We start from the raw sequence: 144179 nt of genomic DNA on the forward strand, positions 1-144179 counted from the left end.
GTTTTGGGAAAATAGCTTATAAGCTAGAGTTGCCTACAGATTTGGCATCAGTACACCTAGTATTTCATATTTCCTTGTTAAAGAAATATATTGGTGATTCAGCTGTCGTTATTCCTTTAGAAGATATGGACGTTAAGGATAGCCTTTCCTATGAAGAAGTCCCAGTTGAGATCCTTGATCGGCAGATTCATAGGCTAAGTAATAAAGAAGTTCCTTTGATTAAAGTTCTTTGGCGTAATCAGTCTGTTGAAGGAGATACTTGGGAAGCAGAAGCAGATATGCAAACCAAGTATCCTCATCTCTTCTCTGCAAACCCAAATTCATCTTGAGGTAATAATTTTCCTGAGATTAACTCTTTTCCATTCTTAATTTCAACTATGTAACCATTCTCGTGTCAGTGCATGTATTCACATAAAATCAGTTCAATTTATGTATTACGTTTCAGACTAAGTTATATAATCGTGTTTCTAGTCATGCATATTTAGTATATGATCTCAGTTGCCTTAGTGATTTCAGTCTAGCTAGTCTCATTTGAGGACAAATATTCCCAAGGAGGAGATAATGTAATACCTCGTAAGATCCCAAGCTCAATTCAGCTTACAGTTGCAGGTTTAAGGGGTCCAAGACTTGGAATTTTCACTACGTATTGAGGATTTAATCATTTTCAAGACCCTTAAACTTTGATGATTTTATTTTTAATCTTCCCAACCTCTAGACGTCAATTTTTGGGTTGATTCATGATCGGGGTTGTTTAAAGTATGTCTTGGGTGAGTTTGAGAACTTTTGGACGAGCGTAGGGGAGTGTTTGGAAAACCAAACCAGTAGCACCACCGGGATAAGCGGGCGCCGCCCCCTTCGGTCCACTGGGGTAAGGCAAGCGCCACCTGGTCCAGTCCACCACTCTAAGGAGGGCTTCACCCCACCTAGTCCAGCACTCTAGAGCCTGCGTCGCCCCCTCCCTACCTAATCCTGCTTTTGTTCTTGGCATTGTAAGGGTATTTGGGTCATTTCCCTTCACCTAATTCATCTATAACACTGATTTGGGCCTTCTAAAGAGAATTATTTGCCCTTTTTATTCACAAATTGCTCTTAAGAAACCCTCTTTTTCCCCAAGAAAAAGTCCAAACTCCAATCCAAGAAATCAAGGAATTCAAGCTTTAGGTTCAAGAAATCCTCAAGGGATCTTTAAGAATTCATTTAATGAAGTATGTGAGATATTCATCCATAGGTCCATTTCACCTATGGAGCCTAAAAAAAACCTCTTTTGGCTTAATTTATGAGTTTACACATGTTCAAGATGAAATAAATCCATGAATCTCTTGTAAATTCAATGTTAAGTTATGGTTATGAGTGTTTTCAATTGGAATGAGTCATATCATGTTTTAATTGTTGTGAATTCCCATGTTATGTTCAATTGATTTCAGAATAAATCCCCACATTATGATTTTAGCCATGTAATCATATTGTTCCTCATGTTTAAGACATTCCCATGTTCAAATTTATAATCCTCACATGTTTGATAAAATGTCTATACTGTGAGTCTTTGAATCATGATTTCATACTATAGTTTCAAGCCTTAATAGTGTATTTCATGATCATTTAGTACCAATGGGTTATAAACACCGACACCTGTGTGATTTACATGCTTTCAGATCATTTAAGTAATAACTCAGTGAAAGCATGAGTCATGTTATTTACTTAGATATTTATGATAAAGATAAGCACTCTCAGTTATCAGAAGAAATGTTTAGTTAAACTTAGTTCAGTTCAGTGCTAGTGTCAGTTCAGTTGGGAGTAGAATTTAGCACCAAGCGAACCCAAGGATGGGGCCTCACCTGCCAGTAGAGGGTGTGACCCTTAGTAGAAATCCCTGAGTTCCAGAACTATGTAGCAAGCATAGGTTTGAGATGTCCACCATCTAGCCGAGGGTTGACACATATCTAATGAGAGCACCTTCCAATAGAGCATGACACCTTAGTCCTTTGGGACACCAGTGTTAGTACCCGTGGCATGATATTGACACCCTTCCAACTGGGGTTACAGGTTTGACCCCGATTAGCTCAGATTTGGGTATGTCGGTTACATGATACCTCCCACAGTTTCAGTCCATTTATTCAGACTAAGTACAGTTCAGTATTACATGATCAGTATTCAAATATTAGTTAACCAATATACAGACATCAGTTAATCAGTATACAAATACTAGTTAATCAGTACTCAGTATGTCTCAGCTTAGGTTTGCTTGACCAAACCATACAGATTTTCAATTATGAAGAGTATAGCCTTTCAGATTATAGATTATCTTAGAAACACGTTTATACTTGGTCTTGCATTCTCAATATCACCTATTCATGCATTTATTCTCAAGTTTATTTAAAACATCAAAAATTAATTTATCATTTTACGTCTATTTTACACTTTTTATTAAATATTATTAATTGTTTAATACTTAAATGACTTAAAATGATTAAGTATGGATAATATAGTAAAATTACGATCGAATTAGTTGAAACAATCATGTCATAAATATCTATTTTAGTTTTTTATTAAATATTATTAATTTTTTAATACATAAATGACTTATAATAATTATTTAGGAATAATGTAGTAAAATCACGATTAAAGTAGCTGAAGCAGGTATGTCAACCATGAGCAGCCTATTTCAACTGCTTATTATCACTTCTTATATGGGATACTAATAATATAACTTTTTAATGCTTAAATAACCATAATAAGTAATTAGGGATAATATAGTAAAATCACGATTGAAGCCGCGAAATAAACATGTATTTAAAGTGATATAACATAATAACTAAGAAAACTACTTGTGAAAAATAATCTAAGTGGGTCTTATATAACACGTCAAGCTAATTTAAAACATCAAGAGTTAATTTATTATTTTATGTCTATTTCATTTTTTATTAAATACTATTAATTTTTTAATACCGAGAAGACTTATAATAATTAATTGGGGGTGATATGATAAAATTACGGTTGAAACAGCTGAAGCAGACATGTTTGAAATATTTATTTTACTTACTTATATTAAATATTATTATTTTTCTAATACGTAAATAACTTATAATAATTAATTAAGGATGATACAATAAAAATACGGTTGAAGCAGCTGAAGCAGGCATGTCGACCTGCTGTCTGTTTCAGCACTCAAACTCCCTCTTATATATAACTAATAATAATAATAATAATAATAATAATAATAATAATAATATATATATATATATATCTAGTTTAGTTTACATGCTTTGCACGTGTAACTTGCATCAATAAATAAAATTATATATAAATACAAAAATAATTAAAAATGGCAATGATGCTAAAATAAATTTATGTATATTCAAATGATGTAAATAAATATTGTATATCAAATATGTCATTGTACGTTGTATAAAATTAAAGATCATGCTTCATGCAAATCAATTATTAATTTTGTATAATTCATATATAATCTTTAAAGCGATTAACTGAAAAAAATAACGAAAGGATTAAAAGATGATAAATGAATGCAAGGAGATAACTAAACATAGATGGAGTACAAAAACAGACCATATATGATGTAATGAAAAATTGTAAAATAACTTAGACGATTAATTATTCAATTCTTTCAAATAAAGTAGGAATGCATGCAAAACAACTGATTAAATATTGTTCTCTTTATCTTTAGGTCTAAACCCTTGAAGAAAGGTTTATAAATAAATCAACCAACCAAAAAATTGAACCCTAGTACCATTCTTTTTTTTTATGCCAATATTAAACGTTTTCTTTTTATTTTTTCTTTAAAACCCCTATGATAATTCCTACACTAATTAAAACTTACTCAAATCACAAAAAAATTATCTCTTCAATTATAAGTTACATACAAAATTCACAAAAAAAAGTGTTTCTCAATGAGCAATTGTTTATCAAGAATACAAGTTGGTATGATGTTGATATTAGGGATGTCAGTTACAAACCGATAGTGATAAAGGATTATAAGGTGATACAGTTGATGATTAATAATAAACAAGGATTAGTGGTGGATATTATTTAAGTGACTAATCATGGTTAGTTGATAAATAAGGATTGGTTGGTAAAGGATTATTAGTTGATAAATGAGGTTCGTTGATAAATGATGGTAATCTAATAAATGGTGATTAGTGGATAGGTGGTGAATAATTTTAATGATGAATACAGGCTTTATGATGAAGAGTAATAAAATGAATTAGTTAAAGAGAGATGGTTAGCTAATAAATGATGACTAGTGAGTAATGATGATATGATTGTTAAATGATGGTAATATTATGGAATGTGGGTACATTATCAAATATTGGTAAATTGCGGAATGATGGTTAAATAATGAGCTGGTTAGTTGTATTGATGAGTGGTTGCTTTATCCAATCTTTGAGTGTACTCTTCAGGCGGATGGGAGTCTGTGATGAGTTATTTACTTTTCGCACCAATTTGCGTATGGGATCTAATTTTGTAGTTTCTGATTGCTTATGTGATGCCTTGTGATGCATTATTATTCTGATTTATTTACTTATATTGCATGGCGATGTTAGCATGTATTGATGCCTTGTGTTATATTGTAATTCTGGTTAAATTATTTATTGTGTACAACGGTATTGGAGATGATACAGGTTCTATTTTGTACCTTGACTTAGTTATTATATCTTTCATTTTATCATACTTATAACATGATATAGCTCAGTCAGTCGATAATGCCTACTGAGTACCCGTTGTTTAGGTACTCATACTATACTTCTATACCTTTTTGGTATAGATCTGAGTACTAATTGTCGTGGTTGATCGTTGATCATTCTGTGTTGATATTTTTGGAGATAGGGTGATCTCTTAGAGTTAGGGTAACCTATTTCCTTTTATCTTTTGATATTTAGTCTTTAGTTATCGAGATAGATGTTGGTAATTATTCTACATATTTAAAGTTGTATTATTGTTATTAGATACTCTTGTACTGGCTCTACCAGGTCGTAGGATAGTATATTGTATTGACTGTTTTTATATATTTAGAACACTTTGATTATTTATTAGTGTGTTGTTCATTTTTGCCTATGATTGGGCATTTTTCACCAAGTTAACCCATTGCATTTAGATCTGGGTTACGGTTTGGCTTACCAACTGGAGGGGTAGAGTAGGTGCTATCATGACTCATAAATCGGGTCGTGACACTTACATTTAGGAGCCTTGAATAATCAACAAGTTGAGATTAGTGAAATTTTCTTGAATTAAAACTCTGTGATCATGGCCAAATTAGAAGTAGAAGTTGAAAAGGTTGACGAATCCCAAAAGTCTTGTGCGCCTTACGTGTGTTTTGATAAATTTTACAAGTTGTGTGAGCAAAATTTGACTAGAATAGGTTGATTACACTATAGGATGTAAAATTTGGAAAAAATTCAATATTTGACAATTTGGACTCTTTTTTTGAATTTTGCATTCCCATGTTTTCCTCTCAATACTAACACTTGCTTTTTCAGGTATTATGGCACCAGAAGCTTCAACGAAGAGCACAGGGAAGTCGATACATTGGGATGAATCCCCTAAGCATAGTGTCTCAGTAGAGGAGTACCCGGTCATCCGAGATAGACCAGCATCTCCACGGATTAGAGGTCAAAGATATGTTACAGCTGATGTTATTATTGCAGCCACCCTGGGCATTCGGATACTGGCACAGACATTTTGGGGAACTCGTTCCGCATCTACATAGGTTGGAGCCTCGATAACCACAGTCATACCAGTTTCTAGGACAAGGATAAAGTCGGTCAGGACTTCACCCCCATATTTTCCCTAATCTGAGGTAGATGAGGCTTCTGAGGAAAAGAGAGAGTTTGATTTAGCAAAGGAAGAGAATACACAGGACCCTCAATTTAAGGAGGGATTATAGGATAAGTATATAGAAGCAGATATAGAGTCACCATTAACAGTTCCCTAGTCTGAGGAGGGTACAACTCAGGCATCCCATTAGGTGCCCTCATTTTCTGCAACATCCATAGAGTTTCCTACACAGGATCCTCAGTTTTCTAATTCACAACGGGATGACCCAGCTTTAGAGTATACTCACTCCTCAACTATGCCTAATGCTGAGGAAAACTGAGGTGGTGTGTACAAGGGATGCAAGTGCTTTATGAGCGAGATAGCTTTATTACTGAGGCAGGTCAACCCACGAGGCCTATTTGGTATAAAAGGAGGATTGAGTTATTAGGAATAGTAGGAGAACCAAACCTACGGGTTTCATTTGATAGTTACCAGTTGGGTCGGGCAACTAGACCCTAGGGTTCTTACAGTTAAGCTGTAGTTCGTGAGTTCTACGAATCTTATGTTGCCATAGTTGCTTTGACCACACCTAAAGACAGCAAAGGCACAATACAGCCCCAGCTACAGTTTACTTTGGTAAGATGGATTCAAGTTGATCTTTCAACGGTGACCATCCGTCATGTTTTTTAGGGCCTAATTATGTAGCCCCGGTATCTACTACTGAGTGTGATCAGAGATTAAGATTTAAGCATGATAGAAAGGCGATAAAAGATACAGATCATAGGATACAAAGGCTATATTTGGCGAGATGGATCGCTAACCTAATTTCTAATTTGGGAGATGATGCCTCTTGGATAGAAGGAATGGGGTGATTAAGAAGGTAACACAATTTTACTGTGAAGTTTTATGGATCGTAGTTCATTTTTAGTTGTGTCTGACTATTGCAGACAATTTGTTGACATGGTACCAAGCTACATTGATTAAAAGCTTAATAACAAGCTATGAGGTCGACTTTGCAGCACTTATCAAGTATGAGTTACATAATAGAGCATTTATGGATTTGACCATTATGCCCTTCTGTTGCCTCATTCAGTAGTTATGTGATGATGCGGGAGTTCTTGAGATCTCAAATGTTAATAGGATATTATAGGTGACAATTTTTGCATAAATGAGTATGATCAAGGATTCGGCAAACCCAGTCCTTGCCCAGAGAGCTCGTGCACCTCCTATATTTTGGCCCAGTCTGAGGGGCCTTTAGTTCTAGCAGAGCATGTTGATAATCTGGATATGGATGTTGGTGATATGGGTTGATAGTCTGGATATGGATGTTGATAATGTAGGAGTTCATATTAAGGTTGAGATGGGTGAGCATAGAGATGTGCCCGAGATGAGTAATCAGGGAGAGTGGGCCCCAGCCATTTCTACTTCAGCCTCAACTCCTACTTCTAAGCTGGTTAGGGCACCTTCTGTGCCTCTGCTTCCCTCTACTATTGCTTTAGCCACAGGTTTGATAGTAGTGCTATGAGAGATTTTACAATGCTTAGCAGAGTGCCAGGATGAGACTGATACCCATCTTAAAAATATGGAGACCGAGCTTGCATCTTTGTATGGGAAAATCCAACCTTAGGTCTGAACTACATTAGAGACTGTAGAGAATAGGATATAGGTTGCACTCCAAGCCGAGATATTGGATTTCACTGCTGAATTGTATGCCCACATTAATGCATTTGAGAGCTGGCTGTTGTCTTGATTCAAAAATATAGAGGCTCCTAACTTAGGAGGGATTCAGGAGGAGGTGTCCACACTATGAGTAGAGGTACGCTCTCTTACTAAGAGCCAGATTTTGGCCATTCCTATATTTATCCCATCGTTTGCTCAGCCTGTGCCTCTATGAAACCCTAGATAATTTAATTTATTCATGAAGGGGGAGGAGATGGTCACGAAGGTGGGAACCAAGAGAGTTAGGCCAAAAGATCTCCATGACCCCTCTATTTTTTTAAGCAGGCCCTAAAAAGGGCCACCCATGATTCTAGGGTATCCATAGTAAATGATATAATACGACAAGTTGCGATTACGATGGGTGCGTCATTTAGTATTGCCTCACCCCCGCCACCACCACTGTCATTTGACATACTTTTAGAGGGGGAAGAGCATGACATAGACGCTTAGTATATCCCAGGTATGTCCTTATTCCCTTGCTTTATATTATTGTCACACACTAGGATAGTGCGCATTCTTTTAGTTTGTGGTAGGGTATACCATAACCGCAGCAGGTTTTTGTTGTGGTACTTCTTTTAGTATCACCACAGTATAATTGTAGAATCTACATGTGCAGGTAATATTATGTTACATTGTGTTTTGTTCTCATTGTGGCACTAGGATTATGTACATAATAAGCATAGATAAAAATTGCATGAATCGAATAGGTAGTCGCTTGTGATGTAACCCTGTGCCATGTATGTATAAGATACTTACTTTGTTCTCTTTGTGTATAAAATCTAGAACTTAATCAAATAGTCTTTCCCAGGTTGCAGGATAGTCGATTAGGAAAGGATCAAAGGTTATTATTGATATTAATCCACTTTTAGCCTAAATGACCTTCTAAATATAAATAAGTATCCTTTAATCCCTATTTTGAGCTTGTATAGACTATTTTTCTTATTTTACCTTTTACCTTTCTATTTTGTTACAATGAACCTATTTTGGCCCTGGTCCTCTTTGGATATTGTACATCCCTGCAAATCGCCTAAGTTAAGGGTGAGCATCACAAGGGTGCATAATGTGAAGTGGATATGAAGAAAAGTAAATAAGAGAAAAGAAAGTAGGGTTGGATGTGGTAGAAAAAAGAAAAGAGAAAAGATTAAAAAGGTAAAAAGGAAAGTATAAAAGAAACCATACCCAAATTGAATGTGCAATAAAAGAATAAAAAGGGAGAAATAAGTAAGGGTAGAATAAAAAAAAGTTGGTTGATAAGTGGACCCCAAAAGTAAGTGTAGTACTAAGGAGGCTTAGTCACTAAATTCTCATATGTGTCATACCAGCCCCAAGACTACATTACAAGCCGAGTAAAGTCCTATAGTGATCCAAACCCAACTGTCTAAAAGCTAAGGTTAAGAAAATAAGGGCAAGCTTATGGTATTCTGCATATATTATGGGAATTTTTTTATGGGTGTGAGTGTCTCGTGATCGTCTTTACATTAACATTCATGATTCCATTAAGTGAGTGAGACTTTTTTATTGTAAGGGCACATAGGTTGGGTTGCTAACTATTTATTTGTTTGGGTAGTGTAACTTGTACATAAGCATGATTGTCTGTTTCTAATGTAATACCATATATTTATTCCCTTATGTCACGTTGTTGTGCTTCATGGATGCACACAGTTGGTTTTAAAGTGTTAGAATAGGAGGGGGTAATGTTCTTAAGCTTAAAGTTGATGATTGACGGCCATAGATGTCTTAGGTTTCTCCTGGTAAAGCGTCATTGTGTTGTTTATTGTGTTTTTATTACATTAGAACATGCAAACGTTCTAAGTTGAGGGTGTTGACGATGCTTAAAACTATGAAAATATGTTGTTACTTAGGTCGTTTTGTTAGATATGATATATTTTGTGTTGTGTTTTGTAGGAAACCAGAATATGGAGCTAAACTAGAGAAAAAAAGTGAAAACTCAAGTATTGGACCACCTACGTGGGCACCTACGGCCTATGGGTACTACCTACAAGGCGTAAGTGTATTATCCCAGGTTTTTCGAACTCTGAATTTTTCCTCAGTGATTGTGCTTACTATTCAGGTTACAACAGAGACCCTACGAGTCACAAAGACTTTGTATGGTTCCAATCATGGCCTGCCCATTATTTCTATCTTGAGTACGACTAAGAACCTACTATTCGTAAGATCTGGTCACAAGTCATAAGGTAAGACTCATGACCAAACCAGTAAGGTGTTCATGAGTTACTGCCCAGACTACGAGTCCAGTCAATGACTGTGACCAATGACCACGAGTCGTTACCCGACTCATAGTGACTGGAGTTATTTTCCTACACATTTATAATTTATGGGTAATTTGGTTTTTTCCTTCTTTTAAACTATTCACACAATATAAAATATTCCCTTAGCCCTATTTTCACTCATTTAACATAACATAAACACTTCTTTCCCTCTAAAATTCCGCAATCAAGAGCAAGGTTAGGGTTTCTAAGGGTTGGTCATCTAGAGCTCAAAGTGCAGTTTCTTGTCCAAATTCGTGGTGTTTTTATGCATGTATCTTTTTTAAACTTGAATTTTATCATGGCATGCAATAGTGTGATTTTTATATGGTTTTAATGTTTGTTTTTAGAATTTGGGTAGAGGGTTTTGGATTATTATTTTTTAAATGGTGTTTTCATGGCTTACATGCATTAGTTTATGCTTTATTAATGGAATTTGGAACTCATTGGATGAATGGGAATGGTGAATGGAATAGGGGTTGTGGATTTCCCCAAACTTATGGATTTTAGAATTGGTAATAACCTTAATCCATCTTATGAAATTGGATTTGAAACATGACTATATGTATAATTTAACCATTTTTGAAACTATTGCATTGAATAAAAAGGTTAATGGAATATAAATGATTTTAAAAGGGCCTTGGTGTCCATGGAGAGATTTTAAATTGGAACTTTAGGGTATCATGGCTAATTGGTTTGGTTTGGTACAATAAAATTAGCTTGCAAGCATAATTAATTGGTATGACGATACCATTCGGTAAATGCCTAAATGGACGACTCCTTGGTCAAATAGATGGGTTATGTGTAAATTTTTAATTTGGGCTTAAATGGGGGTTTTATAGCACGTCGTGGAAGGTGGAGGTCCCAGAGGGACCACTACTGGAAACCACATTTACTGTCGTAAGGGCCTTAGTAACCGTGTGCAAAGTTCACACATTATACATATATATTTTAGAATGGTGAAGCCTCGATGGATTTGGCCCTTCCTTGGATTTCTCTAGTTTATGCGGCTAACACGTGTTGGAGCCCTTTTAACAGGGGGAGCTGAACCCATATAGTCTATGGGAGCCATTAGAAAATTTAGAGCTATACAGTCCAGGTTAATGGTTTTAAACCTCATGCTAAACCTTTCTCCCTATCCCAACATCTTTATATATTAATGAATGCATGTATGTGAACATGTACTTTGAGATTTGGTTTTGTTTTGGAAAACGGTATTATTTTATCTCTTATCCTTAGTTATATGCTAGTTCTTACCCTGCTAACCGTCCTAGGATGCTACATTATATCATAATATAGGGTTCGAAGATACTTCTTTTACCCCTGTGCAGCATTAGGCAATTCGGTTCATCGGTTGATTTGCTGTGAAGTGGTGAGTTTCTATCCTCAGGAAAGCTTAGTAATTCCATCATTTTCTTTCCATATTTTAGAATTAAAGAGTTCACATTAAAATTATCATTGTTTCTATCATGGTCTAGGGCATGTCCTAACCTAGTTTTATATTTGGATTGATTTAGAGGCTTTTATAGACATGTGTGGTTTGGATGGTATTATTGACTCCTAGAGCTTAACCTTGAGTTACATTAACTATTTTCTCTTTATTGTCTGGTTATCTGCTGCTTGTTATTATCTAGATTATGTTTGGATTGGATAGGCTATGGGGGTGGTCTCCAGCCCACGGTTGGCTTGAGATACCCGTCGTGGCTAGGCCCGGGGATAGGTCATGACAAGCTTGGTATCAGAGCACAGTTCAGGGTCATTGGGTATCTACAAAGCTGTGTTAAGAATAGTCTCTTTTATGGGTGTGTAGCATGCCACATTGATAAGGCAGAGGCTACAAGATACTTTAGAATATTTTTGTTTCTTGTGTTCTATTTTGGGCAGTAAAATTTGGTGTCTTAAATTTCCCCAACTCTGGTTTACTTGAAGTTTAGATTATGCCCCCATGAAAATTTGATGTTTGTAGAAACTCTGTTGGACCCTCTGTCATACCTAAGGACAATGTGGATGAAACTCGCGCTGTGTTTGAAATACAGACTAGGTCTAGGGTTCCAGTTCCTGATTGTACTTTCCCATATAGAGTTCCACATATCCTCACTAGTGCTTCTCTATTTAGTGACACTCATGCTCAGTCACCTCACGGAGATATCTCTAATATGGAATTTCATTATTTTATTCATATGTTAACTCAATTGTTGACCTCCTAGTGTAGCCAATCAAGTTAGGGTGGTTTTTTTGCTCCCTCTTCTGAGGTTACCTGAGTTGGTCAGTTCATGAAGTTGAATCCCCCAACCTTTACTGGCTTTAAGGCTAATGAAGATCCTCAAGGGTTTATTGATGAGATGGAGAAAATTTTTAGGATGATGCATGCTTTAGATTTTGAGAGTGTAGAGTTTGCTGCAAATCAATTGAAAGATGTGGCATATTAGTGGGATAAAGTGTGGGAGCTATTTAGAGGTAATGATATTGAGTCAGCTACATGGGATGAGTTCTCTGGTATCTTTCTTGACTGTTTCTTTCCTCAAGAGTTGAGTAAAGCGAAGGTGGAGGAGTTTATGAATTTGAAGTAGGGCAAGACGAGTATGAAGGGGTATGCCTTGAAATTCCATCAGTTGTCTCGCTATGCTCTAGAGTTAGTGTCTAGTATGAGAGCTAGAATGAGAAAGCTTGCTTCTGATTTATCTTATGATTTGGCATTGGAGTACAAGGCTACAATGTTGAACAATGACATGGATATCTCCAAGATTGTGATTTATATACAACAAGTTGAGAATGAGAAAAAAAATAGGCAGAGATGGGAGAAAGGCAGAGTAAGAAGTTCAGATATTCAGAGCAGGGTGGGAGTCAGCAGAATAGTGAGAGAGAAGGTAGACAGTAGAGCAAGAAGAACACTTGAGAAAATTCTAGTTCTTATTTTTTATTAGTGCTCCTTATCCAAAATCGTTCGGTGATTGTTGATTTCAAACTAACAGTGGTCCTCAGGCACAGGGTGCCCAGTATCAGTCCAATGAAGCTCAGTCAACCCCGCCATATCCTCCTTATAGATTTTATGGTCAGCTTCACGGGGGTTATTGTGATGAGGAGAGAAATCAGTGCTTTAACTGTGGACAGTTTGGTCATATGCAGCAGGATTACCCTATAGTTAAGGTAGCCACTAAGGCTAATAAAGTTCCAGTCGCCACCTACTTGGCTTCTGCACCAAAGAATGCTACTTCTGGTACTGGCGCTGGTCGAAATCATCTTTATGCTCTTGCCACCCATCAAGAAATTGAGGCATCTCCTGATGTTATTACTGGTACATTAAAGCTTTACTCTGAGATGTATATTATTTGCTTTATCCGGGGTCACCTTTTTCTTATGTGACCCTTTATGTAGCTGAGCATTTTGGTTTTAGTCGTGAAAGTATTTCTAACCCATTTTTTATGTCTACCCTGGTGGGTGATTTTACTATGGCTATAAAGATCTATAGGGGTTGTGTGGTGTCTATCTTTCATGGGGAAATATTGGTGGATTTGGTAGAGCTTGAAATGGTAGATTTCGATGTGATATTGGGTATGGTTGGCTCCATCTATGCTATGCTTCTTTAGATTGTAGGACTTGTAAGGTCAGCTTCCAATTTCCTAATGAACCATTAATCGAATGGGGAAAGTTCCTTAGTTCCTAATGGGAGATTTATTTCTTGTCTTAGGACTCAAAAGTTGAATTTCAAGGGTTGTCTTTATCATTTGGTTTGGTTTAAAAATTCTAGTTTAGAGGTTCCCTCTTTGCAATCTGTCCCTGATGTTAATGAGTTTCTCAAGGTATTTTTGAATGATCTTCTTGGTAGTTCTCTCGATATGGAAATAGACTTTGGGATTGATATTCTACCGTATACCATCCTATCTCTATTCCTCCTTATAGAATGGCTTTGGCTGAGTTGAAGGAACTAAAGAAGCAGTTAAAAGATCTTCTTGATAAAGGTTTTATTCATCCTAGCATTTCTCTATGGGGTGCCCCTGTGCTATTTGTTCGAAATAAAGATAAGTCACTTCATATATGTATATATTATTGACAGTTGGATAAGGTGACAGTGAAGAATAAGTATATTCTTCCTATAATTGATGATATTTTTTACCAGCTTAAGGGTGTTAGGTGTTTCTTTAAGATTGATCTTCATTCGGGTTATCATCTATTAAAGATTAGGGAGATTGACATTCCCAAGACAATTTTTTACACTCAGTATGGTCATTATGAATTCCTGGTTATGTCATTTAGGTTGACTAATGCCCCAGCTTCTTTTATCAATCTCATGAATTGGGTGTTCAGGCAATTTTTGGATTTAGTTTTTATAGTGTTTATTGATGATATCTTGGTGTATTCTAAGAGTGAGGAGGATCATTTTAGTCACCTCTAAACTATGTTACAGACCCTAAGGGATCATAAGTTGTATGCTAAATTCTCTAAGTACAAGTTTTGGTTGAATATTGTGACTTTTATTAGGCATGTTATCTCTAGTGAAGGGATCAAGGTGAATCCATAGAAAGTTGAAGTGGTTAAAAGGTGGCCTAAACCTACGACTCCAACCAATATTCAGTGTGTCTTGGGCTTGGCTGGGTATTATAGGAGGTTTTTAGAGATATTTTATTCTATTATTTCTCCGTTGAAGTTGACTCAGAAAAAGGTTAAGTTCTTATGGTCCGATGCTTGTGAGGGTAGCTTTGAGAAATTAAAGGATAAATTGACTTTTGTGCCATTTTTTACCCTGCCCGAGGGTACTGATAGATTCATTATTTATTATGATACATCCCGTGTGGGGATGGATTGTGTGTTGATACATCATGGTAAGGTTACGGCCTATTCTTCTAGGCAGTTTAAGGATCATGAAAGAAACTATCCGACTCATGATTTAGAGCTAGCGGTTGTGGTTTTTACTTTGAAGATTTGGCGCCATTATTTGTATGAGGTGTATGTAGACATATATTCAGATCATGAGAGCTTACAGTATGGGTTCACTCAGAAAGAGTTAAACTTCAGGCAATGGCAGTGGCCTGAGTTGCTCAAGGATTATGACATAAGTTTGCTCTATTATCTAGGTAAGGCTAATGTGATTGTTGATGCTATTAGCAGGTTGTCCATGTCTTATAGGGATGAGGAAAAGCAAGGATTGGTGAAGGATATTCACTAATTGGCAAACTTGGGAGTTCGTCTTTTGCACTCTGATGATGGAGGGATAATTGTGCAGGGAGTGGTTAAATTATCTCTTCGTGCTGCGGTGAAGGAGAAACAGGCTTTGGATCCTATTCTTATGCAGATTAAGAATAATGTGGGATAGAAGAAGGTTATGGCCTTTGAGATTGATAGTGATGGTATCCTGAGGTACTAAGGTAGGATGTGTACTCCTACTATTGATGGGTTACGAGAGAGGATTTTGACTAACGCTCATAAGTTGAGGTATATAGTTCACCCAGGTTCGACGAAGATGTATCATGATTTGAAGGAGATCAATTGGTGGAACACTATGAAAAGGGATGTGCTAACTTCATGGCTAAGTGTATGGTTTGTCAGCAAGTGAATGTTGAACACTTGAGGTTTGGTGGCATATCTCAAAAGATTGAGTTTCCCATGTGGAAGTGAGAGATGATCAATATGGATTTTGTTATAGGTCTTTCGCAGTCTCATAATTAGTATAATTCGATTTGGGTCATTATGGATAGGATGACTAAGTGTCCATCATTTTAGACCAAGGTACGCAATTCTCTTCTCACTTTTGGCATTTATTTTAGAGAGGTTTGGGGACTAAGGTGAACCTTAGCACCACTTTCCACCCTCAAATTGATGGACAAGTGAAATAGACTATTTAGACTTTGGAAGATATACTAAGGGCTTGTGTGATTGACCTTAAGGAAAGTTAGGTTGATCACTTACCTCTCATTGAGTTCGCCTATAATAATAGTTATCACTCTAGTATTAGAAAGGATCCATTTGAGGCTCTTTATGGTAGGAGGTGTAGGTCTCCTATTAGGTGGTTTGAGGTTGGTGAGACTATATTGTTTGGTTCTAACTTAGTTCATCAGGTCATGGAGAAGATGAAGGTGATTAGGAAAAGTCTTAAGATTGCCTAAAGTTGTTAAAAGTCTTATGAGGATGTGAGGCGAAGAGAGTTGGAGTTTGATGTAGGTGATTGGGTATTCTTGAAAGTATATCCTATGAAATAAGTGATGCAGTTTGGGAAGAAGGGAAAGCTCAGCCCCTATTATGTTGGTCCGTACTAGATTTTGAGGAGAGTTAGGAATGTTTCCTATAAATTAGAGTTACCTGCGAGCTTGGGTTCTATTCATCCAGTTTTCTATGTGTCGATGCTGAAAAAATGTATGGGTGATCCTTCTTTGATTGTCCTTTAGGAAGGTGTTGGTATTTTGGATTCCTTGTCCCATGAGGAAGTCCCGGTTCAAATTTTGGATAGGCAAGTCCGTCGGTGGAGGACTAAGGATGTAGCTTCGGTAAAAGTTCTTTGGAGGAATCAAAAGTTAGAAAAAGCTACGTGGGAAGCCAAAGAGGACATGAAGTCAAAATATCTTTTCTTGTTCCCTGTGTTGGATGGAAATATTTGAGGTATGAGTTCCTTTTTTTCTCTTATCTCTTTTTGGATGTTTGTTTATGGTTTTTTAGTTGCATTCTGTCTTGTATTCATTCCAAGGGGTTCCCTAACTTCTCATGTAAGGACGAATGATCCTTGGGGGGTGGGGGTAATGTAATACCCCAGGTTTTTTGAACTTTGAATTTTTTTTTAGTGTTTGTGATTACAGATTAGGTTACAACTAAGACCCTATAAGTTGTGAAGACTCCTTACGAGTCGTATGGTTCCAATCATGGCCTAATTAGTGAAAGGGTCCATTATTTCTGTCATGAGTACGACTAAGACCTTACGAGTTGTAAGCTCTGGTTATGATTCGTAGGGTGGGACTCATGACCAAACCAGTAAGATGGCCCTGAGTCACTGCCCAAACTATGAGTCCAGGCAACGACTTATGACCTATGACCACGAGTCGCTACCCGACCTGTAGCAACTGGGAGTTATTTTTCTGCACGTTTTTCATTTAGGGTAATTTGATCTTTTTCCTTCTTTTACACTATTCCCATGACATAAAACATTCCCTTAGGCTTATTTCCACCCATTTAACATGACATAAATACTCTCTTCCCTCTCAAATTCCCCAGTCAAGAGCATGGCTAGGGTTTCTAAGGGTTGGTCATCTAGGGCTCAAAGTGTGGTCTCTTCTCCAAATTATTGGTATTTTTAGACATGCATCTCTTCCCTAAACTTGTATTTTATCATGGCATGCAATGGTTTGATTTTTATGTGGTTTAAAGGTTTTGTTTTGGAATTTGGGTTGAGTGTTTTAGATGGTTATTATTTATATAGTATTTTCATGGTTTACATGCATTTGTTTATGCTTTATTGATAAATTTTGGAACTTATTGAGTGCATGGGTATGGTGAATGGAATGAGGGTCGTGGATTCCCCCAAACTTATGGATTTTGATATTGGAATTGGTAATAACCTCAATCCATCTTATGAAATTGGCTTTGAAACATGACTATATGCATAACTTAACCACTTTTGAAACTCTTGGATTGAATAAAAAGGTAAATGAAATATAAATGATTTTAAAAGGACCTTGGTGACTATGGATTGATTTAAAATTGGAACTTTGGAGTATCATAGATAATTGGTTTGGTTTGCTATGATGAAATTGGCTTGCAAGCATAATTAATTAGTATGACGATTCCATTCGGTAAATGCCTAAATAGATGAATCCTTGGCTGAATGGATGAGTTATGTGTAAAAGTTTTAATTTGGACTTAAAGAGGGTTGTGTAACATGCCATGGAAAGTGGAGGTCCTAGAGGAACTAATACTGGAAACCACGTTTGTCGTTGTGGGGGCCTTGGTAGTCGTGTGCATAGTTCACACATTATACATATATATTTTGGAATGGTTAGAGCCTCGGTGGCTTTGGCCTTTCCTTGGATTTCTCTGGTTCGTATGGCTAACATGCATTGGAGCCCTTTCAGTGGAGGGAGCTGAACCCATATAGCCTGTGGTTTCTCTTAGGATGGTTAGAGCTACACAATCTAGGTTAACGGTTTTAAACCTTATGCTAAATCTTGTTCCCTATCCCATTATCTTATATATATGTATGTATGCATAAATGTGAACATATACATTGAAATTTGGTTTTGTTTTGGAAAATGGAATTATTTTATTCCTTATCTTGAGTTACATGCTAATGCTCACCCCGCTAACCGTCCTAGGACGCTACATTGTTTCATAATATAGGATCTGAAGACATTTATTTTACCTTTGTGTAGTGTTAGGTGATCCAGTTCATCGGTTGATTCTCGGTAAAGTGGTGAGCTTCCATCCTTTGAAAATTTTAGTCATTCCATCATTTTCTTTCCATATTTTAGAATTAAAGAGTTCATGTTAACATAATCATTGTCATTGTCATTATCATAGTCGGGGGCATGTCCCGACCTAGTTTGATATTTAAATTGGTTTGGAGGCTTTTGTTCACATGTGTAGTTTGGATGGAATTGTTGACTCCTAGAGCTTAACCTTGAGTTACATTAACTGTTTTATCTTTATTGTCTGGTTGTCTACCACTTGTTATTATCTGGATTATATTTGAATTGGATAGGCTATGGGGGTGGTCTCTAACCTATGGTAGGCTTGATATACCCGCCACGGCTAGGCTCGGGGTTGGGTCGTGATAGTAGGTGCCAGAACAAGTGTCAGAGAGATGAGAAACAACAGTTCTGAAGCTGGAAAATTTAACCTTGTCACCTATAATGGGCATCTACGGTCCGTAAGTGCCAGTAAAAGTTCCAGAGAATGAAGTTTCAGGGATCGTGCAGAAGTTTTGGGAGTCTGGCACCTACGTGGGGCACCTATGGCCCTTAGGTGCCACCTAAGGCCCATAAGTGGCTTCGTAGATGGCCACCTATAGCCCATAAGTGGCTCCGTAAGTAACCACCACTCTAGTTTTCCTATTTTGTTTTGGATAGGTTTTCGTAGGGTTTTCATGTAATCTATAAATATCTTTTTGACGTTTTTAGTTAGTTTACACACTCATACTATAAACTTATATTTGATTCTGAGATTGGATTTTGATCTTGGTATTCTTGTGTTCTTAGTTTTCGGTTGATTTATTGATTTGAGACTTTGAGTTTTCGTCGTAACCATTGTGAGATTGATTTTATGTTTCACTTATAAATTTCATGGTTTGTTTAACAATTATTAGCGGTTAATCCTCTAAGCTACGGTTGTGAGAACTCTAGCTGAATAACAAAGTAAGGGAAGTACAACGTTGTTCCCAACAAATATTCCTGCATGTATTATGATCATCTTCAATTTCATAGATTTCTTAGCAGTTGCAAACATTAAGAATCCGTCTGTATTCACTACTTACTTTAAAAGAGAGGTAGAGATTAGGATTAGAAGATCACGACAGTAATGTGAGATTCACCTCCATCTTATAATCCAGTCATCTCATCTAATTAACAAGAGACTCAAAAGGTAATAGTTAATTTGGAATCTAGGATAAGGGTTAGTAAGGCTACACTCTGAGACTCATAAGGTAAAGAGCGAAATTCACTAAAGGCATTCACAAGGCGGTTAGTGATTCGTAACTTATCAGGTTCTGCATGCAAGATATTGGGTTAGTTCAACAGAGCACAATAAACCTACAGAGTTAGAAAGCGGGGGAGAACACTGTCTTAGTGTTCGTTTTAGAATGTTTACAACCAAACGCATTCGAGTTTTGTTACTTTCTACTATTCAAACAAATTCTCCTATTTACTTTTTTGCACTGCCCGATTATTTCAATAAGTTTGAGAGATAGTTCCACGCATTTTCTGTGGGTTCGACCCCAACCTAGTTGGATTACTATATTTTGACATTAACCGCTTGATACTTCTAAGGAGATGTAGTTTTGGGCGACATCATGCACATAACTACATTTGCTCATAAAAAATATGTGTACAAAAAATTTTTACATTAAGAGAACATAAAACAAATCATTATGCATTTAACTCTCTTTCCGATTAAGTTTTGTTATAGACGTTCTCACAATAAGTATTACCAAGTTATGTGATTGCACATACTAGTCACATTCAAATTTGTGATTACAATGGTAAGTTATTATATCAGGTGTATATTAGGATAAACGTTTAATTTGGGATTGACGAATTTTCTAACAATATAGATAAATAAGAGATAATTATAAATAGTTAGCGATGTTAAAATATGATAATTAGTTTATAAAATAGTAAGTGTAACTTAACTTAGAGGAAATTAACATGAGAAATCAAGGAAAAAATTTTGGGCAAACACCATAAATTCCGACAGTTTGGAGTTTAATTACAACAAATTCCAATATTTTACATAATTACTACAAATTTCAATTTTTGGTCTGTTAAGATACATAATTAGCTCCCGATATATCCAACAAAGACACTTTTTTCCTTTATAAAGATACATAATTAGTTTCGGATATATTTTTTCAATTTCAGATCTGTCAATATACATAATATATTCAAGAAAGATACATTTTTCTAAATAAAGATACATAATTAGGTCTCGATACTTCCAACGAAGATGCATAATTAGTTAGGACTTTTATAATTACTTTATAAGGATAAAAATTTATATAAATATGATAAGTTAAGATGTCTGTTTATGTTATTTTCATGCCTCTTCTAGTCTAGTTACTTAATAAATATTAGAAACACAAAGAAATTCATTATACCGAAGCACGAAAATAGTGTACTACGGTCCTAGAATTTCATTATCTGTGTGCTTGGGCACTAGAATGTCACATCTGTACAATTAGTATTTATTATAACAAAAATCTAATATATTATTAAATCATAGAATAATCTCTCTCTCTTACACACACATATATAATATAATATAATATATATATATATATATATATATATATTGTTATAAATGAATTTACAATATAGTGAATATTTATCAAGAATATAGATGATATAGATAACATCTATCAAGATCTATTTGATATCAATTAGGATATGAAATATCTATATTTTAGAGAGAAATTAGGAATAATTTTCCCATAGAAGGGTTTCAGTCATTGTACAAGACACTAAGAGAATTCTTCAAGAGAAATAAGAATTACTCTCTATTATCTCTCTACTCTTGTTCTTCTCTACTTTATTTTTCATAACACGTTATGATTCTAATGAGCTCGTAAACACATGTCATGAATTATTTACGGAAAGAGGCACAACTGCCAACTAATGGTATATCTATAATAGGTTTTGATATATAGCAATCATTCATGCAACAGTATATCTTTATTACATTTCATATATAGCAATCATTCACGCAACTTATGAGGTATGCAATTTTTTTTGTTTTAAATTCTTGAAATGTTTCAACTTTGAAATATTTGATAACGAAAAAGATTTAAAATCATGTTTTCACATTAACAAAATAACGAGACAACTTGAGATATTTTTAATTACATGTGACTGTTGAAAACTTACAAATTGTGGAATATTGCAAAAAATATTTTTCGTACCATTTTTGTTTAGTGGTTTGAATTCATGTTTATGATATATTTGAAGGTATCAAATTTATTGTACAAAATTATTCATAATGATATGATTTGGTACCTTTAATTTGTTGTCGTGTGTCTGGGATTTAATGCACCATAATGCTTAGATATTGTGTTTAAATTCATGGTGTTAAAAAGGGTAAGATATCGGGTTAGAGTTTGAATGCACCATGATGATAAGGTGTTGGGTTTAAGTCCCATCGATTTATGTCAATATAAATAAGACATTGAATTTAAATATCAATGCACCATATTGATGATATTATGATGTCTAAGGCAAAATAATGTGTATTTGGCGAAATTATGTGATATGCTTCATTCAATGAATTGAATTAAATGTGGTAGCAATATATGATAAGTCTGAAAGATGACAATTTGCTTCATTCTTGAAGTGCATGTGGTAGTAATACATGATATATTCTGAAAGATGTGTATGCCTCGATGTGCTCCTGATGTACAATTTCATGAAAGAGGTTATAAGCTATTAAAATTTGATAGACTTAAGGCACAATTATATTCCATTCTTGAGAAATGAGAATTTTGATTGTTTAAGGTAAATATCCATTCCCTAAGGTGAATGCGATAATATTTAGTAAAACTTATTAATATAAACGTGCACTTAATTGTGAGGGTATCATAACTCATCTCTAAATGAAGCGGAATAAGTGAGAAGAGTTATTTTGAAATCTACTTCTGAAGTACTAAATTCAGAAATTTATTCATGTAATAGTAAATTTGAAATTTACTGAAGCAAAAAGGCACATGTCATGGTAAACTTGGAGTTTACTAGTCTAAAAGTTTGTGAATTGATATGAACTATTGCAATATTCTAAAAATGTACATATTGAGTATTAGACATATATTAAATAAATAAAAGATTCTTTAAGAATTGTTGATGTTTCTTGTTCTCATGACAAGTTGGTTAGACCAACTAATATTGAAATTTGATCCCTCAAAATATGAAAATGGGCCTATTCACCAATCATGTAATCTATTAAGATGTATCGATATAAGATGATCATTTGTACGTTTATTATCATCCTGCAGTTTTAATGTTGCTTGCTCAATAAAATTAAGTCAAGAACATAACTTTAAAATTGTGTAATCAAGATAATTCATCTTGATGATAATGGTTTGGCATTGAATGCCTTCAATAAATAGCTAAACCACTGCTAATGAGAATAAAGCTTTATGTGTTGGTCTGAAATATGAAATGTTGCATACAATAGCATTTACATGTATTAGAGCAATAAGTTATGATTACTTCTTCCCTCTTAATTGGTTCAAGGTCAGGAACCAACTATTCCATCTAATAGTTTTGATATGCGGTATGCGATTAATGAACATACTATGATGCACAAAGATGGATTCCTCAAAGAAAATGAAGGATGTATGTTAGTTTTCCTAACATAAGAAGGAGATTATAAGCAGCTAAGAAATATGTTAGGAATTATCATCAGATCCTCATTCAAAAGATAATTCAAGTCAAATGCCTAAAGCATCTCATATTTAAGCTGCAAGTGCTCCTATTTTATGTCTCTAAAGTGACAAAGTCTATGCATACGTGAAGTGTGGTAGAGCAATTATTTCCAAATGAAATAGTCCTTAAAAAGGATAAAGAGCAAATAATCATAATAAGAAGACAATATACTCTTGAAGAGCCTACGATATAACACTTCATGAAATGTTATGAGAGGTTCAAGTACATGAAACTAATGAAGTGATGAGATCTCAAAATGTTATATCACATTTTGAACAGATACGAAATGATATTATCTTTTATATCTTTGATACAATATTGGTGCAATATTGTGCAAGATTATGAGGATCTGAATTCTATGTTTAATTAAGCATACCGATGTAAAAACATTTATCAAGTGACATGAAAGGATGTATCTTGGTAAGCATAAAACTTATTTAATCTGCAGTTCAGATCCTTGAAGATGTCACTCATGAAATGTTGAATATTGTCACTTGACAAAATTTATATGAATTTTTTTTAAAGGATTCAAAATGTTTGAAGTATATAAAAGTTTCTGGGGAACTTATTTATAATCTTTATATTGTAAAAGTTATATCTTGAATATTATTGAAACTCTTGGAGAGTTTTCAAAAATAATATATTAATTGCTAAAATAAGAAATATAATAATGTGGATTGATTATGAAGTACCATATCTTAGTACAATTGTTGCACTCATATATCTTGCAAATATTACAAGATTTGATATCGCCTTTTCGGTTAATCTGTTAGCAAGGTATAGTTCTGGTCCTACTAGGAGACATCAAAATGAGATCAAACATATGCGGTACCTAAAGAGACTATCGATATTGGCTTATTTTATTCTAAAGATTGTAGTCCTGATCTTATTGGTCATGCTGATGTTGGGTACTTATCTGACCCACATAAAGCTTGGTCTTAACTAGGCTACGTTTTCATATATGGTGGTACTGCCATATCTTGAAGATCTATAAAGCAGTCTATCGTAGCCACTTCATTAAACCATGCTGAGATAATAGCTATTCATGAAACAAGCCGAGAGTGTGTGTTGTTGAGGTTCATGATACATATCATTTGAGAAAAATGTAATTTGAAATATGACAATGTGCCCATAATTTTATACAGAGATAATTCATCATGCATAGCACATCTTAATGGAGGATTCATAAAACGATATAGAAAAAGCACACTTCATCAAAGTTTTTCTATACACATGAGCCATAAAAGAATGGTGATATTAACGTACAACAGATTCGTTTAAGTGATAATGTAGACTGATTTATTCACTAAGCCTCTTCCAACCGCAACTTTCAAGAAGATAGTGCACAAGATCGGGATGCAAAGGTTCATTAATGTTCTCGTTAGGGGAGCAAATATGCGTTGTACTCTTTTTTGCTTTCAAGGTTTTGTCCCACTGGGTTTTCTTTGTAAGGTTTTTAATGAGATAGCCGAAATGCGTATTATTAGAGATGTTACTCTTTTTCCTTCACTAGTTTTTTTTCCATTGAGTTTTTTCTAGTAAGGTTTTAACGAGGCACATAATCTATCTAGACATTCAAAGGGGAGTGTTATAAATGTATTTACATTATAGTGAATGTTTATCAACAATATAGATGATAACTATCAAGATATATCAAGATCTATTTAATATCTATTAACATATGAAATATCTATTTTTGAGAGAAACTATGAATACTTTTCCTGTAAATATAAGGGTTTTATTTATCGTACAAGACACAAGAGAATCCTTAAGAGTCTGAATGCTATGTTAAATGTGCGACCGAGACTACTACATAGGTACCTGTGCAGGTGAGGCATCGGTCGGTCTTAGAAACGGCGGCAACGTCGCGAGGAGTTAACGACCGAACACGCTACAACCTAGGGATCCCCAGGCAGCTCTTTCGCTCTATAAGGATTGGGGGCATAACACAATTCTTCTTGGAGGAGGGTTGTTTACCCGGGTCTCTCTTTTCTCTCTACTCTTATTCTTTTCTACTTTATCTTTCATAACATATATCTATAATCTATAATATATTAAAAGTGTGAAGACCCTTAGAAAAGTGATTTGAGCTTTTTGCCCTTCATTAAAAGTCTATGCAATAGACAAAATTGTCTTTTGGCTTATTTTTTCTAATTAGTATATCATTATATTTTTAATATTTAAAATGAGTCCTACAATATATGGTAAGAAAAAAATATATAAAAAATTAATATTGATAGATTTTTTTTTCTCCTTGTGTACTTGAAAAGGAAGTCCTAAAATATAAAGGGGGAAAACATGCAAAATAAAATGCACGATTGTACACCAAAAACAAAAAATAATATTCTAGATAAAAGGGAAAAAAGATCTAAACCTAACCAAAACTTGAAAGTTGGCCAAAAAAATAAAAATTTAAAAAGGAAGAAAAAACTTAACATGCGTGAAAAAAACCTTAATTTTTTAAATTTTAAAAGGATCTTGTTTAGTTTTTGAATCACTTTAACATTAGGATTCTTTAATAAATTAATTAATGATAGTTATCTTTTTTTTTTTTAGGTTTGGATGTTTTTCTTCAAACCTACAACATGTAGAGAAAAAATAGGGTTAGATATAGAAATTTTTTATTAATGTAAATAAATTTTTATATGATTTGAGATAAGTTTTAAAAATTTTAGTATGATTTTAAAATTTATAATAAATAAATTATCTTGTATTTTTTGATAAACAATTACTCATTGAAAGTCTTCTTTTTGTGAAATCTCGATATATGATGTGAGGTGAGTTTTCTAATGTTTTAGCATGTTCTTGATATTTACAATTTTGACAGTAAATGCGATTATAGAGATAAATTTGTTTGTGATTTGAGGTAAGTTTTCTAGAATTTTTAATATGTTCTTAAAATTTATAAAATAAATTATCATGTATTCTTGATAAACAATTGCTCATTGAGAAACACTTTTTTTGTGAATTTTGTATGTAACTTATAATTGAAGAGATAAATTTTTTGTGATTTGAGTAAGTTTTAATTAGTGTAGGAATTATCATAGGGGTTTTAAAGAAAAAATAAAAAGAAAACGTTTAATATTGGCATAAAAAAAGAGAATGGTACTAGGGTTCAATTTTTTGGTTGGTTGATTTATTTATAAACCTTTCTTCAAGGGTTTAGACCTAAAGATAAAGAGAACAATATTTAATCAGTTGTTTTGCATGCATTCCTACTTTATTTGAAAGAATTGAATAATTAATAGTCTCTTTCTTTTTTCATGGTGGGTTATTTTATAATTTTTCATTACATCATATATGGTCTGTTTTTGTACTCCATCTATGTTTAGTTATCTCCTTGCATTATTTTTTTCAGTTAATTGCTTTAAAGATTATATATGAATTATACAAAATTAATAATTGATTTGCATGAAGCATGATCTTTAATTTTATACAACGTACAATGACATATTTGATATACAATATTTATTTACATCATTTGAATATACATAAATTTATTTTAGCATCATTGCCATTTTTAATTATTTTTGTATTTATATATAATTTTATTTATTGATGCAAGTTACACGTGCAAAGCATGTAAACTAAACTAGATATATATATATATATATTATTATTATTATTATTATTATTATTATTATTATTATTAGTTATATATAAGAGGGAGTTTGAGTGCTGAAACAGACAGCAGGTCGACATGCCTGCTTCAGCTGCTTCAACCGTATTTTTATTGTATCATCCTTAATTAATTATTATAAGTTATTTACGTATTAGAAAAATAATAATATTTAATATAATTAAGTAAAATAAATATTTCTAACATGTCTGCTTCAGCTGTTTCAACCGTAATTTTATCATATCACCCCCAATTAATTATTATAAGTCTTCTAGGTATTAAAAAATTAATAGTATTTAATAAAAAAAAATGAAATAGACATAAAATAATAAATTAGCTCTTGATATTTTAAATTAGCTTAACGTGTTATATGAGGCCCACTTAGATTATTTTTCACAAGTAATTTTCTTAGTTATTATGTTATATCACTTCAAATACATGTTTATTTCATGGCTTCAATCGTGATTTTACTATATCATCCCTAATTACTTATTATGGTTATTTAAGCATTAAAAAGTTATATTATTAGTATCCCATATAAGAAGTGATAATAAGCAGTTGAAATAGGCTACTCATGGTCGACATACCTGCTTCAGCTACTTTAATCGTGATTTTACTACATTATTCCTAAATAATTATTATAAGTCATTTATGTATTAAAAAATTAATAATATTTAATAAAAAACTAAAATAGATATTTATGACATGATTGTTTCAACTAATTCAATCGTAATTTTACTATATTATTCATACTTAATCATTTTAAGTCATTTAAGTATTAAAAAATTAATAATATTTAATAAAAAGTGTAAAATAGACGTAAAATGATAAATTAATTTTTGATGTTTTAAATTAACTTGACGTCTTATATGAGACCACTTAAAAAAAATTCACAAATATTTTTTGTAATAATTTTACTATGTCACTTCTAATTAGTCGAATAGAAGAAAAAAATATTATAAATCACAATAATTAAAAACTTAAATAATTTTAAAAATCTAATTGACTATCAATGTCACAAAAGTTTGAACAACTTAAAATATCGTTGCACAAATTTCAACAATCTAAATATAATATGATATGCCTAACTTAGAATTTATCAATCAAACAAATGAACTTTTAATTAAATGATAGAATTATATATAACGTAGAATTTTTAAGGATCAACATTGGACCGTGCTTAGCACGGCGTGAGCCGACTAGTATATATATCTATGTATGAAATTTTTTATTTTCATTCAATTCCGGATAATGTTAGGAAGACTATTATGAAACAAAAAAATATAAAAATCATGAAAAAGTGGTGTCATGCACCCCCGGTTAGCCGCTTCTTAGCTAAACGATCTCTAAATCATTTCTCTGCGAATACCGGCTTCGACATTGGGCGAGTGAGTTTCTTCCAAACCCTAATGCACACTTGCCAATTATTTCCCTTTTGATTCTCTGTCTCTCTTCAATTTAAGCGACCCATCTTTATACAGGAACTGGTAACAATTTTGCAATTTTTCAGCTTAATTGTACTTGTGAAACTGTATAGTTATTTGAATCATCGTAATTTAAAACATACTGAATTTACTTTCCTATGATGTTTCAATTAGCTTAAACTATTGAAATTTACTTCCATAAAACTTATTCTTGTATTATGTAATCATTTATCGTGTCAAGAGACCGATTGCATCGCCAATTCTGTTTTAAGTTATCTGTTCAATGCTGCTATGTTATTCTGGCTCTTCATAGTATAAAACTGTTCTTCTTTTAGTGTTTTACACTTGATAAAAGATTATTGATGCATCATATCTCAGCAACAGAAAAAGAATGCAGATACTTAAAAATGCCCTTTAACTTGACTTCAGCGTAAATTTATGCACTCCAACTCTGGGTGTGCACAAATTGGCACGTAAACTATCATAAATTTGAACGTGTGTGAGTTGACACACGCGTCCTACTAGATTTGTCACGTAGGATGCGTGTGTCTACTTGTTTAAATCTAGATTTGCCATGTAGGACACGTGTCTATTTGTTCAGCTTTATGATAGTTTAGTATCTATTTGTGCACACTCAATGTTGGAGGGCATAGATTCCAACCGAGGCCAAATTAAAAGGCATGTTTATGCATTATGCCGAAAAAGAATTGTGTTATTGCGTTGATCTATCTTATTCTGAGAAATAGAAAAACGATAATGATACCCCCTCTTTCCTAATTTATGTGGCATACCCCCTCTTTCCTAATTTATGTGGCACAATTGGAATTTGGATAGTCAACTAAGTTTTTCTTTGATTGGAATTTCCTTATATGCCTTTTAAATATTTTAAGTTGTTAATCATTGTAATATATAGTATTTTTTACGTAGTTTTCAAATATACAAATTTTATTTCAAACAACTTAAAGCTTCTATGTCCGAATTCACCGTCAAAGTTTAAAAGTTTGAATCTTGAAATTCCAACCGTTGGGATGGAGGGGGTACATATTTTTTTTTATATATAATTGAGAAATCCATGTGGCCAGTTCTTAGGATCAATCAAAACTTTCGAAACTCTGGGATAATGGGTCCGCTCTTTTATCCTTCTCCAATTAAATACCAGGCTTAGTTTGCATGGTACTTAATTTTTTTAACAACAGCTGTTTCAACCGTCCGTTTTTTGTGTTCTTTCCCTTTTTAGGTTTCATAGTGTATAACTTTGAAGCAGTTGCTACCATTCTTATTTGTTAAATGTTAAGACATCTGGGAATTAAGACAAGAATCAAAGAGTATCCCTTCAAATGTTATATGATTCAGTAGCTTATTTAGTGCTCCCTCACCTTCCATTGGTTTTTGTGTTCTTTCCCTTTTTAGGTTTCATAGTGTATAACTTTGAAGCAGTTGCTACCTTTCTTATATGTTAAATGTTAAGACATCTGGGAATTAAGACAAGAATCAAAGAATATCCCTTTAAATGTTATTAGATTCAGTATAGTACTCCTTCACCTTCCATTTTATATCAAACTTTCTCCTTTTGTGGGACATCCAGAATTTTTTGATGCAATGCCATTTATATACAATGTTCACGATTTTCAAGAATTTAAGTTCTTTAAACTAAAGGGCAGCCCGGTGCACTAAAGCTCCTACGCTGCGCAGGTCCCGGGAAGGGTCCGACCGCAAGGATCTATTGTACGCTGCCGTACCTTGCATTTCCGCCAGAGGCTGTTTCCAAGGCTTGAACTCATGTCCTCCCGATCACATGGCAGCAACTTTACGAGTTAATCCAAGGCTCCCCTTTAAACTATTCAAATTTTAAATTCTTTTTCTATCATAGTAATTTTCAACCATTACTTAAAAGTTTCTTCCAATACCATGTATAATATATATGCACTTCTATTAACATTTTAAATTTCAAGCCTTGGAAACAACCTTGGAAACAGCCTCTGACAGAAATGCAAGGTAAGGTTGCGTACGATACACCCTTGTGGTGGGGCCCTTCCTCGGACACAGCACATAGCGGTAGCTTTAGTGCACCGGGCTGCCCTTTTTTTATTAACATTTTAAATTTCGAGTCCAATCAAATTTCATCATACAAAATTGGATGGATGAAGTTGTATATTTCTGTTTACCACCCTGTTGGTTTATCTATTACATTTTTACTAGAAAAATCTTGAACACCCTTCTCTATAGCGCCTGAAGGAGTTGAAAATGTAATGTGTTATTGTTTAAGGGTAGAATATAACCCTTTTTCCCAGTGTATGTGCTTAACAATTCTGTATATTTGCTGTATTGGGTGCTGTATGTGCTTATCAAGTCTCTGTATTTTCAATATTATGTGCATATACTATGTTTATTTGATATGAGGTGAAATTTATAGTGTTAATTCTGCATGTAAGTATGTTTGATCTTTTCTATATGGCTTCCATATGCAGGTCGAGATGGGAATATATTTGAGTAGTCCAAAAACTGATAAAATGTCCGAGGATGGTGAGAATGACAGTCTAAGATTTGGCTTGTCATCAATGCAAGGATGGCGTTCAACCATGGAAGATGCTGTAAGTGCATCCACGCGTGCGCTGTTTGTGTTCTTCTATAACCCTTCATCTTTTGTCCACCATTTGTTGCAAGATGGTTCTTATGCCTTTTTTTTTGAATAACCGTGGTGTCCAGGCCAGCTTTCGCGCCCCTCGACTAAATCCACGGGATACCTTCCACCTCCACCACAGGCTAGAACAGATGGGAAGAATCACCTAGTGTGTTTTGTCTCTGTTGAGTTTTGAACTCAAGACCTTAGGTTCTTAACCCACTTCACTGACCACTAGGCCAAATCCTTGGGTGCAAGGTTCGTGTGGCTTTCTTACAAATTCAAATCGTCATCCCTTTCAGCCATATGTTTTCCCAATTATTATTTGTGGCATGATGACGACTCCCAAATAGTTTTGGCTTCATTCTATTAGTCAGTGCCCTAAGATCATGCTTAGTAATTACGGTGAACAAGAATGCTAATTTGAGATTTTATATAGCATGCAGTTTATCCAAATTTGGACACTTCCGCTTCCTTCTTTGGTGTGTATGATGGCCATGGAGGTAAGCATCCTACTCATTTGATGTAGGACTTTGTAACTGTATTTTGCTAACGATGCTGGTCTTTTTTGTGTATGCATATTAGGCGGCGCTTGATATTCACTAATGTTTTTAACTCTCCTTCTTTCTCATTTAGGCAACATATGAGCTTTTTGTTTCCATTTGTTACTTTGACCAAAGTTTTGTATTCTTGAAGATAATTTTCAGTTCTCTTTTCTACTTCACTGAAACTTTGAGATATGGTAATGTTTTAGTTACAGACATGACGAAATTGAGGAACCTTGTATCTTTTGACTACGTGTCATGTAATGCTGTTTTACATCTTTTTTTTTTTCCAGCTTCCTGCATTGAAGCAGGAAGTCACTTTAATGGTTTGTTTAATATGTTTACTTGTTTTCTTGTAAACATATAATTAGATTAATACAACAACAACAACAACAACAAACCCAGTGTATTCCCACCTAGTGGGGTCTGGGGGGTAAGATGTACGCAGTCCATACCTCTACCTCTGATGAAGTAGAAAGGCTGTTTCCGATAGACCCCCGGCTCAAGGCACGAGATACCACACAAACACATAGTAAAGCACAGAAGCAGATTACATAACATAAATACGGCACCCATAATATAATTAGATTAATAGTAGGGTGAAATTCATTAAAGAAATTTCATCTTATCAATGCCATCCAACTAGATTCCATTCAAAAACTGTGAAAAGAATATAACCATGTATATAAGGGTATTTCAAAGAAGTGAAAGAAAAGGATAAGAAATTTAAACTTCATTATCCGTTTATTCTTCACTTTCTCCTCAAATGTTGGATGTCCTCTCTCTCTTTCCATGGTTCTATAATAACTTATGAGGCAGTTATTGTCGACTTTTGAACGGTTCTTCAGTTGCCGTATCTTGCCAAGGACAGTGGTTATATAGTTTTCCATTTTCAGTTGAACAATTCCAGTTACTTTCTGTGATCTGCCTTCCCATTAATCATGAGCATTTTTTGAACAAAAATCTTTTAGCTTGCCATTCTTTCTCCCTCCAAAAGGTTTCCAGATCCAACGAAGTTATAAAAAACAAAATTGGACATGGATGATAATGCTCTGTAATCACTACAAAGAGCTTGGATCATCATGCTATTCCACGTGAATGAGCACTTTACACGAATTTTCTTCTTATCTTTAACTTGACCTTGATTAGGGTAAAGAGTTGTTTCCAGCAATTAAGTTTTTCTCCTGCTTCCAGCAACTTGTCCTTGGGCCATTTCGGGGGTGTTAAATGCCTTCACCGTTCTTTCCTACAGTGGACCAGTTCTCGTTGGTAACTTTTTCATAACTTTATTCACCCATAAATAGTCCGCTAGATTTTGTTTCCAAATCTGTGCATGCTCTTCTCTCGATGGAGAAAGTTTCCATAAAAGTGAGTGGGCATCTGTTTCATCCTTTTAGAGAAGAACTGATCGTCATGTTTTCTGTTGAACTTGGTAATTCAGGCACCTGGTCCCAAGTACTAAGACTTCCATGACTCATTTCTCCTCATTTCCTATCTGGCTTCTCAACATGACACTTCTTCCGATTCCAGGCCCTCAAAGTCTGATAGAAAGCTCTTATATTCCTCTTATTATCTCCTTTGGTTTTCTTTTTGCTAAATAAACACCACCTCCGTTGTTTCAGATAGCTATACAACGACTTTTGAAGTATCTCTGTGCCACTGAGTGGTTGTAATTTCTTAGTCTTCTTTTTGATCACTTTCAGCATTAACTTTGAAATCTAAATGAAGTATTATTGTATAGGTATTGAGTGTCAATTTTGATTATTTTGAAAAGGTTTCCTTCCTAAGTCGAATATGTTAAGATCCTTTCCAATTGCAATATTTCCGGCGAACTCTGGAAGAAATGTTAAGAGGAAAGGAACTCAATTTGACATGTCTCTATATTCTTTTGTCATTTTCTTTGTTTTTGTTTCGGTATGTCCAATGCATTGTATCCATCACAGAAAGCTATGTCAGCTGCAAATAGTAGTTTGAGGTCACTTTCACTGTCTTGCTGCAGCTAGAGAATTTTCTTTTCAGTGAGTCTTCATAGACTCTTCCACAGCTGATTATCATTTTCTTGAACAGGGTCCCTGTCCAGGTTATTCTCAATAACTCGTGGTTCTTTCCCTGATCAGAGCTTTTAGGCATCCAGTTGAGAAACATCTCAATTTTACGACCCAAAATATTAAATTAATTTCGAGGCCATGAGATCATGAAATTCTGCGTCTCTTCACTCTACTAGATATCCAGGCACAGACCCAATATATGTTATTTTTTTGTCTCAATTTATGTGATATAAATAAATTTAGATAATTAATTATATTTTTCAGATGTTCTTAGATATTTCAAGTTGTTAGCTATTGTCTTAGTAGATGAAGAGCTTAGGGAGTAGGTGGTAGAGGTTAAGAGAGTTAGTGATAGGTTGATGTCTATTAAGTTGGTCATTGGAGGGTTTACGGTGAACGTTATTAGTGCCTACGCCCCGCAAGTAGGTTTGGACGAGGAGGAGAAGGATTTTTGGGAGGTTTTAGATGAGGTGGTGAGGACCATCCCAAGCACTGAGAAAGAGGGGATGTCAATGGACATATTGGGTCTTTGTCAAGAGTTTATGATGATGTGCATGGCGGTTTCGGTTTTGGGGAGTGAAATGAAGGAGGATCTTCTCTTTTGAATTTTTCTAGGGCTTTTAGGTTGTGGATAGCTAATTCGAGCTTTCCGAAGAAGGAGAAACACCTTATTGCGTTTCGTAGTTCAGTGGCCAAGACTCAGTTAGACTTTTTGCTTCTTAGGAAAAGGGATAGAGCGCTATGTAAAGACTATAAAGTCATACCGAGCGAGAATCTTTCGACTCAGCATAGGTTGTTGGTGATGGACTTGGTTATCAATAAGAAGAAAAGTGTGGAGGCTCAGCCCAGGATTAAGTGGGGTAGCTTGACTTTGGCTAGTGCTTTGGAAATGGAGAAGTTGAAGAGTAGGGGGCTTGGGAGAGTAGAGGGGTGTGTGGATAGTATGTGGGAGACAACTGCCAGTTGCATTAGGGAGACCGCTAGAGAGATGTTTGGGTGTCTCGAGAGGTCGATCTGGCAAACATCGAGGAGACTGGTGGTGGAACGAAAAGGTTAAGAGAAAGTTGGAGTCTAAGAAGGTGGCTTATGCTAAGTTGATTGAGAGCAAGGATGATGAGGAAAGGTAGACGAATAAGGAAGAGTATAAGGTAGCTAGAAGAGAGGCTAAGTTAGCGGTTATGGCGGCTAAAACAACAACTTTTGAGAGCTTGTATGCGGCGTTAGAGGAGAAAAACGGAGATAAGAAGTTGTATAGGCTGGCCAAGGCCACGTGAAGTGCATCAAAGAACATGATACAGTGTTGGTTGAGGATGCCTGCCCTTATTAGGGAGAGGTGGCAGTCCTATTTTCATAAACTTTTGAACGATGAAGGGGACAAAGGTTTCGTGTTGGGGGACTTGGAGAAATCTAAGGAGTGTCGCGATTATGGTTATTGTAGGCGTATCAAGGTTGAGGAGGTCAAGGGAGCTATTTGCAGGATGCGGCGGGGTAGGGCGATGGGGCCAGACGAGATTCCAGTGGACTTTTGGAAGAGCACTAGCGGGGTAGGTTTGGAGTGGTTGACAAGGTTATTTAACATTATTTTTAGGGCGTCGAAGATGCGTGGAGGTGGAGTATGATGAGTCCAGTGTATAGGAATAAGGGAGACATCCAAAGTTGCAACAACTATAGAGGTATTAAGTTGTTGAGTCATACTATGAAGGTTTGGGAAAGGGTGGTAGAGTTGAGGATGAGAAGGATTGTGGCGATCTCTGAGAATCAGTTCAGTTTCATGTCAGGTCGCTCGACTACCGAGGCCATTCACCTTGTGAGGAGATTAGTGAAGCAGTTTCAGAAGAGGAGGAAGGACTTGGACATGGTGTTTATTGATCTTGAGAAGGCATATGATAGAGTTCCCTGGGAGATTCTGTGGAGGTGCTTGGAGGCTAGAGGGGTGCCCGTGGCGTACACTAGGTCGATTCAGGAAATGTATAATGGTGCGAAAACTCGTGTGAGGAAGGTAGGTGGAGATTCGGAGCACTTCCCAGTTTTGATGGGATTGCACCAGGAATCGACTCTTAGCCCGTTTTTATTTGCCTTGGTGATGGATGTTTTGACGCGACATATTTAAGGGAAGGTGCCTTGGTGTATGTTATTTGCAGATGATGTAGTACTGATTGATGAGACTCGGGGTGGGGTGGAGTTAATGATAAGTTGGAGATTTGGAGGACAAACACTTGAGTCTAAAGAATTTCAGTTAAGTAGAACCAAGATGGAGTACTTAGAGTGTAAGTTCAGTGATGTGACGCACTGGAGTGGTTGTGAAGGTGGACTCTCAGGCCATTCAGAAGAGAGAGAGTTTCAAGTATCTGAGGTCTATGATTCAGGGCAATGGTGAGATTGACGAGGATATCACGCATCGTATTGGGGCAGGGTGGTTGAAATGGAGGCTCGCTTCGGGAGTTTTATGTGATAAGAAGGTGCCCCGAAGCTTAAAGGTAAGTTCTATAGAGTGGTAGTTCGGTCGGCTATGTTGTATGGAGCGGAGTGTTGGTCAGCTCCTACATCCAAAAGTTGAAGGTGGCAGAGATGAAAATGTTGCGATGGATGTATCGATATACCAGGAAAGATAGGGTGAGGAATGAGATTATTTGGAAGAAAGTGAGAGTTGCCTCGGTGGAGGACAGGATGCGAGAAGTGAGGTTACGTTGGTTCGGGCACGTGCTGAAGAGGGGCTCTGATGCTCCAGTGCGGAGGTGTGAGACACTGGCTATGGATGGTTTTAGGCGGGGTAGAGGTAGATCGAAGAAATATTGGAGGGAAGTGATTAGGCATGATACGGAGCAGTTACAGCTTATGAAGGACATGACCCTTGATAGGAAGGTGTGGAGGACGCGGATTAGGGTAGAAGGTTAGGGGGTGGGAGTGCGTCGGTAATAATAGGGGAGTGTTCTTGTGTGTCTGGAGTTTCTTGTTCGCGGTGTTGTGGCTGTAATATTATCTTGTGGCTAGCGGTGTTAGTTTATTTTGCATACTGTACTGGTTTATATGCACTTATCTTTTGTGTTTGTTATGTTAGTTTATTTTGCGTACCGTACTAGTTTTTATGCACTTATCTTTTGTGTTTGTTATACTGTTATTGATCCTAAGCCGGGGGTCTATCGGAAACGACCTCTCTACTTCACCTGAGGTAGTGGTATAGTGGTATGGTCTGTGTACACTCTACCCTCTCCAGACCCCACTATGTGGGAATACACTGGGTATGTTGTTGTTGTTGTTGTAAGCTGTTAGCTATTTTAATTGATAATACTTTTTTTGCATTGTAATTTACTACTAAAACGACTGGAAATGTTTCCAAAAAAATAGGCGTACAACTTTCAAAAAGTTGACGCCCTTTTTTATCTCTAAAGATAGGGTGTCCGTTTTAGGTTCAAAAGAAAATTTACGTTTGATTCTATGTTGCCACCAATTAAAAAGTGTACGAACAAAACTCAACAAGATTAAACGTTTGACAAATAGATGAATCACAATGTATACAAACAACTTACTTAGTAAGAAACGAAAGACGTACTGATAATCACTCTATATTTCATGTCTCTTAGATTTATTTCATACACCTCCTGATAACTATTTGTTAATTGTTAATCCAATATTGAACCGACTGGATATGATTCATAATACCTTTTCTTCTATTTCAAATTAAGTGATACTAGTATAATTTTGTAAGTCAATCAAATATCACGATTGAAGTAGCGAAGCATACATGTAATAGATGACTCAGAATAACTAATTAGAAGCGACATAGCAAAATTGCTATAAAAAATACTTATGAAAAAAATTTAAGTGGGTTAGGATTTAATTTATCATTTTATGTCTATTTTACTTTTTTGAATTAAATATTATTAATTTTTTGATACTTAAATGACTTATAATAATTAATTAGGGGTGATATAATAAAATTTCGGTTGAAACAGCTGAAACAGACATGTCATAAATGTCTATTTTACTTTTTTTAATTAAATATTATTATTTTTCTAATACGTAAATGACATATAATAATTAATTATGAGTGATATAGTAAAATCACGAAGCAAGCAGGCATGTTGATGAACACGTACGGTTGAAACAGCTGAAGCAGACATGTCATAAATGTTTATTTTACTTTTTTATTAAATATTATTATTTTTCTAATACGTAAATGACATATAATAATTAATTATGAGTGATATAGTAAAATCACGGAGCAAGCAGGCATGTTGACGAGCACGTACGGTTGAAACGGCTGAAGTTGACATGTCATAAATGTTTATTTTACTTTTTTTTATTAAATATTATTAATTTTCTTATACGTAAATGACATTTAATAATTAATTAGGGGTGATATAATAATATCACGGAGCAAGCAGACATGTTGACGAACACGTATGGTTGAAACGGCTGAAGCAGACATGTCATAAATGTTTATTTTACTTTTTTTAATTAAATATTATTAATTTTTTAATACGTAAATGACATGTAATAATTAATTAGGGGTGATATAGTAAAATCAAGGAGCAAGCAGGCACATCGACGAAGAGGTGTTTGCTTTACCGCGTTTCTACATAATAGTGATATGCAATGAATGATTTCTTCCTTCAAGCAATAGTGCTGGATTTCAAGATCTTTTCACCTCCTCGTAATTGCGACCATGCTAAGGGAACAATTTCCAGTTCCACTCTGTTGTTTACTTTATTAAGTAGCTTACTGTAATAACATTTTGCTTAGACCCCATATTAACACTTAATAAGGTCCTCCATTTTGTAGGCGATGAAGTTTCTAAATTCTGTGCCAAATTTCTTCACCAAGAGGTTCTTAATCATGAAGCATCCTCAGCTGGTGATATAGGTGCTTCTATTCAGCATGCTTTTTTCAGGTCGCCTCAGTCCTAGTTTTTTTAAATTTAATTTAACTTTTCATCTTGTGCTGCAATATAATCATTGGCCTAGTCTGCGCTAGGCAGCAGGAAGATGTTATTCTCGTATACTTTTCATGTTTTCATCAGCCTGGGATTCGGAGCAAGGCAATTGCATATTCAAGTAACTAAGCTTTCTGATCTAAGAAAGTATGATGCATGTTGGGATGGGCTGATATTTTTCTTACTACTATGAGATTTCTTTCGATGAATGCTAATGATTGAACTGTTTTCCTGACCAAAATCGAGCATTTTCAGTGCTAATAGATTTCCAGCATTAGTGTCCCTGTGAGTCCTCCAGATATTCCATGTCAACAACTAGCTGTTTTACTTTTGCATTTGTCAGAACATTTTCTTTTACAAGTTTTTCTTGAGCCAAGGGTCTGTCAGAAAAATCCTCCCGATCTATAAAGTAGGGTAGAGAGGTAGGTTTGTGTACACCCCATCCCCCCCAGACCCCCCACCATGTGGTATCATACTAGGTATATTGTTGAACAACTATCTGTTGTGCTTGCACTTTTCTACCATAACTTGTCAGTATGAGTGTTAATGTGAAAATTTGTTAAGTCTTTTTCTGGAAAAGGATTTCTCCACATTATTAGATAGCTTTTTTTCAGTGTTATGAGCTTCTTGTCTCTATGTTTATGAATCTGACCTTATGTATGTTTCTCCATGAAGAATGGATGAGATGATGTGTGGACAAACAGGTCAGAGAGAATTTGCCGCTTTGACAGAAAAGGACCAAGCTAAGGACATAATAGAGGGTTTGATATCGCCTCCCAAGCATGGTGAATCCAAGGGGCAAACAGATGGTGGGTCTTCAGATGAGGTATCAGTCCCGACCTTTATTTTTTGTGTCGACTTATAGCTGCAAGGTGCATTACACCTGTTTGTTTCTATAAGAACATTCTTTCTGCTATTAATGAATTTTAGGGTCCTATTCGTCGTATATAAATTGAAGAGACTTTAACTTTAAAATTTTGGAAGAGCTTCTCACCTTTTCAGTACTTCAATTTGAAAAATGTCCTGCATCTTACTACTAATTGCGATGTCATAGCATGTCTAAGTCAGTCGTCATATTCTATTATGAATGTGATTGTATGGATCATCTAGAAGGGCATAACTTGTCATCATGAAGATTTAGTTGGAAGGATTATCTTTTCATGGTCTGCACCTAATATTTGTGAATCACTGGTTTCCTCTTACGATTATCGTGTTCTGGCCATGGATGTTGTGCAGTACTCTGGTGGTGGTTCAGGGTGGGTCCTTAAATGGGAAATTTAGTGTTTAAGTTGAAAGGTAAGAGAAAAAAAGGCTAGTAGCTAAGGAAGTAAGCCTGAGGGGCATCACATACACCCTCCTTTGAGGACATTGGGGTTTGCTCCACTATTGTCCTGAGGGAATAAAAGCTTTGATACCAGATTTGTCACGAACCAGGTCCATGACATGCATTGTCCGTCTTTGGCTTAAGCCAGCATGAATTTGTTTTTCGGGCTATGCCACATCGAGCCTCAAAAGCACGCGTATCATGTGAACTTGAAATATTTCTTATAAAGCTCTTCACCTTTTTCTCTCATTTCTTTGCGAGATTCGCCTAAGGTGTCATGTGCACCTCATTTTTTGAAGCTTGCCAGCCTAGAAGCCTATTAGTCTTGCTTGACCCGCCTTCGGCTAGAGGCATCACAGGATTAAATTGTGTTTCGATAGAAACTCCACTTACAAAAGTTTGTAAAAATGATGTTATGAGTGGAAATTGAAGATTAGACAATTTTCACTTGAAATGCACTTTCAAAAAACTATTTCAACTTAATATAATATTGCACTTGAAGTTTACACACTTTTAACACAAATTTCATGGCCAAAAGTCAACTTGCAAGTTACAAAAAACTGGATTAGTTATCTACAAGTGAAATCATGTCACCAGTTCGAGAAATCAAAATAAGAGACTCGAACTATTTCTTTGGACTCTTTTTCAAATTCGATAAATATTAGCTCACCGTATATGTCATTACAGTTCTATAATTCAGAGTATTGTTTCCTATTTGATCCTTACAACCAAATGCTGAATGATATTTGGCAGTGAGGGAATAGTGAAATAGATGGTACAACCAAATGTTGAATGATGCTTTTGTTGTGAGGGAATAGTGAAGCTGAGGGAATAGTGAAACAGAGTGTTCTCCGATCAGAACTACTTTCTTTTGACATCATTTTACATGAACAAGGTGTTGTTTCCTTTATAGAATAGAATAGAAAAGAAGGGATTTGAGAATGTATTCACTACCTTGGCTCTGAATTTTGGTGCTGCGTAGAAAGGAGGAAGAGAAAAGATAATTTTGAGACTATTCCCTAAAACTATTGGGTTTAAAAAGTATGTAAGCATGTTCTAAAGGCATACAACAAAGTCCCACGGGAGATTATTTAGAGATGCTCGGAGTCTCAAGGCGTACTTGTGGCTTACATTGATTGAGGATATGTATTGTCACGCCCCAAACTCGGAGGTCGCAACTGGCATATAATGCCTTACCTGACTGAGCAAACTAACTTACACCCAACCAAATAACATAACTTGCGACAAGGCAGGGCCGACGAGGCCTAAACGACACTAATAATACATAATATAAAAGCAAGAGAAAAATGCAACAGACCGATAAGGTCGCATTAGACCACATCTGTACGGAAGCCAGCCCAATAAACAAAAATATACATGAGGCGAACAAGGCCAAAAACCAAGAATACAACCGACAAAAGGGCCACAACTGACGCACATACCCATAACAAACGTCTACAAGCCTCTAAGATGAAGAACCACTAACAACTAGTCGGGATAAGACCCCGACATACCGATCAGCTAGCAAAGTAGAAGAGGGCTCAAGACTCGGTAACTCCAGAAAGAATGGAGGGTACCAATCATTAGGTGAACTCGACTACATGCCATGACGATCCTTATGTACCTAATAACATGAAGGCATGAATGCAGTGTCCCCTAGGCAATGTACCTAATAACATGAAGGCATGAATGCAGTGTCCCCTAGGCAATGGAGACACCAGTACGAAATAATGTACTGAGTTTGTAAGGCGAATAATAACTGAGTAGGTACCATGAGGTAATGAATGTAAATACAGATAAGGGTCGTAGATAATATGAGTGTGCTTACCAACTCTTGGATATATGGATAGCGGATTTGATATCATAAAGTACGGCAAATAATCGAGTAGTGTCAAGGTTAACCAGAAAGTACCCACCTTCTCATGGCTTAGACCTTAAACCGTAACTAATTATTAGTTAGCTTAAATAAGCGAGATGTTAGATGTTATCAAGATATGGACTTGCGAAAAAGAATGGTCAAAATAAAATCTAATAGCTCCTGATGCAAATTCTACAATAATAATCAAACAACATACAAGTTGAACCCCCATAAGCTCGACATAAATCAAGTAAACTAATATATCAGAAGTATCGAATTCGATATTTAATAACTTAAAGTTTCAAGAAGGTTCTTAGGACCATTAGGACCATTCTACAAGAGGTCAAATAACAAGTTTCGCCTAGTATGTACATCATGTCGTCACACCAAGCATAATCAAATATCGAGAAGGACCGAATCCCTATATCTAGAATGGCAAAACCTTGTATCAAGTAGGGACGAAACCTACTAATCAAGAGAATCAAAAATCATATAAAAATTGGCTTCCTCGTTCGTAAAAGTATCAAATTCAAGTTTCAAGACTCAAGTGTAGAGAGAACTCCAAGAACTATTCAAATGAGGTCAAGTAATGAGTATCTCACAATATATATAGGCTTGGGCATCGAGTCGATTCGAGCTCGAGCTTAGTCTAACTGAGCTTTAAATAGTATGGAGCTGAGCTAAGCCCCAACCAAGCTGAACGAGCTTTTCTACATTTTGATCGAGCCAAAGCTAAACCAAGTCTACTCTTTTCTATTAAATAAAAAAATTTCAATTTTAGTTTAGAAATTAAGATTGAATGATGTCACGATTATGTGATTTGAAAGTTAAAAGAAACTAAATAAATGATAAAATAGAATTATTTGAATAAGATAGTATGGTATTAATTTTGTAAATCACACATAATATTTGTGGGGTTAAATTAAAATACAAATGAAAGCTTAAATTTCTGTACTTACTAATTGAGCATATTTAATGGATATTATTTCTTAAATCAAGTCAATCGAGCCGAGCCGAGCTAGCCCAACCGACCTGAGCTTTGACCAAGCCAAGCTTGATCGAGCTGAGCCGAGCTAAATTTAAACGGTAATCGCAATGAGTTGAGCCGAGCTTTTTCTCAAAACAAGCTGAGTTGAGTTGTGTTAAATACATGTGAGCAGAGTTTCAAGCTGGCTCGATTCTTTGCCCAACTCTAAATATATGCATCATCCTGTCACACCAAGCACAATCAAATATCAAGAAAGATCGAAGTCCTATATCAAGAAGGACCAAAACCCTGTATCGAGTAGGGTCGAAACCCAATAATCAAGAGAATCAAGAACCATATAAAAAATGTCTTTCTAGTTCATGTTTAAAATGGACAACTTCCACAAGTAAGACGAACCACAAATCCATAGTCAAGATGGCAAAAGATCTGAATCAAGTGACATGCCAATAGTGACAAACACACAGCCACAAGAAGGACAAAGTCCCAACAAGGATGCCAAGTGATCAAACAATCCGTACTAGTGGGTGAGTTAAGCAAGTATCCTGTAAGACTCTGGGGATACCAAAACGGCAATAGAAAGTGACAAGAAGGTAGCCAAGGTATCGAGACAATGTTTCAAATGCCCCGACAAGTTCAAGTCTATACACAAACCTTGGTCTTTTAACACAAACAGTCCAAAGATAGATCGAAGAGTTAAGATCGTAACCCAAACAATTATTTCAAGTTCCTCAACTTATACAAGAGCATACACAACCTTTAACACACAATTAAATACCTTTTGGATTTCTCGTAACTCCTGCATGTTGATACGAATCAGGATTAACATCAGAAGTAAGCCTAGTTCGTGCAGATTACACTAAATCCTCAAAACAATAAACTTGGACAGCTCCACTGTCCAGTATTATAACTCAATTTCGAATAGATAAATGAAAAAATCAAGATTTATAGCTTTCATGAAAGTTGTAGGTATAGGTCTTGGGGTTGCAAAGAGTCCAGAATCACTGAAATATACATTTTGTACAAAAAGATATCATCAAATTACTAGCAGTAGCACATAAGAGGTTTCTAAATCGGGAAACTGGACAAAACCTGTCCTCTCTTGTGTCCCCTATTTTGAGTCCATAACAGCAAAATCAGATTTTTCCCGCAAGAATATAAGTTGTAGAGCTATGTGTTAGCTTTTCAAAACATATTTTTGTACTTGAAATGGAGCTTTACACAACGAGATATGCTCGTGTCAAGGCAACCCATCAACAAAAGTACATGTTTTGGTCTTCATTGCCCAACTTAACCCGAAACTGAACTACCAAATACGAATTCATGGCAAGGAAATATTCCACCAAGTGGATACCACAATATACCAAACTAATAGCTCAACGAATATCTCAATAGCACGATAGATGGAAATCTCTTAAAATAAAGAAATCATGCCAAGTTGGACGTAGAGTGCAAGTTTAGCGACTTGAGGCAAGAGGACAATGTGGTGGTGCAGTTGGAGTCGTAGGCGGTTTGTAGGAGGGATAGTTTTAAGTATCTTGGGTCTATGATTCAGGGGAATGGAGAGATTGATGAGGATGCCTCCCATCGTATTGGGGCAGGTTGGACGAAATGGAGGCTTGCCTCGGGAATTTTATGCGATAAGAAGGTGCCTCTTAAGCTTAAAGGTAAATTCTATAGAGCTGCGGTCCGGTCGGCCATGTTATATGGGGCGGAGTGTTGGCCTGTTAAGAATTCTCACGTTCAAAAGTTGAAGGTTGCGGAAATAAGAATGTTGAGTTGGATGTGTGGATTTACGAAGGCGGACAGGGTCAGGAATGAGACTATTCGGGAGAAGGTGGGAGTGGTTTCGGTGGAGGATAAGTTGCGGGAAGTGAGGTTGAGATGGTTTGGCCACGTGATGAGAAGGGGCACAGATGCCCCAGTCCGTAGATGTGAGAGGTTGGCCTTGGAGGGTTTCAAGAGGGGTAGGGGTAGACCAAAAATGTACTGGCGAGGAGTGATTAGACGTGACATAGAACTGTTACAGCTTACTGAGGACATAACCCTAGATAGGAAGGTTTGGAGGAAGAGTATTAAACTAGAAGGCTAAGGTGGGTGGTCAAGTCGTAGTCCGTAGTTGGGAGGTTTAAGGATAGCTTGGTTGGGAGTTTCAGTTATGGGGGAGGGGGTCCTTGGGTTGTTAATTATACTGTTTTTTTTGTGAATGTTGGTTCTTTTGTTACTTTAGCATATTGCTTGCCTTTTGGTTAATTATACTTTATTTTTGTGGATGTTCGTTCTTTGTTCTTTATCATGTTGCACGACTATTGGTCTACGGTCTTCTGTCTTGAGCCGGGGGTCTATCGGAAACAGCCTCTCTACTCCTTCGGGGGTAGTGGTATGGACTGAGTACATTTTACCCTCCCCAGACCCCACTATGTGGGAATATACTGGGTTTGTTGTTGTTGTTGTTGTTGTTGTTGTATGCCAAGAAAAGAAAGAAGGAGCTTTTACGTACCTTAAGTGATCCATAGCTAATGATGGTCTCACCAGTCTCGAATAACCCAAGAATGCTAATCTCGACTTCTGAGTTTCACTATTTGACTCAAGGATTTGTGGATATAAAACAAAACCAAAGCTTAGAAACATCACTTGGTAACATATAGATGTCATGGAGAATGATGCTAATAATTCTTAATTGGTAGCAGAAAACTAGTAGTGTGTACTATGTTACATAAAATTTCAAAAGCTTTTGGTTAGCAGCTTGTATTCAAGTGAGCTGTAGGTATACTGGAAATTATTTTGGTTCTAAAAATGGAAGGAAATGCTACTATAAGTAGTATGTTTACCTATATATGCTGAAGACGAGGAGGCGGTGGAATCATTTTTTAATATAGTACCACCAACTTAATTCTTAAAACAAAATTGAATTAATGCATTTAAAGTGGTCACAATTAATTACTAAAAAGAAATTTCAATGTGATGACCTTTCTTTATAAAACATTTGTTGTGCTAAATTCCCACTCCCATGAGGAGCTATCACCTATCCATGTCCCTTATCTCATTACATAAGCATTCGGATATTGCATAGATTCATTGTAAAATAAATATAATATTTTAAATATATCATAATAAATAGAAAATCATTTCGAATAAAGTCAACCTCATGAAATAATTATAATAATCATCTTTCAACATACTAAACTTACTATCTCCGTTAAAATATTAACAAATTATAAAACTATTGTAAAATGATATAAACAAAGTATATCATAACTAAAACATTTTTTTCATTAATGTTCATGATTTTTTTAGGAAGGCAATAAATAAACTTTTTGCCAAATTGTATATTAAATCAAATATTTCTAAACATACGCGGTGTTAATAAAGTTCTCAAATTTAGGCTCCGTAAGCCTTTGACACTGGTGAAGGACATCTCAAAAACCCGGTGTTAACCCCCTTAAACATTCAGCCTCGAATGTGATTAATAGCATGATCAAGTCTAGGAATCTGTCAAGTTTATGATAGCTCTCCTCAGACCCGACTATCCCATACTTGCCAAACAACCAACAAAGATAGACTTGATGTTTCACAAGGCCACTCACGACTTATGTTCACTGAAACGTACCTCAACCACAACAATGGCACCCCTAGAAATTTCATAACGTCCCCAACTATCTAAAGTAATAAACGACCTTTAATTACCTTACAAGATGTGCATTGCTGCCCTAAGGCACCTATCACTGCCGCATAAGACTTATAGTTAAGATTCTCGTGAGTATCCTTCTGGGAGGACTCAAAGATGAGAAACATCTAATGAACTTGATTCCTATAATATCATGAAGCAATAAGTTCTTTTGTAATCTAGAGGCTACTTCCTATGAACTTCCTGTTACAACCTTAGAAACTATATACACTTATCAATTTCAAATCAACATGCTCTCAATGAATTATGAATATTGATCATGCTTAATCAATCAAATGCAGAGAGTCTGGTAGAGCGGCCAGTTAAAATCATGCCCAATCGTACAAATAAAATTATTACGACAAGTATCAAGAGAAGTGTTTATACATCCACACTTCATATCATAGGTAGTCGATAATCAGACCATGTGTAAACCAAGTGACAAATACTCAATGTTTCTCATAGTATGTAAATCCTATGTGGGATGTCTGTAGTGTGAATGGTTTATCAATTATTAACCCTTAAGCTATAAAAAAACATGCAACACAAAATGACATAATTGGCAAGGTTTTAAAGCAGGCAACACATAAGCAGATGAACTATAAGACAACTGGTGAACTATAAAATACATACTGCTTACGAATTTATACTGTCTCAACCAAGTAGATAGCTTTTGCTCCGTCATTTGTGCAATTGCCTTTCTATCCTCAAAATAATTATGCTCTCATTGAAAACCGTACGTGTTCATAACTTAACACAAATTATTCTGATATTTATTATTTACTTTAAATGTAGCCATGCTTATTCGAAATAATTATGTGCTACCATATTTCTTATCGTTTGGGACAATTTCATACACACTATCTACCTCTTAACTCCAATATTTGCATCGATTCCAACGTAAACCAAAGAACATATAATAATTTCACAATACTTATCTTTAAGCTCGATATAAAGAGATCCACAAAGGTCACTATTTAACATGAAACATCTGAAGCAGGCATGCTGTAGAAGTCATCACTTTATCTAATGTTTTATGAATTGAGGGCCGCCCTCGTGACAGTTCTACACTTGGCCTCTTTGCTAAATCTGTGTTTGCCCTTAATAGGCTTAACCGGAACGACTCTTAACTACGGGTGAATCACAAATAACCCCCCCTCACTTAGCTTTGCAGTACGATCGGGATAGAAGAAAGGTAACCAATCCTAAATACCCTGTAACCTCCTGATTATAAGTGTGATGCACAACACACCCATAAGCAAGACTATAAACACGGCTTGTAGACTGCCAAGGACACGACCTTGCTCTGATACCAAGTTGCACGCCCCAAACTCGGAGGTCGCAACTGGCATATATTGCCTTACTTGACTGAGCAAACTAACTTACACCCAACCAAATAATATAACTTCCAACAAGTCAAGGCCGACAAGGACTGAACGACACTAATCATACATAATATAAAAGCAAGAGAATAATACAATAGATCGATAAGGTCGCATCAGACCACAACTGTATGGAAGCCCACTCACTAAACAAAAATAGACACGAGGCTAACAAGGCCAAAAACCAAGAATACAATGGACAAAATGGACACAACTGACTCACATACCGACAACAAACGTCTACAGGCCTCTAAAATGAAGACCCACCACCAATTGGTTGGGATAAGGCCCCGACATACCCATCAGCTAAGCAAAGTAGAAGAGGGCTTAAGACTCAACAACACCAAAAAGAACGAAGGGTATTCATTAGGTAAACTCGACCGCATGCCATAAAGATCTTTATGTACCTGATAACCTGCAGGCATGAATGCAGTGTCCCTCAGGCAATGGAGACATCAGTACGAAACAATGTACTGAGTATGTAAGGCGAATAATAACTAAGAGGGTATCATAAGGTAATGCATGTACATACAGGTAAAGGTTGAAGATAATATGAGTGTGCTTACCAATTCTTGAATTTATGGATAACGGATCTGATATCATAAAGTACGGTAAATAATCGAGTAGTGAGTCGAGGTTAACCAGAAAGTAACCACCTTCTCATGACTTAAGACTTTAAATGATAACTAATTATTAGTTAACTTAAATAAGGGAGATGGTAGATATTATCAAAGATCTGGACGTACTTTCGAAGAAGAGTCAAGAATGGTCAAATAATATCTAATAGCTCATTATGCAAATTCTACAATAATAATCATAATAATCAATCAACATACAAGCCGAAACCCCATAAGCTCGACCGAAATCAAGTAAACTACTATATCAGAAGTATCGAATTAGATATTTAATGACTTTAAGTTTCATGAAGGTTCTTAGGACCTTTTTACAAAAGGTCAAATAACAAGTTTCGCCTATTATGTAAATCATGTCGTCACACCAAGCATATCTAGAAGAGCAAAACCACCTATCAAGTAGGGACGGAACCCAATAATCAAGAGAATCAAGAATCATATTAAAATTGGCTTCCTCGTTCGTTAAAGTATCAAATTCAAGTTTAAAGACTCGAGTGTAGAGAAAGCTCCGAGAACTATTCAAACGAGGTCAAGTAACGAGTATCGCCCAATATGTACATCATGCTTTCACACCAAGCATAATCAAATATCAAAAAGGGTCGAAGTCCTGTATCAAGAAAGGCCAACACCCTGTATCGAGTAAGCCAATAACCATATTAAAAATGGCTTTCTGATTCATATTTAAAATGGATAACTTTCATAATTAAGACGAACCAAAAATCCATAGTCAAGATGGCAAAAGATCCGAATCAAGAGGCATGTCAGTAGTGACAAAGTCACAACCATAAGAATGACAAAGTCCCAACAAGGATGCCAAGTGATCAAGCAATCCGTACAAGTTAAACAAGTGTCTTGCAAGACTTTGGGATAGCAAAACGATAATAGAAGATGACAAGGAGGTAGCCAAGATATCATCAAATTACTAGCAGTAGCTCATAAGAGGTTTCTAAATCGAAAAACTTGACAAAACCTGTCCTTTCTTGCGTCCGCTATTTCGAGTCCATAACAGCAAAATCGGCTTTTTCCGCAAGAATAAAAGTTGTATAACTATGTTTTAGCTTTCCAAAACATATTTTATTATTTAAAACGGAGCTTTACACAACTAGATATGCTCGTCTAAAGCTAACCCACAACAAGATTACATTTTTAGTCTTCATTTCCCAACTTAACCTGAAACCGAACTACCAAATACTAATTCATGGCAGGGAAATATTCCACCAAGGGAATACCACAACATACCAAACCAAAAGCTCAACGAATATCTCAATAGCACGATAGGTGGAATTCTCTTAAAATTAAGAGATCATGCCAAGAAAAGAAAGGAGCCTTTACATACCTTAAGTGATCTGTAGCTAATGATGATCTCACGAGTCTCGAATAACCCGAAGAATGCTAATCTTGACTTTCGAGTTTCACAATTTGACACAAGATTTGTGGCTATTAAATAAAATCAAAACTTATGAACATCACTTGGTAACATATAGATTTCATGGAGAATGATGCTAATAATTCCTAATCAGTAGCATGTAAAATTTCAAAAGCTTTTAGGTTAGCAACTTGTATTCAAGTGAGTTGTAGGTATACTAGAAATTATTTTGGTTCTAGAAGTGGAAGGAAATGCTACTATAAGTAGTATGTATGCCTATATATGGTGAAGACTAGGAGGCCGTAGAAACATTTTTTAATATAGAATCACCAACTTAATTCTTAAAACAAAATTAAATTAATGCATTTAAAGTGGTCATAATTAATTACGTAAAAGAAATTTCAATGTGATGACCGTTTATATTATAAAACATTTGTTGTGCTAAATTCACACTCCTACGTAGAGCTATCACCGGTCCATGTCCCTTATCTCATTACATATACAATTGGATATTGCATAGGTTCGTGGTAAAATAAATATAATATATTAAATATACCATAATTAATAGAAAAACATTTTGAATAAAGCCAACCTCATGAAATAATAATAATAATAATAACAATAATAATTTTTCAACATACTAAACTTATTATCTCCGTTAAAATATTAACAAATTATAATGCTATTCTAAAATGATATAAACAAAATATATCACAACTAAAACATTTTTTTCACTAATGTTCAAGGTATTTCTAGGAAGGCAATAAAATAAACTTTTTGCCAAATTCTATATTAACTCAAATATTTCTAAACATGCGCGGTGTTAGTAAAATTCTCAAAATCTAGGCTCGTAAGCTTTTGACACCGGGCGAAGGACAATGTGAACACCTAGGGTTTCACGACCCGAGCCGGGGCCCTGGCCGTAACGAGCATCCCGAACCATAGAGATCCGGATACCCTTCTACATCTGGTAATCATGCACAATACTCGTATAATAAAGAAAGGATGCGGAAATATAATAGACGGAATCATGGTCATATTCTGAGTCCTGTTTAACAACACGAAAATAAATTTATCAACATCTAGAAAACATCTTTTTCAGTCTGCGAAATCTCTACTGCATATGACATCAATAAGCTGTCTGAATCTGGGACAAGGCGGACCTAAACCAAAATAAATAACAAGTGACTAAAAAGAAATAGGCCTTCTGGAATAAAGAAGGCTCACCAACTGCATACTTCACTTCTGTCAGAATAATTCTACGGCTTAGCAAAACCTCTAGATTGAGCCTCAGACCCTGAAATATAGGGGGTCAATACAATTGTACTGGTACGCAGAGCAATCCAAAATAATGAATTTGTATATATAACATAGGTGAGAGTAAGTCATAAAACGTTATGCATGAAATAGTTTAAAATACATCGGCTATCTCAAATGATCTCAAAACAATCTTGTCAATGCAACTCTATGCTTTGTATTACTTTTGAGCTAGGTGGTATACCCTACATATCTGCTACCCCACGGGCTATATGGGATCCACCTTTAACTCGGCGGCCAAGCCCCCAACTCAAGTTTGCTACAAGGGTTGGAGTATCTGAATCTGCTATGCTCCAGGGCCGTCGCCAGCGTATAATAATAATATACCCGTATCGGAAAAACACGGTTTCGGGCAATGAGTTTTTATGGCTCATGCCTTTTTCGGGCAACCACCTAACATCTCTTAAGCCCATTTTTAGTATGTTCTAAACATGTATCTTTCTGAAATCAAATTCTGAAAATTCTAAGCAAAAATCTGTATCTTTAATCTGTTCTAAATCTGCTATGGCATTATCTGAATTGGTATCGTCATACCAAGACTTGCAAGTCGTATAATTGAGCCATAAAAATATCATGCATAATTCTTTCATTTAAAACAATGTTCAGACCACCAAAGCATTCAAACAGTATAAGAGAATTCATGTTCAAAGCATAAGCCAAAACCATGCAAGGATTTTCATCTTTTCAACAATTCCAACAAGTGGTGGTCAATTTCTCAAAACATTCCTGAAATTTCTTCAATTATCACATTTAGCATTTAAATCATGATTATATCCCCCTCTCCAATTCTGAATCATCATAAAATTCATATAAAATACTAAGACTATTGATTCATTCTTTAAATCATGCAATTTAGGACCCATAACTTGCAAATCAAGTAGTAACACAATAGGAGGGGGAAAAGATTCAATAATTCATGATCTCAATTCATATTTTAAGACTTCAACACATGCATACATATATACTAGTCAAATCATTTTCAAGGGAAGGCCTAAAGACCAAAACAATATTATCAAGGGCTTCAAAAACATGATTCTAGTTGTAAATCCAAAACCCTTTTGTAAGTTCATGATTTCTAAACCTTTAACATGATTAAGAAGAGTTTTCTATGCCCATGTAGTTTTAACCCCACGTACCTTAGGTTAATTAGTTTAAAGGGAAGAACTCGAATCTCGACTCGTTCCTTGGAAATCTTGAACTGAGAGGTTGGTTCTTGATTCCTTGTTCTTGGAAAAAACCCTAATTTTGATGTTCTGGATGAATGAGGAGTTATGTCCTTTGATTTGATGTAATTAGATGTTAAAAAGGGTGGAAAAGACCCAAAAAATCCCTTTAAAAACGGCTTTAGGTCACTAAACGGAGGTGCGGGACGGTTTGGGCGACGAACCGTTACCCTGGGGATGGACCATCCCTCAAACCGTCGCTTTATGGCCAGAAAACGGGCTTATTGCCTCAGTTGCGACGGTTTGGGCAACGGTTCGTCACTGGCGCGACGGTCCGTTGGCCTTCTCGTCGCACTTTGGCAGTTTGGATAGCTCACTGTAAAACGGCCATAAATTTTTACTCCGATATCTGATTTAGGCAAAATTGGTATCGTTGGAAAGAGGACTCAAAGACCTTTCATTTGATATATAGTAGGCCCTCCAATTCGCTGTATACAAAAAGTTATGGTTGATTGAAGTTGACCCAAGTTTAGATGCTCACCAAAACTCAATCGATAGAAAAGCTTTCTACTCGTCCTTGCGTTTGGGGACCTCTATGATCTTATTTCATGCTCAACTAGATTCCTACACTACATAATTGATTAACACACTAAATTTGAATAAGATTTATTGGCTTTTGGAACCTTTACGCGCTGGAATGACGGTTTACGTTCTAGCTCGAAATGCGGGGTGTTACATAGGGCTTCACATGTACGATAGAGCCAAGACCCGAGTAAGAATAGTGGGGTAGAGTCAGAACACTTCTCAGTAGTGATGGTGTTGCATTAGGGATCAACTCTTAGCCCATTTTTTGTTCGTCTTGGTGATGGACAAATTAACACGACATATCCAAGTGGTGGACCATGGTGTATGCTATTTGCGGATGAAATATTATTGATTAGCGAGGCACGCGACAGAGTTAATGCTAAGTTGAAGGATTGGAGATAGGCCCTAGAGTACAAAAAATTTAGGTTGCGCATGACAAACAGAGTACGTGCATTGCAAGTGTAGTGAAACAACTTGTGAGGCGGATATGGAAGCAAGCATGGATATATGAGTCATCTCTAAGGGAGGAAGATTTATGTATCTTGGGTCAGTAATCCAAGGAAGTGGGAAGATAGACGAAGATGTCACACATCGTATTGGAGTAGTGTGGATGAAATGGAGGCTAACATCCGGTGTTCTAGAAGAATGTGTCACCAAGATTTAAGGTCAATTCTACAAAGCAGTTATTAGACCAACTATATTGTATGGAGCCGAGTGTTGGTCAATCAAGAACTCACACGTTCAGAAGATGAAAGTAACATGAGTGAGGATACATAGATGAATGTGTGGCCAATACTAGGCGAGATCAGACAAGGAATGAAGATATATAGGGCAAGGTGAACGTGGTCTCTGTGGTGGACGGGAAGCAAGATTGAGGGTTTAAGCATGGGAAGTGGAGGAGCACAGAGGTGCGAGAGGTTGACAGTGATAGGCCTAAGGAGAGTTAGCGGTAGACCGAAGAAGAATTGGGGAGAGGTTATTAGGTAAGACATGGTACATCTTCAGCTCACTGAGGAGATGACCCTAGATAAGAGAACATTGAGGTTGAGGATTAGAGTAAAAGGTTAGCAGGTAGTTGAGCAATTTCTCTCTTTCCCGTGACATGGTTCTAGCTTGGAGTACCATAGCTGCTTCCTCTCCCCTTTTCAGTATTTTCATTATTATTTCATTGTTATCTTATTCATCAATTATATCACTACTATTGTTCTTTTTATTTGGTTATCGTACTATTTTCGTTGCCAACATTTCTCTTTTCTTGGTATTTTCATGGAGCTTCTTCACCTTGTATTTTTTAAACCTATTTTCAAATGTTTTCTTGAGCCGGGGGCCTATCGAAGACATCCTCTCTACCTCACAAGTTAGAGGTAAGGTTTGCATACACACTATCCTCTCCAGATCCCACTAGTGGGATTACACTGTGTGTTGTTTTTCCTAAAGTAAGAAATGCTAGACAATTACATTATTTCTTTTTATTCTTGGAGGTGTAAAATATATTTAACATTTTGTTTTTTTTTGCAATGTAGGGGGCTAACTCTGATTACCGTGGGCCTACTGCAGGAAGCACAGCTTGTGTAGCAATCATTCAGAATATTCAACTTCTTGTGGCAAATGCTGGTGATTCTCGCTGTGTCTTATCTCGGAAGGGTCAGGTACCATTTATTTTTGTAGCAGTTATATATTCTGGTCCAGGATTTGTTTTGATAATGACAAAGGAATAGTATTAGACAAAGGATCAGCACTAAGAAAGTGCAAAAAGTGAAGTCACAAATTCTGCAATGCACCAATCATGTCTAATAAAATATCTACATCCCGTGCAAAGGTCAACTTGCACCAAAAAATGCAAAAAAATAGCTCTAAGCTTAAGGCTAAGAATGGATATATTTTTGCCTTAAAAAAATCTTTTGTTCCTTTCTATCCATAGAGTCCACCAAATAGCATGGAGTATGGTACTCCATGTTTTCTGTGACGCTGTTAAGTCCAGCGTTGTTCCAGCATGAGAGGAACTCAGTTGTGGAATTTGGCTTGGTCCAGTGTGCCAAGAATGTTAAAAAAGAAGAACCGCATTGAGAAGTGCTCTTGCAGTGAAGGGTGATTTACGTCTTCAGATTGGTTTTCACAGAGGCACATCTGCCACAAATCTGAAAACTTCTTTCTGAAGGTTGTTTCGGTTGAGACAAGCTTCTCTTGCCACTAACCAGAGAAACATGAGACTTCCAGAGGGGGGCTTATGCCAGATTTTCTTCCAGGACAATGCCTCAACGTTGACATGTCACCATGTAATAGCAAGATTTCACAGAGAAAAGGTCCTCTTGTGACCTTTGCATACAATGGAATCCTGTTTCTGAATATCTAGGGAGATGTTGATGAGCAAAGTAAGCAGATCACAAGTTCTTTGCACTTCCCAATGGGTTGAAATTCCCTATGGGAAATAGCTTCCAGCCCTGTTCAGAGAGAAAGTCAGCAATTACATTATTGTGGAGGGAGGAAATGCTGTAGGTGTCTTGAAAAAGTTTCTGAGATGCGTTGGCCCAGTCATGTGTCCCAAAATCTGATTTTTCTACCATTGCGAAGTAAGAAACCAGCATTTTCCATGAATTACGGTCATAAGAGCAAATATGTTTCCAGACTCCTGTTCCATGCGGTGTGTTTGACTCTTTGGTGAACCAAAGATTTCTCAAAGAGAAATTCTCGATTAATAATCTTCTCCATAAGGAGTTTTCCTCCTTGTTGACAATGCCACTTTAACAAGACTTCCATTATGGCATTTCAAGTTCTTTATCCCAAGACCCCCATTCTTCCTATTCTTGGAAACTTGTCCCATTTGACAAGACAAAAGGAGTTCTTCTGCTTGTTCCGTTCCATAAGAAATATCTTCACAATTTATCAATTCGCTTTAAGATTGAGAACACAGTCTATCTCCACGAGGTAGGGGTAAGGTCGGCATCACTCTACTCTCCCCAGACCCCACTTGTGGGAACATCCTGGGTATGTTGTTGCTGCTGCCTTATGATTTAGGACAGTGTTGGAAATAGGGGCATGGTATAAGTAGGAAGAGCATCAAGGACGCTATTGATCAGGGTGACTCTTCCCTCCAAGGATAACTACTGTCGCTTTTGATTTCCCAATTTCTTCTCCATGTTTTCTGGACCTCCATTCCAGATAGTGATGTACTTTTACTTTTTCTCTCAAAAGGCAGGCCCAAATAAGTTGTGTGGGAAGAGAACAAATGTTGCATTGGAGTATTCTAGCCAACTAGTGTGTATTGGGAACCTGATTGACTGGGAAAATTGAGCTTTTTTAATAATTGATGTGTAGACCAGAGACGTCTTGAAAGCATTAAGAATTATTCGTAGAGTAATCATTTGGGGCTCCTCGATATTGAGGAAAAGCAATGTATCGTCAGCTAACGGATTATGTGTGATTTTTAACCTCTTAATATCTCTACAATATGCCAGAAAAACAGAAATCCAGTTTACTTCAGCATCCTTGTAAAGCATCCGACACAAGTCCTACCATAACCAGAATTAAAAAGAAAAGGAGAGAGAGAGAGAGAGAGAGAGGGGATATCCCTATGTTAATCCTCATGTAGGAAGAAACCATGTGTCGTGCCATAGATAAAAATGGAGAACATCGCAGAAGATATACAGAACCTGATCCAACTGATCCATTTAGGACCAAAACCCATTCGACTCAATAGATTCAGTAAGAAGTTCCAATTTACATGGTCAAAAGTTTTTTCGATATCCAATTTACAAATAATGCCGGGTTTCCCAGTTTTCAATCTCGAGTCCTAACATTTGTATGCAATCAAAACTGCATCCGTAATATTTCTCTCATTGATAGAAGCCATCTGAGAAGTGTGACTAGTTAGGTGGTCACTCTTTTGAGTCGTTCTGCAAGTGCTTTAGATAAAAATTATTGAAGCAACCAATCAAGCTGCTAGGATCGTAGTCCTTGAGCATTTTTGCACCATTCCTCTTGGGAATATGATCAATGTCTGAGGCGTTTAAACTCCTCAAAAAGAATTCAGCAACGTGGAATTGGTTCAAAGCGTTCAGCAAATCACTTCAATTGGTATGCCAACATGATTTGGAAAAACCCATTTGTAAAAACCAGCTGGTCTGATATTTTACCACTGTCTCAGCTCTTAATAACTCCAACATTCCTCTTCCTAGAATGGTTGTTGCAGCAATTCGTCCTCCTCCCTAGAAATGCAACGAGCATCTTCATAAAGCCATTGAGTCCTCAGATCTGCACCTTCTTTATTAAGAGTTTCATAAAAGTTTTGCATCTCATTGGTTATGACCTCCATGTCATTTGTAAGAGTGCCGTCAATTTCCAAGCCTCCAATATAATTGTATCTTCGGTGAGCATTTATCATTTTATATATATATATATATATATATATATAAAATAGTGTTATCACCTTGTTTCAACCACCATGAGATCTCTTATATATATATATATAAAATAGTGTAATCACCTTGTTTCAACCACCATGAGATCTCTTATGATTTGATGGCTTGCTCCAATTCTGTTTGAAAGTTATCCCTTTCAATCAAAGTCTCTTCCACAGAAGTTGAGCCTTCGGCCTCTTGATCAAGATTCAAAGTTTGGCTGAGAATGAATGATTTCCTGCTCTTCAAATTACCAAAGAGGTCTAACACAACTCCCTGAGCTCAAATTTCAGCATCCTATGCTTCCTGGCAAACATGAAATTCCAGCCATTTGATTCTAGCCACATATTTTCGAGCTTGTTGCTGTGTTGATTGACACTGTTAATGATCTCACCCAAGAAAAGGGAAGTCTGAAGGAAGATCTTGACAAATGTGAGGAAGAGATGATTGAATTAAGTGTACATGTGACTGAACTTCAATCAACTGGCAAGTCACTTTGCCCATGAAAATGACCTCTTAAATGAGAAGCTTAGTGAAATGTCTAAGCATGATTCAAAAGGGAAGAGTGAAGGAAGCAGGATGCAATTTGAGCTGGAAGAAGAATTGGCTAAGGCTAAGGCTGACCTGACTACTTCACTTGAAAGAAATTCAGAACGAGGGAACTGGTTCGGGTTAAGGATGAGCTTGAAAAGGCTCCCAAGTGGATTGCGTCATCCCAAGTTCTAACTACTCTCACCAGTCAAGGATCAATTAGCAGGAGAGGATTAGGGTATCACAGTCAAAATGCTATCACCAACTCATAGAGCAAGCTTGTTAATGGCAAGTACAACCGCATATGCACCACTGTGGCAAAGATGGTCACACAAGAGGGGTGTGCCCATCCAGAATAGCTGCTGCTGAAAGAGGCATGAGAAATCTCTTTGTATCAAGGAGGAATCAAGGAGGAAGAGGGATAGATTGCCTGGCTGGACCAAGAAAAGTCTGATCTTTCCTCTGTCACCTTTCTGGGAACTCAAATTGAAATGGGTTCCCAAGTCTAACAACTGATTGTTGATGCAGGGCAAAGCAAGAGGAAGCAGCCAACACAGGTGTGTGGGTGGTGGCTTCTCAAAGCTTATGATTGGAGGAATTGAAGACCTCCTCTTGCTAAAGGCCCATGAAGGAGACAAGGTCTCCTTTTGGTGAAGGATGTAGATGAGTGAATCAGTGGATCTGAATAGATCTGTGACAAAGTTTGGTCCTACACTATTCTGGTGGTGGTGTTAATTGGTGTGCTGAATTGGTAGAGTGTGTTGATGCTGATGGTGTTGTGTACCTGGTTGATCAAAATGATGTCCCCATAATCCTGGAGAGCATGTCCTTGATAGATCTACTAAGCGAAGTTGGTAGGGAACAGGTGTTAAATGGAACAAGAAAAGGCAGAGATGATGAGATCAAGTTGAATGCAGGCTGCTCTCCCGCCTCTTTATAAAAGTTGTCTCCCATACTTTAAGCCCAAGAGATGCGCTTATCTAACGGGACACGTCTCCTCAGCCATAACTCTTCAAGAAATCTGAACCGTTCCTTCACTTCTTATTTAAGATCAAAATAAGATTTTTCACTTTCAATTTTTGAAAATCTTCTCTCTTACAGCATATCAGTTCCCAAACCATTTCCGAAAGCTTTATCTTGCTTCATTCTTCTAAGCCTACTAAATCTTGACAATGTCCAATCCTCCAACCTTCTCTTAAAAGGATGAGCCTATTCCCTTAAGAGTATTCGACACACCTTTCACCCCCTCAGATTTTGAATCAGAAAACCCTTTTTCTATCACCAATTTTTCTCCTCTTTCCCTTAGCAAAATTGCTAGGGATTTCAACACTTAGGAGAAGAAAGAAACCCCTGATGATCTCACTGAAAGGGTTGATAAAATTGATACTAGTTCTGACCCCAAAATCATCTCTCTCTCAGATAAAGAAGAAGACCTCAAGACTGATTCCTCTAAAAACCCAGAAAACCCAGTCCCTGAAGATGATTCTCAAAATAACCCTTCCACAGAACCCATCTCTGACCAACCAGTTCCTTTTCAGATCAGGATTTGGACTCTTCCTCCAAAATCCCATCCTGACATGCCTGAGTCACCCAGCAAGTCTGGGAGTGCGTCTATAGATGAAAACCTATTTGATGGGGACTTGCCAACTTCCAAGGAAACCTTTTCCAACATTCAGGCCATGAGTGAAGAGATTGGTGCAGGGCCTCACTGCTCTGAGTGCAGAACCCCCTAGGTGGGATGCACCCCAGCTACTCTATTAACCAGGAGGCAAAATGATCCTCCGGAGAATGTTGATGACGAGAATCTGGTACTACCCCCTGTTTTTGATCTGTTTGGTGGTGATATGGATTCAAAAGATGATTCTGACAGTGAGGACAACAGACCTTTGTCTTAGAAGTTATTTAGGAAGGGTTCCTCCTCTTCTACCAAGGCTTCATCATGAACAGTCAAACCACCAGGGACTAGGTCGAGTCTAAGGAATCAGATGGAGGCATTGGAGAAAAAAAAATACAACACTAAGAAAAGAAGGATGTTGAAGAAGAAGGGTGTAGATGTGGTTGAACCTACTGCTGAAAAGGTTGTGGAAGTTGATGAATCTGATGAGGATACTGTTGAGTATGTTTGATGACAACAGTGACAGTGACTTTGAGAGTCTTTTTAGGAGCATGAGTGACTATGATGATGAGTCCGTTGGTTCTGATGTTGAAAGGGAAGTGGCTGCTTTTAGAGCCAAGGTGAAAGGAAAAGGTGTAGCTTCTCCCGAGAAAGGGAAACCTAAGGGAGTTATGTTGAAGAAACCAGTGGCCAAAGTCACTGGGAAGAGAAAGATCTGAGAGGAACGCTTCCAAAGGATCAGGTCCCAGACCCAAGTCTGCCAAAACCTCAGGAACCGGGGTTTCTGCTAAGGGAATCGGTTCCTCAGAAAAGGCTTCTACATCTACAGGAAAAGAGAAAGGGTTGTCCAGTGAGGCAAGACAAAAGATCCTTAAGACCCAAGAGGTTTTAAGGGGAAGGTTGTTTGATCCAGCTATTGCTGGAATGCTAGGTATGCAGTAATTGATTGAGTGGGTGAAGTTCCAACATTGGGAACGTTTGTTTGAAGGACTAGTTCCTCCTCTACATGAAGTGGAAGTTCGCATGTTCTACCATAATTTGGTTTTCTCTAATGATGGTGTCATGCCCTGTTTTTTACCTAGATTAAAACAAACACGACATATGGACTCCGAAAGAATTGAATTTTTTTGTACAAAGTTGTTACCTAATTTTTAAAGGAAAATAAAGAAACCTATTTATTTATTAACACGTATGACTAATATTTTTTAGTCTACAAAAACCAATTTCAGATTCTAGATAAGGGTTCAAATTATTCCGAAGGGAAGGGGTTAGACACCCTTTAGAATCCATAAATGTGGTACCCAGCTAGACTAAATTTATCAAAGAGGGAAGAGGTATAAATATTTAAAATAATGTAAAAGGTGTATGTATATTAAGTATATAAATGAGATTTATTGTTATGAAAATATGTAAAAGGTATGTGCAAAAATGTACAGATTACATGTGAAAAAGAAAAGTATTTTGTGACGTAAGAAAAGAAAAGTATCTTTTATGTACTATAAAAAGAATAATATTTTGCAAATAATACTACCTACTTTACCGAAAATACAGAGAGAAAAATAAAGATTTTACTTGAAAAGAAAAAACTACACAATGTTTTGATGTAAATGTGTGAATTAATTGATTAATTAAATTTGTTTGTGTAAATATTGACGGGCTAAATTTGCCTAAACTTGTGTTATGTAAGTAAATAAGAATGTCACCGCCCGACACCCCGAAAGTAAAATTTCATTGTACTTTTATCTTTATGTACAATCATACAAATGAGAAATAGAACTACAAACACAGGGCTCGGAAACTCCTTTTTGAATATCACCTCGGGGTGTATTATCGAGAACATGTATAAACACTCAATAGAAATATTAAGAATAAATAAATAATCATTGAAGTAAATTAAAGTTATGTGTACACATATGTATATGTAGATGTATAAATAAAAATAGAATTTTATATAACGTGGCCTTGGATTAAGTTTTAGATGCGTCATGGCTACGAAGTGGTTGCTCGATTTATCGGCTATCCTAAATTGTCTTGCCAAGATATGAATCGTAATATCCTTTGTGTTGTCGTGATATTGTAAGAATTTCGTCATTGCCCAAATTTATTTATTTTGTTACGTATTTGTATACGTAATGTCCGTTTTTCTATTTGGGGAGGCCTCGAAAACCAATGAAAGTTTCTTCATTGGCCATGTATTGATACTTGATATGAATAAATAAACTTGAGAAAATAAAGTCCGTCTTTTGTAATGGGGTGACCTCGAAAATCCGATAGGGAGATGTTGTCATCGGCCATTTTGTGTTGTATATTTTCTTATTATTTAAAGCATCTAAAAGTAGTGAAAAGAACCAAAATAATTCAAAATTTACAGAAACAGTAACAAAGCTTCCAGCGTAAATTTCTCAACCAAAAACATGTCAAAACAGCCCCCCAAAAATAGCAATAACGTGTAGAGGTAATGGCCAAAATGGAACAACAATGTGTAAGGTCGTTGGAACCTTTGACTTTACAGCAAAAACCTTTGACTTTACAGCAAAGATCAACATATAAGTAATAAAGTATTGTTAAAAATAGTCCAAATAATAGCGAAAACGGAGCATAAAGCTAGGAGAAATAGAGCTCATCGGAGAAGCCAAAAATAACAGAATGAATATCAACCAATAAATCATAGTATAAATATACGAATATTGAAGTCAGAGAGTTCGTCGGAGATGGTCTCTTTTCGGCCAGACCTAGCAAATTAATGGAATTATAGAATGGAATTGACCCCAAAACAGTGGCGACAACATCATGGTGGCGTTACTTCAACGGCCGATGCCAGAGCAACGTCGGATATGTACAAAAAAAGGCAAATCTATCCATTCATGTGTAGGCCACCATTTTCGAACCAAAGAGAGAGACGGAGTAACAACGTAGCAGTGGTGTGTTGGGTGGCACGAAGCTCGCCGCTCATCACCTCCGGCGAGCCGATGACAGTGAGGGAATAGATGAGAAGGGAGAGAGGAGTGTGGTGGTGGTGGAGTTTGAAACTCAAAGCCCGCCCGTCGGTGATCAACTCTGACGAGGTGCAACAAAAGGAACAGATAGGGGGTTCCAGTGGTGGTTCACCGAAGCTGTTTTCAACAGTTAAGAGAGGGGAAGGGGCAGCTGTGAAGTGAGAGAGGATTTGAAAAAATGTAAATGTGTTGGTGTGTATCTATGAATTTGTGTATTTTTGTGTGTATTGTGAATGTGCGTGTGTGTGAATTTTTTGTTAAAGAGTATGTTTAAAAATATTAACCCCTACCACTTATTTATAATAAAAAATGGTACCTCTTATTATCCAAAAGATAAAAAGATGTCCCCTCTTTTTATTATAGAACACCTTATGGTCTTTAAGTTATTGACCAAAGGATTTTTCATTCTTTAATCAACAGGCAAAGTTATTATCCTGTGTGGTCATTGTTAGATGTGACGAGACATTATTAAGTGGTCATTGTCGGATGTGATTTTTGGATTTTTGGATTTTTGGAAGTTCTCTGGAGAGGCTGGCTTAAGGTGGTTGACTGAATTACTTAACGACATTTTTAAGTCGGCGAAAATGCCCGAGCCTTGGAGATGGAGTATTATGATCCCTCTTTAGAAGAATAAGGGTGACATTCGAAGTTGCAATAACTATAGAGGTATTAAGTTATTGAGTGACACTATGAAGATTTGGGAGAGAGTGGTCAAGTTGAGGTTGAGGAGGATAGTGTCTATCTCGGAAAATCAGTTTGGATTTATGTCCGAGCGCTCGACGACGGAGGCAATTCATCTGGTGCGGAGACTGGTGAAACAATATAGGGAAATGAAAAGAGATCTGCACATGGTGTTTATTGACTTGGAGAAGGCGTACGACAAAGTCTCTAGGGAGGTGCTTTGGAGATGCTTGGAGGTGAGTAGGGTACCGGTGGCGTATATTAGAGCAATCAAGGATATGTATAATGGAGCTAAGACTCAGGTGAGGACGGCGGGAGGAGACTCAGAGCATTTCCCTGTCTTGACGGGGTTGCATCAAGGTTCACTCTTAGCCCGTTTTTGTTTGCTTTGGTGATGGATGTGTTGACTTGGCGTATTCAAGGAGAGGTTCCTTGGTGGATGCTTTTTGCAGATGATGTAGTTTTGATTGATGAGATGCGGGGGTTTGTGAATGATAAATTAGAGGTGTGGAGTCGGACCCTAGAGTCTGAAGGGTTCAGGTTGAGCAGGAGCAAGACAGAATATTTGAAATGCAAGTTTAATGACGTGAGGCAGGAAGACGAGGTGGTAGTAAGGTTGGATTCCCAGACGGTGTGTAAGAGGGATAGTTTCAAGTATCTAGGGTCCATGATTCAGGGGAATGGTGAGATTGACGAGGATGACTCCCATTGTATTGGAGCGGGATGGATGAAGTGGAAGCTCGCCTCGAGGGTGTTGTGTGATAGGAAGGTGCCGCCTAAGCTTAAAGGCAAATTCTACAGGGTGGCAGTCCGGCCAGTCATGTTTTATGGAGCAGAATGTTGGCCAGTCAAGAACTCTCACATTCAAAAATTAAGGGTGACGGAAATGCGGATGTTGCGTTGGATGTGTGGGCTTAATAGGGGTGATAAAGTTCGAAATGAGACTATTCGGGAAAAGGTTGGAGTGGCTTTGGTGGAGAACAAGATGCGGGAAATTCTATTGAGATGGTTCGGGCATGTGATGAGGAGGGATATGGATGCTCCGGTTCGTATGTGTGAGAAGCTTGCTTTGGATGGTTTCAGGCGGGGTAGGGGTAGGCCGAAGAAATACTGGAGAGAGGTGATCAGGCGGGACATGGAGCAGTTACAGCTCACTGAGGATATGACCCTAGATAGGAAGATCTGGAGGGCGCGGATTAGGATAGAAGGCTAGTGCTAGTTTGAGTCGTTGGGGTAGGACATTACTTGGTAGATGCATTATTCTTGCTAGGACACTTTGTTGGATGCTTTATTACGAATGTGTTTACTTTTCTTTGTTTATTATTCCTTGTGGGTGGCGTAGTTTTGTCTTGACATCCTGTTCCATGCTTTATTAAGTATTTGTTTATTATTCTTTGTCTTAAGCCGGGGGTCTATCGGAAACAACCTTTCTACTTCTCCTGAAGTAGTGGTATGGACTGCGTACATCTTACCCCCTGACCCCACTATGTGGGAATACACTGGGTTTGTTGTTGTTGTTGTAACTACATTATTATATTGAGGCCTATTTATAGACACCAAATTTCAATCCTTTTCCTAATAGGACACTAGATTACAATCTTTTTCCAAGTAGGATTCGATATGTTATGCTCATTCTTACTCATATTCTGACAGTGAGAAAGATATAATCATGTCTTGACTGCAGTTGGTACTAACAATTAGTAGTGTGTATAAGAACTCTCCTATCTCTTCCCAACTAACCGAGATTGACTTCAGGGCAACTCCTATAGCTTTAAATGGTACCTCAGGCATACCTAAGTATTGACAAGATTTGTTCGTCTTGCTTCAAACAAAGGTTTCGAACTCTACCTATTCTCATGTTTCAAGCGTCCTTTCCTAGAATGAAAGTCCCATTTTGCACATATTTGAGTAATTTTCTTTTTGAATTTGAGTACGTCTAGAGAAATACACTCACACTCAAAAAGAAATTTAATGCATATAGTTGTAATACCATAGGCTTGACCTTCATGTAAGTATCCGCTAATGTGAGAATACTTGGAGTAGGATCTTGTAGGACTTTTTATCGGCTTGTAATGTAGGCTTGGGGGACGAGTAGGATGATATTTGGATTGAAAGTGACTAATTCCTCAATGAGCGTTGCACTGGATTCGTGCTTTTGACATTTGTTGCGCTTTGACACTTGATCTTCTTTGTTGTGCTTCTTTGTCCCTTGTTTTGTATTTGCGTTCTCGTTTTTTTCTTTGTGGGGTGGTTTTTGCTCCTTCTTTGAAGTCGTCTTTCCGTTTTCGTTCTTCTAGGGCTATATATTCTTTGTCTTCGACAATTTGATCTTGAACCTTCGTTCACAATTTGCACGTATGTAGTGCGTTCAAGGAGGTGTAGTGCATATAAGCACTCAAAAGGCATAGACTCAGATGTGGTTATCCAAAGAAAAGGTTTCAGGCTCAAAGGAGGGAAACGCTTGGAATTAATGTCATTTGGTGGGCTGTAGAAGGAACAATCGGGTCAAAGAAGGCCTACAATCCTTTTCCAAACCAAGTGTAACTCTGAATTTCACCTCAACAAACATTTAGGCCAAGTTTTAGATCAAAAATGCAATGAATTAATCTAAAGGTCACCACACAATGCACTTGAAACGATGAGGTTGGCTTCGTTCTTGTCTTATATGTATGCAAGAGAATTTTTCAAGTGTTATTCAGGTGTAATTAAAAGGTACCAAAAGAATCTATGGTTTACCATGAGGTCGATCCTTTTTATCATACCAATTTTCTTTTTATGCACGCTTCTAATTGTGTTGGTACTAACTGAGTCAAAATTCTAAATTTTTATTTATTTACAAAAAGAATGAGACCGAACCTAAATGAGGGTTGCCTTGTGAAAACAAGAATTAGGTCTGCGTAGTTCAGGCGACTTTGTATGCATGATTGCCATGAAGTGGTGGTCGTTCTTGAAAATGATGTGAAAGATGATTAGGGAGGAATTGCTCGTAGCATCAAAATTGTTTCGATCAGACGATCGAGAAGATGGATGTTAAGCATAAGGAGAGTTTTGAAACTACTTCAATATGTCGACAAGATTGGGAAGGTCAGACATTGAAGAAGTTATGGTCTTATTTCGCCGTAGTTGGCAGGGTTGTCATGACTGAAAGAGTGTTGAACCCTTGCTTTTGAAACTGGGAATCGATGCGCCATAAATTTAATGGTTTACGACATTCGAAAGAAAAAGCTAGGTGTTCTCAAACCAAAATCGGGTGAGGACTTAGAGGTAGGTCAGCTAGGCACTAATGTTATTTAGATTTGGATTTGAGGAGTTATTTATTGTGCTCTTGAAGACTTTTGGAGAGCATATTTGAATTGTTTCAAAAAATTCCCCTAATTTGAATTCCAGATTTTGAAATAGTGAAGAAACCGAAGCCTAATACATGGCTTCCTACGTATCTTTTCAGGACAAGAATCAGGTCAATGTAGTTCAAACTGATTTATGAGTTTGTACATGACGTGCTTTATTTTCAGAATAGGAATTTTCCTAAATGGTTGAGAGTAAAACTGGATAATTGGGAAAAGACACACTAACCTAAATGCACCAATTCTGAAACTATGGAATTCAAAGAAGATTAGGAGAGTGTAAGACACCCCAGCGTGAACCACAGTGTGTGAAGTGTACGGCCAAAGACTCGATGAAATTGCGATTATGATTAAATGAAGCAAAAAAGAATGTGTAGTAGTTTTCACAATGTATAAATAGTGTATTAAACAAGTATGAATAAAAGAATTAGATAAAATAGCAAAACTAAGTTGTGCAAATAATGTAAAGGAGTCGTGAGCATAACAGATAAAGAATCAAAAGATTCAATAATTAGCATATGTAAAAACGTAAAATACCTTCGTCAATTGAAAAATTGAGTCTATTATGGTCAAAATCTGTTGTGCATCTCCAGCGGAGTCGTCATTCTATCATCCCCTGTTTTTACCTAGGTTAAAACAAACACGACATTATGGACTCTGAAAGAATTGAATTTTTTGTACAGGGCCGCTACCTTATTTTTAAAGAAAAATAAGGAAACCTATTTATTTATTAATACGTATGCTAATGTTTTGTAGTTTACGAAAATCAATTTTAGATTCTAGGTAAGGGTTCAAATTATTCCGAAGAGAAGGGATTAGACACCCTTTAGAATCCACAAATATGATATCCGACTAGACTAAATTTATCAAAGAGGGAGGAGGTATAAATATTTAACATAATGTAAAAGGTGTATGTGTATTAAGTATATAAATAAGACTTATTGTTATGAAAATATGTAAAATTTATGTGCAAAAATGTACAGATTACATGTGAAAAAGAAAAGTATTTTGTGACGTATGAAAAGAAAAGTATATTTTGTGTACTATAAAAAGAAAAAGTATCTTGCAAATAATACTACCTACCTGACCGAAATTACGAAGAGAAAAATAAAGATTTTAATTGAAAAGAAAAAACTACACAATGTTTTGATGTAAATGTGTGAATTAATTGATTAATTAAATTTGTTTGTGTAAATATTGATGGCCTAAATTTGCTTAAACGTGTGTTATGTAAGTAAATAAGAATTTTCCTGCCCGACACCTCGAAAGTAAAATTTCACTATACTTTTATCTTTATGTATAATCATACAATTGAGAAATAGAACTACAAGGATTGGATTGACTTGGCATTTGTGAGAGTTTTTTTGAATGCCCTTTGAGCAATCCGGCTAATTCTTCAAGCGAGAAATCTATAGTGGAAGAATGAATTGATTTAGTACCTCAACAGGTCAAGTGCTTCTTCATCAGTAAATTGATATCATCAATCTGGGCATGAACAGGGAGAAGAGGCGATGGATTTTCTTTATCTTTTGTGTACGTTCCTTTTTTAGAGTTGTTGTTCTTCTTAATTTCCCTTTGTTTCTTTTCATTTTTGGATCATTTGAATCGAGCTTTTGTTTTTGGATTCAACTTTTATTCAGCAATAAATGGACTCCCAGCCCAATCACTTTAGTTTTAAAAAAAAGAGAAATAGAACTACAAACATAGGGCTTGGAAACTCCCTTTTGAATATCACCTCAGGGTGTATTATCGAGAACATGTATAAACACTCAATAGAATAAACAAATAATTATTAAAGTAAATTAAAATTGTGTGTACACATGCGTATATGTAGATGTGTAAATAAAAATTGAATTTTATATAACGTGCCCTCGGATTAAGTTTCAGATGCGCCATGGCTATGAAGTGGTTGCTCGATTTATCGGTCATTCTAAATCGTCTTGCAAGATACGCATCGTAAAATCCTTTGTGTTGTCGTGATATTGTAAGGATTTCGTCATCGCCGAATTTATTTATTTTGTTACGTATTTGTATATGTAATGTCTGTCTTTTTATTTGGGGAGGCCTCGAAAACCGACGGAAGTTTCTTCATTGGCCATGTATTGATACTTAATATGAATAAATAAACTTGAGAAATAAAGTGCGTCTTTTGTAATGAGGTGGCCTCGAAAATTCGATGGAGAGATTTCATCGGCCATTTTGTGTAGTATATTTTCTTATTATTTAAAGCATCCAAAAGTAGTGAAAAGAACCAAAATAATTCAAAATTTACAGAAACAATAACAATGCTTCCGGCATAAATTTCTCAACCAAAAACATGTCAAAACAGACCCCTAAAATATCAATAACATGTAAAGGTAATGGCCAAAAAGGAACAACTATGTGTAAGGTCTTTGGAACCTTTGATTTTCCAGCAAAGATCAACATATAAGTAACAAAATATTATCAAAAACAATCCAAATAATAGCGGAAACAGTAGGAGAAATAGAGCTCATTGGAGAAACAAAAAATAATGCAATGAATATCAACCAATAAATCATAGTAAAAATATACAAATATGAAAGTCAGAGAGTTCGTCGGAGATGGCCTATTTTCGGCCAGATCTAGCACATTAGTAGAATTATAGAACGGAATTGACCCCAAAACAGTGGCGGCAGTGTCATGGTGGCGTTGCTTCAACAACGGATGTCGGGTATGTACAAAAAGGGCAAATCTGCCCATTCATGGTGTTGGCCACCATTTTCGGACCAAAGGGTGAGAGACGGAGTAACAATGTGGTAGTGGTGCATTGGGAGCCATAAAGCTTGCCGGTCATCACCTCCGGCGAGTCGTCGCAGTGAGGGAATAGAGGAAAAGAGGGAGAGGAGTGTGGTGGTGGTGGAGTTTGCAACTCGAAGCTTGCCCGTCGGTGATCAACTCCAGCGAGGCGCGACAAAAGGAACAGAGAGTGGGGGTTCCGGTGGCAGTTTGTCGGAGCTATTTTGAACAGTTAAGAGAGGGGAAGGGGCGGTTGTGAAGTGAGACAAAGAGGAGATGAAAAAATGTAAATATGTTGTTGTGTATTTTTGTGTGTATTGTGAATGTGTGTGAATTTTGTGTTAAAGAGTATGTTAGAAAAAATTAATCCCCACCACTTATTTATAGTAAAAAATGGTACCTCTTTATCCAAATGATAAAAAGATGTTTCCTCTTTTTGCTATTGAATACCCTTGGTCTTTAAGTTTTTCATCAAAGGATTTTGTCATTCTTTAATATCAACAGGCAAAGTTATTATCCGAGGGGTAGTGTCATTGTGTGGTCATTGCCAGATGTGACGACATTATTGAGTGGTCATTGTCGGATGTGGCAAGACGCCGAACTATTATGCTGTGTAAACATAATTGATCTGATTTGGCATTTGCGGACTGTATTAAATAACCTACAAAATGTAGATATCAATATGTAATTACCGAAAAATGTAAAGAAAATTGAAAATATAATTAACTTGAAAATATTTAAGAAATGTGATCTTCTGTCGTGTACGTGTGCAGGTGATTGTGAAAATGTTAAAAACAATAATGAATTGATAAAAAAAATCCTAATATATAGAGAAAATTATAAATAAATTATGAAAAGCAAAAATATGTTAATAATGGGATAAAATTGATGATTATCAATAATTTGTAGCAATTGCAATAAAAAATATGTGAAAATTGTATTTCATGCCCTTTAACGATTAGAAAGCCTGAAAGCATTAATTTAAGTACGAAGAGCCAAAATTGGGTGTCAATAGATGGTACGTATTTGACCTCTCAGTCAATGAGGTGAACATTGCTATAGATGAGGAAGTGATGTCTGAAATCCTTGGAGTGCCAACAGAAGGGACTAGGTCCCTAAGAAGTGAAAAGGGCTCTGTAAATTTTCTGAAGATTTGTGGGAGACTTGATGATATAAACATCAAGAATGTGAACAAAAAGACCATGAAAGGTGAATACCAAATGCTTTTTGAGTTGGTAAACAAATCACTTCTCCCCAAATCTGAAAAGAGGACCACTGTGGCAGGGCCAAACCTGTTCCTTATGGAGATCCTGTCCAAGTATAACAAAGTCAATCTGCCTGCCATTGTGATTGAACATATACACACTGTGATGACGGCCAAGGATGGCAAGCATGGTCTGGCATATGATTTCTGGCTGAACAGGGTCTTTGAATATTTCAGTGTTGTGTGTGGAAAGGGAAAAGCTGGCTCAGTCAAACAAATGTTCAATATTACCACCCTGGAAGACAATGAGTGTTCCAGGAAGAGGTGGTGGAAAGTCTTAAGTCCATTGTTTCTAAGCTGATTGATGTTCAGAATGTTCTGAGAGAAGAGTTTGATGCTATGACAACCCTGGTGGCTCAGAGAGATGTAGAGATTGTTGCTATGAAGGCAGCTTCTGTGAAAGGAGGTGAGGAGAGAACTAGTTCAGTTGGGAAGTTGAGTGCTGAGAATGCAGCCCTGTAGGAAAAGGTGAAGAAGCTGGAAGCAAGGGTTGAGGCCTTAACTGAAAAGAATGAAGATCTAACTCAGCAGATTCTGAAGGCTCATGCTGCTGAAAGCAAGAGGATGATCATACTCCTTAGACAGCTCCCTCATGCTCCTGGTCCTTCCTTCTAAATCTCACCCAACCTGGTCCTCACTCCTTTCCCCTCTCAAGCCCTCATCTTAAGCCGCGTTTAATTTTTCGGAAACAGCCTTTCTACTTCATCAGAGGTAGAGGTATGGACTGCGTACATCTTACCCCCCCCCAGACCCCACTAAGTGGGAATACACTGGGTTTGTTGTTGTCTAAGTTTTTTTGTTGTTGACTTTGGGTGTAACGGACACAATTATTGTTATGTTTTTATGGACGCTGCTTTGAATAGTTATTGATATTGTCTGGCTTGACTAATGAATGGATTATCTTTGTGCTATCTCTTCACTTATCTTGTCTAATCCGTGCTGTTCATTTAAGTGTAGCCTCAATGGCCATGAATTAACATGTATGCTTATCTGTGCTTGATTTACTGTTTTACCACTTTGATGATGTCAAAAGGAGAAAGATGTGTAGCTTTGTTGTGTTGTAGTGTGAGAAGTGAATAGGGTCCTCACACTCTAAGGGAATCTTAGGTGCTAATAGATAGGGAGAACAGGCTGAGTCGAATAGGTGGAGGATGCCAGATGATGTGGTGTAGTAGTGTGAGAAGTGAATAGGGTCCTCACACTTGGGGGGAATCTTAGGTGTTGATAAATGGGGGGAACAGGTTGAGTCGAATAGGTGAAGGATGCCAGTGGTATCAGTGACAAGGGGAATAGGTGGAGATCCTTCGGTGATGAATGCTTGAGGGCATGTGTTGCTGAGAAGTGTTGTGTATAGTGTGGATGCTTGAAGATGTTTGAAGACGTGCATGGGTTTGTCATCATCAAAAAGGAGGAAATTGTTAAGTCCTTAGTTTTGATGATGTTTGATGATTGACTAATTAGATTGTATGTTGGGACCTGGTCCCTGAAGAATGTGATGATAAAGGTGCAACTACTTAGGGACCTGGTTGGGCGTGCACGTTACTGTCACAATCAACTACACAGCTGGATGAAAGTACAAAAATTGGTAGGAAAGCTGCTGCACTTTTTTCCGTTAGCCAATGGGGCTCATCCTAGGCTTTCTCGTCTCATATATATATTGCTCATCTTCCACAACAAGAAAACCAAGCTTCCATAAACTCACAATAAATATCTCTCTTGAAGCTCTTGAATCGAGCCCCATCTGCAGCAGGGAACTGATCGCTCACAAAGTTGTATTTCATTTTCTTGTTGTATTTGAGTCTTTGTATTGTGATTACAACTGTTGTCTACTGTTGTGTTTGTTATTAGTAGGTGTTTGTGTTTAAGTTCCAAACTCATTGTTGTCATCTAGAGTTAGGTGATATTAAAGATAGAGTTCACTTGTCATCTCAGTTAGTTAGAGTTAGCTGGGAGGTGGTGCAGTAGAGTTACTGCAAGTTTCTCTTTGTAATAGAGGTATTACTAGGAGCAGAAGGATTAGGAGTATAATCCTTGAAGTTATGAAGTATGTACTCAAGTTTGCTTGAATATTAGTGGAGCTTTAGAAATCTTGGAGGCAGGTCGTGGTTTTTCTCCCTTGAGCAAGGAGTTTTCACGTAAAATTGTTGTGTCTCTCATTACTCTTTTCACGTACTTTATTGTTAAGTTTCTTGCTGCTTTAGTCTGTTTGAGACCAGGTCCCAAAGTTGGATGACAACTCGTTTGAACTCTTCATAGGCACAGTTGTGTTGAGCACAAAATGTTATGCAGGCATATGATATGTCTAGGGACCATAAGCCTGACCTTCCAGCTGAAAAGGAAAGGATTACAAATGCTGGTGGATATGTCCGGTGTGGACGGGTCAATGGGAGTTTAAACATGTCAAGAGCAATTGGTATTTGAAGATATGCATTTTCTCAAATATAATATAAAAGCCAATTTCCTTTTTCCACTTGTGTTATTGCCGGTCTGATCAATCTAATAATTTTAGGAGACATGGAGCTAAAACAGAACAAATCATTGCCTGCCGAAAAACAAATAGTGACTGCTAATCCTGATATCTGCACTGTAAGTAAATCCAAAGGTCGTTTCTAAAAAAATGTGTGCTTTTTTTGCTTTTCTTTAATTATTAACTGATCAGAATGGAGATTTTTATGTGTTTCTTTCTAGCTGAAGATTAATTTGTGCATTTAACATTTTCTTTTCAAATTTTCCTCGAACTAGGTTGAGCTTTGCAATGATGATGATTTCCTTGTTCTAGCTTGTGATGGTATATGGTAAGAATATTGTATCATTTTACTTTTATCTTCCCAGTTGTCACTGTATTTGAACCAACATTCGATGATTTTTATGGCAATATCAGCTTATGTTGAGTTTTTAGATTGGGCCTAGAGTACTTGAATTTGCATACTGTTTGCTAGTAGGTTGACAAGACCCACAAGGAAGAATATTGGTATGGATTTTTGTGGGTCTTTTGGTTAAAATACGAAATAAAAAAAATCAGAATGAAAGGTAAATGGTTGTTCCTACCAATGCAACTTATCCCAGAAAAGGAAAAATGATGGGAGTCAACCAGGGAAAGGTCCAACTTGCATCTTTTTGGTGTAGTTATTCTCTGCTACATGGTTATTTTCTTGTATTTAGAACTTCAGTTTACGTTAGATGTGTGTACCTTCCCAGGCCTGTTTTCACCCCATTTTTTTGTTATTATATCATAACACCAGAATCATCATTTTGGTGCTTATATCTGCATTTCTTGTGCATTAGGGATTGCATGTCAAGCCAAGAACTCGTGGACTTCGTCGGGAAACAGTTAAAAGATGTGAGTCCTTAATTATTTGTTCAGTGTTATAAAATTATGCTTTTTCAGTTTGTAAATATCAATGGTGCCACCATTTGTGCAGGAAAGTAGGCTCTCAGCTATCTGTGAGACGGTGATGGATAAATGTTTGGCCCCAGCCACAGGTGGAGAAGGATGTGACAACATGACCATGATCTTGGTACAATTCAAGAAACCTTTCAAGATCGGCACATTGAACAAGGAGCAACCACTGCCGTCTAATCAAAATTCTGAATGTAACAAAAGTGCTGTTGCATCTAACGGTCCTAATGTCATAGCAGGATCTCAATATAATCACAATGCAGTTAGAAAAGCCTGAAACCAGTGGTAATACTTGGCATCTCCTACACAGGAAGAGTCGAGCTGTCGCTGTATGCTTTGAAGTTTTGATAGGATAAAAGGTGGCGTTTTAGATATATCAGAAGATCTGTAATCTGTATATATGCTCAATCCTGACCTTTTCAAAGTGCGGGGATAGTTTTTTAGCTTCAAATAGGCCAATAATGCACACAAGACAATTCCTCAGAGGAGTGTTTCAGTTTAATGGAATTGATGAGTGTAGTGTTTTCCCTGTTGTAGAAAGAACTATTAGTTGAAATACTAAAATGTGGATTTTGATTGTTTTCTCTCCGGAGAATGCCAATGCACTAGAAATAACCATCTTCTTGTACACAGATATCGATCCAGTTTTTGCAATAAGCTTTTTTGTTGGAAAGTGAGTTGTCTTTTGTTAAACAGGTTTCCTTCCAATTTTCTATTAACTTTTCGGTATGGAGATTCTAATTTGGTCATGTCAAAACTACCCCCTTCATTCCTAACTAATTGTCGTTAAGAATAAATATTTTTTAATATTTATCATTTAACAAAATTAAAACATAATTACTTTTTTTTTTTTCAACTTTATCCTATCAAAAATAATGAGATATATTAATCCGCATCTACAATATATTAAAAGTATAAATAGATTTTTACTTTTTTAATATATTGTAGATGTAAATGCAGATTAATATCTCTCCATATTTATGATAGGGTAATGTTGAAAAAAAAAGTAATTATTAAAAGTGTAAAGATTTTTAGAAAGTTTTGAAAATAGAAGGGAAGTTGTCGACTATGGGGGCTTGGGAGAGTAGAGGGGATGTGGATAGTATGTGAGTGATGACTGCCAGTTGTATTAGGGAGACCGCTAGAAATGTGCTGGATATCTCGAGATGTCGAGCTGGCAAGCACCAGGGGACTGGTGGTGAAACAAAGAAGTTAAGAGGAAGGTGGAGACTAAGAAGGTGGCATGTGCAAAGTTGGTGGAGAGGAAGGATGACGAGGAGAAGCGGGCTAATAGAGAGGAGTATAAGTTAGCTAGGAAGGAAGCTAAGTTAGTGGTTACAGCGGTTAAGACAACAACTTTTGAGAGTTTGTATGCGGCTTTAGAGGAGAAAGGCAGGGATAAAAAGCTGTATAGGCTTGCTAAGGCTATGGAGCGGAGGACTATTGATCTTGACCAAGTGAAGTGTATCAAGGGGAGAATGCCAAAGTAGGGGTGTGCATCGATCGGTTCGGTTCGGTATTATATACTATCGGTTCGGTTTATCGATTTTTGATTTTTAAATATGTTAAATCAATAACCAAACCAATAAGATATTTTTTATCGATTTTCATTTTATCGGTTTGTAGTTCTTAACGGTTCAATTTTCGATTTAACTGATAAGAAAGTACTCATAAAATAGAAATAGTAGTAACTAACATGAAAAAAAAATGAATCTTAGTTGCAATAAAAAATTCTATATGATGTGTTTTAATTTACAAACTAAATGTTGTTAAGAGAAATTAATAGTTTGTATAATTGAAATAATAGGTTTGTTAATTTGTAGAAATTAAAGAGAAATATATAATAACTCATATATATATATATATATATATATATATATATATATATATATATATATATATATATTCTTATTGGGTTATCGGTTTACCCTATAACCCCATAAGAAAAAACTGAACCGAACCAACAATCCAATAATTTATTTTTATAAAATCATTAAAAAATCGTTAATCCAATAACCCAATAACAATAAACCAATAACATTTTTATCGGTTTGATTTATCGATTAGTTCGGTTTTCGCACACCCCTATGTCAAAGTGTTGGTTGAGGATACCCTTATTAGGAGGAGATGTCAGTTCTATTTTCATAGACTTTTGAACGACGACGGGAACAAAGGCTTTGTGCTGGGGGACTTGGAGAACTCAGAGAGGTGTCGCGATTATGGCTATCATAGGCATATCAAGGTGGAGGAGGTCAGGGGTGCGATTCGACGGATGCATAGGGGTAGGGCGACTAGCTAGATGAGATTCTAGTGGAATTTTGAAAGAGCACGGGCGAGACAAGTTTGGTGTGGCTGACGAGGCTGTTAAACATCATTTTTAGGGCGGCAAAGATGCTCGAAGCTTGGAGATAGAGTATGATGATTCCTTTATATAAGAATAAGAGAGACATTCAGAGTTACAAAAATTACAAGGGTATTAAATTGTTGAGTCAAACCATGAAGGTTTGGGAGAGAGTGGTAGAGTTGAGGATGGGATGATCGTGATCATTTTCGAGAATCAGTTCGGTTTCATGTCAGGTCATTCGACTACTGAGGCCATTCAACTCATGAGAATATTACTGAGAAGTTTAGGGAGAGGAAGAAAGACTTGCATATGGTGTTTATTGATCTTGAAAAAACATATGACAAAGTTCCCATTGGAGATTTTGTGGAGGTGCTTGGAGGCTAGAGGAGTGCTTGTGGCATATACTAGGTTGATTCAGGATATGTATGATGGTGCGAAGATTCGTGTGAGGGAGGTAGGAGGAGATTCAGAGCACTTTTCAATTTTGACAAATTTGCGTCAGGGATCGACTCTCAGCCCATTTCTATTTGTCTTGGTGATGGATGTTTTGACGCGAAATATTCAAGGGAAAGTGTCTTGGTGTATGTTATTTGCTGATGATGTTGTACCGGTTGACGAAATTCGAAATGGAGTTAATGATAAGTTGGCGTTTTGGAGACAGACCCTTGAGTTTAAAGGTTTTAGGTTGAGCAGGACTAAAATGGAGTACTTGGAATGTAAGTTTAGTGATTTACCGCATAAGAATGACGTGGTTGTGGAGTTAAAGTCTCAGGACATTCAAAAGAGGGAGAGTTTCAAGTATCTTGGGGTCTATGATTCAGGAAAATTGTGAGATTGACGAGGATCTCTCACACCGTATTGGTGCAGCGTGGTTGACATGGTGGCTCACCTCGGGAGTTTTGTCTGATAAGAAGGTGTCTTTAAAGCTTAAAGGTAAGTTCTAAGTGCGGTAATCCGACCGACTATGTTTTATGAAGCGGAGTGTTAGGCAGTTAAGAATTTCAACATTCAAAAGTTGAAGGTAGCGGAGATAAGGATGTTGCGGTAGATGTGTGGACTTACCAGAAGAGATAAGATTAGAAATGAGATTATTTAGGAGAAGGTGGGAGTGACTTCGGTAGAGGGCAAGATACGAGAAGTAAGGTTGCATTGATTCGGGCATGTAATGAGAAGAGGTGTGGATGCTCCAGTTCGGAGGTGTGAGAGGCTAGCTATGGATAGTTTTAGGCGTAGTAGAGGTAGGCCAAAGAAATATTGAAGAGAGTTGATTAGGCCGAACATAGAACAATTATAACTTACGGAAGATATGACCCTTGATAGGAAGGTGTGGAGGACGTGGATTAGGGTAGTGGGGCTAGTAGGTATGAGTACGTTCATAATAGTAGGAAAGAGTGCTCTATTTGTATTGGTGCATGTATGTCTTGTAGCCTCCTGTTCGTGGTATTTTGGTGATATCTATGATTTCGTATAGCAAGTTTATAATATTACTTTGTGGTCATCTTGTTTTCTCTATTATCTAGCGGTGTGCCACCCCTTGAGTGTTGTTTGCTTATGTTTTTTGTTATCTGTCCTGAGCTGGGTGGTCTATCAGAAACAACTTCTCTACTTCATCTGAGGTAGTGGTATAAACTCTACCCTCCCCACATTTCACTTTATGAGAATACACTGGGTATGTTGTTGTTGTGAAGATTTTTTGAAAGGTGATTTGAACTTTTGTCCTTCATTAAAAGTCTCCACAATAGACAAAATGATCATTTTACTATTTTCATTGAACTATTATTTAATTATATTTATAATATTTTAAACAAGGAGTTTTGAAATATATGATAAAAATTAAAGAGTTCTAAAATATATTGTACAACAAATATATCAGTAAGAATTATTTAAAAAATTAATGATAATGGACTCTTAAAATATATAATAAAAGAAGAAGACAAACTTGCAAAAATGTACACATTTTTTTGGGCTAAAGAAGTACACGATAATACTATTTGATGAAAGGAAATATACCCACAAAGAGAGGTATATATAGCCTCAAAGAGTAAGCTTCTCTTTTTTTTTTTTTTACCTTTTAAAAATCTTTGGGGTATAGTTGATAAAAAATAAATAAATTAAAGAGTGAGGTATAGGTCCTCTTTATTATTTAAATAAAATAACTGTCTTATATTCTTTTAATTCTAACAAACAAAAAAAAATAATTACATAAAATCTCGTAACTTTTTTTAACAATAAAATACAGATTTTTATAATTGTAATTACTATTCTATTTTTTTTTGTCAATTAAATACAAACAGAGTATATTTTTATTTATTATGTAAATATAAAATATTTATACAATAATGATACATGTAAATATTTTATAAATAAGTGACAATTTTTGTACACATCTTATACATATACATAATCTATAAAATAATGATACAATTTCTATAAATGTCATACAAAATATATATTCTATACAATAATTATATTATTTCTACACACATTTTACATGGGGCTTTGGGCTGTAGGTGACAAAAGAGTTTTAAAATGAGGTGTAGGTGACACAAGTTTTAATTATTGGGTGGAGGTGAGAATTACTTTATTATGGATAAAGAAAGTTTGGTAAGTTTGAGAATAGCCCAGAAGTTTTTAAATATACACTTTGATCCAAATGTTTACCTAATATAATGGAAAACGGAGAAAAAAAGGCATTTTTCTCTCTCTTCTCATTCATTGTTGTTTTTTCTCTCTTAGCGATTTTTGTTGTTTATTATTGCTGCTATTTTATTCATCATTTTCTGCTTTATTATCATCATTTTCTACTTCATTATTATATTCATCTTCTTCTTATTGACCGTTGTTGTTGTTGTTACCGCTACTGTTGTTATTTGACCAATTTTTTAGGTCAAATTTTGTTTCGTACATCACTTTTCACTTTGGTATTACTTCATAGGAGACTTTGGTAAGTCAAATTATGATTTTTAGTTGAATTTTTCATCTGGGTAACTGTTATTGTGCTGTTTTTTCAACAATGGATAGAATCCGATCATGAATCCAACATAAGAGCCATCTGTTTAAATAGATAAATCATCTGTTGCGATAAGTGAGACATCTGTTTCAATGAAAGACTGATATGCTGGATTCATGTTTAAGGTTCTATAGGCCGTAACATAAATCTAATAGATCGGTCATCTGTTGCAATAGATGATTTATCTGTTTAAACAGATTAATTATCTGGTGCAATGTGATAAATATTTGTTATAACTGATTATTAATCTGTTACAACAGAACCTGCACTAGATTCCAATAGACGTGTTGTATATTATAATAGATTATTAACAAGTTACAACAGAACCCGAACTCGATTCCAACAGACGGTAAATATCTGTTGCAATATATTAGTAACCTGTTGCGATAGAACCTGACCTCGATTCCAATAGATCGTCGTCTGTTGCAATAGGTAAGTCATTTATCGCAATAGGTTAATTATCTGTTGCAATATGTCACTCATCTGTTGGAATCAGCTTCAAAGGTGCCTTAGTACTGTAACATCAATCACAACAGATATATAGTCTATTGCAATATATGATTCACCTGTTACAATAGATGACTTGTCTGTTGAAATCAGCTTCAGGAGCGTAACATGAATCCCAATAGGTAAGTAATCTATTGCGACTAATTACACATCTATTGGGATTCATTTAAGGCACTATGAAATCATTATTAACTTTTTTTAACAAATGACTTTATTTAGGTACCACTAATGGAGGGATCAATAACAATAGGGGTGGATTGTCATGATTAATGGATCGAGAAGAGCAATTGATATGTATGGTGTTGGAACGAGGGTGAAATGTTAGAGACGATAGCTATGACAGTCCAAAGTGATATTTCATATGATGATTTTGTGAACTTAATCATCAGTTATTGTGGACTAAACTGTTAATCGGAAGAACTCGTCATCATCTATATGCACAACTCCTTTAAAAATCAAAGGGTACTGCCTTTTAAGATAACCGATCAGGTTCGGTTGCATGCTTATCTTAGTGATTCATCTAAGCCAGTATTAAGGATGTATGTGGTTGAAAAGATGAGAGAGAATAAGAACCATAACATAAAAAAAGAAGAACAACAAGACATCTTTGATGATAAATTGGATGATTTAGACATGAATGTTCCAGATGATCAAACACCTACACTCGTTAATGCGACCAATACGCTGTACAGTTTTTCTCAATCGACATAATCTGAAAATCTTCAAGGCGATGGGACTGACCTTTTTATTGGAATGTCATTCAAGGACAAGAATGAACTATCTACCACTTTGTTTATTTCTTGCTTGAAAAAAGATTTCAATAAAGAAGGTGATTAATTCAAGCAATGTCTTTTGCTTCAAATGTGCTAATTTAAACTACAAGTGGTGGTTGAGAGCGGTGAAGTACGCAAGCTCTGATAGATTCATCATTCATAAACATGAAAAGCATCACACATGTGGTTCGGAGCACATCTTGGATCAAAATCCTCACGCCACGATCAAGGTCCTCGGTGAATATTTTAGGAGTAGTTTCCCCGATGGCAAACGCTCTTCAACAAGGGTTATGGCTAGTTAAATCCTTATGAAATTGGGTGTTCTGGTCAGTTATTAGGAGATACGGCCATGGAGATTGCCAAGGACTTGGTTAGGGGGACACTGGAGCATAGGTATGTAGTCCTGGATGCCTACCATTACATGATTGAGTCCATAAATCTCAGAAGTAAGACAACATTGCATCTTGATAAAAATGGAAAGTTCAAGTACTTTTTTGTATCTTATGGTGCTTGGATTCAAGATTTTCTATACTTGAGAAAAGGCATAGCAGTCGACGGTACCTTCTTGAGGAGCAGGTATAATAGAGTTCTGCTAGCGGTGGTGGCGCAGGATGCAGAGAATTACATCTTTCCTATCACTTTTTTTGTAGCGGACAAGGAATGTGATGCCTCTTATAGATTTTTTTGAACAACTGCGAAGCCGCGTCGAAGATACCAAAGAGTTGTGTTTTGTATAGGATAGGCATCCAAGTATTCCAAAGATGGGTTCACATTTTTTCACTTCATCTTACTTTGGTTGTTGCATCAGGCATCATGGAGAGAACATTTGGACCAACTATCATAACGAAAGGGGCGTGACCCTTTTTTATAGAGCAGCCAAAGTATATAGTAGAAAGGAGTTTTTTGACCATTTCAAATAACGGATGTGAATCCCAAGGTAGCAGGATTTCTCGTACGTGTCGGTTTTGAGAGATGGACCCGGATATTTTTTCCGACAGATAGGTACATTCTTATTGATTTAATATCTTATTTGAGTTACAAGTTTAGTATGATATCATACTAAGTGATTGTGATTCTTTTGTATAGGTATAATATTATGACATCAAACATAGCTGAATTGGTGAATTCATCGTTCTGCAATGAAAGAGAATTTCCCATCAAGGCTATGTTTGAAAAAATAAGCAAGAAGTATGGCTAATTTTTTAACAAAAGGCATGTGTAGTTCAAGTGCCCAAAAAAAGAATCGGCTTTGTTCTCAAAATTGAAAAATTAATATCAACGAACTTCAGTTTGGGGAATACGTTATTATCTTATAAAATAGCAGATTACAAATTCAGTATCACCGGTAATGGTGATGTTGCCACGATCAATCTTCAAATAAGATCTTGTACGTGCAGAGTTTTTGAATTGGACAAAATACCCTATCCACATGCTATGGCAGCGCTTCGAGCTCAATACGATCATAAATATGGAGCTGAAGTTTACGAGCACTCCTCTCAATATTATTTGGTGGAAAAATATAAAATAACATATAGGGGGCATATGATACAAGTGAAATGGCTGCCTTAGCTTTCGATGGCATCATTCAAATTCACTACGTGAAGAATCAAGATTTGGTCCCATGGAGGGCACGGGATCATACTTGTAGGGGTTATTTTGAGCATGCCATCAAACAAACCCGTGTGTGGAAGATTGCTTGGAGCCTTGAAGACTAGAGGACTCACGGGTTTGGACCACATTTGATGGTTCATGGTTTTGTCCCCTTTTATTAAGGTCATTTTGGTCACTTAGCCTCAAGGTCATTTTGGTCTTTTAGCCTTGGCTAAATGACACTCCATTGCTACCCACCCCATTAAGGGCATTGGAGTCATTTTATCTTTCTTTTGTAATATACTATATATAGTCTATTTTAGGTCATTTCTCTTTAGTTGATGAATGATGAACTTTTGAAGTCTTGAAAGTCCTCTCTCTTGACAGTAACGCCTTAGTACAGTTCTTAGTTAGGGCTTGGAAAAGCCAATATTGTTCTTTTCTTGAAAATGATGTATCTTGACGTGAATGATTCCCTTGGCGGTCACCGTAAGAGTGTAGTGTTATTCTTACATTAATTAGGGGTTTAGTGTTTGAATCACACTTTGTTCCTAAGTCTTGTAACAATCTATATCTCATTATCTATCCTTTTATTCTTGTAATCTTGTTGTGCTTTGTTCTTGTTCATTACTCTTGATTTTGTGGTGTTGTTGGCCAAATTTATTGTTCATCTTGTTCTTTATCTTGTTCTTGTTAATCTAGTTTGAATGTTCTCTATTTTGGTGTGCTAAACACCTTGTTCATCTCGTTATTGTGTTGTATTATTGAATTTGAAAGATGGTCACCAAAGGGGTCCTCGGTTCTTGAACTATTGGACTAATTTTGGTGTGTGATTTTATGCTTCCCTTGGTTGTATTGTATCAGCATATTACTCCGGTACCTCCCGAAGAATCTTGGGTTGCTCCTGCAGAGCTTATGGGGAGATTAATACCCCCTCCATATATTGACCCAGGCACTATCAAACCGGAAAGAAAGTCATATAAGAAGAGGCGTGGAGTTAGAGACTCATTTTCATCAAAAAGAAACAAGTGCTCTATATGTAAGCGCGCTGGCCACAAAAGAACTACATGTCCGGATCGTAATCCACCAAGATCGTTGTAATTGCAAAAACTCGTGTTGTTGTTTGTGGTGTACTTTTACATATTAAAATCATTGTTGTGAACGTAATGTTATCATTTATTATATATAAAATATCTTTTTTAATAACTTGTGCATCAATAAAAAGAGGCAAAACATGAACTAAACAATACAACAGACCACAAGTATTTTCAACAGATTACCCATCCGTGGCAACAGATGGACATTAGCTGGGAGAACATAACACAATTCCATAAAACTGGAATACTTTCCCTCAATAGATGATTAATTTATCGCAACAGATGGATAATCTATTGACAAAAACCCAACCGATGACCAATCTGTTCCAACACATGGTCCATCTATTGAAAGAACTCAAAAGCCAAAATTGCTATTGCTAGTGGATTCAAAATTGCTCCTTACTTCCAACCGTCGATATGTTAACATGTAAAATATTTAGAAGAAGAAATAGACAGAATAAAAATTGAATAAGAATTAAAAAGTCAAAGTCGACTAAAAATAATTTTTTCATCAAGCAAAAAATAAAATACATTAGGTATAGATCCGGTATTAAAAAATTAAAATACATGCACTAAAAACACATTCTAATTATTATTATTATCATCATCATCTTCATCATTAATGACAGCCGGCGAATCAATCGCAACATCAGATCCCTCATCAGCCTCTGCATCTCTCTGAGCATCGTCGCTCTTATAGAGACCAATTCCCTCTGTAGGTCATTAACCTGCCTCTGAAGTTCCCGTATTGTGTCGTGTAGAATAGTAATGTCCCAAACAGGATCAACCATATCTAGAACACACATGAATTGATAAATGTAAAGAAAAGAGTCCAAATGTAATACAACGTATACTACAAACTGGTAGATTTATACTGAAAAAAAACTTACTTCAACGTTAAAGGAATATGCTCTTTGAAGATAAGTGGTTGAAGATGTCACACAAAAAGAAAAAATGCAAGAAATAAATAAAGTTTAGCAGAATGAAGATTAACGAGAGACCGTTTATACAAGATTAAATCTGGATATGTAAGGACAAAAGGCACGTCTGTTAAGCTCTATTGTATTAATTACATTCAAACTGGTGGCATTTTATTTTCTGTAAAAAGTCATAACTTTTTCATTTATATTAGTACTTCTCACCTTTTCAAAATAGTTTTGAGACTTGATAACAACCGTTATTATTAAGTTGTTGCAACAGATCGTCCATCTGTAGCAACAGATTATATATGTGTGCAACAGATTTACCATCTATTGCAACATATAGATTATCTGTTGTTATAGATAGACCACATGTTGGAGATATTTTGATTTTTTCTAACAGCTGATTCATCAGTTGCAACAGATGGAGAATTCGATTCATCAGTTGTTTTGAATGTGTTAGATAAAAAGTCACCACTACCCCTTTTCTAATAGTCATCACATGCGTGCAGATGAATAAATACTGTCTAGTCTGTTGCAACAGATTCACTATCTGTTGGAATATATGGATTATCTGTTGCGACAGATGGACCATATGTTAGAAGAGATGTTTTGATTTCTTTTAACAACTGATCCATCAGTTGCAATAGATGGAGAATTTGGTTCATCAGTTGTTTTGAATGTGTTAGGTAAAAAGTCACGACTCTTCACCTTATTTTTAATAGTCATGATATACGTGCAGATGAATAAACAATGTCTGGTCTATCGCAATAGATTCACAATCTGTTGTAATATATGAATTATCTATTGCGATATATGGACCACATGTTGGAAAAAATGTTTTGATTTCTTCCAATAGCTGATTCATCAATTGCAACATTAAGATAAAAAAGTCACAACTTTTCATACCTCTTTTTTAATAGTCATAACATGCGTGCAGATAAATAAACAACACTATCTTAATGGGGTAGAAAAAATAAGGTAAGTGCAATGGATCCACTTTCATGCGTGGGAGTTATGTATTATTGATCAGTCTACTGTGATAGACACACATAAAGTGCAATGATTTTGTGAATACAGTTCTTTATCGATTAGACACTGATCCATCAAACAAGATCCTGTATTGTACAGTTTAGTTTGATAGATGCGAACTGATAAGGTCGAAGGATTCCAAGACGGTGGTGTCGATACCCTGTTACAATTTAATGACGGTCTATGCTCATATTTTTGTGTCAAGTTTGGGGAAGAGTTTATGTTTTTGATAGTAGTGTAAATATCCAATAGTGATTGGACCAGTTTTAATGGCAGAATGAACTTCTTGAAAGGCCTTCAAAGCCTCGCACTATAGCAACAATGATGGAACTAATAGAAATTCCTCTGGTCCAAATTTATATAGATGGATTGCTGGAGGAGACTTTTATACAGCAGAAGGTGCTTGGGAGAATACCTGTGAAGGAAGAGAGAGGTAGAGAAAGCCATATATCATTTCAGACCTTGTTTAAGAGGAAACACAGGGGAGCAAGCAAGGAGATTCTAGCGAATCTGGCCAATGAAATTGACATGAGAAATGAAAAAACTAGATGAGCTTCAAACATGGAAGTGTATCCAAATATAAAAATCCGGCAGTCATTGAAAAAAAAGAATGGTCAACAGGACTGGAGATGGATACTTTGCTTGATAATGCAACTAGAGAGCGTGACCTTAATGAATACTCTCACAAAGTGCAAGACCCAAACTCTAAGGAAGAAGTTTCACGAGCATAGGAAATTGATACGATTATTGGTCAGAATTAAAACCTGAACCAACTACTCCTAAATTAAAAATACGGGATCAAGCCAAGGTGGCAATTTCTCAAGTTAAACTTGCATCCCATGCCTTCTGTTTGTGGCTATGATCAGGTCAATGGCAGTAAACAAAAAGGACTGAAGTTGGACAGAAATCTAATGCCTTGTTATTTCCACTACCTTTGACCTGAACAGAGCCATAAAAAAGAGGCATGGGATTCAAGTTTAACTTAAGAAATTGTCATCTTGGTTTGATCCTGTATTTTTAATTCAGGTGTAGTTAGTTCAAGTTTCAATTCTGACCGACAATCTTACCACCTTCCGTGCTTGCAAAGCTGCTTCCTTAGAGTTTTGGTCCTATATTTTGTGGGTCTTCAGTGAGGCCACGCACGTTAGTTGCAGTCTCTAGCAAAGTGACCAGCTCAAGTTCTCTTGACCATTCTTTTTTTCTTTAACAATTGATGGATTTTCATTTTTGGATACACTTTCGCATTCGTAGCTCATCTATTTTTTTCATTTTTCATGTCAATTTCATCAGCCAATTTTGCTACACTTTCCTTCCTACCCTGTACTTCCTCTTAAACAAGTTTGAGATGATATATGGTATTCTCACATCTCCCCTCCCGCACAGGTATTCTCTCAAGCACCTACTACTGTATAATAGTCTTCTCCAGCAACCCATCCATATAAATTTAGACCAGGAGAATTTATATTGGTTTCATGTTGTTTACTGCAGTGCGAGGCTTCAGAGACTTTTCAAGAAATCCATTGAGCCATTAAAACCGGTCCAATCACTATTGGATATTTAAATTGCCGCCAAAAACTTAAACCCTTCCCCAACCTTAACACAAAAACATAAGCATAAATGGTCATTAAATTATAACAAGGTATCGACACTACCTACTTGGTCTCTCAGCCTTACCAGTTCCAACCTAACAATCTTAATTGTAAATTTCTATATCTTGTTTGAAGAATTAATGCCTAATAGGTAAAGAGCAAAAATTCACAAAATCATTGTACTGGATGTGTGTTTTCACGATAGGTCGATCAGTAATACATACCTCCCACATATGAAGTGGTTCTATGTGCAAGCAACTTATTCCTCCGAACCCATCATTACTCTAGCCTTAAATGTTGGTCGGTCAAAAATAGATCCAGTTTCACTTTTTTTTTATGTACAAACAAGATAAATACATTTGATGTCAAACAAGAGAAGAACAAAAAGAACATTACAAAAGAGTAGCACAAAATTAAATGAATCAACAGATGGCCAATCTAATGCAACAGATTACCCATCTGTTCAACCAATGAGGCGTTTGTTGTAATAGATGGATGACATGTTGCAACAGATAGGTCATCTATTGAAATAAATCAAACCAGCCATTCTACTGGTTTGATTTCTTCAAACAGTTGCTCCGTGTATTCCAACAGCTGATTCATCAAACTATACTGACAACAAGGCTTTTTAAGTTCTCTAAACAGATGACTTTTTTTTGCATATTTAATAAAAACAACGGCTCATTCATTAAAGAATTAAAAGTGACCTTTCCTTCAATTTTCTCAATAAATAGGAAATTGGTAATGGGTAAATCATTAATAGCAAAAGATGTAAATATCTAATTTAAATGACATACAAAGAAGAAAACAAGATGGAAAGAGCAATAGTGAACCATACCTGCAATGTGAAAAAAGCAAAGATATCAGAACATCTAGTTCAATCGAGAAAAGATATTGATCGGTTAAGATTTGAAAGGATTCTCATCCGAAAGAAGAGAGAAAAAAGAGGAAAAAAGAAAAGAAAGAAAATTGAGAATAAAAAAGAAAGAGTGATAGATGAGTTGAGTCTTACTTTATGTTATAGCTTAAGGAGAGAGTATTCTTCTAGATATGGGTTTTAAATATTCATTAATAACTTTTAAATTTTAAGGGGCACGAGGAGACGGTGACATTGAAAAGACCAGATATGACTACTCACTCAAGAGATTTTTGAGTTATCCAAGTTTTTTTTTACCGCCCTAGTATTTTAACTTTTTTATCTCAGACAGGAAATACCTAAATTGCTTTTAAAAAAAAGAGGGTCTTAAAACATCTAAGTGCAATGGATAATAATTTCTGTTTGAAAATTTCCAAAGATCGGTCATCCGTCGCAACAGATGCAACACTTGTTTGATAATTTATAATAGATGAGTAATATGTTGCAACAAATAACTTAATCTGTGAGATTAAATCCAACAGAAACGACATATATTGCAGCAGGTTGAACATTTGTTTTTATACAATTTCAATTGATTTCACATGTTAGACTAATACTTTAATTGATTAATCTAGTACTAGGGGTGAGTTCTCATAGGGTCAACTATAACTTCAATAGAGTTTTTTGCCAATTGCATATGAGACGGTATTGCGTTCCCCCCGACCAGAGTCGTCGATCGATTACTCTGAGATGAACTGATTCTTAGTACCTCATATGTTTAACTAATAACTTAATTGATTAATCTAGGACTAGGGATGAGTTCTCATAGTGTCAACTACAATAGATGGCAGCCTCTATTTGATAATTTATAACAAATGGGTAATCTGTTGTGATATGTGACAATTCATTTGATAGTTTACAACAGAAGGGTAATCTGTCGCAACAAATTACTTAATCTATTTGATAATTTATAACATATGCATATCGGTTGCAACAAATGACTTAATCTATTTGATAGCTTACAACAGATGGTTAATCTATTGTAATAGGATGGACATTTGTTTTTATACAATTTCAATTGATTTCACATGTTAGACTAATACCTTAATTGATTAATCTATGACTAGGGGTGAGTTCTCATAGGGTCAATTACAACTTCAATTGAGTCTTTTGGCAATTTCATATGAGACGGTATTGCGTTTCTTCCGACCAGAGTCGTCGATCGATCACTTTGAGCTGAACTGATTCTTATTACCTCATATATTAAACTAATACCTTAATTGATTAATCTAGGATTAGGGGTGAGTTCTCATAGGGTCAGCTACAACTTCAATTGAGTCTTTTGCCAATTATATATGAGACGATATTGCATTTCTCCTGACCAGAGTCGTCGATCAATCACTCTGAGATGAATCAGTTGTTACTACCTCATATGTTCAACTAATTCCTTAATTGATTAATCTAGGACTAGGGGTCAGTTCTCATGGTGTCAACTACAACTTCAATTGAGTCTTTTGGCAATTGCATATGAGACGATATTATGTTCCTCCCGACCAGAGTCATTGATCGATCACTCTGAGCTGAATTGATTTTTACTACCTTATATGTTTAACTAAAACCTTAATTGGTTAATCTAGTACTAGGAGTGAGTTCTCATAGTGTCAACTACAACAGATGTCAACCCCTATATGATAATTTACAATAGATGGGTAATCTATTGTGATATGTGATAATCTATTTGATAGTTTAAAATAGAGGGGTAATCTGTCGCAATAGATTACTTAATCTATTTGATAATTTACAACAGATGCATATCTATTGCAACAAATGACTTAATCTATTTAATAACTTAAACAAATGGTTAATCTGTTGCAACAGGCTGAACATTTATTTTTATACAATTTCAATTAATTTCACAAGTTAGACTAATGCCTTAGTTGAGTAATCTATGACCATGGGTGAGTTCTCATAGGGTCTACTATAACTTTAATTGAGTCTTTTGGCAATTTCATATGAGACGATATTGTGTTCCTCCCGACCAGAGTCGTCGATCGATCAGTCTGAGCTGAACTAATTCTTATTACCTCATATGTTAGACTAATACCTTAATTGATTAATATAGGACTAGGGTTGAGTTCTCATAGGTTCAACTAAAACTTCAATTGAGTTTTTTGGCAATTTCATATGAGACGGTATTGCGTTCCCCCCGACCAGAGTCGTCGATCGATTACTCTGAGATGAACTGATTCTTAGTACCTTATATGTTTAACTAATAACTTAATTGATTAATCTAGGACTAGGGATGAGTTCTCATAGTGTCAACTACAATAGATGGCAGCCTCTATTTGATAATTTATGACAAATGGGTAATCTGTTGTGACATGTGACAATTCATTTGATAGTTTACAACAGAAGGGTAATATGTCACAACAAATTACTTAATCTGTTTGATAATTTATAACATATGCATATCGATTGCAACAAATGACTTAATCTATTTGATAGCTTACAACAGATGGTTAATCTATTATAATAGGATGGACATTTGTTTTTATACAATTTCAATTGATTTCACATGTTAGACTAATACCTTAATTGATTAATCTATGACTAGGGGTGAGTTCTCATAGGGTCAACTACAACTTCAATTGAGTCTTTTGGCAATTTCATATGAGACGGTATTGCGTTCCTTTCGACCAGAGTCATCGATCGATCACTTTGAGCTGAACTGATTCTTATTACCTCATATGTTAAACTAATACCTTAATTGATTAATTTAGGATTAGGGGTGAGTTCTCATAGGGTCAACTACAACTTCAATTGAGTCTTTTGGCAATTTCATATGAAACGACATTGTATTTCTCCTGACCAGAGTTGTCGATCGATCACTCTGAGATGAATAGGTTGTTACTACCTCATATGTTCAACTAATTCCTTAATTGATTAATCTAGGACTAGGGGTCAGTTCTCATGGTGTCAACTACAATAGATGGCAACCCCTATTTGATAATTTACAATAGATAAATAATGTGTTGCGACATGTGATAATCCATTTGATAGTTTACAATAGATGGGTAATCTATCATGAATAATTATTTAATATGTTTGATAATTTACAACAGATGCATATCTGTTACAACAAATGACTTAATCTGTTTGATAACTTACAATAAATGGTTAATCTGTTGCAACAGGCTGAACATTTATTTTTATACATTTTCAATTGATTTCACATGTTAGACTAATACCTTAGTTGATTAATCTATGACCAGGGTTGAGTTCTCATAGGATTAACTACAACTTTAATTGAGTCTTTTGGCAATTTCATATGAGACGGTATTGCGCTTCTCCCAACCAGAGTAGTCGATCGATCACTCTGAGTTGAACTGATTCTTATTACCTTATATGTAAGACTAATACCTTAATTGATTAGTCTAGTATTAGGGGTGAGTTCTCATAGGGTCAACTACTATTTTAATTGAGTCTTTTGGCAATTGCATATGAGACGATATTGCATTTCTCCCGACCAGAGTCGTTGATCAATCACTCTTAGCTGAATCAACTCTTACTACCTCATATGTTCAACTAATACCTTAATTGATTAATCTAGGACTAGGGGTGAGTTCTCATAGTGTCAACTACAATAGATGGCAACCCCTATTTGATAATTTACAATAGATGGATAATCTGTTGCAACATGTGACAATCCATTTGATAGTTTATAACAATGAGTAAGCTGTCATAATAGATTACTTATTCTATTTGATAATTTACAACAGATACATATCTGATGCAACAGGTTGAACATTTATTTTTATACAATTTTAATTGAGTTCATATACCTAAATTGATTAATCTTGGACAGGGGGTTGGTGAGTTCATAGGGTTAACTATAACTTCAATTGAGTCTTTTGGCAATTGCATGATGAGAGGGTTAAAAATTATGCATATCTTTTATAATTTTAAAAAATAATTAAAATTAATTTGGACCAAATTAATATTTTCAAAACTTGTCATTCTTTTCCAAAATACAAATCAACCCATACAAATCATCCATTTGCGAGATAAATATTTCATCATTTCAAATCTCGAGTTCTCGCTCTTTTCTCTTTCTCACTCAATTATACAGTATAGATAATAACTACTCAACAAATTGCTCTATCTTTCACAATAGATTAATTTTCTTCTCATTTTCGACCATATAGATGTTATTTTTGACTTTATTCTTGCTTGTATCAGTCATTTTCTTTTTTTTTTTGTAGGTAATAGAGTTCAAGAAGAGTTCTATATTTGTTATTTTTTTATAAAAAATAAGGGATTTTAAGTTAATGATGAAAAAAATAACTTTTAGTTGTATTATCTTTGAGAATGGGTTAATAATTTTGAGTTTTGATGGTAAAATTGTAGGAATAACTCGAGAAAACCCTAGTTTCATTGACTTTTGCAGTATTGTTGGATGGTGTTTGTGGTGGTGGAGGTGGTGGTCGTTGTCGTTGTCATGGTGGTGGAACTAGTGACGGTTGTTGGTGGTATTTGTGGTGGTATTGGTTGATGGTGTTTGTGGTGGCTGTCGGCGGTGTCAGTATTCATGGTATTTGTGGCATTGGTTGGTGGTGGTTGTTGTTGGGGTGTCGTTATTGGTGCTGTTTGTAATATATTTTTTAAAATTTATGCATTTATTAATTGTAATGTAATTTTTGTTTTTCTATTATTTGTAGGTAAAACATGTCTCCCCAAAAAAAGAAAGTGAAAGTGGATCAACGTCTGACCACCCAAAAAATAGGCTACAGTACAGAGGGATTCGGAGGATCTCCCTGAACAATCTCAGTTAGAGAAACAAAGTGAAGCTGAGGAGAGATATGAAAACAACATTGAGTGAGATAGACAAGGGTCTGCAGATGGTGATGAAGAAAATGAAAATAAGAAAGAGGAGGAATTAGAGAGTGAGAAAGAGGAAAAAAATGATCATCAACATGATGATAATGGATCACCAATGGGGCATGAATTAATATCGACATCCCAGCATGATCCTGTCAAAACTTTTAGTATTGGCAAGCTTCAAGTTGTTATGCCGATAAATGACAAAAAAGCAGAAGAAGAACTAACTGGTGAAATTGTACTTAAATGTCAGATGAGGAGTAAATTTATTTATTTTAGGAAAATTATGAAGGACCAAAACATAGACAGACTTTTTAAGAAGAGCTGCTTTGGACACTTTCTTAAGCTATCTGAGTCCCCTGCCCATTTCCATATGAGGATGGTATATGGTCTTCTCAAGTGCAGGATCAAGTACGTAGGGGATGATGAAGATTCAAATGAGGGGGCAAAAAGATGGATGAAATCTGGATCAACTATTATATCATGCCGGTTTGTTTTGGCTTGCAAGAGTTTGCAATAGTGGTAGGCTTGAGATGCTATCGTCCATAAGAACCACCTATCGCCAAGGGAACACCCCGTAAAAGATCCAAGGCAAGAAAATGCAAGGAAAAAATAGATGGGTTGTTTGACATTGCTCGACGTGGCCACAAAGCATCGGATTTGTTGACAGATCTCATGGATAAAACCATACCAAAGCAGTACAGAGAGCAATTGTCCGTAGTTTAGTTTGCCCATTCGGTTATATTGGTAAGAAATGTCAACAAGGTCATAGAAGATGATTTGTTGGCGCGTTCTGAAGATTTTGATAAATTCAACAATTATCCCTGGAATATGACAACTTCTACTGACTATCCAATATTTACTGACAAAGCTATCCTTAGGGACGACCACATTATACGGCTTTCCTTGGGCTTTCACGATAAAATTAATCACTATTTTAACTCATCCATTAAGTTATATTGAATATAGTTATTATGACTTTTTTTGCTTGCTTGTTGTTTACATTTTTTAGGCTTAGGCATTTGAAGTCATTCCTCTTCTCCAAAAACAGGTAATGGATTATCCGGATGAGGTTTCTCATCCAAGGATGTTTAGGTAGTTAGTTGCAAAGAGCAACACCAAAATTAAGGAGGATGATCTCTTTAACCCTCTGGATGATACAATACGTCTTCTTCAAGTAAAATAATTTTACTCAATAAAAGATATTGAACAGATGTTATATCTGGTGTAACAGATATTATATCTGATGCACCAGATGGGACATCTATTGCGATAGATTACCCGTTCTATGCCTATCGATACAATAAATGGATAATATATTGCGACAGACGGTTGATATCTTATATTAGATTACCCATCTGTTGCTTTGATTCTCTAAACCCGATTCCTAACAGATTAACCATCTACTACAAATTATGCAACATATGTGTAATCTGATGTAACATATTGTTAATACACATACAAATTATCCGTTGTATAACATGTAACCCAACAGATTACACGTCTTGTGTAACTGGTGTAACAAATTGGTAATCTATTACGATAGATGATTGATATTTTTCATTAGATTATTCATGTGTTGCTCTGGTTCTTTGAACCCGACTCAAATGGATTTTAACCATCTACTGCAAACCATGCAACAAATGGGTAATCTAATGCAACATATTATTAATCTGTTGTAGAAGTTGAATGTTAATATGTAACCCAACTGTGAAAATTATTATATTATATGATTTAAATGTATTTATCTTTTTTTTCTAGGCTGTGCATCCATGGATCGTGCCTACTGAGGAAGAGTCATTAATGACTTTTTATATTACTCTAGGTCATGTTGATACTATAGCAGACCCAATGGTGGAGTTAATAAAGAAGGAATTGGCTGGAGAAACAACCATAAGAAGAGTATTTAGGTAAGGTCAGCCTAATATTGAGGCTCTTTATGACCAACCTACTAAGGCAGATCCGGGTGCTTCTTCTGGTAGAGTTGTTGGTGTTGGTGGCAGGCATACTGATGCTGCTACCACTTATGATGATGAGCATGTTGATGCTAAAAAAAATATGTTTGAAAGCACCCCTTTCACCCTTACACAGGTCCCTCTTACCCCTCTTTACCCTCGTGTTCTTGTTGCGAATGCAAAGAGTGGAAGGACAACCAGGATAAACACTTTTAGACTTCCAGACTATGACAGATATACGTATGTGGTACGAGGATAAGACAAGTTTACTTTTCCTAACCTAGCCTTCTAATCTAATATACCACATGAATAAGAAGCTACGCAATATGTGAATCTGTTGCAACAGCTGGGTATTCTAGTGTAACTGGTAGTGGTTCTGTTGCAACTTACTATCCATCTGTTGCATAAGTTGCGTTGGATTATTGATTTAGAGAACCCTATACAATAGATGGACCATCTTTACAGTGACTAACCTATTTGAAGATTGTCTTCTTATATCACAACATTTTGACAAAATTCTCTGCCTCATGAGGAAAAAGCAATTAACGTACCCAGAAGCTTATGACGCTGTCAATAGGATAATGGACCTCAAATTCTACAAGAAGCTCAAGGATAAGTACGATCAACTCAATTTTAAAGCATTATCCTATGGCGTGGGACTTGATTTCTTAGTTTCTATGTTGGACTTGGAGGAAGAAGAAATGATAAATATGTTAGAGGGGGGAGGCCAAATCCATACGACAAGAGCTGAACCGAGGCAAAGTGGATTCTTGCAGTCATTAGCGTGAATGACATATATTATTAGACTGTTGAGATACTACTTGAGAAGGAAAAGATCAAAGTTTATGACTGCAATGAACCTGCTATCGGCGTGGTCGATATTTTTCTCCTTGTGCAGCTACTGATGGAGCTGTTGCCCATCTTGTTGAGGGAGAGTAAACTGATGAATTATTTGCCAAAAGAAGTGTTGATGAAGAAATCATAAGATTTTTGAAGGTCGAAAGAAGGGCATGACCCTTCCAAAAAATGATACCAGTTACGCCAGCGGCTCACACGCTTTTGTACACATCGAATGTTTGCTGACCGATACAGAAATAGTCGAACCAATGACCTTTCTGTAGGATAATGCTGTGGCAAACCTGCAAGAGATCTGGGCTTATAGGATACTAACTGGATGCTTGGAGCTTGCGTATATAGAAGAACCTGTGAAATAATAATTTTTTATTTCAAGTCACACTTCACTTTACTTTAAATTATATGTACATGTAGTGGCAATAATTTTTTTCTAATGAATGAAAGTTGAGTTTTTTATAATGCAATAGATTGTCAATCTGTTGTAAAATATATTCTATCTGTTCTTGCAGATAGTTCATCTGTTGCAATAGGTTGGTCATCTGTTGCATTATGTTGATTTTATTTCTATCTAATCTAAGTCTAATCTGTTACAATAGTGGAAAGAGCTGTTTGATAATTTTCAATAGATTACCTAAATTTTACAACATATGCCTAAATCTGTTTGATATTTTACAACAATTACGCTTGAATGTGCTCGACAACACCAAACCAGTAGCAAATACACCATCATGAAAATTTCAATAATTAGGCTTGAATATCCATGTGCCTAACAGCACCAAGCCAGTAGCAATAACGGCAACAATGTAGTATCTTCTTGCTCGATTTTGTTTCTCTTCAGAAGCCTTGACTTTGTTCAACGAATCCCAGATTACACTATTTGCATTCTTCATACCAATCAAAGTAATCGCATATACCTAATTTTTTATAAAAAAAGAACACAATTACAAAATAATTACAAGTCAATAATTAATCAACTAATTAAATAAAAAAATATTACCTTTGAAATCTTACAAGTAAAAAATCTATGAATTGAATTTTATTGAGTCCAAGAAGTCTTCAATAGAGCTTCATGACCGTACTTACAATATCAAAAATCTTTATCATAAAAAACAGTAGAAGATGCACTCGACATTGTCAAGCTCAGTTGGAAAAAATGAAAAAAAGATGAAGAAAAGAAAGACCAAATTCAAATAATTTAAAGAATTTGAATAGATAAAAAAAATGATGACGAAGAAGAAGATTTGGGATTTTAGGGTTAAATTTTAGGAAGACGATAAATATATAAGATATTGAAGAAGAAAAATGACCGTTGGGGGCCAAATCAGAAGCCAAGTCAGCAAAAAGTGTCAACCTGTCATATTTGTGCCTATTTTATTTTACCTGTCTACTTGATGCTTATTTTATTTTAGGTGTTTGAACTGAATACTGTCGATGGGTTCCGCCTTTTTATTTAAATCACTTTCACTTTTTTTATATGTAGTGGCAATTTTTTATGTCCAATAAAAGTTGAATTTTTATAATGCGACAGATTCTTCATCCGTTGTAACAGATCTACCTGTTCTGACATATAATTTATTTGTTGCAATAGGTTGGTCATCTGTTGCATTATGTCGGTGTTTTTATCTAAGTCTATCTGTTGCAGCAGTGGAAAGACCTATTTGATAAATTCCAATAGAAAATCTACCTGTTGCAACATATGGCAAATCTATTCAATATTTTCCAATAGATTTGCCATCTATTGCAACAAATAGATTATTAGTTGCAATAAATCTAGTATTCCATTTCAATTAATAAGTTCAAATCTAAGGAAAAATAAAATTCATAATCAAAATAAAATAAATTGAATCCTTAAGAAATTAGCTAAAATAAAATCAACGAATAAATAAAATATAAAAATATTATTATGGGTACATATCTCAACAAATACATCAACAATTTAAGTATTGATGCCAAGGATTCCTAAGGAGGGGTGAGGTTATTACTTTGACAGACTCAAGCTATAAAGATCCACTCAATATGAACAATTTGTTCTTCATTTGGTACTATGAAATTCGTTTTTGCTCGTTTTGAATCTTTATTGTCGCTTACGTATGGTTTCTGCGCTTTCTGTTCTCTGTATTTTCATAAAAAGAGTAGAGTAGCATATTGTCAATGCTGTTCAGCAATAGCTTCTACATCTACCTGGAAAGCCAGAATTGGTTAATGCTAATCACGAAGATACAATAAAATAAAAAAGGATAACTCATCTGTTCTAGCAAATCAAACAGGTCTTCCTCATGTTTTAAATTATTTCAAACAGATTATATTGTATTGTAACAATGAATCAATTGTTGGGTGAAATTTCTACATAAGGAAGACCTGTATGATAATTTTCAATGGATGAACCATCTGTTGCAATATATAATCCATCTGTTGCAGTAGATAGGTCATTTGTTGGTATAAATAAAAGCGGTATGAAGAGTTGTTTGATTTGCTAAAATAGATGATACATATGTCGCAACAGATACTTTATCTGGTGCAACAAGTTAGTCAACTATTGCAATAGATGTATATATCTGTTTGATAATTTTCAGCAGATGTGTCATCTGTTAAAACATAAATGTGTCTGTTTGTTAGTTGGAAAACATATATATTCACCTTGTTTAGCTCGTTTTGCTCTCCTATGGACATTGTACATTGTTCAGTGCAACACACGGATAGAGGAGTAACAATTTTGCTTTTTTGGATGCTTGATAATACCGTGGAAATCACTTTTCTTCTTCTCTTAGCCTTAATCTCTAATGGAGTGGATGAAAATAAAATCCTCTTCGATGGAATGACACCCCTCTTAGATGTTAATTTCTTTATAGAAGTAGTTAATGCATTAATAACATTAATCACTACATCATATTTCGCCCTGCAGTCTTGACATTTGCATGCAGAACATTTGCTAGGAGAGGCAAAATCTGTATAACCAGTATGATCATACACATAATAATTTATTTTAAATACTGTAAGAGGAGCATCATTAGTACCAATAACAGTATCACTACAACCACCAACAGCTCCATCACCACAAAGACCATCAACAACAACAAGCCCACCCTCTAAAATTATTTTTCTTATAATGACTGTTGCTCCAAACAATTCCATTTTTATTCTATTGATGACCTTAGGGTCCGGTAAAGTTTGCACAGATCGTAAAGTAAGAAAAAAAGGGCATCTTCAACTTTCGATTAGTTGGAACTAGCGACGGATGCAAAATCTAACATAAATTATTACATATATTAGAATGATGATTAGATCATTCAAAAAATCATTAATTAAAATAAAAACTTAATTATAATTATACTTACTGCATCCTTCGGGGGGTGAAGAGATTAAGAAATTTTACACTTTTATCAGTTTTGGTCGACAACCATCTCAAGATTCTTGGACAGAAAACTTCTTCCTGGTAGTTCACTTGTTGTCTCAAATAAGGAATGGCTTCAAATGCCCAAGCCTATAAAATAACACCAATAAATCAAAATCATTATTGAGTAAAAAAATAAATTATATCATAATAAAAGAAAGAAATATTTACCATAAAAGACCATGGAAAGCCATATAAGTTGACTGTCTTTGGCGCTAACGGAGTCAACAAATATTGGACAGTCATTTTGAAGCCTTCATAACCCCAAGGATAGCTATTAAACGCCTCAAGATCCTCGGAGAGCTTTATTAATCCAATGTGTTTATATTGTTGTTAACGTCTCTTGCCCAAAGAATATTATGTACAAACCAAACCAAGTACAATGACTGTTTGTGCTTCTTTGAAAGTTCTTTACCTTTCAACGCTTCTATCAAATTTTATTTTTAAAGCTTGGACCAACAATGGACACCAGGTCATCACGATCACACGACTTGCCTTTGCCTTTTTGGGTATACGTGATGTTTTTTTGGAGTTAGAATAGGTATAACTTGAGAAGAAAGATAATACTTTAGTCCAGTAACTATGACAAAATCCTTCCAAACAAAACAAAAAGGCATACCACAGTAATTTATCCACACCTCATCCATCTTATCTTTGTTTTCATACATAAACCTACGCCTGAGAAGTTCATATACCATTTTTATTTGGAAACGAGGATTGTTGTCCTACGACAAATCAAGATATTTTCCAAAGTAGTTGTCCCTGAAATAAGCATCCAATTTTTGTTCTCGAAGTATTTTTCTGAAGGCGTCGAAAGATTTTTCCATAGATAACTTAACCACAAAATTACCTATTAAATCTGTGGCACCACCGCACTGCATTCTCACAGGATAATGATCAATGCTAAAGGTTTTGACCAACTCTTCGATGAAAGGGCTATTAGTATTTGGATCATCTCTTTTGAAATATTCCTCCTCCCCCTGTTCATCATATTCTACTCCTGATTGAGATAGCTCTTGTAAAGCAAGCTCATAGACTGGTGGATATATCCTAGCTTCTTCACTTGTTTCTTTACTTGGTCTTGATTCGGTTTATATTCTTTTGAGAGTAATATTATCTAAAGTTAATAGGAACATAAAAAATGTATTATAGTTGATTAATGCATCATTAAAAAAGGATAACAGTAAATCTAACAAGCAAAACAGTAAAATAACAGTTCCAACAGATCACTTATATGTTGCACTACGTAGTATATTTATTGCAGCATATAACAAACCTATTGCAGCAGATGAACAATCTATTGTAATAATACAAAATGTGTTACTCATCCTTTAAGACAAATGAATGATGTGTGTAACAGATCACACATTGTTGCAATATGAGTGATCTGTTGGAATAGTTAAATAGTCTATTGCAACAGATAAGTAATATGTTGTAATAATACAAAACATATCACTCATCTGTTGAAAAAAATAAATGGTCTATTTAGCAGATCACACATTTGTTGCAACATCATCTGTTGGAACATATGAGTGATCTGTTAGAATAGTTAAATAACCTATAGCAATGGCTGAGTAATCTGTTGCGATAATACAACACATATCACTCATTTATTGAGAAAGATGAATGGTCTATATAATAGATCACACATCTTTTGCAACATATGATTGATCTGTCAGAACAGTTAACTAACCTACAGCAACGACTGAGTAATTTGTTATGACAATACAAAATATATCACTCATCTATTGAAAAAGATAAATGGTCTGTGTAACAGGTCACACATCTGTTGCAACACATGAGTGATTTGTTGGAATAGTTTTCAATGGTCAATATTATTTAGATTTCTTCCAACATAGGGTCGTCTATCGTGGCAGATGAATGATTAGTTGGAAAAATCATGTCTTAGACATGTCCTGTTGGAAGAGTTGATAGGATTTTATCCAATAAGAGGTTCATCTGTTGCATCAGATCATTAATTCAATGGTTCTTCCGTTGCATCAGATGGTTAATTAGTTGCATCATATTTTTATCTGATGCTTAATCTGTTGCAACATATGGTTAATCTGTTGCATCAGATAGTTAAAATATTGCATTATATGCTAAATCTGTTGCATCAGATGATTAATCTATTGCATTAGAATTATAATCTGATGGTTCCTCTGGTGCGTTAGATGGTTTATCTGTTGCATCATCTGATAATTCTGTTACATCAGATGGTTAATATGTTGCACCAGATGGATAATCAATTGGATAAAATAAAAAATAGTAGCATGATTTTGTTCAACAAAAAAACAACAATATCATCATTTTTACCAAGAAAAAGAACAGAACAAATCAACCCAAATCGTTGTTTTATTTTTATAAACACAAACAGCAAAAATTAAACTTCAAAAAAATGCAACAAACAATAAAAAACTATAATTCACTTCTAAAATAGAAGAGAAGAAATATCAAAAATTATGGTTTTATTGAGACCATATTTTAAATTAAAGCAATAAATATTAAAATTGTTAACCAATACTATAAGAGAAGTTGACTCAAGTTTTTTGTTTGTTTTTCAAAACTAAAAAGGCCATAAATTTTTACCTGTGAAAGAATAAAAGAAATGATGATGAATTCGAAGCGGTTATGGCCGGAGAGGAAGGCTGTCACATCGATTGAAGGTTGAAGAATTTGAAGCTGTTGTGGCCGGAGAGAAAGGCTATCACATCGATTGAAGATTGAAGTCTAAAAGGAACTCGAAGCCCAACTATTTATCATCGGATGTAAAGTCACTGAGGATTGAAAGAAGAAATTTGTAGAAATATTGGTTAGGGGAGAGTTGAGAGAAGCTGTCGAGAGAGGGGAGGAGAGACTGGTTGATTTGGATTGAAGAGGGGTGTGGGTTGGGTTGATTTGTATTTTTAAAAAGATTAGAAAGTTTTAAAAATATTAATTAAGTCTACAATTAACTTAATCAAGTTTCTTAATGATGTTTGACCCTTTAAGTTGGTCAATGTCACAATCCTTCAAGACTTAAAAGACACCTTCCCTTCAATTTTCTCATTTTACATAGTCTTTAGCTGCAATAATTATTGAGATACATGTTCTGTATAATAATTATATAGTTTCTATATGCTTCTTATATATACATATTATATACAATAATTATAGAGTTTCTATACACATTCTATATAATCTTCAGCTGAAATAATAATTCAAATAATATTTTATACAATAATTACATAATTTCTATACCCATTCTATATAATATTTAGTTGCAATGATTATTCAAATACATATTTAATATAATATTTATATAGTTTCTGTACACATCCTAAACAGTCTTTATGTATACTTTATACATATACATATTCTATATAACAAATATATAGTTTTATGCATATCATAGACACACCTTCATTTCTCCAAAACCACTTTCGATTCATCGGTATCTAAATCTTCACAATATCCATGATCATATCAATCATATGCTACCCCAATTCATAAAACACAACTTTTTTCAAAAACAATTCATTTCCTTCAAAGTCCTTCCTCACATACTTACCCACCCCAACTTTAGGCTTCAACACAATAGCTTTTTTTCTCTCATCTTCGATCAACCTCCACATTTTGCACATCTTTTATTCGCTTTTATTTTCCTCTCCTTTTTTATCTACTCACATCACCCTTCATTTCAAAAAATTCAATTCAATTTAGATAACCTAGATTAAAAATTTAAGAATTAGAGGAAAAGGGATAGGAATTTTGTGGGTTTCTTAGCCCACTCTCTTTTTTGATCCAGCCACATCATCCTCCATTTTATAAATCCAATTTAATTTAGACAATTTAGATGTAAAAAACTAAGAATTAGAGAAAAAACGATATAAATTTTGTGGGTTCTTAGCTATCAAGGATTGGAGAAAAGAGAGAACGAAGAATAATTATGAAGTTAGAAAAAATAATACAATAAAAAAGTGGGAAAAGGACAAGAATAGCAACTTGGCAAAAATAATTTCGGCCGAGTGGCCATTGATTTTTAAATTCTAAAATATACCCATTTATGCGGTATAAAAGTGTATCAATGCGGTATAAAAGTGTACCAATGCAGTATAAAAGTGTATCAATATGGTATAAAAGTATATCAATTAGGTATAGAGACTGCATGTGACCGATAGGCCAAATGGCTAAAAATCAAAATTAAATTGATCCGACTGACTTCAATTGTCCAACTTTTATATGGGCTGGCCATTTCTCTTCAAAATGATAAGCCCATGTTCTTTTCCCTAAAAAGTAGAACTAGCCGACTTAGTCTCTGGGCTTTGGGTGGTGCTACATTTTAAAAATAAAATAACCAACTGATTATTTTCTACCTATTAGATAAAATTTGAACTATTTATTTTAAAATAGATTAGAGTCCTTTTTCCATACTAATTTCCTAGTATAAGTTCAAAAGGAAAAAAAGGAATAGTAAAATAAGTAGATAACTTATTACTATTATTCCAATATTATTATTGTAATTCTTTAATTTAATTTTTATTATTATTACTATTTGATAATATTTTTTAAAAAATTATTAATTAATTATTTTTATAAGATTTAAAATTAAAGAGTTCTAAAATATGATATGAGATAATAAGAGAATTAATAATTAAAATAATTAATTATTGGTAAATATACGGGACTCTTAAATATTTGAAAAATTTGTATGTGAAGGTGACTGCTAAATATATGACAAGTTTATTTGAAGTTGACTCTTAAATATATGGAAAGAATTCAAAAATTTATGAATCCTTCACTTTTACAAACGGATTTATAATAATCACAAACCTTGACTGGTTGCCAACGCAAAGAAGTAATACGTTTTGTTGCTTCTCTTCGTTGAAGATATATTTTTGTCCATTAGGACTTAGGATCCACCAATTATTGTGTTGATTGCAGGCATGTTAAGGGCAAGGAAGAGCACTGGACATGAAAAAACGTACTTGAATTTTTTACAATTCTAATTATTAATTTATTACAGTGAATGTGAGAATTTTCTATTTTTGTAATTTTTATTGCTGAGTTCTTATGGTGTTTTGTTGTTTATGCTCATGTAAAATAGTTTCAACAAAATTTTTTTATTAGTTTGTTAGGAAGAACGTACAATAGTCACAACTATGCATAATAATATTATTATTTATTATTTAACTATAAGAAAAATCATGCTTTGTCACCAAATAATTTGTTTGAATGTTCAGTTTAATCTTTGTTTCACTATTCTAATCTTCTCAACAATTTTCTTTTAATGATAAATAATGCATGAAGAAGTAAATAGAAGAAAAAAGTATTCGGCATATAAATTTTGGTAAACTCGAAAAAATACATGAAATATATATTCTACAAGTAATTAACTTTGTATTAGTTTATGCACTGGGTACTAAAAAATTACTTGATGGAATGACAGTGCATTGTTAGTGTGCATGCATAGATATCTATAGGAGGAGAATCCATATATTTTTGTATAGGTAAACATGATTGATTGTCACAAAGAAAATTTATATTAAGAAATTCAACCTAATAAGATATTCTTTATGTTATTTTAATTTTAGCATGAAGAAATAGTTAATTTATTATTTGAAAATAATATTCAGGAATCGTTGGTGACAATATACATGTACCAAATAAAATGAAATATGAGCATTAATCCATATTTCCTTCGCTCAATTATTGACTATCAAGAATTTTAACATCCCAACTAAATTTGTTATGTGCGCGTTTGAGTTTTGAGTATAAAATTATGGTGGTGAGGTATGATTTTTTGTTTGTAAGGAAGATGGCTAGAGTTTAAATTCTCAAAGTCAATGCTGAAGAGCTTGAGAGTTTTGGTGAAACTCCTAATTATGAATTGGGGTGTTTATTTTAAGATTTAATTTGATATCCGAAGCCATAAAATCCTATGCCAATATGGTATGTTAATTATTTGTGTAGCATGTGAATCCATTCAAACTTGAATTTAGACCATAGAGGTCCTTCAACTCAAGGACGAGTTGAAACTATTTCAATCGACTAAGTTTTAGTGGACGTTGTAAAGTGTGTCAGCTTTCATCGACCATAACTCTTTGTATATGTCGAATTAGGAAGCCTACTATGTGTCAAATGATAGGTATTCAAGTTATCTTTCCAACGATACCAATTTGGCTAAAATCCGACACCCGAGCAAGAAGTTATGGCCTTTCAAATTAATATGCGTCGCCAAACCAATCGCCCATGGCCACTAGAAAGCATAGGCAATAGCCTAGGCGGCGCCTATGTAAACATAGGCGATAGCCTAGGTGGCACCTATGTAAACATAAGCAATGGGATGGGCGGCGCCTATGTAAAGAATTCTAGTGACTTAAACACTCCGTTTTGGGGACAAAGTGGTCCTTTTCTACCCTTACTTAGCCCTAAAACACGAAATTCAGTTCCAAGGACCCCAAAATACATCTTCATTCATCAAAAGTACTCAAAGATTCTCCTTAGGGTTTCAAAATAAAAACTCAAATAGTTCAAGATTCGACTGTAGGTTTTCAAAGATAATTACATATTTGGAATCACCAATCCGCAAGCTTCAAGAAACATCTATTATCCTTGGAAATAGAGGTACGTGGGGTTATTAAAAAAACTCATGGGTGTAGTTTTTATGAACATGCATACTTTTAAATGAGGGTTTTCAATCAGATGCTAATAACTTGCTTTCAATATGATTTCTAAGTCATCTTTCTTTATGTCATGGGAATTATTTGCCTATATAGTTCAATGGTTGAAACCATGCATATGTGATTTGAGATTTTCCATGGAAGTTTGATAAACATGAATGATAAACTAATTTCGAATTCCCATGATAATGTCTTGATACCCCATATCATATTGTGATCAACAAAAAAGAGCATTAATTTGAAATAAATATTGTTCACCACTTGTAAATGATGAAGCACCTTGGTTTTTACATGGTTATGCATATATGGAAGTGATATTGAGGACTTGTAAGTCAGGTATGACGATACCTTACAGAATATGATATGTGATTGAATCAGATAAAATTTGAATGCATTGATTTTACATAAGAAAGGTGGATGCCCGAAGAAGGCGTTTGAGAGTAAGGGCTCATCGCTGGAAAACGTGTTTGTCGACACGAAATTTTGGTACCAGGCTAAGTGATCTTGTGTACTTGACTTCATGTCATTTCCAAATTGGGACTATAGGTAGGGGCCCGGGCTAAGTGATCTTGGGCACTACTAGTGGGTCGAGACACCATGCTTTGTGGTCTTGAGTGTCTCTCCCTCACTTATACTCTAATCTCGACGGCAACCGAGGTTAGACAGTGGGTGAAATTATGTAGGGTATTCCACCTAGCTCAGTTGCATTTCATTGTTGTTGAGAAAACAATTATATTATGCCCATGTGTTTTCAAATGATTTGATACGAAATTGCTTTATAATGGCTCTCAACTATATTTTGTAAAAATATTATGTTTTATTTTGATATTACTGCGTGCCAGTACTTTTGTGCTGACCCTCTCCCCTCTCCAACTTCTCAGGTTCAGAGGCCCAGTCTAGGGGTCAAGAGAATCAGTAGATCATTCAGACAGAGTTGCATAGACAAATGGTGAGCCTTCTATGTTTCAAAAGGTCTTATGTCCTGCAGTCCTTTTATCTTATATTAGTTTTGGGTCTGTTGGGGGCCTTGTCCCAGTTTTCAGATAGATATTGTTTCAGTCATGTAATAGAGATTTCGCAGACGGTTTTAGAGATGTTAATTTAGATTGTGGGACACTATTCCCCATTTTCATTTTCATATGATTCTTGACCATGTTTTCGTTATATTGTGTATCTTCCGTATTTCTTTTGTCATGAATTATGTGCATGATTATCAGACAGATAGGGGTGTTTTGGGCCTCCATGGTTCGAAATGCTCGTCACGGTCAGGCCTTGGTTTGGGTTGTGACAAACTTGGTATCAAAGCACGGTTCATGGTCCCAGGGTGTCTGCGAAATCGCGTCAGGAAGAGTCTTGTTTATGGGTGTGTAGCGTGCCACACTTATAAGCAAGAGGCTGCTAGGCATTTAGGAAATATTTCCCTTCTTTGTGATTTAGTTCATGCTTCAAAGTCTGAACTGTCCCCTAATCAATGATCACTTGTGATACAGAAACACAATTATGCCTTCACGTCGTATCATCGATCAGAATGCTCAGTCAGATGAGGTTCGTCCTACCTATGGTATGCGGACCCATAATAGGGATCACACTCTAAAATTTGTCCCTACTCCGGGAGTCGCACCAGTCCCAACCAGTCCACCTCAGGCTCTGCAGACTAATGCCAACCGTCCCCCAACTGCTCAGGGAGATATTTTAAATACAGAATTTAGACGGTCCATTCATATGCTGATACAGTTGGTAGCTAACCAGGCTCAAATATCGAAAGATGTTGGGTCTGCATCTGTTACGTCTGAGGATACTAGAGTCTGACATTTTATGAAGATGAACCCACCTAAGTTCACTGGCACCAAGGTAGAGGAAGATCCGCAGGTGTTCGTGGATGAGATGGAAAAGATCTTTAAGGTGATGCATATAGATGAGGTTGAAAGGGTGGAGCTAGTAACCTATCAGCTCAAGGACATTGCGAATCAGTGGTATGCCGATTGGGAAGATGCAAAAGGTGAAAGTGTTGAGCCCACAGTTTGGGGCGAATTTGTGGAAGCTTTCATTGATCGATTCTTTTCTCTGGAGTTGAGGGAGACCAAAACGGAAGAGTTTATGAATCTGAAGCAGGGAAGTATGAGTGTCCAGGAGTACACTTTGAAGTTTAATAAACTAGCCCGCTATGCACCAGAGTTAACTAGTAATATGAGAGCCCGAATGAGGAAATTTGCATCTGGCCTTGCTGATAACTTGGTACTTGAGTGCCAGGGGGCTATGTTGAATAAGGAGTTAGACTTTGCTTGACTGACCGTTCATATGCAGCAGGTGGAAGAGAAGAAGAAAAAGATTACTGAATCTAGAGAGAAAAACAGACAGGCTAAGAGAGCTAGATCTGCGGACCAGCACCAGGGTCAGTTGCAGAGTAGTAACTGGGGTAATAAGTGGTCGAAGAAGAAGAAGTTTTGGAATAATGCACAGTTAGTAGCCAGCACCCCAACACCCAGACCACCGACAGATAGACAAACTCAGAGTTTTCAGACTCCTCATGGATCCAAAGCTCTAGGTACACAGTCTCAGGGCAGTGTGGCCCAGCAGCATCGTACTTATCGGCGGTGCGAGGTTTGCGGAAGGAATCATCTAGAAAAGTGCTGGTTTGAGGGGAGAAACTGCTATACTTGTGGCAAAGTGGGTCACCTTCAAAGAGATTGTCCTACTGTTGGAGTAAATACCGGGGGGAGGGGGGTAATTCCCAAGCCTCCTCCATAACTCTTTTTCCTAAGGGTTTTCCTTCAGTTGTCGGGAGCGGTCGCAATCGATTATATTCTTTGACTAACCGCCAGGAGGTGGAAGCTTCACCAGATGTTGTCACCGGTATGTTACGAATCTTTTCTCGTGATGTTTATGTATTGCTTGATACCAGGTCTACTTTATCTTATATGACTCCTTATATGGCTGTTGGTTTTGGGTTTGAGCCCGAAGTCATTGTAGAACCCTTCTCTGTTTCTACTCCTGCAGGTGATTCTGTTGTTGCTAGAAGGGTGTATAGAAATTGTGTCATGTCTATTCATAGTAGGGAAACTGTGGCAGACCTTATAGAACTGGATATGATAGATTTTGATGCCATCCTTGGGATGGACAGGCTCCATTCGTGTTATGCCACCCTTGATTCCAGAACCCAAAAAGTCACTTTTTTTCTCGAATGAGACACTAATTGTATGGGCAGGGAGTTCTGTGGAACCTAGAGGTCACTTTATCTCTTATCTTAGAGCCCGAAAGCTTATCTCCAAAGGTTGTATGTATCATCTAATCCGAGTAAAAGATTTAAAAGTTGAAAACCTTTCTCCGCAGTCAGTCCCTGTAGTGAATGAATTCCCAAAAGTCTTTCCCGAAGATCTCCCAGGGATACCCCTGATAGGGAGATAAATTTTGGCATTGATGTGTTGCCAGACACTCGTCCTATTTCTATTCCGCCATATAGAATGGCTCCCGTGGAACTAAAGGAGTTAAAGGAATAGCTTGCAGACCTCCTAGACAAAGGTTTTATTCGTCCTAGTGTTTCCCCATGGGGTGCACCCGTGCTCTTCGTGCGAAACAAGGATGGGTCCCTTCGGATGTGCATATACTATCGTCAGTTGAATAAGGTCATGATTAAAAATAAATATCCTCTTCCTAGGATTGACGACCTTTTTGACCAGCTTCAGGGTGCCAAGTGTTTTTCAAAAATAGACCTTCATTCGGGATATCATCAGTTGAAAGTTAGGGAGTCAGACATACCCAAGACAGCCTTTCGAACCTGATAAGGTCACTACAAATTTCTAGTTATGTCCTTCGGGTTGACTAACGTCCCTGCAGCCTTCAAGGATCTTATGAATAGAGTATTCCATCAGTTTCTTGACTTGTTCATCATTGTGTTTGTTGATGATATTCTGATCTATTCTAAGAGTAAAGAGGATCACGCCAATCACCTCCGAATTATTCTTTAGACCCTTAAGGATCATCAACTGTATACCAAATTTTCTAAGTGTGAATTCTGGTTAGACACTATTGCCTTCCTGGGGCATATTGTGTCCAGTGACGGGATAAGAGTGGATCCCCAGAAAGTTGAAGCAGTAAGAAAATGTCCCAGACCCATGACCAACCGATATTCGAAGCTTCTTGGGTTTGGCGGGGTATTACAGAAGGTTCGTAGAGAGTTTTTCTTCCATAGATGCTCCACTTACTAAACTGACTCAGAAAAAGATGAAGTTTGCATGGTCTGACTTGTGTGAAAATAGTTTTGAGAAACTGAAGGACAAGCTGACTACTGCTATATTTTGACCCTTCCCGAGGGTGTAGATGATTTTGTGGCTTATTGTGATGCATTCCGTGTGGGACTTGGTTTTGTGTTGATGAAGTACGGTAAGGTAATAGCTTATGCATCTAGGCAATTAAAGGTGCATGAACGCAATTACCCCACTCATGACTTGGAGTTAACAGTCGTGGTATTTGCACTTTGAATCTGGAGGCACTATCTCTATGGAGTGCATGTTGATATTTATACTGACCATAAGAGTTTACAGTATGTTTTCTCATAGAAAGAATTGAACTTCAAGCAGAGGCGTTGGATGGATCTTTTGAAAAACTATGATATGAGTCTGCATTACCATCCGGGCAAGGCAAATGTTGTAGCCGATGCCCTCAACAGGTTGTCTATGGGCAGCCTTTCTCATGTAGAAGAAGGAAAGAAAGATATGGTGAAGGATATTCACCGCCTTGCAAATCTAGGAGTGCGACTCTTAGATTCCAAAGATGGAGGGGTGATTGTTCATGAGTTAGCTAAGTCATCCCTTTGTGCTGAAGTTAATGAGAAGCAGGTTGAAGATCCCATCTTGATGCAAATCAAGAAAGATGTGGGTCAACAAAAGGTTATGTCGTTTGAAATTGGTGGTGATGGTATTCTGAGATTTCAGGGTAGGTTGTGCATTTCGAATGTCTATGGGCTACGAGAAAGAATCCTTAATGAGGCGCACACTTCGAGGTATGTCATTCACCCAGGCTTTACTAAGATGTACCATGATCTGAAAACCTTGCATTGGTGGAATAACATGAAACGTGATGTAGCTGATTTTGTGTCCAAGTGTTTGAACTGTCAACAAGTGAAGGTAGAACACATGAGGCCATGTGGTACTTCCTAAGAGATAACGCTGACTTTATGGAAGTGGGAGATGATAAACATGGACTTCATTACAGGACTTCTAAGATCCCAAAACCAGTATGATTCTATATGGGCGATTGTAGATTGGTTGACAAAGTCAACCCACTTTTTGCTTGTGAGGACTAATTATTCGGGAGAGGTTTATGCTAAGATTTACATTGAGAGATAGTTCGATTGCATGGGACACCAGTGTACATTATATCCGATAGAGGTACGTAGTTTTTATTTCAGTTCTGGAGATCTTTTCAGAAGGGTTTAGGTACATAAGTGAATTTGAGCACAACTTTCCACCCTCAGACGGATGGGCAAGCTAAGCGTACTATTCAGACCCTCGAAGATATATTGAGGGTATGCATCATTGATTTCAAAGGTAGTTGGATAGATCACCTGCCACTGGTTGAATTTGCTTACAATAATAGTTACCATGCCAGCATCACGATGGCTTCTTTTGAGGCTTTGTATAGGAGGAGATGTAGGCCTCCGATAGGATGGTATGAAGTAGGTGAGACTCAGTTGTATGGGCCTGATCTTGTTCATCAGGCGATGGAGAAAGTGAAGATCATTAGAGAATGACTCAAGACTGCTCAGAGTCGTCAGAGTCCTATGCTGATATTCGGAGAAGAGAACTAGAGTTTGAAGTTGGTGATTGGGTGTTTCTTAACGTTTGTCCTATGAAAGGAGTTATACGATTTGAAAAAAGGGGGAAATTGAACCCTCGCTATTTAGGGCCATATCAGATTCCGAAAAAGATTGGTACAACTGCATATGAGCTAGAATTGCCTGAAAGTTTGGGTTTTGTTCATCTGGTATTCCATGTATCCATGTTGAAGAAGTGCATTAGAGATCATTCTATGGTATTGCCAGTAGAGGGTATCAAAGTGACAGACTCCTTATCTTACGAAGAAGAGCCCATTGAAATTTTAGATCGCCAAGTTCGAAAGCCGAGGAGCAAAGAGATAGCCTCTGTAAAGGTACTGTGGAGGAATCAGAAAGTCGAAGAAGCAACTTGGGAGTCAAAAGATGACATAAGAATTAGATATCCCAATTTGTTTGCTTCGATAGAGGAGGAGACAGAAGGTACTATTCCTATCTTATCTTTCCTAGTCCTTTATTATGCTTGAAATCGTATTTGTCAGTGTCCCGCATCATCATTTGGGGACGAATGATCCTAAGGGGGGGAAAATGTAACACCCTGCATTTTGGGCTACAATATAGACCATGATTTTGATGCGTTGTTAATCCCGAATCCATAAAATCCTATGCCAATACGGCATGTTAATTATTTGTGTAGCATGTGAATCCATTCAAAATTGAATTTAGACCATAGAGGTCCTTCAACTCAAGGACGAGTTGAAACTATTTCGATCGACTAAGTTTTAGTAGATGTTGTAAAGTGTGTTAGCTTCTATTGACCATAACTCTCTATATATGTCGAATTAGGAAGCCTACTATGTGTCAAAGGATAGGTATTCGAGTTAGCTTTCCAACGATACCAATTTGGCTAAAATTCGACACCCGAGAAAGAAGTTATGGCCTTTCAAAGTGATATGCGTCGCCTAACCAATCACCCATGGCCACTGGAAAGCATAGGCAATAGCCTAGGCGGCGCCTATGTAAATATAGGCGATAGCCTAGGCGGCGCCTATGTAAACATAGGCGATATCCTAGGCGGCGCCTATGTGAACATAGGTAATGGGATGGGCGGCGCCTATGTAAAGAATTCTAGTGACTTAAATACTCCATTTTGGGGACAAAGTGGTCCTTTTCCACCCTTACTTAGCCCTAAAACACGAAATTCAGTTTCAAGGACCCCAAAATACATCTTCATTCATCAAAAGTGCTCAAAGATTCTCCTTAGGGTTTCAAAATAAAAACCCAAATAGTTCAAGATTCGACTGTAGGTTTTCAAAGATAATTACATATTTGGAATCACTAATCCGCAAGCTTCAAAAAACATCTATTATCCTTGGAAATAGAGGTACGTGGGATTATCCAAAAATCTCATGGGTGTAGTTTTTATGAACATGCATGCTTTTAAATGGGGGTTTTCAATCAAATGCTAATAACTTGCTTTCAATATGATTTCTAAGTCATCTTTCTTTATGTCATGGGAATTGTTTGCCTATATACTTCAATGGTTGAAACCATGCATATGTGATTTGAGATTTTCCATGGAAGTTTGATAAACATGAATGATAAATTGCTTTCAAATTCCCATGATAATGTCTTGATACCCCATATCATATTGTGATCAACAAAAGAGAGCATGAATTTGAAATAAATATTATTCACCACTTGTAAATGATGAAGCACCTTGGTTTTTACATGGTTATGCATATGTGGAAGTGATATTGAGGACTTGCAAGTCAGGTATGATGATACCCTACAGAATATGATATGTGATTGAATCAGATGAAATTTGAATGCATTGATTTTATATGAGAAAGGTGGATACCTGAAGAAGGCGTTTGAGAGTAAGGGCTCGTCGCTGGAAAATGTGTTTGCCGACATGGAATTTTGGTACCAGGCTAAGTGATCTTGTATACTTGACTTCATGTCATTCCCAAATTGAGACTATAGGTAGGAGCCCGGACTAAGTGATCTTGGGCACTACCAGTGGGTCGAGACACCATACTTTGTGGTCTTGAGTGTCTCTCCCTCACTTATACTCTAATCTCGGCGGCAACTAAGGTTAGATAGTGGGTGTAAATTATGTAGGGTATTCCGCCTAACTCAGCTGCATTTCATTGTTGTTGAGAAAATAATTATATTATGCCCATGTGTTTTCAAATGATTTGATACAAAATTGCTTTATAATGGCTCTCAACTATATTTTGTAAAAATATTATGTTTTGTTTTGATATCTCTGCGTGCTAGTACTTTTGTGCTGACCCCTTCCCCTTTCCAACCTCCCAGGTTCAAAGGCCCAGTCCAGGGGTCAAGAGAATCAGTAGATCATTCAGACAGAGTTGCAGAGACAAGGGGTGAGTCTTCTATGTTTCGGAAGGTTTTATGTCCTGCAGTCCTTTTATCTTATATTAGTTTTGGGTCTGCTGGGGGCCTTGTCCCAGTTTTCAAATAGACATTGTTTCAGTCATGTAGTAGATATTTCGCAGACGGTTTTAGAGATGTTTATTTAGATTGTGGGACACTATTCCCTATTTTTGTTTTCATATGATTCTTGACCATGTTTTCGTTATATTGTGTATCTTCCGCATTTCTTTTGTCATGAATTATGTGCATAATTATCAGACAGATAGCGGTGTTTCGGGCCTCCATGGTTTGAAATGCTCGTCACAGCCAGGCCCTGGTTCGGGTTATGACAATATGCATCTAATTAGTTGGGGTGTGCAATAGCCCCATAGTAAAATGGAGGTTAAAAGTGACTAATAAATAAAAATAGAGGGCCATTTTTTACTAACATTTTATGCAATCCTCGTTAGCTTATTAGAGTACCATGTATAAACACTAGCATTCTGAAAGCTTCTCAATAATTAAGATTTTTTTTTGTCATTTGGTGTGAATAAATTTCATATTTTCATTGTCAAATTTATAAGCTAATATTTAGAACTTTAAAATTATTTAATGTTATATCTATTAAATCTCTCCGTAATTCTAAAATGTAAGAACTCGTGATATTAAGTACAAATTAGTTAAAACTTTGCTTAATCACCCTATTAGGAGTCTTGCTCTGACGTTCAGAAGATGTTAAATTCAATTATTATGTCATAAATACTTATTTTTTATTAGTTCACATATATTTTAACTGTAATCGCTATTTTTAATTAATAGTTTTTAATATTTTTTAAATAATTAACGTGATGTACACGTACAAAGCATGTACAACAAAGTAGTATAATTCAAAAAAGAGAAGTTTTAAGTAGAGAAGAGTAATAATTGTTGCGTTCGAAATTGATGGGGCGTCACGCGGAAGCTAATAGTTGCAAATAATCATGGCGATAAATCAAATGACAAAGAAAAATATACTAAAAGAATAATTATTATATGGTTTGGCCAATTGGCCTACATATGAAAAACTAATATAAAAATATGATAAAAATTGTGAGAGAATAATCTTCCCATAAACAAGACTCTTTAAAGTCTGCATTGTGGATAGGGGTGTGCATTAGTCGGTTCAGTTCGGTTATATGTAATATTGGTTCGATTTATCAATTTTTGATTTTTGAAATATGCTAAACCAATAACCAACCAATAAGATATTTTTAATCAATTTATCGATTTTTGGTCCTTAACGGTTCAATTTTCAATTTTACAATAAGAAAATGCTCATAAAGCAAATATCAATTCCACGCAAAGATTTTTAATGTTGTGTAACAGTAGCAACTAGCATGACATCAATAAGAATGCTTACAAAATGAAAGCAATGCCAGCTAACATGACATATGTCTTGTAGTGCTAAATTCCATAAAATAAGGAGTCCATCATCCTGTCCACAAATTATGAAGCTGTCATCATCGCCAACTCTCTCCGCCGATTTACTAGAGAGAAAATTGAAAAGGTTTAACTTTATCGGATTATAGGTTTTCAAAAAATTAAATAGGTTTGTAGAAATTAAAAAGAAATTCGAGAATATAAAATAAATAAATATATATAGTATATTTTTATTGGATTATCGGTTTAACCAATAACCCTATAAGAAAAAATCAAATCAAACCAATAACCGATACAAAAATCATAACAACATTACAAAATCGTTAACGTAATAACAATAGCCAATATCATTTTTATCGGTTCAATTTATTAGTCGATTTGATCTTGCACACTCCTAATTGTGGATACTACTGTGTTGTTGAATGAGAAGAGGGGACTTCTATTTATAGAGGTTCAAAGTCTTTCCTTCAAGAAAAAGATTAGTCAAATATGTAAGAGAATTATATTTTCCTTTTAGGAAAAGTAAAAATAATTATAATATTACTTTTATATTCCTTCCCATAAAAAAAGTAAAACTCAAATTTGGTAAGAAAGTCAAGGCAAAACCCCTTAACAAATCTCTCCTTGGCTTGATCTTCTTGACAAAACTTGATCCACCTTCTTCATATGCATAATCTTCCTTCTTCACATAATCTTCATCACTGCTTCTTTGCATGCTTAAAAACAAAGCTTTTGGGCTAAAAAATATATGAGCCCTTTCGAGTTAAAATTATTAGAGCCCTTTGTAGGGTTATAAGTGAACTTAATTTTTAAAGATGTAACAAGAGTATTTTGAAATATGATTGAAAGATATCTCCACAAGTAGTATTTGAACTTTTTTATTTTTTGATTAAAAAACTTCATTATCACAAAGTTGGTTAAAACTTTAATCCTGACATGTCTTCAATCTGAATAATCAGATCTTTGAACTTAACTCTGATATCACTTGTTGAGTTTAAAATTGATGGGACGTCATGTGGAAGCTAATAGTTGCAAATCATGGTGATGATAAATCAAATGACAAAGAAAAATATAATAAAAGCATAATTATTATATGATTTGACCTTGACCAACATATGAAAAACTAATATAAAAATATCATAAAAACGATTAGAGAAATATTTTTTCAAAAATAAGACTCTTTGAAGACTACATTGTGGATGCTATTATGTTATTACATAAGAAGAGGGGTCTTCTAGAGATCCAAAACTTTTCCTATACAAAAGAGGTTAGCCAAATATGAAAGAGAATTATATTTTTATAAGAGAAATATCAATTACCCCCAAAAGTTGTCTCATTTTATTCATGGTATACCTGAACTTTAAGTTGTCTTAAATACCCTCTGAACTTGTTGATTTAGTTAGTCGCGTGCCCCTTTTTGGTCCAAAGACCACAACGTGTAAAACACACGTGTACACGTGGAAAAAATACTTATGTGTCTGTACACGTGGATAAATACCATCCAATTCCCTCATATTTATCCTATATAAAAAATAACCACTTCTACCCTTAATTATTTGATTTCTCTCTAGAAAAATGTATTTTTGAGTTTTCCTCTGCTCCGAAATAGTGAAAGGTTGAATTTTCGTCGATCAAGTAAGCTATTATCTAATAAAAATTATGTGCTTTTTGTGTTAAAAATATGAGATTGTTTTTTCTGGTTAGTATTTCATAGTAGTTTTTGATTACTATTTTGATTAGAATTTTGAGGAGACTCACATGCACAAACATATTTTCTATTATTACTAATAGAGTAAGAAATTACAATTTAAGTTACGAGTGCATAAAAATTAAACTGATAAAAATATTATTGATTTATCGTTATTGGGTTAATAATATTTTAGTGATTTTATAAAACAAAATTATTGGGTTATTGGTTCAGTTTTTTATTTTTTTATTGGGTTATTGGGTAAATCGATAACCCAATAAGATTATACTAAATTATTATTTTACACCATATATATATATATATATATATTCAAAAACAACAAACCCAGTATATTCCCACATAGTAGGGTCTGGGAAGGGTGAAATGTACGCAGTCCATACCACTACATTCGAAGAAGTAGACAGGCTGTTTTCGATAGACCCCCATCTCAAGACAAAGGACCGTAGACAAATGTCGCAATCATACAACATGATAAAAATAATAGAGATACAATAACCACAAAAATAAAGCACATTAACCAACAAAGGACATCCCCTCCCCCCAACCCTAGCATTACCAACCAAGCTACACTAAATTCTCCTAACTACAGCCTATGACTTGACCACACACCTTAGCCCTCTATCCTAATATTCTTCCTCTAAACCTTCCTATCAAGGGTTATGTCCTCAGTGAGCCGTAACTGCTCCATGTCACATTGAATCACTTCTCTCCAGTATTTTTTTTGATCTACCCCTATCCTGCTTGAAACCATCCAAGGCCAAACTTTTACACCTACGAACTGGGGCATCCGTGCCCCTTATCATCATATATATATATATATATATATATAAATAGGATGTTGCTTTCAACTAAGATTCAGTTTCTTTTCATGTTACTACTATTTTTATTTTATGAGTATTTTCTTATCGGTTAAATCGAAAATCAAATCATTAAGGACTAAAAATCGATCAACTAAAAATGGATAAGAAAATATCTTATTGGTTTGGTTATTTATTTAGCGTATTTAGAAATCAAAAATAGATAAACTAAATCGATAGTATAAAAATAGAACTGAACCGATCGATGCACACCCCTAATTTAAGTAGGTAAAATAGAAGCAATTGAATTTTTTTCTCCACATTTTGGAATTGATGGAGAAAGACAAATAATAAATAGGAAGAGCAATAATTGAAGTTTTTGATAAAATTAAATAAAAATGGAGTTTTTTCGTTGTTTACCATTAGAAGAAGTTGATTTGGCAAAAAATTAATTCCATCAGGCGTATGATGGAGTTTGAAATCACACATTTAACCACATCAGCTAAAATGGATCACCCGATATAATAAAACAACAATTTCAGGGGTACTTAAGATGACTTAAAGTTCAGGTGTATCATGAATAAAATGAGACAACTCAGGGGGATAATTGATACTTCTCTCTATTTTTATTTTAGGAAAGGAAAAAATAATTATGGTATTACGTTTATTTTCCTTTCAAAAAAGTAAAACTTAAATTTGGCAAGAATCAAAACAAAAACCCTAACAATAATAAGGGTAATTTAGTCAATTTACCATGTAGTTAATTTATTTCTAAAGGGAAGCACAAATAAAAATGGTGAGAACTAATCAGGGAGGGAGTAACTGTTAGATATTTTAAAATATTTTAAATGATATTTTAATCTTACTTTGAGAGAAGGTAAAATTTTTAATAAAATAATAATTATAATTATTGGTGCTCAATTTTGACGTGTGCAAGATTAAGTACTTGGAGACCAAGTATTTTTCTTTGAGTAGTGACCAAGTATTATTTCTTTGTTCTAAAGAAAATATTGTGCATTTGTATTAATTTTGTGTTATACCTCCTCACAACTCCTATAAATTGGCATATCATTTCCAAGAAAAGATCAACCAAAACACATTCTCTTTTCATTACTCTTATCATTCCCTAAAGTTTCTTACCTTAATTCTATTTTATTCAATCATCTTCTGATTTTGCATTTAACTTGTTGGTTTATAATTAATTTTTTTTAATTCTTGTATCATCTTATTAATTAGGGAAGATTTGTATAATTTCGGATACCCTCTAACTAATCAGGGAAGTGCTTGTTTAATCCTGGGGAAACATTTCACATTGCAAAAATAGTTTATTAGGACAGTGCCTAGCACAACTCATGTATTTTATATGTTACATAAAATATCATAATAGTTATTTAATTATTGTTATTATTATTATTATTATCATTATTACTATTATTATTATTATTGTTATTGTTATTAGGTAACTCCCCGATAGTACACCCTGGGTGCCATACAGTGCTTACAGTCCTGAGAGACCACAAACTAACCCATGAGCTGGTACATGTTGTGAATATTGAATAATATAATAACATTGCGGAAGAACAACTGATAAGCCATAAGGTTTTAAATCATAGTTTTGACAAAGTCTGTAAAATAATACTGATAATACTGATAAAATGTCTGACAATGAAAATTGAATATTGAAGACTGACTAACTGTCTGTACTAGTCTGAAAAGCCTCTACTGACTGACTGTGGAGCTGATGGAACAAACCCCCAACTGACTCCAATTGAATAGGAAATACTGAAAATGAATGAATAATCTGAGGTGAATGAACCATGTCCTCAAAGTATGAGGACTCACCACTGCTACTACTGATAGCCTGATATGTCTATGTGCGATCCAGGAACTGAGCGTCTGAACCTATGATATGATACATCATAGTGCAAGACACGAGTATGCAATCAGTACTTTAAAAGTACTGGTATGCTAAATGAGGTAGGCTGATATGCATGATTTCATGTGCAGGAGTAATAATTGATTGAATGAATAACATGAAATACTAAATAAAATACATGAAATTTGTAAATACTGAGAATGCATGACCAAGCATAAAATATATTTCAAATATAATTTATAAACTGAAATATTGTAATCTGATAACTGAATAACTGATATCTGTATGCTATGGTCAAGCAAAAATAAAATTGAATTATGGAGCTGATTATTGGACTGAGACTGTAGGAGCTATCATCTAACTGGCATGCCCTAATGAGCAAGTTGGGGTCCAACCTGTGACCCCAATTAAAAGGTGTCAGTACTGTGCCATAGGTCCTAAAACTGGTTGTGTGGATCCACCGATGTATTATCCCAAAGGACTAAGGGTGTCAAGCCTAAACTGACGGGTGACCCTTGGGAGGTAGTCAATCCTGAACTGATGGTTGACTTCTCAAATCCTATCCTGACTACGTAGTTCTGCAGTACAAAGACTGCTAGTAACGACTCTGCCTATCTGACGGGAAATCCGCTATCCCTGCACTCACTTGGTGCTAAATCCTACTCCCAACTGAACTGACTCAGAATACTGAACTGTTCTAAGTTTAACTAATTATGACTGACTGAACTGATAATGCTCATAACATATTACTGAAACTATTCTGAAGATACTGAGACTAAGTAAAAACTATGTTTTTGGGTATTCACAACTCCCAAGACTCGATAGCAATAATAGAAAAATAATACTAAATCTTTGGGAGCATAATGTGAAAGCATTTATTCAAAATTCGTTCTTGTAGGCATTTCATCAAACACTTGATATTCATAGTTTAAGCTAAGCATGGGAAAAGTTTAAAGCTTGTAGTAATAGCATGATTTCAATATCAATATCACTAATTATGATTTAAATCAGCGAATTACACTATCTGAACATGTGAGGTTCAATAACAACAATAATTTCATGTAAACATAGTATAGAATTTCAATTCATGGGAATTCATGGTTAAAATCACAATTAGAAATTAAATATCACAACTTTGAATTTAAAATTTTATACTTGAACTCCATGGGTGGAAGGGACCGATGGATGAACATTTAACATACCTGGGTTGATGAATTCGTGAGAGTTCTTGGGATTTTTCTTGAGATTCAATCTTGAATTTTGGAGGCTAGAGTTTTGTTCATGAGAGATGATTAATTTTTTAAAGAGAATTTGTGAGTAATGGGGCACATAATGCCCCTTTAGGGTTGTAATTATGTGTTTTGGACGAATTTAGGGCCTTAGGAAAAGACCAAACAGTCCCTGGAATTTAAATCGCAAAAGATGGAAATCCCAATTTTTGCCCCCGGTGCGATGCGGTGCAATCGCTTCGGGCTACTGGAAAAAGGACAATCCCCATTTTGTCCAACGGCGCAATGCGGTGCTATTGCGTTGCGCCACTGAAATGGACAAATCTGAATTGGAAACTTGGCATAACGCGGTGCCATGGTAGTACGCCATTGAACGTGAATTTGACCCTTGGCATGACATGAGATTATCATGATGCTCCACTGGTAAAGGACGAATGTGTTTTTGGCCAGCACGATGCTGCCTTTTCGTGTTGGTCTACTATTTTTGACTAAAAGTGCCATAACTTCTCACCTGAGAATTAGATTTTGGAGAAATTAGTATCGTTAGAAAGATAATTCAATTTCTTACAGTTTGGTGGGTCTTGACCTATAAAATTCTGAGTAGAGAAAAAGATATGCTCGTTTGAAGTTGACTATTGCAACATACTTCCCAAAAACTCAATCGGTAAGGGATATTTTGATTCGTCTAACAGTCGGGAGTTATTTGAGGCCTTAATATACATCAAACTCACTCATAAAACTACCAAAGAACTACAATGTGATTTGCATGAGCTTTAAACATGGCTCTAACATAGGTTTGGATTTTTGGGGTATTACAATATCTCTCCCTTGGAAACATTCATCCTCAAATGAGACTGAGTAAGCTGAAAACACTGAGGAATTGAGATTACATGTTGAATATACGTGATGAAAATATGATTACATGACTGATTCTGAACATGACATATATTGAACTTGTTTGTGAATACATGACTAATATAAGAATAATATGCAGCTGAAACTGAACATGGAAAAGAGGAATTCGAAAAAGATTGTTACCTTAAGCTGAATATGAGTTTGCTGAGAAAAGATGAGGGTACTTAGTCTGCATATCTGCTTCTTCTTCCCAAGTGGATCCCTCAACGGACTGATTCTGCCAAAGAACTTTGACTAGGGGAACTTCTTTGTTCTGTAGTCTATGCATTTGTCGATCAAGGATCTCGACTGGAATCTCTTCTTAAGAAAGGCTATTCTGAACATCTACACATTCTAAGGGAACAACTATAGCTGGTTCACCGATACACTTCTTCAAAAAAGAGATATAGAATACTGGTTGTACTGATGCTAAGTTTGTAGGCAACTCAAGCTCATAATCCACCTTTCCAAAATGGCTAAAAATTCTATAAAGGCCAACATAACGGGGACTAAGCTTTCCCTTCTTACCAAAACTCTTTACTCCCTTCCTGGGAGAGATCTTTAGATATACGAAGTCACCAATATCAAACTCAAGATCCTTTCTCCTCACATCTGCATAAGATTTTTATCGGCTTTGGGTTGCCTTAATCCTTTCCTGAATTAGCTGAACTTTCTCTAAAGGATTAAACACCAAGTTGGGCCCTATCAAAGCGGTTTCATCTATCTCAAACAAACCAATTGGAGATGTATATCTTCTCCCATATAGAGTCTCAAACGGATCTATTTGGATACTGGAATGATAGCTGTTATTATACGCGAACTCAATCAAAGGCAAGTGGTCATCCCAACTTTCCTTACAGTCAACAACATATGCTCAACATGTCCTCAAGGGTCTGAATGATCCTTTCTGCCTGTCCATCTGTCTGAGGGTGAAAGGTTGTATTGAGGTGAACTTAGGTACCAAGACCCTTCTGAAAAGCTTTCCAAAAGTGAGAGGGGAACTGGGTACCTCTATCTGAGATAATAGACAACAGAACACTGTACAACTTAACCAACTCTCTAATATAAAGCTTGTACATAGTCCTCAACTGAAAAGGAAGTATGGGCTAGTAAGAAATGGGCTGATTTGGTAATCCAGTCCATAATGACCCAAATCGAATCATACTGCTGATGAGTATGAGGCAATCCTGTCACAAAATCCATGTTCACTACTTTCCACTTCTAAATAGGAATAATGAACTCCTGCATAGACTCACTAGGCTTCTGATGCTCAATCTTCACCTACTGACAAGTAGAACACTTAGCCACAAACTCTGTAATATCTCTCTTTATCCTACTCTACCAATAGATTTCCCACAGATCATGATATATCTTCGTGGCCCCTAGATGAATAGAGTAATGCGCACTATGCTTCTGGAAGAAGTCGTTGTCTCAACTCATCAACACATGGCACACACAGTCTACCCTGGCAACGCAACACATCATCTCCTATTGAAAGAAAATCTCTACTCTCTGATCTCTAACTGACTCTTTCAATTTAACTAAATTGGGATCCCTGTCCTGTTTTTCTTTTACCTCGGTAACTAAAGAAGATTTCAAACTACTTTGCACCCATATGCTACCCATAGTTGAATCGACCAAACGAACACCTAATCTGGCAAGATGATAAAATTCCTCAACTAACATCTTCTTATCATCCTCAACGTAAGCAATACTACCCATAGATAGTCTACTTAGGGCATCTGCCACTACATTGGCCTTGCTCGGATGATACAAAACCTCTAATGCAGATTCAAATTCTTCTATAAAAGCACATATTACAAGTTTTTGTGATCTATGAACAGATCAACATGCACCTCATACAGATAATGCCTCTAAATTTTCAAGGTAAAAACAACAGTTGATAACTCAATATCATGGATAGGGTAATTTTTCTCATAGGGCTTAAGTTGTCTAGAGGCATAGGCCAGAACCTTACCCCTCTATATTAAAACATAGCCCAAACCAATTTTGGAATATCACAATACACGACAAACCCATCTGAACCATCTAGTAACGTTAAAACTGCGGTGGTGGTGAGTCGAGTCTTCAACTCCTGAAAACTTTTCTCACAAGAATCTGACCACTGAAACTTAGCTTTCTTCTGAGTCAATCTAGAATGGGAGATGCAATATATAAAAACCCTTCAACAAACTACCGATAATAGCCAGCCAAACCCAAGAAACTCTTAATATCTAACAGAGAGATAGGTCTAGGAAATTTTCTCATCGCCTTGGTCTTTTGAGGATCAACTCTAATGCCATCACCAAAAATAATATGTCCAAGTAAAGCTACTGATCTTATCCAAAATTCACACTTACTGAACTTAGTGGACAACTGGTGGGCTCTAAGAGTCTGCAATAATATCCTAAGGTGGTATGCATGATCATTTTTTTTGCAAGAATAGACAAGAATATCATCAATAAAGACTGAAAAACATATTTAAGTGGGCATTTGTGAGACCAAAGGACATGACTAAAAACTCGAAGTGACCATACCAAGATCTGAAAGCTATTTTTGGAATATGACATTCTCTGACTCTGAGCTGATGATAGCAGAATCTAAAGTCTATCTTAGAAAAATAAGGCACCCTGAAGTTGGTCAAACAAGTCATCAATTTTGGGAAGTGGGTATTTGTTCTTAATTGTGACTTTTTTTAACTGACGGTAATCAATACACATTCTAAGAGAACCGTTTTTCTTATGCACAAATAGGACTGGTGTGCCCCATAGGGAGACACTGGGCCTGATGAATCCCTTATCTAAAAGATCTTTCAGCTGTTCTTTTAACTCTTTGAGTTTGGCTGGAGCCATTCTGTATGGCAGAATAGAGATAGGCTAGGTATTAGGAAGAAGGTCTATTCTGAAGTCAATTTCCCTTTTGGGAGAAACTCCGGGAAGATCTTCAGGGAACACATTTGGAAATTTCCTCACTACTAAAACTGACTCAAGATTTGGAGTCTCAAAATTAGAGTCCTTGACTTGGACAAGATGATAAATACACCCCTTGGATATCATTCTCCTCGCCCTAAGATACAAAACAAGTTGACCCCTAAGCGCTGTAGTACAACCCTTCCATTGAAGGACTGGTTCATTTGGAAATTGAAAAAGCACAACTATGTTTCTGCAATCCACTGAAGTATAATAGGAATAGAGCCAATCCATGCCAAGAATGACGTTAAAATCTATCATCTCTAACTCTACAAGGTCAACTGAAGTAACACTATAACTGGATAGTTTTTGTATACCCGCTGGGCTACAATAGAGATACCTACTAGGTAGACACTAAAAAGGGTTCCACTAAAATCTCAGTACTGATATCAAAATCAACAACTATATAAGGGGTTACAAAAGAAAGAGAAGCTCTAGATTCTAGTAAAGCATAAATATGTAAATTAAATACTTGCAACGTACCAGTGACTACGTCAGGAGAACTTTTTTGATATTGTCAGTACTAAAGTGCATAGATCCTGTTCTGACGCTGACCACTAGTAGCACTGGAAGCAGCACCCTACTGAGTTAGGCGGTTGGCCGGAACTGATGACTGATGGGACTAGCCTTATTTGCGTAAATACCTACCTTTCTAAGATATTACCCGACACTCCTAAAACTGATGGCCTAGCTTGCCACACCCAAATCATACATCACTGTACTCTGCACTTACCCTAATGGTTTTCTACCATATTTTTGGCAAAGAGGATTTGTGTGAGCACTATTCAACTACCCCACGACTTAGATCCTGGCGCTCTATCCCTATTATTATTTTTGAATTTAGGTACTGGGGCACTAGCTGAAGATGGGGAAAAATTTGAAAATATCTGAAGAAACTGAGGATGATTACCACCTTCTGACTTTGGCTGGGTAAAATTAAAACTACCTATTTTAGCCCACTTGCTCTTTCTCTTCTTCTCCTTATTCTTTTGCTTCTTAATCTGTTGAGCATGGACTATACGCCTAGATATGTCCATCTCCTCAATTAACATTATAGTCCTGCACTCTTTAACTACACTGTCAGATACCCAAATACGAACTTGCTCATCCTAGATATGCTATCAGCTGCTACATGAGGAGCATACCGAGCTAGCCGACTAAACTTAATGGAATACTCTTTCACACTCATGTTGCCCTGCGTTAATTTGATAAACTCTAAAACTTTGTCTTTTCTTAGTTCCAGTGGAAATAATCTATATAAAAAAGGTTGTTGCAAACTCCTCCCATTCTATAGGCCCTGCGTCTGTGCCTCTATCTACCTTTCACTGCTTAAACTAGGTATGGGCTACATCCTGCAACTGGTAAGCAGCCAATTCAGCACTCTCACTAGAAGTCACCCCTATAATGTTTGTTACTTTTTAGACCATGTCTAAGAATTACTGTGAATCCTCTTCAGATTTGAATCCCAAAAATAGAAGAGGATTCATTCAAATAAAGTCCCGAATCCCAGTTGTGGTAGTATTGGGCACTTGGTTGGCTAGAACAACGACTGGTTGAATATTCTAAGCCGCTACCGAGTGAGCTAGAGTAGTGAATGCAACTCTATACTCTGCATGCGAAATGTGCTCATTCAGGGGATCTTTCTGAACGGGCGGAGGTGCTGAATAGGTCATATTTCTTCTTTTATTTGTCTTTCTAGGAGGCATGTTCTATAAACGAAAGGGATAATAGATTAGACAGAGAGTTTAACATGAGTAGTATGCTTATTTGCATGACATAAACACTGAAAGAAGGGAATTTGTTTTTTAAAATGCCTCATAGCCTCTCATCCATAACTGTGGCATGTTTCACACCTATGTACAAGACTCTACTAGATGCATATTTCAGACTTCCTAGGACACTTTAAAACCTTAGGCTCTGATACAATATTTGTAACACCCCGAGAGTACACCTTAGGTGCCACACGATGGTTACAGTCCAGAGGAACCACAAGCTAACCATGAGCTGTTACATTCTATGAGCACTAAATAATATTATAACATATGCGAAAGAACAATTGATAAACCATAAGGTTTTAAATCATAGTTTTGACAAAGTCTGTAAAACAATACTGATAATATTGATAAAACGTCTGATAATGACAACTGAATACTGAAGACTGACAAACTGTCTGTACTAGTCTGAAAAGCATCTATAGACTTACTATGGAGCTGATGGGACAAACCTCCAACTAACTCTGACTGAATAGGATATACTAAAAATGAATGAATAATCCAAGGTGAATGAACCATGTCCTCAAAGTATGAGGACTCACCACTGCTACAGCTGATATCTGATATGTCTATGCGCGATTCGAGAACTGAGCGTCCAAACCTATGATATGATATATCATAGCACAAAAAATGAGTATGCGATAAATATTTTGAATATACTAGTATGCTAAATAAGGTAGGATGATATGTATAATTTTATGTACAGGAGTAATGACAGACTGAATGAATAACATGAAGTACTGAATAGAATACATGAAATCTATAAATACTGAGAATGCATGACCAAGCATAAAACATATTCTGAATATAATTTGTAAACTAAAATACTATAATATGATAATTGAATAACTGATATCTGTATGCTATGGTCAAGCAAAATTGAAATTAAATTACTTGGCTGATTATTAGACTAAGACTGTGGGAGCTATCATCTAACTGACATGCCCCAATAAGCAAGTTGGGGTCCAACCTATGACCCTAATTTAAAGGGTGTCGATACTGTGCAATGAGTACTACCACTGGCTGTGTGGATCCACTAATGTATTATCCCAAAGGACTAAGGGTATCTAGACTAAACTGACGGGTGACCCCTGGGAGATATTCAAGCCTGAACTGATGGGTGACTCCTCAAATCCTACTTGGCTATGTAGTTCTGGAGTACAGAGACTGTTACTAATAACTCTACCTATCTGACTGGGAAGCCACCATCCCTACACTCGCTCGGTGCTAAATTTTACTCCTAATTGAACTGACTCGGAATATTGGATTGTTCTAAATTTAACTGATTATGATAACCGACTGAACTGATAATGCTCATAACATATTTTTGAAACTATTCTGATGATACTGAGAGTAAGTAAACAGCTATGTTTTTGGGTATTCACAACCCCCAGGACTCGATAGCAATAATAGCAAAATAATACTAAACCTTTGGGAACATAATGTGAAAGCATTTATTCAATATTCGTTCTTTTAGGCATTTCATCAAACACTTGATGTTCATAGTTGAAGCTAAGCATGAGAATAGTTTAGAGCTTGTAGGAATAACATGATTTCAACTTCAATATCACTAATTATGATTTAAATCAGTGAATAACACTATTTGAACAAGTGGGATTCAATAACAACAATAATTTCATGTAAACATAGTATAGAATTTCAATTCATGGTTAAAATCACAATTTCTTGTAATCACAACTTTGAATTTAAAATTGGATACTTGAACTTCATGGGTGGAAGGCATCCATGGATGAATATTTAACATACCTGGGTTGATGAATTCATGAGAGTTCTTGGGGTTTTTCTTGAGATAGGATCTTAAATCTTGAATGATAGGGTTTTGTTCTTGAGAGATGATTAATTTCTTGAAGAGAATTTGTGAGTAATGGGGCACCTATTCCCCTTTAGGGTTGTTATTACGTGTTTTGGTCAAATTTAGGGCCTTGGGAAAAGACCAAACAGTCCCTGGAATTTAAATTGCAAAATTTAGAAATCTCAATTTTTGGCTCCGATGCAATGCGGTGCAATCGCGTTGGGCCACTGAAAAAAGAAAAATCCTCATTTTTTTTAACAGTGCGATGTGGTGCTATCACATTGCATCACTGGAAATGGATAATTTCGAACTGGAAACTTAGCGCGACGCGGTGCCATGGTGGTACCCCACTGAACGTGAATTTAACCCTTGGAGTGATGCGGTGTTATCACGTTGCTCCACTTGAAAAGGACAACTATGGTTTTGGCCAACATCGCAATGCGGCCTTATCGCGTTGGTCTATTTTTTCACTAAAAGTGCCATAACTTCTCACCTAGTATTAGATTTTGGCAAAATTGGTATCGTTGGAAAGCTAATTCAATTTTATACAGTTTGATAGGTGTTGATCTAAAAAATTTTGAGTAGAGAAAAAGATATGCTCATTTGAAGTGTACTATTGCAACATACTTCTCGAAAACTCAATTGGTAAGGGATATTTTGATTCGTCTAATAGTTGGGAGTTATTTGAGGCCTTAATATACATCAAACTCACTCATACAAGTATCAAAGAACTATAATGTACTTTGCATGAGCTTGGAACATGGCTCTAATGTAGGTTTAGATTTTTGGGGTATTACATATTATTATTGAAACTTGTTGATACTACTATATAAGAAATATTATTATTGTTGCAGTTCATTTATTTTCATAACTGATAGTGAAATTTATTATTTTTTCCCAACAATCTAAGAAACTATGGCTTATAATACCTGTCCTAAGACCGTTGATAATACAGATATTGGTATTGCTCTGGTTGCTTCCATTCTAGTTAGTTTGTCAAAAGATTATGGTATAATAGAATATAGGAATGAAAATAAACTTGGTTATATATCTAATGCTAATAATAAAATCTTCATAAATGATGCGTCTCAATGTAAGATAATATGTAAAAGAAATGACAATCTCACTAAGTCAAAAATAAATTTGACTAAAACGGATGATATAATTGTTGTGATCATTTCAGAAATGAATATTGAGACCAACATGAGAAATTGGGTGGTAGACTCTAGTTCTCCTAGGCAAATTTGTATAAATAAAAATGATTTTGTATCATATATCCAAGTTGAGAAAAAAGAAGAAATTATTTATCTTGGGACCTCGAGAACTATTCAAGTTCTTGGAATAGGCAAACTTCTTCTCAAAATCACATCTGGTAAAACTTTGGCATTGAGTAATGTATTGCATGTTCCTAATATTAGAATTAATTTGATTTCTGTGGCATTATTAGGAAAAGTTGGAATAAAGGTTATATTTGAAAACAATGAGGTCATATTAACTAAAAGTAATATTCTTATTGAAAATGGATGTTGTAATCATGGATTATTTATGTTTGATACTCATAATGATATTTTCAAAAATATATCTACTTCTACATATTTGATTGAGTTTTTTTCTTTATGGCATACTAGATTAGGACATGTTAAATTTCTCTTATATAAAGAATATGCAATCACTTGGTTTAATATCTGGCTTATACTCAAATAATTTTGATAAATGTGAAATATGTGCTGAATCTAAAATTACTAAAATAAATATTTTTTAGTTAATAGAGAAACTGGATTATTATCTTTGATTTACACTGATTTGGGTGATTTAAAATAGACTATGACTAGAGGTGGAAAAAGATATTATGTAACTTTTATTGATGATTTTTCTAGATTCACTAAGTTATGTTTACTTAGAAATAAAGATGATGTATTTGATGCTTTTATTTCTTATAAAACTGAAGTTGAAAATCTGCTTACTAGAAAGATAAAGAGAATTAGATCGGATAGAGGTGGAGAATATGTATCTTTAAAATACTTTTTGTGAAAAAAAAAAGAAATTATTCATGAAGTAACTCTGCCCTATTCACCTGAGTCTAATGGTGTAGTTGAAAGAAAAAAAATAAAACATTCAAATAAATGATGAACTCCATGTTAATTAGCTCTAATGAACTTGATAATTTGTGGGGTGAAGCTATTTTTTTTTGCATGTCACTTGCAAAATAGAATTCCTCATAAACGAAATGGTAAAACCCCTTATTAATTGTGGAAATATTATAAACCTAATTTGAAATATTTAAAAGTATGGGGGTGCTTTCAAAAGTTCTTTTGCCTGAACCTAAAAAGAGAAAAATAGGTTCTAAAACTATTGATTGTGTGTTTATTGGATATGCTGAACATAGTGCTGCATATAGATTTCTTGTTTTGAAGAGTGATGTGCTTGATAGCAATATAATTATTGAGAAAAAGAATTCTTAATTTTTTGAAAATATTTTTCCACTCAATGATAAAATTCTCATGCACCTGCGAAAAAAGAAAATAAATCTATCTCTAATTTGAGGATCTGAGAAGGAGTAAAAGGTCTAGAAAAGAATATTTTTCTTATGGAAATGACTTTTAAATTTTTCTTGTTGATAATGAACCATTAAATTATTTTAAAACTATATCTTCTTCTGATGCTAAATTTTGGAAACAGGCAATAAAAGTTGAAATTGATTCTATCATGAAAAATAATATATGAATTTTAACTGATTTACCTTCAGTGCAAAACCTATTGGTTGTAAATGGATTTTCAAAAAGAAATTTAATCCTAATAGATCTATAGATAAATATAAAGTTCGTTTAGTAGCAAAAAGATTTGTTCAAAAAAATATTGATTATTTTGATACATTTGCACCAGTAACAAGAATTTCTTCTATTCGATTACTAATCGCTTTAGCATCAATTCATAAGCTTTTTATCCATTAAATGGAAGTAAAAATAACTTTCTTGAATGGTGATTTAGAGGAAAAAATTTATATGGTTCATCCTGAAGGATGTGTAGCTTCTGGACAATAAAATAAAGTTTGTAAATAAATTAAATCTCTTTATGGCCTTAAACAAGCTCCTAAACAGTGGCATGGAAAATTTGATCAAGTCTTAATAAAAAATGGCTTTTCTTTTGATGAAGTGTATAAATGTGTTTATACTAAAGTGATAGACAATGATTATGTGATAATTTGCTTATATGTTGATGACATGCTTATTTTTTGTACAAGTTTAAACATTGTACAAAATGCTAAATTATTTTTATCTACTAACTTTGATATGAAAGATCTGGGGTGAAATAAATATGATATTGGGAGTTAAAGTTATAAGGAGTGACGATGGAATAATGTTAACACAAGAACATAATGTTGAAAGGATTCTTAAGAAGTTTGAATGTTGGGAGGTAACTCCTGTAGCCACTCTTTATGATACTAACTCTAAATTAAAAAAGAATAATGGTGAACCAGTTGCCTTGTCTAAATATGCACAAATTATTGGTAGTCTAATGCATTTGATGAATTTTACTAGGTCTGCTATAGGTTATGCTATGTGAAGATTGAGTAGATATACTCATAACCCTAATAAAGAGCATTGGTATGCATTAATGAGACTAATAAAATATTTAAAAGGAATCATGAATTATGGTATTCTATATAGTGGTTTTCCCTATATTTTAGAAAGATATTGTGATGCAAACTGGATCTCGAATTCAGATGAGATGAAATCCACTAGTGGTTATGTGTTTATATTAGGTAGTGGTGCAGTATCATGGAGATCAGCTAAGCAGATGATCATTGCTAGATCAAATATGGAATCAGAATTTATAGCTCTGGAGTTAGTTAGTACTGAGGCTGAATGGCTAAGAAATTTCTTAGCGAATATCTCTTTTTAAAAGGATGATCTGTTGCCTCATAGCCCTTTTAAAAGGATGATATGGTGCCTCCTGTGCATATTCATTGTGATTGTCATGCCACAAATGCTATTGCAAAGAATAAATCTTATAGTTGTAAGAGTAGACATATGAAATTGAGGCATGATGTTGTTAAGCAGCTGCTGAGAGATGGAATAATTTCCATTAATTATAGGAAGTTAGAATTGAATTCTACTGAACTAAACCTGTGGGAAGAAAATTAATTCTTCAAACCTCAAAAGAGATGGGTTAAGGCCAATTGATTGTTAATATAGATAGTAACCCTACCTATGTGATTGGTGATTCCATGAATTAAGTTCCTACGGGTAATAACAAGTCGATATTGATATTAAGCACTTACTGAAGAGTGCTTAAACTGCTACTTAAATTGAGGGATGAGTTATTAGCTCTTAATGAATTCATAGTCCTTATGGATGATGTATTTAAAGCAGTGTACACTTGATGAATTCACCTATATGAGAAGTGGAATGAGGTCGTTCCTATGAAACTTTGGACTAGTCTCTAGAGATCTCATGAATACCAGGTATGCACATTGCCTATTGGCACAAAAACGCATTGAACAACAAAATTACAATCAAAATGTGATTAATAAAGTCTCTGAATTACAATAAGAGTTATTTGGTTCATAGAAATATTATATTTCACCAATAATTTTGTAAGTTAAATTTTATCAGTCTAAGTTGAGAATGCCCTCATAAGAAAGAGGTGGAAGTCCTATTTTCATAAACTCCTGAACAACGAGGGGGACAAAGGTTTTGTGTTGAGGGATTTGGAGAAGTCTGAGGAGTGTCGTGATTATGGTCATTGTAGGCATATTGAGGTTGATAAGGTCAAGGGGGATATTCACAAAATGCATCGAGGTAGGGCGACGGGGCCAAATAAAATTTCAGTGGATTTTTGGAAAAGCACTGGCGGGGTAGGTTTGGAGTGGTTGACAAGGTTGTTTAACATCATTTTTAGGGTGGAAAAGATGATTGAAGCGTGGAGGTGGAGTACAATAATTCCTTTATATAAGAACAAGGAAGACATCTAGAATTGCAATAACTATAGAGGTATTAAGTTGTTGAGTCATACTATGAAGGTTTGGGAATGGGTGGTAAAGTTGAGACTGAGAAGGATTGTGACTATCTCTGAGAATCAGTTTGGTTTCATGCTAGGTCGCTCGAATACTGAGGCCATTCACCTTATGAGGAGATTAGTGGAGTAATTTTTGGGGAGGAAGAAGAACTTGCATATGGTGTTTATTGATCTCAAGAAGGCATATGACAGAGTGCTTAGGGAGATTATGTGGAGGTGCTTGAAGGCTAGAAGGGTTCCTGTGGCATACATTAGGTTAATTCAGGACATGTATGATGGCACAAAAACTTGTGTGAGGATAGTAGGTTGATATTCAGAGTACTTTCCAGTTTTGAAAGTTGTCATCAAGGATCAACTATTTTCCCTTTTTATTTGCCTTGGTGATGGATGTGTTGACGCAACATATTCAGGGAGGGGTGCCTTAGCATATGTTATTTACAGATGATGTCGTATTGACTGACGATACTCGAGGAGGAGTTAATAATAAGTTAGAGATTTGGAGACAAAGCCTTGAGTCTAAAGGTTTTTGGTTAAGCAGGACCAAGACGGAGTACTTGGAGTGTAAGTTTAGTGATGTATCACAAGAGACTAATATGGTTGTGAAGCTGGATTCTTAGACCATTCAGAAGAAGGAGAGTTTCAAGTATCTGGGGTCTATGATTCAGGGCAATAGTGAGATTGACAAGGATGCCACACATCGTATTGGGGAAGGGTGGTTGAAATGAAGGCTTGCTTTGGGATTTTTATATGATAAGAAGGTTCTCCCAAAGCATAAAGGTAAGTTCTATAGAGTAAAAGTCCGACCATCTATGTTGTATGGAGTAGAGTGTTGGCCAGTTAAGAAATTCCACATCTAAAAGTTAAAGGTGGTAGAGCTAGATGAGTATGTTGTGATAGATGTGTGGTCAGAACAGGAAGGATAAGGTGAGGAATGAGATTATTCAGGAAAAGATGGGACTGGCTTCGGTGGAGGACAAGATGCGAGAAGTGAGGTTACGTTGGTCAGGCACGTGATGAGAATGGATGCTGATGAACCATTGCGGAGGTGTGAGACACTAGCTATGGATAATTTTAGGTGGGGGAGAGGTAGTCCGAAGAAATATTAGAGGAAGGTGATTAAACATAATATAGAGTAGTTACAACTTACGGAGGATATGACCCTTGATAGGAAGGTGTGAAAGATGCGGATTAGGGTAGAGGGTTAGGGGGTGGGAGGGTGTCGATGACAGCAGGAAAGTGTTCCGTATTTGTGTCTAAAGCTTTTTGTTTCAAGGTGTTGAGTGTTGTCTATGGTTTAACATTTATAGTTTTTGTATTATCTTGTGGCTAGCGTTGTTAGTTTATTTTGCATATTGTACAAGTTTATATGCATTTGTGTATTGTGTTTGTTATATTGTTGTTGATTTAAGCCGGGGGACTATTGGAAATAGCCTCTCTACTTCACCTGAGGTAGTGGTATGGACTGCATACACTTTACCTTTCTCAAACCCCACGAGGTGGGAATACACTGGGTTTGTTGTTGTTGTTGTTGTAAGTTTGGTTGATAGTCCAAAAGACATCAAATCTATTGCATTTTGTCTATATAAATACAACAAGTTAAATTCTTCTTACTTATAAATTATTTTAAAATATATGGGGGATTGTTAGATATTTTAAAATAATTTAAATGATATTTTAATCTTACTTTGAGATAAAGTAAAAATTTTAATTAAATAATAATAATAATTATTGGTGCTTAATTTTGACATGAGCAAGGTTAAGTACTTGGAGACCAAGTATTTTTCTTTGAGTAGTGACCAAGTATTATTTCTTTGTCCCGAAGAAGATATTGTGCATGTGTATTAATTTTCTGTTATATCTCCTCACTACTCCTATAAATTGGCATATCATTTCCAAGCAAAGATCAACCAAAACACATTCTCTTATCATTACCTAAAGTTTCTTGCCTTAATTCTATTTTATTCAATCATCTTCTAATTTTGTTTTTAACTTGTTGGTTTATAATTAATTTTATTGATTCCCATCCTCTGATTTATTAGCGAAGATTTATATTATTAGGGAATTTGAAGTTTTGATGATAGACATATGAATGAAACATGTTATGTAAGCTGGTCCACACAAGTGAAGAAAGAGAAGTTAGAAGTTATTTGTTCTCACATGTATTACATGATGCAAGGCTGGCAAGGTGTTAAGACAAAAGTGGATAAGCAAGGAAACTCAGATATCTTACCAATGCTTATCACATATAGCAAAAAGATTGAGGAGAAGATAAGTGCAACACCTAGAGTTTGAGTTGATCAAGGAGTCCTGCCAAATTAGGAGATGAAGTAGAAGAGTCCTATTCAGTCAAGGTGATAGATGACTGCAAGAGGAGTGAAACTACCTGGTAGAGTCCCATTGAATATAGAAGAATACATCATCCAAAGGACTCTATCAGGAGTTGGCTTAATTACAAGAAACAACATTCAAGAGTTGGCTTAAATACAAGAAATAACATTCAAGAGTTTCACTTATGCACTAACAAGAAAATCATCAATTAGCAAATCAGTTCCCTTACTTGAAGAAAAACCTGGTCCTTTACTTAGCAAATCGTAGATTTTATGTAATAGGTTGGTTCTTTGAGTTGTAATGAGTCTTTTGTTCTAGTCTCAGTGAAGTATAAACTGAGTTAGGAGTTACGTCTTCAAGTTAGGGAACTCGAAGACTTGGGAACACTTATCTTGGAAAGGTTTGTGTTTTTGTAGAAATAGGAGTTAGAAGTTTTATTTCCTAGTTTACAAGAAGTCTCGTAATTTGTTAATTTTTTAGGCTCAAGAGTAATGGTGCAGTTGGGTTTAAATCCTGTAGAGGTACAGGTCGTGTTTTTTTACACCTTTCTTGAGCTAGGTGTTTTCCACGTAAAAATATTGTGTTCATCTTTTACTTCTGTGAACCACGTTAGCTTACTTGTTCCACAGATAGGCAACTAGTAGAGTATAATATTAAAATCAGTAAGGCACGCACTCTAACAAGTGGTATCAGAGTGAGATTGTCTTAAATAAGGTTTTCACCTAAGAAAAAGATCATTATGATGAATTCCGCACCTCCTACTAGTCACAGTGAAGGTCAGTCAACTACTCGACCTCTACTTTTTGATGGTTCTCACTTGATCTGGTGGAAGGATAAGATGGAAATGTTCATCTAAGGTGAAGACTATGAATTATGGGATAGGATCACTGATGGTCCTACTATTCCAATAAAGTTGGTTGATGGTGAACAAGTCAAGAATGTGAGGAGTGAATTTAATGCTGATGACTTGGTAGCATTAAAGAAAAATGCTAAGGCTAAGAACATCTTAGTCTGTGGATTAGGACCAGCTAAGTAAAACAGAGTGTCACTTGTACCACTGTTAAGAAAATTTGGGATGCACTAGTCAATGCACATGAAGGTACCTCTCAGTTAAGAAAATTTAAGATTGCTTTTCTTTTTACTGAGTATGAAGCATTTAAGATGAAGGGTAATAAATCCATGCATGAGACAATGACAAGACTTACTGCTTTAACAAATTAGCTGACTTTTTTAGGAAAATTCATTACTGAAGAGGAGCAAGTTGAAAAGGTGTTGAGGGTACTACCAAAATAAAAAATAAATGTTAAAGTAACTGCAATCAGGGAGGAAAACAAGGATCTCACAGGCATGACACTGGATAAACTTGTAGGAAATTTGAGGACTTATGAAATGGAAATTGATGGAACAAATGAACAAGAATCCCCTGAGAAAGTCTTGGCCTTGAAGGCCTCAAACAATGATGATGAAGTTGAACTTGACCAGGAACAAGTTGCCTTTATAACTAAGAACTTCAGTAAGTACTTTAAAAAGAAAAAGGGAACAGGTAGAAGGAAACACTCCAATAACAATCCAAATAGATACTATAAATGTGAAAAAACTGATCATCAGATCAGAGGGAAATAGAATGGAGGAAGGGAAGGGCTGAGAAAGAACTGAAAGAAAAAGCCAAAAGAAAGGAAGAATATGCTATGGTAGCAGCATGGGGATCTGATTTAGATGATGATAAGATTGATGAAACAATATTCATGGCCTTAGGAGATTCTGACTTGGAGGAAGAAGATGATACTTCTAAGGTAAGTATAATTGAACTTAATGAAAAATTGCATTTATTTTCAGAAACAAAACTTGTTTCCTTGATGAGTGTACTAATTGATAATTTTCAAGAATTAACTTATGATAGGAATGACTTGTTCAACAGTCTTGCAAGTCTAAAATTTGATTTCATTGATTTAAAATCTTGCAAGACTAAATTGAAGAAGAAAAGTGCACTCTCAAGAAATAGGTTGCACAACTTGATTCTCCAAACAATGATCTTAAGTTTGAAGTCTTGAAATTGACACTTACTGAAAATGGTAAAAAAGTCATGAGTAAAGAACAAGAAAGTGTAGAACTTAAATTAGTCAAGTATAAACAAGAATGTAATGATGCAACAGATATAGTGAATAAACTAAGTCAAGAAGTCTCTAAACTGAAACTTGATCATGAAAGAGCAAATAGGTGGACAAATTCTTCAAGAATTGTTCATACGTTGAGTGAAAGAAAACACAGTGAAATGGCAGGTTTGGGTTTCCATAAGAGTCTTGATGATCCTAAAGACTTATGTTATATCTATGGTAACCTTGGACATCCAACCACTGAATGCCCTGTGGATTCTAAAAAAAGATCTAGCAATCAAAACTTGGCTAATAAATTTCCTAGACCAAGAAGAAAAGAATTGGTTTTGGTCAGAGAAATAGGTCACATTACATGTAGTCTGCATGGACTAGAAAAAATTTAATTCATCCATTGACTCATAAAACAGGACCTAAGCTTGTCTGGGTTCCTAAGTCTAACCATTGATTTCTTATAGGAGAAGGTGAAAGAAAGCAAAAAGCATTGGTACTTGGACAGTGCTTTCTCAAGACACATGACTGGTGACAAGAAAAAGTTCGTTTCACTCTACAAAATAAATGGATAAGGATTTTATTTTGGTGATAACAAAAAGGGAATCATTACTGGAGTTGGAAAAATTGGCTCATCTGAGTCAAGGGCATTGGAAGATGTCTATCTTGTAGAAGGATTTAAGCACAACCTACTGAGCATTTCACAACTGTGTGATAAAGTTAACAAAGTTATTTTTACTTCTACAGGAGTCAAAGTCAAGATGATGGACACCAAAGATATTGTGCTCACTGCAAGGAGATACAAAAATGTATACAAAGCTGACATAATGGCAATGCTAGGACTAGGGTTAACCTGTCTGAGTGTAATTGAAAATGATCCCCTCCTTTTGAACAGAAGACTTGGACATGAAAGTCTGAAATAACTAAACATACTTTCTTCCAAAGATATGGTATTGGAATTACCCAAGACCAAGTTTAGGGAAGAAAAGTTATATAGTGCCTGTGTAAGAGGGAAGCAGGTAAGATTTCTTTTAAGTCAAAGAACCACGTCAGCACTACCAAGTGTTTTGACCTAGTCCATATGGACTTGTGTGGACCAATGAAACTTCAAAGTAGAGGTGGAAAAAGGTATGTTTTTGTTATTGTTCATGATTATTCCAGATTCACCTGGACATTGTTTCTAGCCTCTCAAGAAAATGCCTTTGATGTCTTTACAATTTTCATCAAGAAAATTGAAAAAAAATTGGGCACTTTATTAGTTTCTATAAGATCTGACCATGGTACAGAATTTGAGAATGTCAAATTTTTAGAATTTTGTTCAGCAAATGGTATAGATCATAACTTCTCTACTCCCAGAACACCTCAACAAAATGAAGTGATAGAAAAAAAGAATAGAACTTTGGAAGATATGGCTAGAACAATAATACTTGCAACAAATCTTTCTAAAATCCTTTGGGCTGAGGTAATTAGTACTGTAGCATATATCATAAATAAATGCATAATCAGACCAATTCTAGAGAAGACTCTCTATGAATTACTAAAAGGAAGAAAGCCAAACATTTCTCATTTTAGAACCTTTGGTTGTAAATGTTTTATTCACAATAATGGAAAGGATAATCTGGGAAAATTTGATGCTAAAAGTGATGAGGGAATCTTCTTAGATTATTCACTTCATAGTAAGGCTTATAGGGTTCTAAACAATAGAACAACCTATATTAAAGAAAGCATGCATGTAGTTTTTAATGAATCCTATGTTAAGACTAACCTGCAGGGAGGAAGTGACTTTGAGGAATAGGTTACACAACCTGGTTCATCGACTAGAGCTACCAAACATGAAGGCACCTCAACAGGGGGAACTGACTCTGGAGGCATAGTGACAGGAGGAATTGAGCCACCAACTACCCCAGCTTAGAATATCTGTAGTGATCCTAGTAGCTCACTAGGTTTGGTCCCAAAAGGTTACAAGTATCAAGGATCACATCCTATTGAGAATATTCTTACTGGTCTCACTTCTGGGATTACCATAAGGTCTGGATTAGGAAGCATGTGTGCTTTTAAGAAATTCTTATCAGAAATTAAGCTAAAGAAGGTAACTGAAGTGCTGCTTGATGTTGATTGGATCATAGCAATGCAGGAAGAGTTAAATCAGTTTAAGAGAAGCAATAAGATTACTTGTTGCTTTTTCTGCTTATACGGAATTCATTTTCTATCAAATGGATATCAAGAGTGAATTCTTGAATGGCATTCTCAAAGAGGAAGTGTATGTCAAAAAACCACCAGAATTTGAAATCCAGGAGTTTCCTAATCATGTTTATAAACTATACAAGGCTTTGTATGGACTAAAACAAGCTCTAAGAGCTTGGTATGAAAGATTGTCAAAGTTTTTTCTGGAGCATGGTCACACTAGAGGTAAAATTGACAATAATCTCTTCTTAAAAATTAATGGGAAAGATTTATTGATTGTGCAGGTGTATGTTGATGACATTATTTTTGACTCCATAAACATGAACATGACTCATGCTTTTACTAAACAAGTGAGTTGTGAGTTTGACATGAGTATAATGGGGGAGATAAACTTTTTCTATGTTTACAAATTAAACAAATAATATCTGGGACCATGATCTATCAACAGAAGTATGTCAAGGAACTACTCAAAATATTTTCCATGGAAGGGGCAAAAGAGATCAGCACTCCAATAACTACTTCCACAAAACTTAATTTAGATGAAATGGGTCCTGATGTGGAGCAAAAGTTGTACAGAGGTATGACAGGATCACTATTGTATCTCACAACAAACAACCTGGATATTGTGATTAGTATGGGGCTATGTGCAAGATTTAAAGCAATTCCTAAAGAGTCTCATCTTAAATCTATGAAAAGAATTTTTAGATATCTCAAAGGAACCAGTGCTCTTGGTCTATGGTATCTACAAGGTAGTAAATTCAACTTGGTAGACTGCTCCGATGCTGACTATGCAGGATACTTGGTTGACAAAAAGAGCACTACAGGCATGACACACTTCCTTGTATCATATTTGATTACCTTGTTCACTAAGAAGAAAAACTCAGTAGCCTTGTCTACTGTTGAGGTTGAATATGTTGCTACATGATCTTCCTGTGCTCAGTTTTGATGGATTAAACAACAACTCATGGATTTTAGTGTGGATGTTGGATGTGTTCCTATTTTTTCTGACAATACAAGGGCCATCAATATAGCTAAGAATCCTGTTCAACATAAAAGAACTAAATATATTGATATTAGACATGACTTTCTAAGAGATAATATTGAAAAAGGTTTTATATCAATCATGTTTTGCTCTACTGAAGAACAAATCGCTGATATATTCACAAAGGCATTAAGTAGAGAACATTTTGAAAAGATTAGGTTAGCCTTAGGGATGATTAAAATTGCATAAATCTCCCTTAATGATTGGCTAGAATTAGGTGCTCTTAAGTGATTGTTGATTAATCTAGTCTTGCACATTTCGTTGTGTGTCCTAATTCCATGATTTTAGAGTAAACTGACTTATTCTTGGTTTGATTTTACAGAGAGGCTGGAACACTCAGGAAACTAATTCCATCTTGTTCTAAAAAGTTAAGGTATGATTATATTTTACCTAATATTGCATAAGAGAAACAGGTATGTCACATGGTTCTTTGTTACTCCCAAAATCGTCAAAAACTTAAGAGTCCTTTTTTTCTAAAAAACTACTACTTGCATTCCATCAACACTGAACCATTCCATCATTACGCATCCAGTCAGATACAGTCCTTCTCTGTTTTATTTTCTCCTTTTTCCTCCTTAAATATGTTTCTGTCCTCTTCCTTCTCATTCATTCCCTCTCCAATCACTTCACAACCACGAACAACTTAGTGTTTCTCTTTCACAAATGGCTTCCTCTTCATCCTTACCATCATCAGAATCTCCTACCACCACTCCTTCAACAACCATTGTTATTTATCCTAATATAAGCTTAACATCTCTCATTCCTCCTCTAATTTTGATAAATTATCCAATTTTGTACTGTTCAAAAATCTAAAAAAAACCCTTTGCCCAATTTTTATCAAAACCTTTGTCATCTTATGAACCCTCACTACCACCTCCAATTCCTCTTCAAATTGTTGACCATGATGATATTTCTATTGCAAACCTGATTCCGCATAATTCCAGATCTAAAGCAAAACGTAAACCCTCTTTTTTGACCATTGATGTTGATGACCATGTTTTTACTAACCCTTCTCATGTTGTCACCACTTCTCAAACTCCTCATACTCGAGGTAAAAACAATAGGAAGACACTTATTTGGATGAAGCCCTTCAAGCCAGCAACAATAAATGACTTGATTTATTTGTTCCTTCTCCTCGTGCATCCTCTCCTGATATTCTTCTTCGCTCATTTTGAAAAAAAAAGACAATCATAAAAAAATCTCCAAAACCTCATCTTCTCATAAACCCTCATCTCAGCCTAAAACCATCCCTACCCCAAAAGCTTCCTTATCTTATAAACCCTCTTTTAGCTCAAAAGCTTCCTTATTCTCTAAATCTTCTCCTATAAAATCATCCTTCCATCTGAAGAAACAGGTCAAAAAAGTTGTTCCTTCTGCTTCATCTGATTTTGACTCACCTCTTGACACTGCTACTGAGTTGGATCTTGATTTTGAAGTTCATGAACCTTCTTCAAATTAGGACACTCCTGAAGAACACTATCTACATTTTTAAAATCGTAAGCTAGATAAAGGTCGTGTTATTAGTGGGTTTGGAGGTGTTGATATGAATACTTTATTGTGTAAACTATAAGTTCAAGGATGTCCTACCTATTTCTTTAAGGTGAGGTGCAGAGGAGGTTTACTAAGCCTGAAGTGTATGAGTTCTATACAAGTGGGATAGCTATTGGTGAGTTGTTCTCTACTACTGTTCGAGGGGTAACCATAAATCTGTATATTGCTGATATTGCTCGAATCCTACACATTATTTTAAGGGGGTGAGGTCACTATGTCAAGGGCACTTGGCCACCTCTTGACAACCTTTCTTCCTCTATTGACATCTCTTATAAGTTTTTTGGCAACTCTCACCTGGTTAATCATCGAAGGGTTATTTAGAAAGAGATATCTTCACTACATCAACTCTATTTTGATGTTGTGCACAATATGCTAACTCCTAGGAAGGAAAGAAGGATTGTAGCCAACTTTTTTTACCTTACTCTTATGGAGTTGCTGGACACTGAGGTCAAAATTGATTTTCCTAGGCTTATCCTGAAGCATATGCAAAAGGTTCTCCTCAAGGAAGTGAAAGGCCATGCTCTTCCTTATAAATTCTGTCCCACCCCTATGTTTGAGGAGTTTGGTGTGTCTGTCTAAGTGTGGTCTTTACAGACTACAAAAGATATTATAGGAAGTATGAACCATGTACAACTACCTGTTTCTTGAAGAGTGCAAACAACCCTATGCAACACCTAAGGAATGTGCTTGCAGCTAAAGATGTTGAGTTGGACGTTGCTCAGCCTGCACTGGATGCTGCTCAGGCTGCCCATACTGATAAGAAAAGGGTTCTCCTTGCTTAAATTTCCTTACTTACAACTTCCTTGGAACATGAACGAGCTAAAAATGCTGAGATTGTTCGAAAGTTGACCTCCCTTACCCCCTCTTCCTCATCTACTTATTTCCCCTCTTAGTGCCTTAAGATTTTTCTCTTTGTTCCCTTCACTAGGTCCTTTTTTTCTCTTTTTTCTATTTTTGGGTAATCTTAATTGTATCCTGCTTTTGAATGAAATAGACTTACTTGCCTAATTGTTTTCTACTTATGTTTTTCAAAATGCATCTATGCTATTTTACACTGGGTTTTAATTATTTTAGTGATAGCCCCAGTGGCCATTGATTATTAAATATTTTTTAATTTTTGGGCCCAGCTTTTCGATGATGTCAAAAGGGGGAAGAATAGATTATGCAATGCTTATAACTCAATTGACTAACCTGCTTTATTTTGTATTTTTTTTGTTTAAATTTCTTTATTAAGTATGTCAGGATTTTGTGATAGATGATGTGTTGATTAGTTTGTCATCATCAAAAAAGGGAAATTTGTTAGGGAATTTAAAGTTTTGATGATAGAAATATGAATGAAACATGTTGTGTAAGCTGGTCCATACAAGTGAAGAAAGAGAAGTTAGAAGTTACTGGTTCTCACATGTATTGGATGATGCAAGTCTGGCAAGGTGTTAAGACAAAAATGGATAAGTAAAAAAACTTACATATCTTACCAATGCTTATCACATTCAAGAAAAAGATTGAGGAGAAGATAAGTGCAACACCTAGGGTTTGAGTTGATCAAGGTGCCCGGCCAAACTAGGAGATAAAGTAGAAGAGTCCTATTTAGTCAAGGTGATAGACAATTGAAACAGGAGTGAAACTACCTGGTAGAGTCCCATTAAAGATAGAAGAATACATTATCCAAAGAACTCTATCAGGAGTTGGTTTAAATAAAATAAACAACATTCAAGAGTTTTACTCACGCACTGACAAGAAAATCGTTAATCAGCAAACCAGTTCTCTTACTTGAAGAAGAACCCAGTCCTTTACTTAGCAAGTCATAGACTTTATGTAATAGGTTGGTTCTTTGAGTTGTAATGAGTCTTTTTTCTAGTCACAGTGAAGTATAAAATGAGTTAGGAGTTGTGTCTTCAAGTTAGGGAACGCGAAGACTTAGGTTGTGTTTTTGTAGAAATAGGAGTTAGAAGTTTTAATTCCTAGTTTACAAGAAGTCTTGTAGTTTGTTGATTGTTGAGGCTCAAGAGTAGTAGTGAAGTTGGAGTTAAATCATGTAGAGATACAGGCCGTGATGTTTTACACCTTTCTTGAGCTGGGTGTTTTTGTAATACCCCATACTTTTACCTAACTTAAATTCATCCCAAAAATATTAAAGACTTTCTTTAAAGATGAATACACTTTTATACATGTGGAATTTTCAATATTTTGACTTTACATTATGTGAGAGATTGATTAAGCTTTCCATCGATACCAAATTTGCCTATTTCCGACACCCGAGCGAAGAGTTAGAGTCATTTTAGTGAGACAGTGTATCACCTGGTACTTTAGCGCATCGTGGAGCCAGCTAAAATGGCATTTGTCTAAAAACTAGTGAGCCTTCACTATATTGGCGCATCGTGCCAAGGCTTAATTTTAGAATTATCAATTTTCAGTGCACCAATGTGATCCTACCACATCGCGGTGTCCTTCCAGTTTGTATCCAAGGTGGCAACATGATACCACCGCGTCGCGCCACTAACCAGTTTACCAGCCATCTACTTTCCAGTGAGATGAAGCGATATCACTGCGTTGT

The 144179-nt window shown here is 35.7% G+C and overlaps 1 protein-coding gene across 3 annotated transcripts; it reads left to right on the forward strand.

Moving 5' to 3' along the window:
* Positions 1–27721: 27721 nt before the first annotated feature.
* On the forward strand, positions 27722–73987 carry LOC107850409 (probable protein phosphatase 2C 60). Of its 3 annotated transcripts, none has more exons than XM_016694905.2 (11): positions 27722–27868; positions 30373–30495; positions 30964–31027; positions 37900–38008; positions 38726–38876; positions 53853–53978; positions 72204–72327; positions 72424–72500; positions 72657–72709; positions 73200–73254; positions 73337–73987. In XM_016694905.2, exons 1-11 carry the CDS (start codon positions 27749–27751, stop codon positions 73589–73591), a joined length of 1257 nt encoding a protein of 418 aa, XP_016550391.1. In that variant the 5' UTR covers positions 27722–27748; the 3' UTR covers positions 73592–73987. The 3 variants fall into 3 exon arrangements, with proteins under 3 accessions (XP_016550391.1, XP_047257024.1, XP_016550392.1); XM_047401068.1 differs by having other exon boundaries at positions 27738–27868; positions 73345–73987; XM_016694906.2 differs by having other exon boundaries at positions 27749–27967.
* The last annotated feature ends 70192 nt before the right edge of the window (positions 73988–144179 follow it).

Source organism: Capsicum annuum, chromosome 12 (genome assembly GCF_002878395.1).
Source record: "Capsicum annuum cultivar UCD-10X-F1 chromosome 12, UCD10Xv1.1, whole genome shotgun sequence".
NCBI classification, from domain to species: domain Eukaryota; kingdom Viridiplantae; phylum Streptophyta; class Magnoliopsida; order Solanales; family Solanaceae; genus Capsicum; species Capsicum annuum.

Coding starts and splice junctions, on each gene's coding strand:
- LOC107850409 (XM_016694905.2), top strand. CDS start 27,749: ATGAAACAAAAAAATATAAAAATCATGAAAAAGTGGTGTCATGCACCC. Junction 27,869..30,372: donor CCGGCTTCGACATTGGGCGA/GTGAGTTTCTTC, acceptor TTCCATATGCAG/GTCGAGATGGGAATATATTT. Junction 53,979..72,203: donor TCTTATCTCGGAAGGGTCAG/GTACCATTTATT, acceptor AATGTTATGCAG/GCATATGATATGTCTAGGGA.